At 40.9% G+C, this 144,179-nt stretch overlaps 3 protein-coding genes across 6 annotated transcripts; 1 reads left to right on the top strand and 2 right to left on the bottom strand.

The window, feature by feature from the left end:
* Positions 1-34,971: 34,971 nt before the first annotated feature.
* uacab (uveal autoantigen with coiled-coil domains and ankyrin repeats b) lies at positions 34,972-69,538 on the bottom strand. The gene is made up of 18 exons (XM_088992047.1): positions 69,360-69,538; positions 58,524-58,654; positions 54,362-54,450; positions 51,974-52,038; positions 47,908-47,965; positions 47,605-47,675; positions 45,858-45,964; positions 45,403-45,584; positions 42,530-42,567; positions 41,811-41,918; positions 41,343-41,375; positions 39,946-40,032; positions 39,753-39,783; positions 39,599-39,648; positions 36,629-39,325; positions 36,315-36,467; positions 36,028-36,093; positions 34,972-35,177 (listed from the first exon to the last, which is right to left on the bottom strand). The coding sequence occupies exons 1-18, from the start codon at positions 69,405-69,407 to the stop codon at positions 35,106-35,108; spliced, it is 4,086 nt and encodes a 1,361-aa protein (XP_088848173.1). The 5' UTR covers positions 69,408-69,538; the 3' UTR covers positions 34,972-35,105.
* Positions 50,550-61,895, top strand: LOC148900395 (uncharacterized). Of its 3 annotated transcripts, none has more exons than XM_088992048.1 (4): positions 50,550-50,607; positions 58,807-58,898; positions 59,125-59,532; positions 61,141-61,895. In XM_088992048.1, the coding sequence occupies exons 1-4, from the start codon at positions 50,573-50,575 to the stop codon at positions 61,221-61,223; spliced, it is 618 nt and encodes a 205-aa protein (XP_088848174.1). In that variant the 5' UTR covers positions 50,550-50,572; the 3' UTR covers positions 61,224-61,895. The 3 variants fall into 3 exon arrangements, 1 of the variants encoding a protein (XP_088848174.1); XR_016114448.1 differs by lacking the exon at positions 50,550-50,607 and adding an exon at positions 58,582-58,719 and having other exon boundaries at positions 61,141-61,773; XR_016114449.1 differs by lacking the exons at positions 50,550-50,607; positions 59,125-59,532 and adding an exon at positions 58,582-58,719 and having other exon boundaries at positions 61,141-61,272.
* Positions 69,539-79,190: 9,652 nt separating the features above from the next.
* On the bottom strand, positions 79,191-142,767 carry LOC148900393 (E3 SUMO-protein ligase PIAS1-like). Of its 2 annotated transcripts, none has more exons than XM_088992045.1 (13): positions 142,738-142,767; positions 104,701-105,196; positions 95,080-95,164; positions 94,854-94,992; positions 94,615-94,749; positions 93,570-93,675; positions 92,381-92,454; positions 92,005-92,165; positions 91,355-91,491; positions 88,505-88,745; positions 87,394-87,533; positions 86,971-87,011; positions 79,191-85,026 (listed from the first exon to the last, which is right to left on the bottom strand). In XM_088992045.1, the coding sequence occupies exons 1-13, from the start codon at positions 142,759-142,761 to the stop codon at positions 84,727-84,729; spliced, it is 2,079 nt and encodes a 692-aa protein (XP_088848171.1). In that variant the 5' UTR covers positions 142,762-142,767; the 3' UTR covers positions 79,191-84,726. The 2 variants fall into 2 exon arrangements, with proteins under 2 accessions (XP_088848171.1, XP_088848172.1); XM_088992046.1 differs by lacking the exon at positions 142,738-142,767 and adding an exon at positions 122,705-123,546.
* Between the last annotated feature and the right edge of the window lie 1,412 nt (positions 142,768-144,179).

Genomic DNA, 144,179 nt, shown 5'->3' with positions numbered 1-144,179 from the left:
CCAACGTCTGAGCAAGGTGGATTGAAAAGGCCAACAGGTAGGACCGGCAACATAAAGCCTAACAAAAAGTCACCTTATATCTACCACAGACCTACGTCATCACAGACCAGTGTTCAAAGTTGGGGGAAAGTGCTCAAAACAGAATTGTGGTGTTGCATTAGCATCACTTAGTAGTAAAATAGCCTGCCGGGGTACATTGTGAAAGTGGGGGCTCATCTACTAGATTGGACCCTGATCGGTGTTTATTGGAAATTAACACCACACCATTGATTGGATCCAGTCAAGACACTTTTATTCAGCATCATTTTCTTCTTGGCGGGAAAGACAGAATAAAAGACCCTGAAAGGACAACCGACAGCATTTTTTTGTTTCCTAACTGACATCAGAAAAACGTTTTATAGCATCTAAAATACCCAAAACACGCAGGCTGATATTTTTAGTCAAATGCAAAACACCAATAAAAATGACTTAACGTGTGCTAAAACTGCAAAAAATTGAGCTGCAAATTGGGGATTTTCAGAAAGGCCTTTGTTCGTGACGTCATGCCAAGACGTCTTGCCTCACTCGAGAATCAAAACAATGGCTTCAGATTCAGAGAAGATGCTTTCTTGTTACTCATCCAGTTATGAATATGATTCAAATACAGTAAAGTCTCGTTATATCGATATCGGATATATCGATAGTCCCGGTTATATCGATACTATTTCTATGCACGCACGGAGAAAATTACATGCAAACAGGGTCGGATATATCGATAGCCCCGGTTATATCGATATTTTTTCGGACTCCCTTGAATATCGATATAACGAGACTTTACTGTAGTTATGAAGAGGAAAGCATAAATGCTTGCAATCGATTAAAGGAGTCCTCCCATATCAATTCGAGCCGTCAATGACAGCAATGTAGCGTCCCAGACAAAGGCAGAAGATGGCGCTCAAGCTCCGTTGTAAATGGGCTGATTTGTCTGCTGGGAATTTGTGTCAGCGAATATGAAATAGTTGTCTTGGTGCAACACACAATGATTCACCATCACGTTATTTATGTGTTTTCCTTCTAATTTCGCCATCAACACGGATCAACACGAAGTTTTCAGACCAAACAAAGTACCGCTAAATGCATTGTGTGTCGCTTTCTCGGTCAGGGGCATTCCAAACGTGACGTCACGTGGGGATCGTCATCAATTCGAAAGCAAGACTTCCTGAATATTCAGCGAGAGTCTTAAAACGTAAAATATAGCTATATGCGGTGGAATCTTTGTCAAATACGCTCAGTAGAAGTCATTTGAAGTGATTTTACAAATTATGGACAAAACTTGTCCGGAGGCATCGGTTGTCCTTTAAGTTCAATGGACGGCGTTTAGTAAAACAATATTTTAGCCACACAACTTGGTTTTCCATTTCAGATTTTTAAAAACTGATAACAATAATTCATCTGACAGTTCGTGGGGGAACTGAAGTGTGATGGGAGTCCACAAAATATAGACACAAATCCATAAAAAAAGTATTTACAGGGAAAATAGACTAAGTACGTAAATATATCGTTGGAAAAAAGGGCAAAGTCAAGATACCCAAGAATACACTGAAACAAAATAACAAGAGTCCAAACGCGTAAACAAAATCAGCAAAAATATCGCCAAGGTAAGTGGTCAAGAAAATAACACAAGGCAGTATGAGCAAAGTCCATAATCCAAAAAGAACTTGGGAGCATGGCAGTCTTGAAATACTTCATTGTGCTGGATTAAAATAAGGAACAGGTGCACCTGCTAGAAGGAAAGGCCCTTCACTCTAGCAGCTAGAGCAGGCATGGGCAAACTACGGCCCGCGGGCCACATACGGCCCGTTAGGCTTTTCAATCCGGCCCGCCGAACTTGCCCAAATTATAGTACAAACAGTGTCTAAAACTCATGACAAAAAGCCAGCGAACAACAGGGCAGATAACTGAAAAGTTGCCCGCCCCATTTTTCACAACTTCAAGCAAAATGAAACCAATCCCATTAAAAACATTGTCACAAAGTATAAAGTTTTTTTAAGTGAAGAATGCACCAACTACAAATGCTACCTTGCTTAATTTACGGCAAATGCGCATGGCTGTAAATTTTGCTACAGTAGTTGATTGTCATTGTGGTGCACAATGCAATGTTTGCATTGATTCCTACGAGCCACTAAGCCCCTTTCATAAGTCTCACGTAGACTTTACAGTCACGGTTTAATGTAAATTCACGTTTTGTAGCGTCACATATGTTGTTAGCTTCTGTTGAATCTTTCTTCTAGTCTGAGGTTCTGTGCATCTATTTTGGAAAATGACATGCAATTGCACGACTTTGTAACGCTTGCGAAAGTCCGGAAGAAAGAAGCAGGCTTCTGATTGGCTGCCGAGCCGAGTATGCAAATTTCAACTGCAGGTCGTCTATGTTTGTGTGCTCGGCGACGGTACACGTGTATTGTTAGCGCGTGAAGGCGAGAGCGTCAGTGAGGAGTTTGTTGCGCGCGCGGTCAGGACAAACCATCTATGATTTGGCGGAATTTAACACAAGTAGGTATTATTGAGCTTGAATATTTCGTTGTGTAATAATATGTTTTGAATGTTGAAAGTGATTCCATTGTTCAATAAATGTTGATTTCTTTAACTTTGCCCCTTCGATGGAAACTTAAAAACAGACGCAATCTTGATTAATCACAGTGCATATGTTATTTTAATCTATTTCCATTTCCTCCTCCAAGTATCTGCGAAATAGTATGCAAACGCCATATTCCTTGAGACAAATTATTAACTGATCAGGGATATTTTTCACATTTGAAAGACAGTTAATAAATTGGGTTGTAGTGTTCTTACTGTGCTATGAGGTTTGTACATACTACATTTAAAGGACAACCGGCACCATTTTTTGTTTTTGTTTCCCACTGACATCCGAAAAACGTTTCATAGCATCTAAAATACCCAAATCAGGCAGGCTGATATTTTTAGTTAAATGAAAAACACCAATAAAAATGACTTCAAAATGAATCCGGATATGACCAGTTTCAGAAGGTCCCACCCCTTGTTCATGACATCACACCAAGACGTCTTGCCTTGCTCGAGAATCAAAACAATGGCTTCAGATTCGGAGAAGATGTTTTCTTGTTCTTGTTCTTCTGAAGAGGAAAGCATAAATGTTTGCAATTGATTCTAGGAGTCCTCCCGTATCAATTCGAGCCGCCAATGACAGCAATGTAGCACCCAGAAAAAGCAGAAGATTGCGCCCAAGCGCCGTTGGAAATGGGCTGATTTGTCAGCTGGGAATTTGTGTCAGCGAATATCAAATAGTTGTCTTGGTGCGACACACAACGATTCACTATGGCGTTATTTATGTGTTTTCCTTCTAATTTCGCCATCAACACGGATCAACACGAAGTTTTCAGACCAAACAAAGTGCCCAAAATGCATTGTATGTCGCTTTCTCGGTCAGGGGCGGTCCAAACGTGACGTCACATGGGGATCGTCATCAACTTGAAAACAAGACTTCATGAATATTCAGCGCAAGTCTTAAAACGTAAACTATAGCTATATGCTGTGGAATCTTTGTAAAATACGCTCAGTCGAAGTCATTTGAAGTGATTTTATAAATTATGGACATAACTTGTTCGGAGTATTTCCGGCCCAAACACCTCCTCCAAATGCTCCTGGCCCGGCCCCTCTGTCAAATGTTAGAACCCAATGCGGACCGCGAGTCAAAAAGTTTGCCCACCTCTGAGCTAGAGCCTAGCTAAAGGTGAAACAAAAATAACACAGAACACGTCATAGCCAGTAAGGAAAATTCCATTACATTTTTCCATTAGGGTATCGTGTTGTATTTTGTCCATTTTTGGGGGGAAAGTGCTTTGATAGAGCCACCAAATAGGATTGATAAAAGTGGAGACAAGTTGCAATGTTGATTTTTTAGCAATGAAACATGAAGTAGACATGCACAACTTGATTTGCGGACCATTTAAAATCATGTTGTGGGCCGAATCTGGATCTCGGGCCTTCATTTTGAAACACGTGCATAAAATGAGAAACTAGGAGAGATGTTCGGCGGAGGTGGCGTGTTGCCTAGTTTTCTCCAACGCATGCAAATTTCCAAACTGGGTAAAGAACAAACAAGTCAACTCCCCTCTGTTTGTTTCTAAGCCTTTGAATTACACGCAGATACTAATTGACCAGCAGCTCGGTGTCGAGACTCAGCAGCTGGAAACAGAACGTGGCTGCTTAGGCATAATCATCTCGGAAGCCGAGCCTAATGTTGCGCGCGATACACAAAATATACCGTCTAATAAGATGCAACATTTTCTTCACAGTTTACCCTTACAAGTGAAAAATCAAATACACTAAATACATTTCTTCACGTAAGCACAATTAGACAATCACACGAAAAAAAGTATAAATATCATTAAGACATATTCCCAGCTAATTAATTTGCTCACGCGGGAGGGAAGAGTTGGAAAATAAAGAAGCAGTGAATGTTGCATTCAATTTTCTCTTTTGTTAATTTGCACACTCCCCACTGGGAGAGGTAAAATAACCCCCAGTCAGGCTTTTCTTTTATGCTGTTAATAATAATAGAGTTTCTTTTTTCAGGCAAAGCAAAGGCAGCGCGATTTGCATAGTTGAGTGTGGAATGGAAAGGGGCCAATGCTGGATGTCCTCAATCCTACGGGGAGCTCCTGTGCAGTTTTGTTTTGTTGTGCTGTTACTTCTTTTTTTCTATGAATATGATAATAAGTTGTCAGAAGGATGTTTTTCATTTTTTGTTTTTTTTTCCCCCCTTCCCCATGGCTCGCCTTTGACAACACGCACTTTCTCCAGAGGGGGTGAGATGCCCGAGCATCTCCCCTGATAGATGTTACTTCCCTGCACATCTTCAAGGTGACGCTCAGCTGCAGTCCTCTAGCCCTAAAGCGCACCCCAGTGTCACATCCTTCAACATAAAGCACCTACCTCTCAGATATCAGACACCGTCGGATTCCTAAATAGGCTTTCAAACAGCAGACAGCAACAAGAAGAAAGGAAACAACTTGACGAGCTCTGGGCTTTTTTTGTGTGGATGCATGTGCAATTCGTGAACTGGAGTTGTCTTTTCAGAGCGGGCAGATGATAACACAACAAGTTGAAATTTCAAGAGCAATGTGTTTGCCTGTAAAGAAAAAAAGGTGACAATAACACACACGGCTCGTTTAAAAGTTGGATGGCTGAGTCTATCCACCCATTTTGAAAATTACTTTTCATCATTCTGAGCTGTGTTTGGATGTTGGAAGGTGTTAATCTTCAACTCCACTGCATTCTAGATGTCAGCAATGCACATTACCAAAATGATATCCAACTGCAGTCAGCAAAAAAGACCTGTAAATACAGAGGTTATGATCACTGAAGACACTTAAAGGACAACCGACGCCACCGGACAAGTTGTGTCCAAAATTTGTAAAATCACTTCAAATGACTTCTACTGAGCGTATTTTACAAAGATTCCACCACATATAGCTATATTTTATGTATTAAGACTTGCGCTGAATTTTCAGGGAGTCTTGTTTTCGAGTTTAAGACGATGCCTGATGTGACGTCACGTCTGGAATGCTCCTGACCGAGAAAGCGACACACTGCATTTTGGGTACTTTGTTTGGTCTTAAAACTTCGTGTTGATCCGTGTTAATGGCAAAATTAGAAGGAAAACACATGAATAACGTGATGGTTAATCGTTGTGTGTTGCACTAAGACAACTATTTGATATTCGCTGACACAAATTCCCAGCAGACAATTCAGCCCATTTCCAACGGAGTTTGTGCATTTTCTGGGACGCTACATTGGAGTCCTGACTGCACGAATTGATGCAGAAGGACTTCTTTAATCAATTGCAAACATTTATGCTTTCTTCTTCAGAACTATTTGAATCATATTCATAACTGGATGAGTAACAAGAAAGCATCTTCTCCGAATCTAAAACCATTGTTTTGATTCTAGAGCGAGGCAAGACGTCCTACTGTGACATCACGTACAACGGGGCGGGACCTTCTGAAACTCGCCATTTTCGGTGTCATTTTGAAGTAGTTTTGGGACACTTTAACTCATTTTTATTGTTGTTTTGCATTTGACTAAAAATATCACCCTGCGTGTTTTGAGTATTTTAGATGCTATAAAACGTTTTTCTGATGTCAGTTAGGAAACAGAAAAATGGTGTCGGTTGCCCTTTAAGACCACAGAATGGAGACTAAAAAAAAGACAATTATGTGCCTTTGTGAGCACCAACACTCACAACATCCATTTACGGCTGCGCCATGAGAGAAAAAGTTCCTTTTCCTGAAGGGGGACTTGCCCCCATTTATGTTTCAAAGACATTTAACGCATCACATTGAAGTGGACGAGACATCTCAGCCTCCTCTCGTGCATCAAATCCAATAAAGGTGAGACAGTCATCTGGGAATCCCGCAACCCCTTTTCCCCCACTCTCCTTGTCCCCGCCTCGTTCTCTAGTCTCACCTGCAGCTAGTCAGAGCAAATTCGTGCCTCAGCTCAATGTGTCCATAATTCATACGGCAAAGCTGAGCAAAGGTCATGCATTATTCAGCACAATGGCGGCCTCCTGCAAACAGGCAAGTACAGCTCTATTAGGGCGGCGCCAAGGCTAACAGCAAACAATTAAAAGTGCATTGATTACTTTGTCAGGAGACAGAATAAACTCAAGTAGCAAGGAGCTATGAAGTAGTCTGTTTTCAATGCATTGCTTCATTTTTCGTCATGGGTTATACTGTGCATGGTATCCTAAACGAGCGCAGGAACCCAACTGGCAATTGACAAAAAAGAAAAAAAAAAAAAAACAGAGAAGCCCACTAATTTAACTCATTCACTGCCATTCCCAAACTACTAAAACTCAATATTCTGTGGTATCTGGAATTTGAGTGACAATGACAAAAATCCTGGCACTGAAGTGGACACATTTTTGCATGTCTGGCAGTGAATGAGTTGTAAGAGAGCTGAGGTCAGGCCGTTAAAGAAAAATCAATGTGACAGCGGGCAGGGGCTTTGCAATCAACTGTGAAAATCTGAGCATAATTAACACCATCTGAAATGGGTTTACAATTGTGAAGGTAGTAGACACTGTGATGGCCTATCTAAATAAAGCTCCTTTCCCTGACACAGATATACTGTACTGCCTTGGCACGAAATATACAATACAATACAATACAATACAATACATTGGAGCAGTTGAGGAATGAGAACACACGGTCGATTGGAGTACGTCTTTATTCCAACTGCTAACAAGTAGAAAGAGAACCAAAACGGAAACTGCAGTGAAATATATGTGATATAACCCCGCCCCCTCCCGTACACCTGCTGGGTGAGATGTCTGGTCCTAGTGCCCGCCACACAGCCCCCCCCAGAACACCCAGAAGGACAGTCAAGGCGAAAATCTTGCAGGGGGCTTCACCAGCCTGCCACAACGACTATGCAGCCCGTCGTTCGATGGTGAAGGTGAAATTGCTCGGGCAGGTGATCCGGGTGAGAACTGAGTGGGGAAACGACACTCAACCCTGGCATGCCGCGGAGAGGCTGGAGGTTTTGGAGGGCGTCCGCGACGTGGGACCTGGGCCGGCGAAACGTCCTCGCCTGCAATTATGTGAGCCGGCTTGAGTCTGTCTATTGAAATGCCCTCCCTTCTCCCACCCATATCGAGCAAAAAACTCTTTTCCCCGTGTTCGAGCACTCTAAACGGGCCATCATACGGCGGCTGGAGGGGAGAGCGGTGGGCATCATGACGCACGAAGACGAAACGGGCTGACCTAAGAGCAGACGGAACGAATATTTTGGGGACGCCGTGGTGAAATGGTGCTGGAGTCAGGGGCTCCCCTGGCAAAAGGGGGAAAGAAGGTGCACCCGAAGATTCAGGCAGAAATTCACCAGGGATGCGGAGTGGCTGACCGAGTACTAAGTCTGCCGGAGCGGCGTTAAGGTCTTCTTTAGGAGCTGAACGTAACCCGAGCAGGACCCACGGAAGCCGGTCAACCCAGTTACCGTCCGATAGTGCGGCCCGTAGCGCGGCTTTAAGTGACCGGTGGAAACGTTCACACATCCCGTTAGCCTGTGGGTGGTAGGCCATAGTGCGGTCTACCTGCACACCCAAGGACTGCGCCATGGCCGACCAGAGCTCGGACACAAACTGGGGGCCTCTGTCCGAAGTGATATCGGACGGCGTGCCGAAACGTGCGACCCAGGATGACAGAAATGCGCGGGCAATGTCTGTCGAGGTTGTGGAGGACAGGGGGACAGCTTCCGGCCACCTAGTGGTCCGATCGACCATAGTGAGGAGATGTGTGCAACCCTGCGAAGGAGGGAGGGGCCCGACCAGGTCCACATGGACGTGGTCAAATCTCCTTGCCGGAATCGGAAAAGTTTCTAGGTTCGCCCGGGTGTGCCTGTGGACTTGGGCGCGCTGACATGCCACGCATGCAGCTGCCCACTTCCTGATGTCCTTTCTTAACCCAGGCCAGACAAACTTGGCCCCAAGTAGTTTGACTGACGCCCGGACGCCAGGGTGTGAAAGGGAATGAATTGAATCAAAAATTCGCCGACGCCACTCCTGCGGAACCACGGGACGAGTGCGACCCGTAGACACATCGCAGAGGAGAGCGGGACCCCCTTCACACACTGCCACCTCCTCCAGTTTCAGGGCCGTGCCTGCTGCCTTGAGTTCGTGGATGTCCGGATCCTCAGATTGGGCTGTGGCCATCTCTGAAAAATCCACCCCGAGCTGGACTGGACACACGATCGTGCGTGACAGGCAATCGGCCACAGGGTTACATTTGCCGGCCACATGCCGAATGTCTGTTGTGAATTCGGAAATAGCCGCTAGATGCCGTTGCTGTCGGGCCGACCACGGTTCGGTCACCTTGGACATGGCGAATGTAAGGGGTTTATGATCTATGTAGGCGGTGAATCGGCGCCCCTCGAGGAGGAAACGAAAATGGCGCGTTGCAAGATAGAGTGCTAACAACTCTCTGTCGAAAACACTATACTTGCGTTCTTTATCTTGCAGCTTCCGACTGAAAAATGCAAGGGGCTGCCATTCGTTCTCCACAAGCTGCTCAACCACCGCCCCTACGGCAACATCAGACGCGTCGGTAGTCAAGGCCACCTGTGCGGTTGAGATCGGGTGGAACAGAAGAGTTGCACCCGCAAGAGCTTCCTTGGCTCGTTCAAAGGACTGCACTCGTTGTGCGGCCCACTCGACGGGGTCATTAGCCTTCTTTTTTCTCAAGGCGCCGTAGAGGGGTTGTAGGAGGTAGGCTGCGTGAGGAAGAAACCGGTTGTAAAAATTTATCATGCCCAAAAACTCCTGCAAAGCTTTAACTGTGGCTGGGCGGGGGAAATTCACCACAGCCTGCACTTTGGCGGGTAAGGGGATGGCACCCTGTGGAGAAATGCGGTGCCCCAAGAAATCGATCTTGGGCAAACCAAATTGGCACTTCACAGGGTTAACGATAAGGCCATGCGCATCAAGACGCTTGAAAACCATCCTTAAGTGCGACAGGTGTTCCTCTGGTGAAGGGCTGGCCACAAGAATGTCGTCGAGGTAGACGAACACAAAATCTAGGCCTCGCAAGACTGAGTCCATCAGTCTCTGAAAGGTCTGTGCCGCCCCCTTCAGGCCAAAAGGCATACGGAGGAATTCAAAAAGGCCAAAAGGGGTTATTACTGCAGTTTTGGCACATCTTCTGCCCGTACCGGAACCTGGTGATAACCGCGAACGAGGTCAACTTTGGAAAAGATCACGGCTCCGGCCAAACGTGCGGAAAAGTCCTGGATGTGCGGAATTGGGTAAAGGTCGTGTGTGGTTACATTATTAAGCCGACGAAAATCACCGCACGGCCGCCAAGAACCGTCACTTTTGGGGACCATGTGCAATGGTGAGGCCCACGGGCTGTTGGAACGCCTCACGATGCCCAAACGCTCCATCGTCGCGAACTCCCCTTTCGCCATTGCCAATTTTGCCGTGTCGAGGCGACGAGCGCGGGCAAAAACTGGCGGGCCAACCGTGGGAATGAAATGTTGTACCCCGTGTTTTGTATCGGCATTGGAAAAGGCAGGTGTGGTTAACGACGGATAATCGGTCAGCAGGCGTTCATAAACGTTACCTGACGTTAAATAATTTGCGTGCGTCAACGCTCCAAGCCCTCCAGCCTCACATGGGAAAGTGGCGAAAGAGATGGCGTCAATCAAACGACGGTTGGCAATGTCCACAAGAAGTCCGTGAGCACATAAAAAATCGGCTCCAATTATGGGAACTGTGGTCGCGGCAACAATAAAGTTCCACTTGAATTCCCGTCCGTGGAAACGCACAGTCACCGACCTGGAACCGAAGTTAGCGATGGGCGAGCCGTTAGCTGCGCACAAGGCAGGCCCGCATCCACCTGCCATCTTGTCCGCAGCGGTGGGCGTCAGCAGGCTTACTTGTGCCCCGCTGTCCACAAGGAAACGTCTTCCTGACGAGGAGTCCGTGACGAAAAACAGCTCGCTTTCGTTGCTGGCGCCCACGGCTGCTACTGGGTGTCGGGCGTTGAAGATTCCCGTCGTCTCGTAGGAGCAGGGAGGTGCGCAGCGTCGAGCCTTGGCGCCAAACCGCTGATGGAAATAGCAGGTGGCTTTCCCGCGCCGCTTCTGCGATCCCACTGCGGCCACGACGGTCGGATCGATTTGCACGGCTAACCGCCGTATCGCCAGAAGCGCTCGATCTGCTTCTTCCGCCAAGCCACGATAGTCGCCGGTGGCTAGGCACGTCGAGTTAGCGAGCACGGCGCGCACTTCGGGTGGTAGCTGGCGAAGGAAAATGTGGGGGAAAAGAAATCCGCCATCATCCGAATTTAACAGCGACAGCATTTTGTCCATTAGATCCACTGCTGTTCCGTCGCTGAGTCCGGAAAGCGAAAGAAGTCTGTCTGCTCTCTCGGAGGCCGATAGCGTGAACCGCCGGAGCAGCAGTTGTTTGAGCGCGTCGTACTTCCCGCATTGTGGAGGCGCGCGCAGAAGTTGCATCATGCGATGCGTTGTCGGTTGGTCGAGGGACGCCACGACCATGTAATATTTTGGGTCATCTGTCGTGACGCCTCGTAGGCGGAAAAGTGCTTCCACATGCTGGAACCACGAAGCCGGGTCGCTGTGCCAGAACTCTGGCAACTTCGCGGCGTAGGCGGCAGCTGCGAGTTTGGGCGCCGGTCGTGGCGACATGGCCGTAGAAGATACATCTTCGTCCGTTGCCATGAACATTTCCATCGTCGGGGTCACCAGTGTAGCAGTTGAGGAATGAGAACACACGATGAATATGTGGAGACGTGTTTATTCCAACGGCTAACAAGTAGAAAGAGAACCAAAACGGAAACTGCAGTGAAATATATGTGATATAACCCCGCCCCCTCCCGTACATCTGCTGGGTGAGATGTCTGGTCCTAGTGCCCGCCACAACATCATATTTTACATGTCAGAAGATTGTGCCAAAGCGATACTTTTATTCAAGACGGGGCTCATGAACACAAAATTGGCAATGGCCAAAGGCAAAGCTAAATGTGGCCAATGTAGTTACTTAGCTGTTAGCTAGCGAATCAGTGCATGAGACAGAAGTTGATAGTACCAGAAGCAGAGAAAAGGGCATTGTTTCTTAAATTAAGATTAACAAATTGTTTCAATTTTCAATTACGAGTGGACAGTATATACGTATGTGCATTCATTAATCCCTGACTGTGGATGGTTTGTTCAACAATAGCTTCTCAGTCTTGCGTGCTTTGAAGCTCAGTCAAAGCTGTGAGCTGACACGCATGCGAATGGCTGTCCTCGCCAGTGAGTCGTTATGCTAATTTGCCCAGTAGACTGGTTGATTTGGGCTCTGTCCTGTGTACTTTGTCAGACTATGAAAAGGATGATCTCCAACTGGCAGATCGTAATCATGCAAGCGGACGCTGTACAATGGAAAATGCGAAAATGTCGTTGAGTAGCGACCAGGCCAATGTGCAATTAGCTCAAGGGTGTCAAACTAATTTTTTTGCCGCGGGCCACATTGTAGTTACGGTTTCCTCTTCGGGGTTGTTATGAATTTGAGGAAGTCATTAGAAAGTTTGATCCCCTCCACATATTACATGCAGAGCACACAACAAATTCATGAATGAATAGTTTTCAAATATGAAGTCAAAAATAATGACTGTTATTGTGGTTGCTGTTGACAATTTGAAATTTTGGTTCTGACTTTTGAAAGCATCATTGAAATTCACAAGTTTAATTTGCTTTCGCGGGCTGAATAAGATGATGTGGCGGGCCAGACTTGGCCCCCGGGCCTTAACTTTGACACCTTAGCAGGTCTCAGCTCTAGTTAAGCCATGACCCCAATGAGAAGTGGCATCGAAAGTAAGTGCAAACGTATTGTTGTGCTGGCGAAGCTGACATAATGTTTCAACTGACGATGTGTCTCCCACCTGTCAAAGCACTAATATGGGAGCAGTTGTCCCTTTGTTTCTCAGAGGAGTACAGTATAGCCTCCAGGTGGCCACTCAGCCTTGTCTACTGACGTCGTGTCACCTGAAAACACAACATCACCACGCGTTAAAGCCTCTTCGCCAACACGCTAGCGCTTTCACTAAGGCAGCGTCGGTGGCTGATACGCACGCATGCATGCATGAGCATACGTGTGCCCATGCCACAAATTGGAAGAGAAGCTGCAAAGACACTTGTTCTTAAAAGACATTGATTTATATTCCAAAGCGCTGCTGTAAAAAGGATTTTATTACTAATAAATGAAACTATAATTTAAAAGTAAATAGTAAATCATTCATGCAAATGGAATTTCAAATGAGGGAGAGCTATCTACAGAGACCTTGTCGGTTTTTCCACATCCCTCTATTAAAATTGATGCCACCACTGATTTATGTTATTAATAATGTGCTGCTGAGGAAAAGGAGCAAAAGTGATGAAACAGCTTTGCTCATATCTTCTCTACTCGAGTCCCTCCTTCCCATCGCTCATCATGACGGTCCCTTGTCACCTTCTATCGCTGCTTTACACGTCTGCGGTGTCTCACAGTGACTTTATAATTGGCCCCGTGCTCATTGTTATTCAAAACCCCAGAGAAACAATTATTGGCAGACCTTGCGACCTTTACCCGCTCCGTAATGGTTGTAACTAAAGACTCGAAGTGAGGCGGCCGAGAGCGAAGGTCTGATTTGTCTTTATGCTGATTCATAATTCCGCAGAGGCTTGCACATGCAGGCCCAAAACTGTGCCATTTTCATGCCACATTTTTCTCTTTTCCGTATATTGGCTCTGTTATCATCGTTAAAGGTGCCCTACATATATCTGTTCTCTTGTTAAATACAGTTTTGAAGTCTGGGGCTATTAAAATCTCGCATCGGGCAAAAGAAACCGACTTTAGAAAAGGTTATTTGATTTAAAAGAACATATCATATAAGGTTTAAATGTTCAGTGATGAGAAGAATATTATTACACGTTTTATGTGGTCAAAGACAACCAATATTTACTTCACCAGACTTGTTTTTGAATTTTCTCCTTTTATAAGCACAACCAAAACACGTTGTGATAGAAAAAACACATTAAAATCCATGCGTGAGTTTGTAGTATAGGTTTGGCAAATTGAGATTTCAAGCACTGTTGTGAACCTCTACAACTCAGGTCAGGTAAGCTAAATTGAGGAACCAAGAATTAATTTTAGAAAATCCAACGCAAAATATATTTATGTCAAGTAATAGAACAAAATAAATTTCATATATGGAACAAAATTCTTTTCATGCCCGCTGAGATGATCCATTAATTCCACCAATAAGGCCAAATGAGCAACGTCTGTCATGTCAGTGCTCTCATTAAATGCAAATAGGAAATGTGGGCCGTGACTATGATTCAACTGTGACCAAAGCTGCCTATCGATCCACAATCTTCTTTGGAAAAGTAATAAAAAAAAATATACTACGAGTACTGCTACTGCTACTACTATACTGCTGCTGCTGCTGCTACTACTACTACTACTACTACTACTACTAATAATAATAATAATAATAATAATAATAGTACATGTTATTTAAAAGCGCCTTTCAAGGACACTTTACAGTCACAAACACAAGAAGAAGAATCAGAAAATGTTAATGTTATTTTAACTGTTTTTTTATTTGTCAGATTTTTACTTTATGTGCAGTACAGCATGTCTGCAACTGTTAGTTGCTTTCAACCACAGCTTGCTGACAGTCATCTTCCACATACAATACAGTGGAAAAGTCTGAAGCATTCATCTGTTTATCCACAACCTTCCTTGTTCATGAGGGGAAAAAAAGATGATTCAAGAATTGATTTATCGGACATCCTTTTTTTGCCATCCCATGACTCAGGTTGTGAGACACATTTGGTCAGAGCCTCAACAAAGCCACTGAACTTTCACATTCACAGAGTGATGTCTACATGTGTCCTGTCTGGACAGTGACGTTCGGTGAGGTTCATGGCTGGTGAGGCACTGACGTCATCAATGACGTCACCGCTCGTCTCTACTTCGTATTTGAACGGTAAATGTGAAAATTCAGCGATTTTGAAAAAAATCCTAAAACGGTGAAGTTAAATGGACAAGAACTTTAAAGTACAAATCACTAAATACATCTAACTGTTTAATTTATTTTTTCATTTGATATTTCCATGACAGCTTTCCATGATGACAGGTGAGGCACTGCCTCACCTGCCTCCACTGACTGCACGTCACTGTGTCTGGACAACAGGCTAATGCCCCCAACAAATAGAAACCAGACTGTGCAGAGACTCTGTCAACAAGAAGTCGCAATTTAAGTCCCAGTTTACCAACAATGAATGCTTATAAATGGCACCATACCATCCTTGGTCACAATAAATAAACTCAGTCTTCGGTGGATGTCAACTTGGTAGCTACTGACTACACTTTCGACGCCATTTGACATGCAGACACAAAGCACCAGTTTGTCCTTATGAATATCCCAACAATACCACATTGTGTTGACTCATTGAGGTAATCCAAGAGAGGCGACAACTTGGACAACAGCAAAAATAGCGTAAAGTAGATCACTCACCCCTTTTACAGTTGGCATGAAGTAAGTGCCAGCACAGCTGAAAAATGTGTAGTGAGGACAGCAGTGATATTATCAGGCATGACATGGCCATTCTTCCCCCATCAAAGCTAAAGATCAGTAAAGTCCATACATATTGGTGCCATTTGACTTTGCACACCAAAATAAAGGAATTAAAATGAGATGAACAAAGTGTGCTTTTGACTTTTAGCTTTCATTTGAAAGCATTTACATCCAAACCATGTGAATGGTGTAGAATTTCAATAGTTTATGTACATACCACCTATCGATGAGAAGGTTTCTTCAGCCGTCATCTGTACTTTTTGAAGGTGTCGGACGTTTCGCCTCCTATCCAAGAGGCTTCGTCAGCGAACTAAAGTCTGACTGGTCGTATCGGCCCTATTTATATATATCAGACTTTAGTTCGCTGACGAAGCCTCTTGGATAGGAGGCTAAACGTCCGACACCTTCAAAAAGTACAGATGACGGCAGAAGAAACCTTCTCATCGATGGACCACTCCTGTACGACTGAGAGCTTACACAGACGTACATACCTCCTACTTTTTAAAGTACCAAAACTACAAATAGTACAAAAAAACATTTTATTTTTCTTCAAGCGCAAGGTGTAGTCACTCTTTGGTTGCTTTCGCTTTGTGCTCCGAATTATTGTCTGTCTGCATTGAGTTCTGAAAATGAGCTCATTCCCCAAAACCCTTCATAATTAACCCTGCTTCCTTTGACAGCACTTGCATTGTCAATGTATACAAAGCAAAACATTACAGTGGCTGTTGTAATGCGCCCTATACATGAAACTTCCAAGCAGCCAAATGGCAAAGTTACCACTTTTGGTCCCTTAAAAAGTACAAAGAACATGAAACTACACATACTTATGGAAGGATGACCCTCAGCACCAGTTTCCATCCAATGATACAGAAATTGGGCGGTGTTTTGTTTAAAACTCATTCACGGCCAGATGATGTGCAAAAATGTGTCCAATCCAGTGCCAGGGTTTTTGTCATTGTCACTTGAATTGTACGACCCACATAATAGTGAGTTTTAGGACTACATAAACATTCAATACGGCATTAGAAACCTTATACTCTCTTCTTTCAAAAGAAACAAAAAAGTAAATTACTAAGTTATATGGGTCTGGACTTATCTGATCTTGAAATAGGGGCAGCTGTACAAAATGCTACGTATTGATTTATATCTGAAGCTTTAACAAAGCACTGACATGGATAAAAGACAAATGCTAGCCCCTTGTGGAAGAGAAAAACATTGCCAAAGGTCTGACCAGCGCTTTATCGGCACTCCCCGTAAGAAAAACCAAAACCCGGACAAATCGGGAATGGCACTCCACATCATGCTTTTCAATTCCAGATTAAATTGGGGAAGGACAATTGCAGAAAAACAAATCATAAGAAAGCCTGCATACATCAGTACAGTATGTATTTGATGTTAGCAGCAACTTGTTAATGGAACACAAAACATCACTCTGTGAGTATGTAAAGCATCTGCTAGTCTTCATAGATACCACATGAATCAATCTTGCTGCCTTCCACGAGTCCTTCTGCAGTGAACCATAAAAAGTTATGGACAAACTCTAAAAACCTTTCCGCCCTTGAATATTTAGGAATGCCTGCGATTTTCTGCCAACCACATAATATCTCTTCCAGAGGGGTGATTGTTAGGGTTTGTATGTTAACCCGAAGCGCACGACCACAGATCGTGATGGTGTTAGCCAAAACTTGATGACATTTATTAGCCAATGAAAGTCAACTCAGGGGAATTCAAACTGTAACGTACTTAACATTCAAATGAGTAGCAGGGGCACAAAGAGTGTACTCAACAGACAGTAGGAAATGTCCACAGAGGAAGCGCAAACTTCCAGCAGTGTAAACCGGGCCCTGTTGTGGGTGGTTATGACGCAAACTGGCATTTAGCACAGGTTTGGGAGAAAACTTATCCCACCCCAAACGAGCGGATGAGCTACAGGAGGGTGACGAGTTGGTGAGTTTCAAAGCAGCCTTGCAGAGCAGGCTGCCTGCTAGCCCCGCCCTAGAGAGCAATGCTCCATTCCAGTTCTAATTAGCTTGGGCACAAGCTAATTAGTGTGCGCGTGTGCACGTATGTACGTATTTATGTATGCATGTATTTATGTACGTATGTATGTATGTATGTATTTATTAATTTATTTATTTGCATTGACGTTCATGGTGTCCTGACAGGATGCCAAGGAAGACTGACACACACATTGCAGTACATTTGCCCAAAGTTTGCAGGTCTGTCTTAATGTGGCCTGGTCCCAAACGGGTCAAGGCCCATTACCGGTTTGTGGACAGGTTGTTGGGGACCATTGGCTTCAATCCCTCCAAATTAGCATGTGTACTTCAGTAGATTTGTTGAAATCGTATTTCGCATCAAAACCATTAATGGAAATACTTCAATGATGAAACATCATTTGGGAGAATAAAAACCTCAATGCAATCTCTATTTAATTCATTTGGTGAAAACAAATCATACAATTCCAGATCTAATTATGAAGTTTTTGTTTACCTAACTTCTCAATAAAAAAATATGGCGAACAAAAGCCACAGAACAACTACAAAATAAAAGGCGCTCCTGAAGAATCCAGCTCTGACTCTCCTATTTTCAGCACAAAGATACAGAAAAGATCCAACAGTGCAGAGTTTATTAGTACCCGGAGTATCTCTGCTAACAACCACACAATAAATAACATCATGCTTTTATCTGTCTGCAGCCGCACCAAGATAGCAAAACAAGGTGGCTGGGATTTGTTTGTCTCTGAAAGAAACATGTTTACATGCAACGAACTAAACAAAACGACTTTGTTCAAGTTGGAGGAAAATTGAAATTCGAAGCTAAAAATAATAATTAAAAAAATCCCCTGCTCCCCCGTGCTCTTAAAGCGTGACATACTTGTCATTCTGTAAGGACTTCATTAATTACTGATGCTTCCAGAACGCAGCGGGTGATTAGCAGAGGTTGCTCAGTGATCACAGCATTTGCAGATTTCTAACGCTGCACTCTAAACATGAAAAGCCATGCATTTGAGCGATATAGGCTGGGGGTTGGGTGGGTAGGATCGACGACGGAGGTGAAAAGAGAGCACTAATCTAATTAAGATCTTGAACACTCAATTAGCCTTGAGCAGGAGAAACAAATGGCAAATAAATTATTTAATTACAACGGTTTAACTGGAAGAGGGAGCAATGTGTGTGTGTGTGTGTGTGTGTGTGTGTGTGTGTGTGTGTGTGTGTGTGTGTGTGTGTGTGTGTGTGTGTGTGTGTGTGTGTGTGTGTGTGTGTGTGTGTGTGTGCGAGTGCGCGTGCGTGTGTGTGTGCGAGTGCGTGTGCGTGTACGTGTCAATGTGTGTCAGAATTTGAATAACAGTGAGGGATCGGAGGGGCAGTTGAGTTGAGTGATGAATGTGCCCGCACTGAGCCTTGACTGTGTTTATGAGCGTGAAAGTGCATGAGTTCAATGGAGCATCAGCCTCGTTTATCCATCCGCAAGGCCCCCACATGGTCGGCCCTAAAATCAAATACAATTTTTTCTCATGAGAGCCATGTTCAAAATGAGGTCACGAGTTTTTTATTCCTGAGAAGCAAAAGATGTGGTTTAGGACGTCTCACCAAATAACAGCCTGACTGACACTGTGGATTTCTCTGAAAGTTGTCAGGGCTGAAAGATAAAAATACATTGTCATTCCTTCAACTTACTTAAAGGACAACCGACACCATTTGTCTCCTAACTGACATCAGAAAAACGTTTTATAGCATCTAAAATACCCAAAACACGCAGGATGAATTTTTTAGTCAAATGAAAAACACCAATAAAAATGACTTAGTTGCACAAACCTACTTCAAAATGACCTAAAAAAGTTTCCGTTTCAGCAGGTCCCGCCCCCTTGTTTGTGACATCACGGCAAAACGTCATGCCTTGCTCGAGAATCAAAACAATGGCTTCAGCAAATAGTTCTGAAGAGGAAAGCATAAATGTTTGCAATCGATTAAAGAAGTCCTTCCGGGTCATTTTGAGGGGTCGGGACTGATGTGTAGCTCCCAGACAATGCACAAGATGTCCACCAAAGCTCCGTTGGAAATGGGCTGATTTGTCTGCTGGGAATTTGTGTCAGCAAATATCAAATAGTAGTCTTGGTGCAACACACAACGATTCACCGTCGCGTTATTTATGTGTTTTCCTTCTAATTTCGCCATCAACACAGATCAACATAAAGTTTTCAGACCAAACAAAGTACAAAAAATGCATTGTGTGTCACTTTCTCGGTCAGTGACGATACCTACCGTGACGTATCGTCACCAACTCAAAAACAAGACTTGCTGAATATTCAGTGTGAGTCTTAAAACATAAAATATAGCTGTATGCGGTGGAATCTTTGTAAAATATGCTCAGTAGAAGTCATTTGAAGTGATTTTACAAACTATGGACACAATTTGTCCAGATGACAACGTTTTAAAGGACAACTGACGCCGGTTGTCCTTTAAAAGGTTGTCATTGCTTTGACTACTATTGAGCGTGCAAGGGAAAAGCATGCAATATGAGGTATGAATTTGGCCAAAGATGGAAATTTGGAACTAATGAGAGTATTTGATTATTGTCTTTGTATCCACGTTCTGCGTACACTGCTTGGTATAACGGAATAGCTCAAGTGTATGCCCACATCAACTTGTGTGTGTGTGAGAGAGAGAGAGAGAGAGAGAGAGAGAGAGAGAGAGAGAGAGAGAGAGAGAGAGAGAGAGAGAGAGAGAGAGAGAGAGAGAGAGAGAGAGAGAGAGAGAGAGAGAGAGAGAGAGAGAGAGAGAGAGAGAGAGAGAGAGAGAGAGTGTGTGTGTGTGTGTGTGTGTGTGTGTGTGTGTGTGTGTGTGTGTGTGTGTGTGTGTGTGTGTGTGTGTGTGTGTGTGTGTGTGTGTGTGTGTGTGTGTGTGTGTTTATATTGATGTATCATTACGAAATCATGCATTAGTGGGATGGACTGCAAGCTCACTAATTCTAACCAAAGGCACATTGACAAATGTCTGTGCACTACTTTGGGAGTGCAAACCGCATTCCCAAAGTCGTAGCTCTCCTTAATTTCTGAAAGTAGCCAAATGCCTTCTTTGGTGCACTCTGAATCGACTAAATGATAAATTTGAGGAATACGCAAAATTTGTGCACAGTCACAGTAAACTTTGAGACACTTGGAAAAAACTCAACCCACCCATCCTTGTCCTCAAAAAGATCCGGGATATACATACAAAACAAACATGGTCACAAATTTCGTACTGTAACAGAATGGTCACATGCTTGTGACCTTAAATTACTTTTTAAAAAGTTATATAAATACATAAATGAAAAAAAAATGCTTTGACTGAAAGGAAGCCATATACGATTTCTAAGCGGGCCATAAGCCCGCCTAGCATTGGTGTAGCGATGTACAGTATGTGCATGTTGTTGTACTAGTGCACTAACTTCTCTTACAAGTCAAGACAAAGGGCAAATTAGAAATGGTACATAAACAATGAGTCAGCTTTTTATTTGTTATATACTCAGCGGGTTACAACTTATTTAAAGTTGAGCATAAAAAACATGTTTTCTCTTCCACATAAAAGCTCATAATATTCTAGATGTAACGATTGTTCAACAAATTGTCTGCATTCAACCAATTATTTCATTGATCCATGTGATCAATTTCCACATGAGTACGGACAATACAGGACCATGTGGCTCCAGTCCAAACATGATTGTGAAACCTGTCCAAATCAAGACGAAATAGATGAGCACATGCTGCCCTCTGCTGGAACAACAGTTGACACTGTTCATCAAGCCAAGTAATAATCATGGTTATACCGCACACGCACGCATATGGCCCGAATTAGGGCAAACTATACACTAGAAAATGGATGGAACATGACAAGCTCACAAGGGATGGAGAATTGTGTTTGGTTTTCTTATTGTTTTATTTAATACATTTTACCAAAATTAAAAAGATGTTCTTGGGTTTCAATTGGCTAAATTTAAAACATACAGTTACAAAATAACAACCCTTAGGAAATGTCATTACATCTGAATAAGCAAAGCTAAAATGTATAGATTTTTGGAGAAAAGTAAATTGGACACAGATGATGATGATGATGATGATGATGATATTATTATTATTATTATTATTATTATTATTATTATTATTATTATTATATTATTATTATTATATAGAAGGGTTTCAGCTGGGATGAAAGGAAAGGTGTATAGAACGGGGGTGAGACCAGCCATGATGTTTGGACTGGAGCCAGTGACACTGAATAAAAGACAGGAAGCAGAGATGGAGGTAGCAGAGCTGAAGATGTTGAGGTTTTCTTTGGGAGTGACCAGGTTGGATAGGATCAGGAATGAGTACATTTGAGGGACAACTCATGTTAGAGGCTTTGGAGAGAAAGTCAGAGAGACCAGACTGAGATGGTTTGGACATATCCAGAGGAAAGAGAGTGACTATATCGGGAGAAGGATGCTGAGCCTTGAACTGCCAGGCAGGAGACCGAGAGGAAGACAGAAGAGGAGGTTTATGGATGTGGTCAAACAGGACATGAAAGTAGCTGGTGTGAGAGAAGAGGATGCACAAAACCAGGTTAGATGGATGACACTGATTCACTGTGGCGACCCCTGAAGGGAAAAACCAAAAGGAAAAGAAAAAGATTATTATTATTATATATTTTTTTTATTATTATTATCTTAATTATTATCAGTAGTAGTCGTTTGTATTTGTTGTTGTCAGACAACACAACATATACTTAGAGCGTTTTATTTTAATGTTAACTAAATTGTGCCGCATTGACCTTGTTAAAAGATTTTGTTGAAGAGCTTCTTTTTTTTCTTTGACTCAACCTTATAGAGATAATGTGGATACAACTGAGAGACTATGCATATTTTATCAACCCATTCAAGGTGTAACGTATGTAGAACTGTCACGGCTTGGAATTGAAGCGGATTTATGTGGGACAGGAGATGTGAGACAATCTCTTTTCGTCATTGGATGCTACAGCTGCGTATTTGCTTTCAACATTTAGCTTGTAGTCCACGTTCACATTCCACCATGATGTCCCTGTTCCACTGGTGAAGAGACACTTTGATCCTCTCCTCTTTCATCTGGAACTGCTTCGTGTAACAAAGAGGGTACAGAAAGTGCTTAAGAATGAATGACTCTCTGTCTTTGTGTTGTCATGTTACAGTGAGACCTCAGCTTACGAACACCTTACCTTACGAACATTTCGTCTTACGAACGTCAAATTTATGAAAATTAAACCTTGAAATACGCACTACTTTTCGCGATAAACACCCACCACGGCTGGCGGAATGCTCTTCGGATATGGCGGAGTGATCTTCGGCGGAAGCACACGACCGAGCAGCGCTCCAGCCGGCGCTACTTTCCTGTGTCACTTCCCTGAGAGTAACTTTCTCCATTTCCACCATTGCCACCATCCTTCGCCTAAAAGCTTTACAGTGTAAAGCTTCAGCAACTTGTCTGTGTAAGCTCTCAGTCGTACAGGAGTGGTCCATTGATGAAAAGGTTTCTTCAGCCGTCATCTGTACTTTTTTGAAGGTGTCGGACATTTCGCCTCCTATCCAAGAGGCTTCGTCAGCGAACTAAAGTCTTACTGGCCGTATCGGCCCTATTTATATATCCCTAATGTCCAGACATGGCGGCACCGGACACAGCTATGATAGGTCCCTACTCTCAGGTTGGGGGGAGCAGAGGACCCTCCCTGTGGCCCCACTGATTGTCCGACACCTTCAAAAAAGTACAGATGACGGCTGAAGAAAGCTTCAGCAACTTGTTGAAATGAAAGGAAATTGAAGTGTCTTCTTCGGCTGCCGGAGGTCGAGAGCGGCGGCGCCGCCCCAGCTGTCAACTCGCACGTGACAATTTCGGCGTCATTAGTCACGTGAAAGCATCGACTAAATAACGCCTTTGTGTAAAGTTTACTGTAAAGCTTTTAGGCGAAGGATGGTGGCAATGGTGGAAATGAACGTAACTCTCAGGGAAGTGACACACAGTGTGAGAGATGTGTCAGGCTGAAATTCACATGACAGCCGCGGTGTGCACATGTGACGCCACAAACGCACACCTCGTTCGTGTTTCTCACATCGACTAAATAACGCCTTTGCGTAAAGTTTACACAAAGGCCTTACTTAGTCGATGCTTTCACGTGACTAATGACGCGTTTTATTCCGCGTCCGTGGAATCATCGGCCTTTTGTTGTAATAAAATCTCTGCCAGCACCTACGGGACTCGAAGTGGATGCAGATGACATCGAGGAGCTTGTTGCTGACCATAATGAGGTCCTCAACACAGAGGATTTGATTTGTGCAGGCTTTTATTGAACAATTCCATCCAGAAAAGGCTATGAGAATCATCAACATGATGAATGATAATGTGATGCCTCAGTTTCGTAAGACCTTACAAGTCAGAAAGCAACAGGTGTCAATTAAGAGCCATCAACGACCATCACAAATGTAAATAGCGTGACTTTATTATACAGTGCAGTGTATTTCTTTAATTACAATACAATAGCACATTTATTATACATAGAATAAGGTATGTTGTGTGTAGTTTTAAGGCTTATTTAGTTGAAAAGTATATTTTATGGAAACCTGGGAACAGATTATTCCCATTTTAATGGTTTCCTATGGGATTTTTTTTGTGATACACACTTTTTGGCTTACACACTCTGTCTGGGAACCAATTAAGTTCGTAAACTGAGGTCTCACTGTATTTAGTTTTGCTCTTTTGACCTTAAGACGGCGCCACGAGAGTGGCTGCCTTTCCAGCAGCTCCAGTATTTTGTTTTTCTACTTTCATTCCTTTCATAACTTTGCTGCTGTGAAATATACATTTCTCCTCTGCGAGACGAATAAAGGCAAATCCAATCCAATCCAACAAAATCACATGCTGTATACTCTGTTTAATCCCCATGCAATTCATCCCACATGTAATCTGGCCAGCAGCGATGCTTACACACACACAGGCACACACACGCGCACGTATGCAAACACGCACACACTGATGCATTTACATGTCTCATAATGTATGTAACAGCATAAAGATAGTTTTACAACAAACATTAATATGGTGATTTACTGCACATGGGTGCAATTATTAGCGTAGGCATAGCTAGAACAGATGTCTTTAAGGAGTTTTATTGCAATACTTGGAAATGTGACATTTTCATCCTCCTCAAAATGATTATAGTACTACACAATAAAATGTTCAAAATGCGTAATCAAAGTAATGATGATAATGATAGATTATCTACCTGTCCATCCATCAATTTTCAATGATAGAGAATTGGCTGTGTTACAATATTGCAATCAATTGTGATTAAATAGAATACACTATAGACATCTCTACCTCTACCCACCCTGAAAATACTAGGGTGATCGCCAGTGGCGGACTGTGAAGGCCTGCAAAGCCTTCTCTGCTGGCCTAAAAATATCTGGATCACGGACTGATGTTAATTATATTTCGTCCATGAATTCTTATTAAATAATTCCAAATTGTCTTTCAGCTTCCTTTCATTACTTTTCCGCTGTTGCGCTGCTCCCAGATGTGTGTCTACCTGGACGCCTTCACAATCAGTTCTGCGGGCCTTGTCGCATCAAATGTGTCGATCAAAATGTTGCTCTAACCAATCAGAGCGATACCAAGGCCTTGTTGAAGGCGCTGGTCAACATCAGAGTTTTCGCAAGCTATGATTGGCTAGTCACATGATTGGCTAGTAACTAGCCAATCAAGGTAACACTAGCCGCTCGCCCGGAGAGCAAACTGGCCAGGGCAAGCGCACTGTATCCGTAGCGAGCTGTACAGGCAAATATATTGTGTTGATTTAATAGCAGTTTTGTCAACCCACAATGTCTGAAGGAGGAGAGGAAATTGATTTGGTTGCAGATTTACTGTTAAAACCATTTTCAAGACGGACTTTTTAAGACAAAATGGACATCAAGGTCGGTCAGTTATTTCCTGGCTAATCTACCCTCTAGTGGACTTGTAGTAAATCACCCCACCCTTTTTTTCAGTAATAATAATAATAATAACAATAATAATAATAATAATACATTTCATTTATCAGTCTGGATTGATTCTAACAAAGCACTACTGAAGGCCTAGCGATGAAATCCACGCCCCGTCACTGGTGATCAACAAAAAAATTGGGATATTTCTGTGAAATATTTCCCTCATAAAGCCATCTAAGCTTCTGTCTTAAGTGCCTTTATGGAGAGGAAAGGAATGCAGATGTTTTACAGATGTGAGCATCCGAGCTTCCAGTTTTTTGTCAGATGTATGTAATTAGTGGTTGGGACAACATTGCTTGTTTACATACTTCTGCTACTAAGTGCCAGCGCCTAATGTTCATTGAAATTCCAATCAGCCAACATGACATGCAACTGAAACCAAAAGGGAGATCGAAAAGACAATCTTGTCATATTTAGGAAATGACCGCTTTTACCCTCAAAGCTAGAACACCAACATTTGGTGGAGATTCTCTGTCTCGCTCCACCTGTCCATCTCTATCTCTTACCTATACTGTACTTACAGTACATACAAGTTGTTTCAAACTTTTGATGTAGTTCTTTTTTTGGGTGGCATCTTGACCTAAAAATGGGATGGAGGTGGACATTTCTATTCCCTTCTGGATTTTTCATTATTTGAAATAGTTTGGCTGCATGAGTGCACGAATTGAGTGGATGACTGCACCACCCTCAAATTATTTGGTGCATTTTTGGTGGGGTTTTCTACATTTTCTTCTTACCACCATCATCAACACACGCAAAGGCCTGAGAAAAGCGGGCTCATTTCGCTGTAACTGCAACCAGTGCAAATCTCAGGTCAAAGCATGAGCAGCCAGTAACATCACTGGGGAGTTGGAAATAACAATAAATGACGGCAGATGAAGAGACAAAAGAAAAGGTGAGGAAGTGGAGGAAGAAAAACGAACCATATGAGCTCAGAAGTCACCGAGATGAAGGGAAGCCAAGGAAACTGATTGTGGAAATTCGAACCATGTTGAAGACATTCCCCTCAAATCAGCACCATGTGTCCTCCGGAGCCTTGTTATCCCATAAACGAACGTTATTGAAACAACAAAGTATTTTTGGAACCGTGCAAAAACAATAAAGGGCCTTGTTTGTCTCGGCCCAAATCCATGATCGGTCTTCTTCCTCCGGGAGGTAATGCAAAACAAGAGGATGAGTTTCGCCCCCACTTGTGCTGCTTGCTTAATCGACGATTAAAAAAAATAAGGTTTTCCATTACACAAAACAAATGAGGCCCGGTAGTTGACTGGTTAGCACACAGTGCAGAGGTCGTGAGTTCAAGACCCGGTCCGTCCGGCCTCCCTGTTTGGAGTTCGCATACTCTCCTTGGGCCCGCATGGGTTTTCTCCGGTTTCCTCCCACATTCCAAAAACATGCATGGCAAGCTGATTGAGCACTGTCCCTAGGTGTGAGTGTGAAAGTGACTGTGTGCCCTGCGATTGGCTGGCAACCAATTCAGGGTGTCCCCCGCCTAGTGCCCGAAGATGGCTGGGATAGGCTCCAGCAACCCCCGCCACCCTAATGAGGATTAAGCGGTCTGCGAAATGGATGGATGGAAATGAGGCACAACCGTTTTCACTGAGCTGACCATCCAAATTCAGTTGGATGGAAGGATGATCTGCAAGGGCCAAATTGTTACTTTATATCAGTGGTTCTTAATAGATCGAACCCTTGGGTTGGGTGAGTCGGTCTCAAGGGTTCGACGGAGCCTCTGCCCAGGAGGGTCAGACACAGGCGATTCAAAATGTTAATTAGTTGAAACATGACCGCCTGGCCATTCCTGGCATCTGCAGCCAGATGATCATGAAATTGCTTGATTCATAATAAAAAAAGATACTTCCATCCATCCATCAATCCATTATCTGCCGCTTATCCGAGGTCGGGTCGCTGGGACAACAGCTTCAGGAGAGAAGTCTTCCTTCTCCCCAGCCACTTCTTCCAGCTTCTTCCTGGCGGATCCTGAGGCGTTCCCAGGTGACACAGTCATTCCCGGGGTCTTCTGCCAGTGGGGCATGGCTGGAACATTTCAATAGGGAGGCGTCCATGAGGCATCCTCATCAGATGCCGCTTGTATCCGGGATTTCGTTCTTTCGGTCACGACCCATAGCTCGTGACCATAGATGAGAGTTGGGACGTAGATCGACTGGTAAATTGAGAGCTTTGCCTTTTGGCTCAGCTCCTTCCTCACTACAAGAGATCGGTACACAATCCGCATCACAGCAGACGCCGCACCGATCTGCCTCTCAATCTCTTGCTCCCTCCTACCCTCATTCGTGAACAAGACTCCCAGATATTTACACTCCTCCACTTGGGCGAAAAGTACAGTATAACTATATCTTTCAATTTTATTGACTTTTTCTGTTTTTAATAAAAGCTAGTTTCTTACCTTATTGTTTTTTAAACAGATTTATTTTTCACTTATGAATGGTGCAGTGAATGTGCATATTAACTGATTGAGTTGGGTACTTCTAAAAAGGCTAAGAACCACTGCTAGATATAAATTTGCAAAGTGATTCAACTTTGAAATTGTTAATGAACATACTTTTCCCAAGACCCTTGATTCCGTTTTTGAAAAAAAAGTTGACTTTCTTGTCTTGATGGGCATGACTTCCGTGCTACTTCTTTTCACCAGTTACAGTCTTACAGTAACTGTCCACTGGCTGTGACACATCACTAAGAATTGTCAAATGATGTCATGAATGAATTACTCTCATATTTTTATGTAAGTGAAACTAACATTACAACTGGATGGAAAACTAAAATTTAAGTCCATGGGTTTCCCTTCCCTTCTATTTTGGCTTTTACTCAGCATGGTTCCCTGTACTTAAAGATACATGACCAGGTGGGAGTGAAAGTGACTACAGAAGAGCGTCAAAGTGTTCTCAAGAAAAGAGTGCTAACAAAAGCGCAGTACACTTCTTATGGAGTCACTATAAAGAGGACAGTCAAGCAGCCATAACTATTCGAGACTGCCATATGAGATGACGCATGTTCCTGACAGTTCTGACAGACGATAGTTTTAAGGTGGGTGTGCACTGGGATGTCTCACCCACCTCCTGCCTGATTCCTCAGCAATTTTACCGCACAATACGTGTGGGGAATTTGAGTCTTTGTGGCAGGCTTATTATGGATTACATAGGCCAATTTGAAATTGGGGTTCTAACTTTAACAAGCATAATGGAATTTAATACGGTTGATTTGCTTTCAAGGGCCATTTAAGAGGAAGTGGCGGCCCATATGTGTCCTGCGGGCCTTGACTCTGGCAAAGTATTTCATAAAATAAATATTGTTGACATGTTGAGTGGAAATATGCATGAGTTATGATGCTTCAGTTGATGAACATGAACTGGGCCTGTCAGCAATTGTTATTGTTTACAAAACCTGTCTTGGTGTTGTATGCATGATCGGAATTTGTTGAAATGGCTTTGCCCTCCGTTGAGGAAGGAACACAAGCAGACTGAAGGGGAGCACTTTGATGAAAATAAACTCGGAGATGAGACGGAGAGCATGCAGGAGACAAATCAATAAAATGCAGGCTGAAAGACAAAAAGTAAGCACCGTGAGCCAAGGGTTTTTGAATCTCATTCCTGGGCTTATTACATTTAAAGTGAAACCACATGAAACAATCTTTCTTGTGTGTGTCTGTACCGGTATGCATCTGAAAGTATCTCATCTCATCTCATTTTCCGTACCGCTTATTCCTCATTAGGGTCGCGGGGGTTGCTGGAGCCTATCTCAGCTGTCTTTGGGCACGAGGCCGGGGACACCCTGAATTGGTTGCCAGCCAATCGCAGGCCACACAATGACATACAACAGTCACTCTCACACTCACACCTAGGGACAATTTGGAGTGGTCAATCTGCCTGCCATGCTTTGTTTTTGGAGTGTGGGAGGAAACCGGAGGACCTGGAGAAAACCCACGCGGGTCCGGGGAGAACATGCAAACTCCACACAGGGAGGCCGGACCGGGACGCGAACCGGCGACCTCCGCACTGTGAAGCCGCACTGTGCTAACCACTCGACTACCGGGCCGCCCCGCATCTGAAAGTATGGTAAAGGTAATTTAGACTTGAATTGAAATCAGTGGCCTTTCTCCACATCAAACTAATCACCCATCTATCCATTTTCAACATCGTTTATCCTGAACAGGGTCATGAGGAGTTGCTGCAGCCTTTTCCAGCTGACTTCTGGTGGTAAGGAAACGGTACCCGGAACTGGTCGGCAGTCAGTCGACAAACAATCATTGACGGCAACATCCAACCATCGCTGAGTGGGAAGCGATCCAACACTGCCGGCTCCCAAGTCAAGCGCTATACCATCCGCGACCACGTCAAACTATTCATACAAAGTAAAAAAAAAATATGTCTACAACAGCTTGACTTGAATGATATATTTGCTCACATTTAATTCAACAAAATACTGTAATCAGGATAAGCAGTTGGGTTTAATGGATGGATGAAAATATTTACATTCAACTGATATGATAAGAGGAGTTTCATATGAAGTCCAAGATGGCGCCCGAGTAGGCGTCAGCAGGTGCTCTCACGAGCCATGCTTTTTTTTGTTGTTTTTGTGTTTTCTTTCGTCACTCTGTGTGGTTGTGCGTCATGTGGAAAAGATACGGATTGTTTTTCAGCATTTTTGACGACGGCATTCATGAAGGAGGAGACTGTGCTGAGCGGTTGTGCCTTTTCAGCAGCACGACTATGCCAGCACTGTTTTTAAATGGGAGGAATGTCAGTGCCATTTGACTGTCATCGCTGGACATCTCTGGGGCCATTTTGCTTTTTTAACGCTTATCATGAGCAGCGTTTTCACTGCCGCGCTTTGTTCAGCGGAAAGGTTGGTGCTGTTAGACAGTCTGTGGGTGGATGGATGCATGTCTTAAGAAGCTTGCGATAAGAAGAAAGGAGCATCAGCGCAGAGCGCCGATGTGTATGTGGAACTGTCGCGGCTTGGAACTGAAGCGGATTTACGTGGGGGAGGAAATGTGAGACAATCTCTTTTTGTCAATGGATGCTACAGCATCCTGTTTGTTTTGTAGTTGATGCGCACATTCCACCATGACGTTCCTGATCCACTGGTGAAAAGGACGCTTTGATGATCTCCTCTTTCATCGAGAACTGCTTCATACAACAAAGAGGTTGCAGAAAAGTACTTAGAGGAAAACCGACGCCTCCAGACAAGTTGTGTCCATAATTTGTAAAATCGCTTCAAATGACTTCTACTGAGCGTATTTTACAAAGATTCCACCGCATATAGCTATATTTTACGTTTTAAAATTTGTGCTGAATATTCAGGAAGTCTTGTTTTTGAGTTGGTGACGATTCCTGACGTCACGTCACGGAAGGAACGCCCCTGGCGGAGAAAGGACACAATGCATTTTGCGGTACTTTGTTTGGTCTGAAAACTTCGTGTTGATGGCGAAATTAGAAGGAAAACACATAAATAACGCGATGGTGAATCGTTGTGTTGCACCAAGACTATTATTTGATATTCGCTGACACAAATTCCCAGGAGACAAATCAGCCCATTTCCACGGAGCTCTGGCGCCATCTTCTGGTGCTACATTTCTGTTCAGATGCCTTAAAATGACACGGAATAAATGCTTTAATCGATTGCAAACATGTATGCTGTCCTCTTCAGAACTATTTGAATCATATTCATAACTGGATGAGTAACTAGAAAGCATCTTCTCTGAATCTGAAGCCATTGTTTTGATTCTCAAGCAAGGCAAGATGTCTTGGGGTGACACCGCGAACAATGGGGTGGGGCCTTCTGAAACGGGCCACTTCCGGGTTCAATTTGAAGTAGTTTTTAGACACTTTAAGTCATTTTTATTGCTATTTTGCATTTGACTAAAAATATCATCCTGTGTGTTTTGGGTATTTTAGATGCTATAAAATGTTTTTCTCATGTCAGCTAGGAAACAAAAAAAGTGGTTCCGGTTGTCCTTTAAGTTGAATGACTGTGTGTGTTGTGTCACATGATTTGTTATTTAGTTTTTTTTTATGTTCTTTTGACTTGGCGCCGCGAGAGTGGCTGCCTTTACAGCAGCTCCTGTATTTTGTTTTTCTACTTATTTCTTTCCTTTCCTCTACCTTTGATAAATTTGCTGCTGTGAAATGTAGATTTCTCCACTGCGAGACTAATCCAATCCAAACAACCACGCTGTATATATACAGTAAAGTCTCGTTATATCGATATCGGATATATCGATAGTCCCGGTATGTTTTTAGATGCCTGTCACACTTAAAAAAACAGGATATATCGAAATGTAGATTTATCCACTGCACGAAGAAAATTACAATCCAAACAGGGTCGGAGACCAAAGGGCAGCAATAGAGGATTTAATAACAGCCCATTTGAAGAGTGATCATCTGGATGACATAATGCAGTGTGAAGCATGGCAGTGTTATGGAAGTGTGAGAATGGTAAATTTGAGTCTGCAGGTAGCAGCATCGTGAGCTGCTGAAGAAAACTAACACACAAATTCTTGTCTCATGCGGATGATCTGTAGCAATGCAGCTTGGACATCCTCATCCATGTGGCCCTACAAATAAAGAAATGAAATGCTGAGAAGGATTACGGACAGCTACTAACTGTAATGTAACGTGTATTTTTGGGGGTGAATTTGTATTACATTTCCACCTGGACGTAATAGTACAACCACTTTCTCGACACAAGAATGTATTAAAAGTGTAGACTATGACCTAAAATATATCGATACTATTTCTATGCACGCACGAAGAAAATTACATGGACTACCTTGAATATCGATATAACGAGGTTTTACTATCGATATTTTTTCGGACTACCTTGAATATCGATATAACGAGACTTTACTATATAATCACATATTGTTTTGTTTTGCCATCATCAAAAGTTTAGAAAAAGTATATGGTATACGGTCAATACAACCAACCTGCGCTGCACTGAGGAGGTGTGTCCCGGTTATATCGATACTATTTCTATGCTGCCTCTCAGCATCCTAAAAGAACAGAGAGAAAACACACGAGTATTGCTTCAGCATAGAACGGCAGTTGAGTTTAAACTTCAGCCAAAACATGTTGCCAAACGTATGCGAGACTAATCCAATCCAAACAACCACGCTGTTATATACAGTAAAGTCTCGTTATATCGATATCGGATTATCGATAGTCCCGGTTATATCGATACTATTTCTATGCACGCACCAAACAGGGTCGGATATATCGATAGCTGTCAAGCTCAACAGCTTGTTGGTTAAGTTGGTAGTTTCCTCCTCGAGGTGCTGCTTCTCCTTCTTCATTTGGGCCATATGATCTTCCTTGAAGTTAAGCTCTTCGAGAGCTTGAGTGGCTTGAAGGAGTTCCGATTGTAGGGCCGAAACGTCCTCGGCCCTCTGGCCGCTGTTCTCTTGTTCTTCCCTGAGCCCCATTCGAAGCTCAGCAACTTCCGTCTCTAGAGCTTCTCTGGACTTGGTGTGCTTCTGTAACAGAGAAGCCTGTTCTCTGTGGAGTTCCTGAACGTCCTTCTGTAGAGCACAAACCTTCTGGGCCTCCACCTGCTCAGCCTCTCGTGCTTTTTTGCAATGCGCCTGGGCTTGCTGCTTGGCGTCGTGAAGGGCCTTGAGCTCCATGTCGTAGGTTGCAATGCGTGTCAGCTCCGATTTTAGACGGTCCTGGAGATTCTGGATTTGCGTGTTGCACAAGGCATTCTGGTCTTCAAGCTCAGCTTTCTCCCGGTTATATCGATATTTTTTCGGACTACCTTGAATATCGATATAACGAGATACTATATATATATATATATATATATATATATATATATATATATATATATATATATATATATATATATATATATATATATATATATAGTGCTGTATATTCAGCAAAAAGCAAATGCAATGGCAATAAAATGGACCCAACCAATATATAGTTTCTATGTTAGGCACTTTATTGATTTAGTCTTATTGACTCACAAACACAAATATTTGTATGAACAGGTTTGATGATTGAAGGACAAGTCCATTTTAAAAATCTGAACAAATTAGTCCAAAGTAAAAAAAACAAAACAGTTTAACTGTATTAAGCTCTAAAAGACAGGAGTGTTTCAAATAACACATTTTTAGGAGGTTGAATAATCATTTAATGTATTTTGTTCGATGAGAAAGTCATCTTATAAAGTAAATGCTACTCAACATTTGTGTTGTGCCTTTCTACTTCCAGACCTGCTGAACGTTGTAACTGTCACGATTTCGTAAGTCATCAAAGTAGTACAAAGTATTGTAAAAGTCAGTGAATAGGCACGAGACTGGCTCGACAAACAAAACACACAACACCCGGAAATGGGGCACATGCAGCCCCTTCAAGGCAAGGAAGGCTCCGCAGCTGTTGTCCTGGGTAGCTGCAAGAGCTTTCATTTGTCATTACTTTATCGATACACTTTGAGGGTTGCTCCCATATGCAGCTTCTGAGGACAACAAGTGCCCCCTCCCACACACTGGAGTTAACATTCTATGAACTTGGCCTGCCAAGTCTGACCACTAGAGGACACTCAAGTTTAAACGAGGAGATGACCAGCCACCACAATAACTACACAGCAAGAGAGCTCCTTTCTTACATAACGCTCACCATCATGACTCAAATTCTACATTACCCACAACAACACACCACTGTGATTGATCAATGAACAAGGGGCTTACCTGAACGAATGGTAAGTCCTTTTTAGATCTGGATTGAAATCTTTGGGTGTTATTACACCTGAAAAGAAGAGTTTCACTTCTTCTGTCTGTTCAAGTTTTGTCTTTGGAGCATATGAGACCACTGGAAATTGAAACTGGCCACACGTTTAAATTCAAAATCACAATTATTTGGATACAATATTGTCACTGAGGCTTCTCTTTCAGCACGTATGGTCAGAGGGAAACAAGCCTATGCTGAGATAAAAGGATTAAACCCCTCTACACAATTTGATTATATCTGCATTTGCTGTAATCCTTCAAATGTCAGCTGTGTGCACAAAGCAAACATCCTGTCTGAGGGCTGATTGTTCAGTAGGAAGGTAAAAGTGATTGCTGCTTGAGTATAGAAATCATCTATTTAGTTCATTTTTATGGTGACCATTTTTAATTAGTCCCGTCCTACATACGTAATGATAATCAAGTTTAATGTGAAACTTTTTTTTCGTCTCTGGGAAGAGAAAGTGGAGAATCGACCGATTTCCAAACAATGGTTGAGACAGCAATGGTCAGAGCCAATAATCATAAATCTGAACCCTGTTCAATATTTACAATCACACTGATACCAGGATTGTGACACTAGCTAGCAGATCGAATCTTACATGGTTGCCCAACACAAATAGATAAGCAATTGCTTGCATTGGGTTCCTTTTTTATAACGTTATCCACCAAAACAAAAATGACTAAAATGAGACTGTAGCACAACTATTTGATAAGTTAGCCTAGCTTCTTCTATTTCTTCTTCTTCCATGGTTCTTACATGCTGGCATTTGTGGCAGCCTAGAAGTAATCGAGTACCATGCTGTCTCTAGAGGTTAATCTTGACACTACTGGATTTGTCACTGAGACTAGTGATTGTCAGTCACGGTGGTGGTGTGCGTTGAATGATGTGCTGGTCATCTTCAGTACACCACACATTCTATCAGCAGTAATGTTTTTAGATGCCTGTCACACTTAAAAAAACAGGATACTATCATGATATGTATTGTTCTTAACTGTCAGTAGACGAATCTATTCATAACTGTAGGGTTACCTGGAGACCAAAGGGCAGCAATAGAGGATTTAATAACAGCCCATTTGAAGAGTGATCATCTGGATGACATAATGCAGTGTGAAGCATGGCAGTGTTATGGAAGTGTGAGAATGGTAAATTTGAGTCTGCAGGTAGCAGCATCGTGAGCTGCTGAAGAAAACTAACACACAAATTCTTGTCTCATGCGGATGATCTGTAGCAATGCAGCTTGGACATCCTCATCCATGTGGCCCTACAAATAAAGAAATGAAATGCTGAGAAGGATTACGGACAGCTACTAACTGTAATGTAACGTGTATTTTTGGGGGTGAATTTGTATTACATTTCCACCTGGACGTAATAGTACAACCACTTTCTCGACACAAGAATGTATTAAAAGTGTAGACTATGACCTAAAATGTGGACAGACCAGCAAAAACGTCATTGTTCTTAGTGAAATGTGATTTTTCTAAAATATAGTTTTGCCAGCCCATGTGTCTCAGTTTAGGATTTGTGTTACAGTGTTCGGCTGATTGTGCATCCGACTTACTTTGCAACCAACCTATTTATTTATTGCTCTCTGAGGAGAAAATGTAACCCACTCTGCTATCTATTCAATGCTGTGCATCACACAGCGACCCAGATGACACAAATGCAGTCACAGAAAGACTGAAAGAAAAGTGAAAACTGCATTGTCTCTCATTTGTCGAAAGTAATGCTGATGAGCAAAGAAATACAATGGGTCATTTGTTTTCAGGTTTCTGAAACACTTTAACGTGGGCTGAATTGAGTACTACACAGAATGCCACTAAAATCCATGATCTTATATTGATTCAGAAAATAAATAATTTCATTCGACTGATGCAGCACATGGGCGTGCTTTAGTAGAATACGTCCACCTCACACTTCTATTTGGCTGCAATAGCACATTATGCAACAATAACACAAAACACAAGACTAGCACTATCAAAAAGGCATATTTGGTCGAACAGAAAAGTTTGAGTCTGAAACCATACATTAATTCTATATAATCACATATTGTTTTGTTTTGCCATCATCAAAAGTTTAGAAAAAGTATATGGTATACGGTCAATACAACCAACCTGCGCTGCACTGAGGAGGTGTGTTCGATAAATGGAAACCACTTCTCTGTGCTGCCTCTCAGCATCCTAAAAGAACAGAGAGAAAACACACGAGTATTGCTTCAGCATAGAACGGCAGTTGAGTTTAAACTTCAGCCAAAACATGTTGCCAAACGTATGAGATAATAAACCGACGATGATGCACACAAGACACTGTTATCTTCCATTACTCGTCTCTCAAGGAAAACGATGACCTTATTCAAATATGTGCCAAGACCGAGTCCTGTGTTCTCTCTGAATCCACTCACAGCCAGCTGCTGCTGTAGGTTCTTGATTTGGGCTTGGAGTGTGTCCATGTGCTGCATCTGCCTTTTGTTCGGGGAGTTGCTGGTGTACGCCAGCTGGGACAACCCATTCAGAGCTTGCTTCAGTCGCTCCACGTCAGTCAGCAACTCCGTGATCTGACACAAGAAGAAGCAAGAAGAAAATGTATTAACCACATGACCACACAACAACAAAAGAAGGACAACACATGTGTGTCACTGCAAAATTTTGTTTTAAAACGACGGCATGGAAATGGAAAAGTCAAGCAAGGTTCCCGGATCACTGATTTCATCGTTACCTTCTTGTCTTTGGCTTCAGTCAGCTGAGATGATGTCTGAATCCTTCTCTGAAGATCACCAATGGTGCTGAGTGACTCGTCATAGCGTTCTTTCAGCTCCAGAATTTCTTGTTCGATGGCCTTTCCCTTCTCATGAAGGGCTTCTATCTCCCTCCTGGCATTGCTCTCGCCCTCCCTCGCCTGAGTGGCCTCATGGTGTACCGCTTTGCATTCCTCTGTCAAGCTCAACAGCTTGTTGGTTAAGTTGGTAGTTTCCTCCTCGAGGTGCTGCTTCTCCTTCTTCATTTGGGCCATATGATCTTCCTTGAAGTTAAGCTCTTCGAGAGCTTGAGTGGCTTGAAGGAGTTCCGATTGTAGGGCCGAAACGTCCTCGGCCCTCTGGCCGCTGTTCTCTTGTTCTTCCCTGAGCCCCATTCGAAGCTCAGCAACTTCCGTCTCTAGAGCTTCTCTGGACTTGGTGTGCTTCTGTAACAGAGAAGCCTGTTCTCTGTGGAGTTCCTGAACGTCCTTCTGTAGAGCACAAACCTTCTGGGCCTCCACCTGCTCAGCCTCTCGTGCTTTTTTGCAATGCGCCTGGGCTTGCTGCTTGGCGTCGTGAAGGGCCTTGAGCTCCATGTCGTAGGTTGCAATGCGTGTCAGCTCCGATTTTAGACGGTCCTGGAGATTCTGGATTTGCGTGTTGCACAAGGCATTCTGGTCTTCAAGCTCAGCTTTCTGAAAATTGACCTCCTTTTGCTTCTGCTCCAGATCGGCCAACTTGAGAGCCATCACCTCGTATTGGCCCTTGATGTCTTCCTCGTCTCCTTTGCGCTTCTTACCGGTGACAAGAGCAGTGTCAAGTCTTTGTTGAACAGACTCGATCTCAACTTTCAGTTTCTCTTTCTCCAGTTTGTTATTCTCTCTTTCAGACCTCTCCCTGTTATACTTCTCTTCCATTTCCAACAGTTTAACCTTCAGCTCCTTGACTTGCATACTGTAGGAGTTTTCTTTTTCCTCGACGGCTGTCATCGGAACAAATTTGGACTGAATAGCCTCCATGATGGTATCGAGTTCTTTCTTTTGAGCTTGCAGTTCTTGTGTCAGCTTGACATTTTCCTCCTGGGCCAACGCGTGCATCGCCGACAGTTGGTTGGCTCTATTCTCTGCCTGCACCACGGCGGCACCCATCTTTTCAGTCATACATTTGTGCTCCTTCAGACTGATGTGGTCATTTTTCATCTCCAACAGAACATTTTCCAACTTTTCACACAACTTGGCGTTTCCTTCCTTCACATTCTGTAATTCCTCTCGAACTTCCTTCTCCGTGGACTCCAAATTCAAATTCTCAGACTTGACACTCTCTAAGGTGGAGGTTAACTCTATCCTCAGTTGCTCGTGCTCTTGTCTCGGAACATAGTCTCCCTCCAGGTTCAGTTTCAAAGTTTCGCTTTGTGCTGTCAGGTGTGCACACCACTTTTCTCTGTCTTCACACTTACTTTGTAAAAGTTGAAATTTCTTCATCACGTCAGCATTTTGATCCTTCAAGGCTTCCATTTCACTCTGCTGTTTATCGGTGGCACCTTTCAGATTGTTAATGTTCTCCTGAAGTGTCACTCTCTCGGCGTTAAGCAGTTGGACTTGTGCCTCCGCTTTGCCACAACGTTCGCTGGCTTCCACGAGTTTGTCCTCTAGCTCCTCCACAGCCGAAAGCATTCTCATTCGAGATTCCTCATGTTCCTGGATTGGGATGAAGTCGGCCTCAACCCTGCTATTCAGTTCCTCCAGCTTCTCTTGCAGTATTTCCCGCTCTTCCTCGCTCTCCTCCATCTCATGAATAAGTACATGGCTTTTTGCAGTGACATCGTGTAGTTTTTTCTTCAACGACATGTTTTGCTCTTCCAAAGCAGCCTGAATTTTTTGTTGGTCCTCAGTGGGCACCGTCCTTGTTCCTTCGCCTCCCTGAGTCGGATTATCTAGCTTCCGATGGAGTTCAGCAACCTCTTCCAGGACACGATCGTAGTCGTCTCGGAGCTCAGTGAGCTGACGTTCCTTTTCGTCTACTGCATTTGTCAGTAAGTTTTTCATATTGTCAAATTTCTCGGCCGCTACCGTGCTGCCCTGCCTCGACTGAGCTTCCTTCAGCTTTGTCTCCATTGCGAGGACAGTCTCCGAAAGGTCATCCCTCTCTGCAGTCACAGCTCCAAGCTCTTCATTTAACCGTTCGGCTTCCGTTGCTAGCTGGCTCTCACTGTCCTTATACTCCTCCAATGCCTTCTCACTCTGTTTAAGACGATTCCGGACCCGACCTACTTCAGCTGAAGCCCCCTCATACTTGGCTTTGATATCCTGCACCTGAGCACGAAGCTCTTCCGTGGCCTGGCCTCCCAAGTGTTCTTTCACTGCAACCACGTGGGCCTGTAACTGTTTAACTTTGCATTCTGAATCAAGCATCCTCTTTTGGACTTCCCCCAAGGCATCCTCGAGGTCTTGAACTTGCTGGTCAGACTGTTTCTGGATGAGATCTCTGTTCTGAACCAGTTCTTGGCACTCTCGACTTTTTCTGCTGAGAGCTGAGTGAAGCCGCACCCTCTCCTCCTCAGATGCTTGTTGTTTTCTTCTGAGTATCTCAAGCTCATGCCGAAGAACTTCAAGATCACCAGACAAACCCTTCTCTAATGGTCTAGACAGTGACCGAGACATTGCTGGATTCTGGAGTTTCTGACGAGAAAAGCAAGAAACACGTGATTGAGAGTAAGTCAAACTAACAAGGCACTTGCTGGTTTTGGGACGTGACGAAATTCACATAACAATTGCAAGTGACATATTTGAGATGGGAAAACCTTTATTGGTCTTTTTTTAGATTTAGATTTGTTTTCATGCTATATCATTTTTTTTAATTTTACTTACAACAACCAATTCTCATCCCTATATTCTAAGGGTGACCACAACCTTGGAAACACATCAGCAGTTGTTTTAATCTACTTGTCTTACCTGATCCGAATCCAGGCTATAAGCTTGCTTGACCAAGATGTTCTCTTTTCCTGTAAAACAATGAAAATGTAATCAACACAATACAAATGAATCTTAAATTGGTGATCATTTTTGGATTATAAAAATAGCTTATTCTCATGAAAGATTTGTCAACCTTTGATCACTGACTGTCCAGAGTAGGCCCCCTGCAAATACAAAGAACACATGTTGAATATGTAAAGAATATGTAAAAAGAAAAAGAAAAAGAAAAAGAAAAAGAAAATGACACAGCAAAAGAAAATCTGAGAAAAATACATTTCAACCATTTCCTCCAAGAGATTCAAAACGATCTGTATACATCAACAGACCATAGTGCTTTTGAGCTGGACCTTGACAGTCTCCAAGCCTCGTGACCCTCGTTCGTTGGCACTAAGTAACACCTTTAATTGCTCCTTCTGATACAATGAAAAGAACAAAAAAAAGAACAAACAAGTTTAAAAAGCGACCATTTTCAGTGTGCCACTGTTTTTGCATGGGTGCATGCAAATGAATATAACCATCATCAGCATCATATAAAAATGCTGAATGAGCAGCTATAATAACTCGATCAGTACTGGCTGCAGTTTTATCAGAAGTGCATGGGTCATAATTAGAAGAATGGCAAAACACGGCAGTTGATAGGAATAATATTTATATTCTTTCTATTCCCAGCTTGGACCATGAAACTGTCTTGTTAGTTGTATGTTTTGTGCCTGGTGGTTGATTTGCAGCACGGTGGGCGACGTTGGCCTTGCAGTGCGGAGGTATAGGGTGTGATTACGGCTCCGGCCTTCCTGTGTGGAGTTTGCATGTTCTGTTTCTGGCTGTGTAGGTTTTTCTCCAGGGACTCCGGTTGCCTCCCACATTCCAAAAACATGCATAACAGGTTGAGTACTCTAAATTATCCCTTGATTGTTGTTTGTCTCTGTGTGCAATTGGCTGGCAACCAGTTTAGGGTGTACCTTGCCGACTGCCCAAAGCCAGTTGAGATAGGTTTCAATATAATCACAACCCTCGTGGGGATAAGCGGTTTGAAAAATGGATGGAAGGTTGATTTGACGTAAGACAGGATGTTTGTAATAGCTTCGTTCAGTGCCTGTCCATTTCAAACAATTCTTATAGGCTCATAATCAAATGGATGCATGAAGGAGTATCAAAATTTGATTGACAACACACTTTATTATGGCCATGTACTGCAACTGCTTTTATGGGTACCAACAGGATGTTCTGTATTGACTTTTAGGGCCAAATAAAAACTTGACTGGATTTACCTATATTAGATTGCACAATCACCCCAGAAAACTTAAAAATACACCACTACATTAATTTCTTGCATTTTATTGCATACATTCATCCATGTTGGACACTCATCACTCACAGACTGTATTTGTTCATTTATTTGACATGGCAATTCCAGTCCATGAAATGACAGTCAAGCCAGCTGCTACAGGAACTGGTCATTGTATGAATTATGTTAACATGGCTCAAATGCGCTACATTGCCAACTTCAAATTCAAGCAATTCATTCAATTATTTTTAAATTACTAAACCCGCATGTATATTAAATGTTTTGAAGTTTATTAAAAAAAAATATGAACTACAGCAGTGAGGAAAATAAACTTGAAAAAGGTAACCTATGCCTTTGGAATTTTTTTGATGTCATTCTGGCATGACATGTTTCACCATATAGAAGAGAAATTTTATTCCAAAATGGTTATTTTTGTACCTCATTGTGAGTGTCTTCTATTGTCTTCTTTTCCTGTAAATAGAAAGAAAATGCCAGAGCCAATGAGAAATGATTGCTCTCTCAAATTGTCTAAACTGATAGCTAGTAAACTAATCTGACTCTCATAGTAGGATATGAATCAATCCATGGTTCCCAAACACTTAATAACTGTCATTCAACGAAAAGATGATGCAATACAGTGGTAAACATACTCCTGTCTTTGTTGCAGGCATCAAATCCAAAACAAATCCAATTAAGCGGTCCAGTTTGAACATTTAAAGATTTTGTCTTTGTAGTTTATTTATTTGAGGATTAAAAGGATTTTGAATCATTGTATTGCATTTTTATGTTTTATTCAACATTCAAGCTTCAATTCAATTGAGATTTGCACATTGTTCATTGATTCACTTTATTTTGGTTTTACTAGTGCTACAAAACCGAAATGTACATGTTAGGACAAGCACTTACCTGAGTGAGTTGTTGTTGCAACAGCATCACTTTATCTACCAGTGCCCTCTGCTCCATTTGGTACTTCCTGAGACTTTCCTGCAAGGATTCGTTCTGCCTCTCAAGGTCCTGAAAAAAATATATAAATATAAATATATATCCCTCAAAACAACTAACGAAATCAAACGCAGGACATTCATAGAGCAAAAATACCCAATCAGTTCACGAAACAAACTGAATGAGAAAAGATTGAAAATACAGTAAAGTCTCGTTATATCGATATCGGATATATCGATAGTCCCGGTTATATCGATACTATTTCTATGCACGCACGGAGAAAATTACATGCAAACAGGGTCGGATATATCGATAGTCCCGGTTATATCGATATTTTTTCGGACTCCGTTGAATATCGATATAACGAGACTTTACTGTACATGTATCATATGATCCCTTCTGTTAGACTCCATGGTGTCTGAGCGCTCCAGTGACTGCTGAGGAAAGGACTTTTTTCCTGTTTTTAATGTAGAACTAATGGCATTAAAAATGAAGGGAGGCTTAATATCCTAACATGGTATCAAAGTGAATACATTTGTAAGAAAACAAATGGAAAATGTTGCGTGTGACCATATTAAGAATGTCAGAAGTGTTAAAAAAATGGGAAAAAAAGCCTTCAAAAAATATCAGAAGCATAAAACAATCACGAGTGCAATGTGTTTGATTTTTGAACGGCACATTACCTGTCTCCTCCACTGTTCTATTTTTGTTGCCTCTTTTTCTGTAAGGAGTGGACCACATTTTAGAATTATTTGTGCAAACTGAATAAGAACAATAAGGTAAGCTCGACATGAAAAAAATATCAGTTCACATCACAATATCTTACAAATAGTCAACAATGGCACCACTGGGTCCAAGAAAGACACAAAAATTGGCAATCATATTAACATCAAAACTTTTATACTGCATTAAAGGACAACCGAAATCACTTTTTTGTTTCCTAACTGACATCAGAAAAACGTTTTATAGCATCTAACATACCCAAAACACGCAGTATGATATTTTTAGCCAAATGCAAAATACAGTAAAGTCTCGTTATATCGATATCGGATATATCGATAGTCCCGGTTATATCGATACTATTTCTATGCACGCACGGAGAAAATTACATGCAAACAGGCTCGGATATATCGATAGTCCCAGTTATATCGATATTTTTTGGACTCCCTTGAATATCGATATAACGAGACTTTACTGTACCAATAAAAATGACTTAAAGTGTCCAAAAACTACTTCAAATTCAACCCGGAAGTGGCCAGTTTCAGAAGGTCCCGCCCCCTTGTTCGTGGTGTAACGCCAAGACGTCTTGCCATGCTCGAGAATCAAAGCAATGGCTTCAGATTCGGAAAAGATGCTTTCTTGTTACTCATCCAGTTATGAATATGATTCAACGTGTTCTAAAGAGGAAAGCATATATGTTTGCAATCGATTAAAAATTTATTTCGGTCATTTTGATGCATCTGGAGAGAAATGTAGTGATAAACTCTTTAGTACTCACAGTATCCAAAAAAAGGCAGAAGATACGTCTGTGTAAGCTCTCAGTCGTACAGGAGTGGTCCATCGATGAAAAGGTTTCTTCAGCCGTCATCTGTACTTCTTTGAAGGTGTTGGACGTTTCGCTTCTCATACAAGAAACCTCATCAGCAAATTAAAGTCTTACTGGTAGTTTAGGCCCTATATATATATCCCTACTGTCGAGACATGGCGGTGCCGGACTCTGCTATGATAGGTCCCTGCTCTCAGGTTGAGGGGAGCAGAAGAGTACTCCCTGCAGCTGCGCCACTGATAGTTCCTGTCGTTCTGACTAACAACTGGCCTGATTTCCCCACCTTGACCGGTATCACTTCATCAGTATTACTAATCCTATGTTGCCTAAGCAGGCTAGTGTATGAACGATCCAAATTGAACCTCACCCGACCAAACCGGTTAAATAGTCTTTTTTTGAGAATTTGTTTAGTCTCCCCAATGTACTTACTACAAAGTAATGTAGTTTATTCAATACATTGTAAGAATGAAAATTGTAAAGAGCAGTACATTGGGGAGACTAAACACATTCTCAAAAAAAGACTATCAACATCGCAGGGATAATACTAGTGGGCCTCAATCGGCAGTACATATGCACCTAAAAGCTAGCAACCACTCATTTGACGACAATGAGGTTAAAATCTTAGCGATAGAACATAGATGGTTTGAAAGGGGAGTAAAAGAACCAATTTTCATAAAACAACTAAATCCTTCATTAAACCGGTTTGGTGGGGTGAGGTTCAATTTGGATCGTTCATACAATAGCCTGCTTAGGCAACATAGGATTAGTAATACTGATGAGGTGATACCGATCGAAGAGGGGCAATCAGGACAGTCGTTAGTCACAACGACAGGCACTATCAGTGGAGCAGCTGCAGGGAGTACTCTTCTGCTCCCCTCAACCTGAGAGCAGGGACCTATCATAGCAGAGTCCGGCACCGCCATGTCTGGACAGTAGGGATATATATATATATAGGGCCTAAACTACCAGTAAGACTTTAGTTTGCTGAAGAAGTTTCTTGGATAAGAAGCAAAACGTCCGACATCTTCAAAGAGGTACAGATGACGGCTGAAGAAACCTTTTCATCGAAAGGCAAAAGATGGCGACAAAGCCCTGAGGAAATTGTCTCCTGGTACGTTTTGTAAGCGAACATCGAATACACTGTAGAAGTCTTGGCGCAACACACAACGATTCGCCATCGCGTTATTTATGTGTTTTCCTTCTAATTTCGCCATCAACACGGATCAACACGAAGATTTCAGACAAAACAAAGTACCGCAAAATGCATTAAGGTGATGATGCAAGGTATGTCCTTTCTCGGTTAGGGGCATTCCTTCAGTGACGTAGGGTGAGGACTCGTCACCAACTCAAAAACAAGACTTCCGGAATATTCAGTGCGAGTCTTAAAACGTAAAATATAGCTATATAAGGTGGAATCTTTGTAAAATACGCTCAGTAGAAGTCATTTGAAGCGATTTAACAAATTATGGATACAACTAGTCCGGAGACGTCGGTTGTCCTTTAATAGAAATGATTCTAATAGTAGCCGATAAGTAAACTTTTACTTCTTTTTTTTCACAGTTTATTGTTGACACAAACATAATTCTATTTTGCTGTGCTATTCCATTCATGCTCATTTAGCAAGAGCAAAAGTTAAGGCTGTGTAAAAAAAATGTAAAATTGCTTTTGATTTAAAAGAGTGCATAGAATTGAACTTAATCTTTGCATATCAAGATATATTTAGAAATGTACTGAATTATCTTTATCTTTATTGCAGAGATGAACAGCGCGAATGTATTTGTACAGCACATAGTGGATAAATAAATTTGACAGATTTTTATTTATAGTCAGGGTGGGAAAATGTTGGTGTATGTAGTTCTCTCTTTTTTTTCTTAATGACAGTAAAAAACAAAACATACACAGGTGGGTGTATTAACTTTTTGTATCCACTTTCTGGATGCCAATGCTTAGGTTCTACAAATTGTACATAAATTGCAGATTTTGACATTCCCGATTTTGAGATTTTCCCACCTTTGCTGGCTTTCTCGAGGTAGCCTTTGACCAGAGTAACAAGCTCTGGATTCTTGCTGAGGCGAGCATAGTGGAACGCATCATGACCCAAGCTGTCCACGTCCTTCACATCAGCACCACTCTTTAACAACACCTCCACTGCATCTTTGCAGCTGTACTCGCAACCGAGAATTACTGCTGTTCTAAGGGTGATGGGAGGAATAAAAGAGTTTCAGCAATAACATCAGAAGTAGAACATGTTAGCGACATTCTCACAAACAAATTCTTACATTATATCACCTTGTTGCACTGTAGACTAGGAGTAACAATAACCTAAATAATTGTCTTGATACATTGTTGCCTGATTCACGAATCAAGACCCCTTTGCCTGTTATTGACAAGGCATTATTTCCCATGTCAGTATGAGCTCAGGTGACACAAAATGTATCACTCAAGCAGGTAACTCAGACTCCTACTTTTTTTGTTTGTCCCGCACAGAGATATCAGCCCCTCGCTCAACAAGTAGCTGGCAGATGCGTGGATGACACATTTGGGTTGCAAGCACCAGAGAGGTCCTGCCATCCTGAAGAATACAGACATGACGCACACAGACATGACACACGTCACATAAATGCAGAGCAAAAAACAGGGTTTCTCTTCAAAACACACAAAAAAAAATCAATTTGAGTGTGCTATTTGAAGACTACATTTTCTTCCAGTGCTCTGTGCTAGTAGTAGTGCTAAACATGCAATGTGCATTTGAAGACATTGATTTGCTTTTTCTGAATGTTGTGCTGTTATTTGTATTCCATGTTTGATGCAATTCCTATTTTTTTATATTTTAGATTTTATTGTATATTTTATGTGGTTTTTTTTATTCTGCAAATGCTCAAGTTGTATGTGTTTTGTGCTGGTTTTTGGTGTTATTTGTTGGCCTACTTTAGGCAATCTATGGCAGTTTGTCAAAGTTTAGTCCTTTTATAAAAATACATTCCTAAAGAAGATAAACATGAAATAAGGGGTTATGACACCTTGAAACAGAGGACTCATGGGGGGAGGTAAAACAGGTGTGGGAAGAGCTACAGTGCCATGAAAAAGAATTTTCCCCCTTCCTGATTTCTGTGTTTAAACATTTCAATTCCTAAAACCAAGGTTGATATCAGAAAAGGACGTGCCAGGGAAACAGAAAATGCAGTTTCTACACAACAATTTAATTTACAGTATTTCATTACAATTAAAAATCCATTCCTGCCTGTCCTTGTGTGAAAAAAATGCCCTCTGAATCCGACAGTGGGTCATGCCACCCTTGGCAGCAATAACTAAAACCAAGTATTTGTGATAATAGGTGGTGAGTCATTCATATTACTGAGCAAGATTTTTAGACAACTTTTCTTTGCAGTATTGCTTCAAGTCACCCAGAAGTGGACTTGCTTGTTTGTTTTAAATTGTTGTCCGGCTGCATGATCCAAGAGAGGTTAAGTTTGAAGGTGTAAACTGATTGTCGGAAGTCTCCTTGAGCATTTTCTGGTAGACAGCAGAATTAAATGACCCATCAATCACACCATGTTGTCCCAGTCCTGAGGGAGCAAAGCAGCCACAGACCATCACACTGCCACCACTGTGCTTCAATGTTGGCATAGTGTTCTTTTTATCTAATGCTGGAATTTTTTTCATACGAGACCTAACATCTTCCAAAATGTGTTTGATGCATGAACCAACCGCATGTTTTTCCAAAATCCTTGACGATCATTCTTTTAGCAAATATGAGAAAAGGTCTTTGTGTTTTTTTGTTTTTGTTGAGAGAGAGAGGTGGTTTTCTCCTTGAAACACTCATGAATTCCATTTACTGTATGCGTGTGTCTTTCTTAGGGTAGAGTCGTTAACACTGGCCTGGACTAAGGCCAGCAAGGTCTGGAGTTCTTTGGGTGGTGTTGTGGGTTATTTTCCAACCTGCTGGTCAATCACTCCTGTTTGTGGCTAGGATTTGGAATGTTTGTGTGCCTTAATAAATTAAATGTGTATTTAGAAAATGAATGTTGTATTGCCCTGGGGAGTGTCTGGGTGATATTAAAATTGGTTTGATGAACTGAAACCTCTGCATGTTATAAATATGCAACGAACGAGGAAATCAAGAAGGGGGCAAATTATATTTCACAACACTGTATGGGGAACAATAGTGATTGAGACCACAACATATAGTGTCAAATGAAGTGGTGTTCTTACAAAATCACTGGCATTAACAGAAGCGCCACTGTCGCAGAGAAGTTTTACACTGGATGAGCAGCCTGCCATGACTGTGGAGAAAACAAAAGCCATCCAGTCAGTCAATTATGCAAACTCATAAGAAACAGACATCCTTGAGTAATAGCTAAAATTCTCAACAAAAATAATATTGTGATGCTAACCCTTGTTAAGGTTGTCTTGTAATGAGATGTGCTTTCATCTGAATGAACAGTGACCATTGTCTGCTAGAATTGCGTTCATGCAGCTTGCAGTGCAGAAACAGACAATGACACAGAACCTTACCAGCATCATGTAGAGCTGTTCTTCCTTGAAGGTCCACATTTCCAACTGGACAGTTATGCTATAAAAGTAGAAGACAAGCTTACTAGAAGTAAGAAAACACTAGAACTTTTAAAAGTGGTGAAGTGGAATTGATGACCACATGGTTACAGGCTAAAACTGAGAAATGTAAAGTTATGTTGAATGAAACTGAATGTATTATATTACTGAAAATCTCTGAAGGTCCATAAGGTTGTTGGTGTCTGTTATGATGGCAACCCCAGTGTTTTGAGTATGCTATTTTTGCTATTGAGTTGGTGGGCAGTGTACATCGAAGACCTCTTCAACTCCACCATCACGGCTCCATCGGGAAGTTTGGCCTCAGATTCAGGAGGAGCAGTGTGGTTTTTGTTCCGGCCACCTCAAGGGTACGTGGGAACTCACGCAACCAGTCTACATGGGCTTTGTGGACTTGGAGATCTGTCCCTCGTGCAGTTCTGCGGCGGGTGCTTCAAGAGTAGTGTACAGAATACGTACCCTGATACGTCTGTGTAAGCTCTCAGTCGTACAGGAGTGGTCCATCGATGAGAAGGTTTCTTCAGCCGTCATCTGTACAAAAGTGAAGGTTTCGGACGTTTCGCCTCCTATCCAAGAGGCTTCGTCAGCGAACTAAAGTCTGCCTGGTCGTATCGGCCCCATTTATATATCCCTAATGTCCAGACATGGTGGCGCCGGACACAGCTATGATAGGTCCCTACTCTCAGGTTGGGAGGGGCGGGGGACCCCTCCCTGTGGCCCCACTGATTGTTCCTACATTCCTGACTAACGATTGGCCTATTACCCCCACTGCCCCCGGTATCACCTCATCAGCATAACGACCCTCATCAGCATTGCGAAAGTTGCCTAACCTGTTTTGCCTAAGCAGGCTATTGTATGAACGATCCAAATTGAACCTCACCCCACCAGACCGATTTAACGAAGGATTTTGTTGTTTTATAAGAATCGCTTCTTTTACGCCCCTTTCAAACCATCTATGTTCTTTCGCTAAGATTTTAACCTCATTGTCGTCAAATGAGTGGTTGCTAGCTTTTAGGTGCAAATGTACTGCCGATTGAGGCCCACTAGTATTATCCCTGCGATGTTGATAAAGTCTTTTTTTGAGAATTTGTTGAGTCTCCCCAATGTACTGCTCTTTACAATTTTCATTCTTACAATGTATGGAATAAACTACATTACTTTGTTTTTCATTTGGTAGCCTATCTTTTGGATGCACTAATTTTTGCCTTAACGTGTTTATCGGTTTGAAATAAGTAGGAATTTTATGTTGCCAAAGGACTCTTTGTAATTTTTCAGAAACTGAGAGTAGGGACCTATCATAGCTGTGTCCGGCGCCACCATGTCTGGACATTAGGGATATATAAATGGGGCCGATACGACCAGGCAGACTTTAGTTCGCTGACGAAGCCTCTTGGATAGGAGGCGAAACGTCCGAAACCTTCACTTTTGTACAGATGACGGCTGAAGAAACCTTCTCATCGATGTACCCTGATACGGGCAATTTGGTCCCTATAAGAACAACGTCAGAGTTTGGTTCGCATTGCCGGCCGCAAGTGGCCGGCAATGCGAACCATTGATTGTGTTCAGAACTTTAATGGATATCAGTTTAAGTATCTTGGGGTCTTGAGGATCTCTTAACTGCCGTCTGACTGAAACAACTCTATTTTGTTTCTCAAGGAAGGCTTTCCATTTAGCTTGCTCCCAATCGCTGAGCCACTTATGACCTACTCCGCATTTTGGAAACGGGGATGTCACGCTAATCTATTTCCAATGGTATATGTGAAATTATAAATGCTGTTGGGTACTATTACTGTGGTAAAACACATGATGTATGATGGATGAATTCTAAAAAGCATTGATTAATTATTGCATCCCTAAAATTGTCATAAACATTATCAGGAAATTGCCCTTTCTTATTCTGTAGAAATCATTGGCAATGGATGGGCAGACAGGTTTATTGTACCTTCTGCGTGATAATGAAAGTGCATTTAATTGTTCGTCACAATAACTTGCTGGCAAAATTGTATCAAGATCATAAGCTCATCATGCTATTAGCACTCATGACTGTCTCTTAACCAAGTGCACCATGAAAAAAAATCCACATTCGCAAACATGCAAGAGCTCACAAACTGCTGACATTGTAAATTGTAAAAGTGTATTCAAATGTTGTAGATGTTGCAGACAACTTTCCAAAAGCATCTAATTTTGGTGGTTGGCAGTGAAATGTGAGGCACCTTGCATGTCAGGTTAGGACAAATGGGGCAATGATACTATGCATGCACACTTCAGACAGGAAATTTAGTCACCACAAGGTTTACTGTTCCACTGTTGTGTAGAGGACGCGCTTATGACAGCTATCGGGTCAGAAGGAGGGCTAATGTTGCTGGGTAGTATGCTAGTGAGCACCAACACCCTCCTATCCCATATGCACTATAAAAATCTTCTTCACACTGGCAACAAGGGCCAAAATTGAGCATCATGATCAAATGACCATGGAGGAGGTGGGAATAGGTTTAGCTTGGGGAGATGATGTTCATGTATCTCGGGGGAGATATCTTACATGACAAAGATGAAGTTAGACTCTGGGAGTTGAGACTGAGCACGCTGGCATCGTGCTGGTATATCTGGAGCAATGACGGCACCCAGATTGGACGGCAGAGCTATCAGGTTTGTCAACACTTTTGAAATCAACAGCCATGACCTCTGTCAAATCACTGCCACGTCAGGAAGGAATTTTTCGGAGGTGGCAGCGGTTCTACATTTCTTTCAGGCAACAATACTGCAGCCTCTTTGTAAACACAATAAATGCATTCAGTGAGGCGTTAAAATGCCTCACTGTCAAGAATACACATTATCTAATATGCATGAACAAAAATAAAATATAAATTATGTTGACAGCCACATCAAATATGACGCGTCCAACGACACATCTACAGAAAATGATCAATCCATTGCAAAAGTTGTATCAAACACGAAAACTCATGATTTGGACACTTTCTGAAATGTATTCATTTATTACTGGGAGTTAACAAGGCTATATAATTGCATTGCACACAATGATGTGCATGTGTTTTATTTAATTATCATCAATGCTTTTCAGCTCATGTAGTGTCATTCAAAATCCTAAATGGAAAGTGAACCCCTAATTTTCTTCTCAATAATATATGTACCTTTACTAGTCTAAGTGTGGCATTCTGATTAATATTGTATTCATGAAATATGATTCACAATGTCCGGGGCAGCCAGTTTCCACACCTGCGATTCTGTTAAAGTGTTGATAACGGATGGATGGATGGAGTCTTGTGTTGGATTGTGCATCTGTACCGGGTTAACTCATTCATTGCCATTCCCGAATTTATTTGAGAATTGAAAATATGACGTGGAGCGCCATTCCTGAATTTGTTCAGGTTTTTGTTTTTCTTGCGGAGGGTGCCTATAAAGCACTGGTCAGGCCTCTGGCATTGTTTTTCCTGCCCATGAAGGGGCAGCATTTTGCCTTTTGTACAGCCACTCATATTACTTATTTAGGACTTGGAAAACTCCTTCGTCACAGGAGTAATTTAGGACTTGAAACTCAAAGGATGAGCTCATCATTCAGGTTACAAATCTATCAGTTCATGAAAAAGACATGTTTTATGGTTTACAGCTGATGGTGCTTAGAACATCCAGGGGTGTTGTATTCTAATCAAGAAAACTATGTTTTACCAATGTATCACTTAAATTTGTATATACTCTCAATAAATAGCTTGGCAGATGGCTGCAGAAGTTGGGCGTCAGTCATGAGTGGCTATGTCCCCTGCCGGCAGTAAAAGACAATCTTCCTGAGTTCGAGCCTTTGTTCACAGTGTCCGAACAAACATATACCAATAAAAATGACAAAATCCCTGGCACTGGAGTGGACACCTTTTTGCACGTCTGGCAGTGACCGAGTTAAGTGTCCAGGGAGTACTGTATATCATCAAAAGGGATAAAATGGACTGACAAAAAACATTTGGAAAATGATAACCTTAAAATAACACCAAATTCACCATACCTGAAGGAGTTTTTGCACACACAGCGAATGGCCATTTCTTGAAGCGAGATGTAGGGCATTTTTACCTAAAGCATTAAATCACAATTAGGAAATAATCTCCAATCGGAATTGTTCAGAAATAGACATTCCCCGATTATAAAAGCCTTTTCACTTCAAAGCAGCAGTCAACGCTTGGGTTTGAAATTGCAGTATAGTGTGTTTTAAGGCACATTAAGATGGAAAATCAGTGCAAACAGTACCCTCAAATTGCCCCATTGTGGGAAGATTAGAGGCTTTCTGATTCCGATTCTGATTCTCATCAGCTTGAGGTACCTGTGTGAGGGTATATTAACCTTTGTTATTATATTGTTGAGTGGCATCACGGATAACTATGGAAAAACTTGTTCATGTGCACTGGAGTGGAGTCATAAAGTCATATATTGCGTGGAGACACCACAGGATAAAGAGGCACATAATCAATCATCCTCTGAAAAGCTGACACTATCACCCAAAGATCCACAAACCCTTCTGGGTATGCTCAGGTATAATTGCCCAAGACACACTACACAGTAAAACCTTGTTTTTCGTAGTCCATTGGTTTACTTAAATCTTGAACAAAACAACTTTGTACAGTAATGTCTTCTGAAAGAGGCGAAGAGGCTTGTGTTGGCGGTGTTGAAGGTGGCTCTCACTGGTAATTTGGAGAAAATCGTGGTGATGGAAAGCCTTATTAATTTCATCTTGTCTCATGATTTAATGACGTTTAAGCTTCCTTTTTTTAATCAGACAGTAGTCTTTTTTATTGAAGAAAAAACATCCCCTTTCCCCCTACTGCCACCAATGTCAAAGCAATGTGTCCCTATTGATGGTGTCATCTCTGACAAGCAGGCTAACACATTCTCATAAAGCGAGGACGTATTCATCCAGAGGGCAGCAAGATGTCCGAGTGGAGTTTCACTCATCCAAAAAAGAAAAGAAAAGAAAAGTTGCAGCTCAAACCAAAAACAAAAAATATCAAATGCAACTCAGAGATAGAGTATGCGGGACGTTCAACAGGGTGGCACTGTTCCGCTCGCGCTCTCATTGGTGGATGTCATGCAGGGAACCAATCACACTGCTTGTTTGAGTGAGCATGTCAAAATACTGTTTCTTTGGCATGTAAGGAAACTCCTCTCCCCGCATAGAATGAAAGGGGTTTTTCCACAAAATGGGTGCATAATTGGATGTATGTTTGAATCTACATTTCTTTTAATTTTGGTTAATATTGAAAAAAATATAACACACTGAACCCGCAAAACCTGGGGCGCGAAGTGACAAGGTATAACTGTATAGTGTATACTGTATAAGCAGATCGACCTTTGAACTTATTAGTGCAATACTGCACATCACAACGGTGCAGTCAAGTCTTTCGCTGTTGATTTGTGTTGTGTCATATCTGTTATTTTGACTTCAAGATGGCACAGTGAGAGTGGCTGCCTTTACAACAGCTCCTAGATTTTGTTTTCCTACTCACTTTTTCCTTTTCTCTTCCTTTCATAAATTTGCTGCTGTGAATTAAGAATTACTACAATGTGAGAGAAGTCAATGTTATCTCATAATTATCAGGGTCAGAGTCAGTGTTTGAAATAGCGTCTGCCCGGTGGCCCCGGGGCGTACAACTTTTACATCGGGCATACAACTTTCAACGTCTCGGCCCGGGTGACCGACAACTTCTTCAAGAAAAAAAATTGTTGTTTTTTTTTTCAAATCAAACGTTTGTTTTATTCAATGAAGCAAAAGCTAAAAGCAAACGCTACAAGCCAAGTGGACTCCTCTTTCTAAGCGCCTTACAAAACTCAAGTACACTTTTCGGTCACGGTGTAGTCCGAAGCACGAAACAGGTTTCTGATTGACTGCGAGTATGCCGAGTATGCAAATTACAATTTTGCATACTCGGCACCGGCAGCCATGCCTGTTTGGTGCTTCGAACTACACAATGACTGAAAAGTGTACTTGAGAGTTTTGAAAGCTGCTTAGAAAGAGGAGTCCACGTTGCTTTGAGCATCAAACGCAACACAAACATTGCATTGTGCACGATGGCAAAAAACGACAACTGGAGCAAACTCTTCAGCAAGGGATATTTACCATAAATTAAGCAAGGGGGAATTTGTGGTAGGTACTTCCTTAATTAAAAAGATCCTTTATACTTCGCAACGTGTTTTTTTTTTTTTTTTTTTTTTTTTGCATTTCGTCTTATTGTTTCAAGTTGTGAAAAATGGGGCAGTCAACTTTCTGGCCGAGCAGGCAACTTCTCAGAGTTGTATGCCCGGGTGTCCGATAACTTTTTGTCATGAGTTTCAGACGTTGGTCGGAATACTGCAGAGAAGCATTGTAGTCCAATATTACTAGTGCCACTCAGCAGGGACTCACCAGTTGCATCAGTCGCAGTGACATCAGCGCCGTGTGAAAGGAGGAGATTGAGACAGTCCAAGTGTCCTCGTGTTGCAGCCAGATGAAACCTAGATATAAGATACAGAAAGATACGATCCGCCATGAAGCCGTGGCAACACGGAACACTGTTAGGTAGTCTTTCGATGAAAAGGTTTCTCCAGCCATCTTCTTTGAAGGTGTCGGACGTTTCGTTCCTCATCCAAAGAGCTTCACTTAACTGGCCCTGTATATACAGTATATCCCTAATGGACAGAGGTGGCGGTGCCAGACCTCTGCTCTGATAGGTCCCTGTTCTAAGGTTGGGGGAGCAGTAGACTACTCCCAGAAGCTAATCTGATTTATTATTTTGTCCTGTCTGATTACCTCTAATTTTCTACGCCTGGCTCTGATTGCCCCATTAGCTCTGGTATAATCTCATTAGCATAACTATGGCGACGTGGTAGCGACAAAAGAAGCCTGTAAACACGATCTAAATTAAACCTTAAACCACCATGGCGATTTCAAGAAGGGTTTTGCTGTTTTACAAAAATTGCTTCTCTTATTCCCCTTTCAAATCACCTATTATCTTTAGCTAAGATTTTACCCTCACTGTCGTCAAATGAGTGGTTGCTAGCTTTTAAGTGGAGATGTACTGCAGATTGAGGCCCACTAGCATTGTCCCTGCGATGTTGATCAAGTATTTTTGAGCATCTGTTTAGTTTCCCCAATGTATTGTTCTTTACAATCTTCATTTTTTACAATGTATAGAAGAACCTAATTCACTTTGTTTGTCATTTGGCAGCCTATCTCCCCCAACCTTAGAGCAGTCTACTGCTGCCCCAACCTTCGAGCGGGAGCTATCAGAGCAGAGATCTGGCACCGCCACCTCTGTCCATTAGGGACTTATATCGGGCCAGTTACCAGCACAAGTTTAGTTAGCTGACGAAGCTCTTCGGATGAGGAGTGAAATGTCCGACACATTCAAAGAAGTACAGATGATGGTTGAATAAACCTTTGTCATCAATTGACCACTCCTGTACGACTGAGAGCCTACATAGATGTTCGGTAGTCTTGTTCGATCATCTGCCACTTTCAATGTGTGTACAAATAAAGTCTCCTGTATGTTCTCATTTGAACCTTTTGTTTATTAATTGTTGTGATTCGAAATTATTTTTGGAGGAAAACAATGATCAGCATGCTAAAAAGATGGTGAAATCAAATCACAGCAGTCTTTCATCACCACTTTGCACAATAAAGATTTGTGACTCTCAGAAAAGCATTTTGTAGTGCGTAAACTGACCTTAGTACATAACACATCAAGTCACGTGGATCTGTTTATACACTATCCCCAAGGACTCTGCCAAGGCGACAGCATGGCTGTCACCTCAACACCCATAGGAGTATTAAAAGCAGTGATAATGGCCCAGAGAGGATGATTCTTGGGGTAGCACTGGAGGGTCCCAACCTCACTAAGTAAACACCTCAAAAGGAGAAACTAGTTTGGGGGAGCTACACGTCATTTGACTCCACACAAACAATGTTAAGACACCACAGCGCTGCCAAGAATGTTAATAACTGAACATAAAGATATACCTCAACAGTGAAAAGAGATGCATGCAGCTGCCCAACAATCTGCTTCATAAAAGGGCTAAATATAATTCTGGGCTTCTAGACCGCACATTCAGTGATGTCATTTTACCGTCCCGCATTATTTGGACAGCTTCAAGGTAGGAAGTGTACAGGTGGCTACTTTTAGATTGACAGAGACCAGTTAACCAGAGTTAACGAGGATGCAAAGTTGATGTCAGCAATCTTAGCAAAACTAATAATAGCAAAAGCAAAACTAATAATAGAAATAGATAATAACCTGACCGTGTTTTATCGTTCTGTGTGAGAATGTATTGAGTGGTTGAAAAATAGCTGTTACATTATTTTATTCTTTGTGACATGCCAAAACATCTATGTAATGAAGGGATACCCTGAATATACATCACTTTCAAAAACAGTTGCTGCCAATAAAAAGTAAGAATGTTCATGCAACACAATACCGTTTATTTGAACACTGTCAGACAATACCGCTTACTTGGACACTGTCAAAAATAATCTGTTATATTTATTACATGTTGAGTCCACGAGTTAACACTGACCATTTACTCTTGCAATGTACTGGATACTTTCATTGTAAAAACGTTCGGAACTTGAACTGTTTGCTCTAAAAGCACAAGGGTCCAGCAGTTAAGATAAGTGTGTTTCCTCTGGGAGAACCAGGTGAAAAATAAGGTAAAGTGCATTCAGCAAACCCAAACATGTGCTGTCCCCACTCAGTTCTCACTGCTGCTATTATGCACTTACTTCTAAGGAGAACTAAAAGATGCTCCCAACTTTTTTCTTCCTGTTTTTGTCAGACTATTGAATTATTTTACAAAATTACATTCTTATCATTGCTCACTTACCATCAAGACATTTTTAATACATTTATGTGTTATGCCAGACAGCATATTGCATGCCATCTGTGTTCCAGTGGACTGCAAAGGATTTGCCCTGTTGGGGATCAGTTGATGTCTGAATCAGAATCAGAATGTGTGAAGTATGTGGGCGGGGCCAGATTTGGTAGAGAATGCTCACATTTTGGGGATGCTCCACCCAGAGTACAAACATGGCATGAGAATGCCTAAATGATAGATTTGAGTGAGCCAGGAAAGGCGTGCAACTTGTTTCAACAACAGAATAAAGTATGGCTCCAAGGCTTCAATTCAATCTTGACCTTGAGGATTACACTGACATTAATTGTTGTCAAAATAAAAAATAACAAGCATTAATCCTGAACAACAAAGGGAATCAGAGTGACGTCCGTATGAAGTTAAACCAGTGAGCATTTCAAGTGCTTCCAAAGCGATTTCAGCAGCTGACTCATTGTGAGCGTTTGATCACATCTGTTATTTTCAATTGCACGAATGGTGAATCAGGCAACTAATGCGACGACAAGTATTAGCTGTGTTTACTCAGCTCGGCGCCTGAATTAATTACTTCAACAAAATGCTAATCCTTCTTTTGGACAGCCCTATTATTAACCAGTTCAGATTGACAAACAAATACAACACATTTGATTAAAGGTTTAGCAGTTTGTAATTGGCGTCCCCCAAGAGAAGTTTTTAATAACCACCAGTCACCATTCTACATTCTTTCCCGGCAGCAGCTAGAATGCCATAGACATGTGTTTGTCTGTGGGTGGCACACTGAACTAAGTGTGGACTTGCTGAGTAACAGTTGTGGTTAATTTTGTTTTGGGCAGACCAAGCAAGTGGGTGATCTATTCTCTTAAATTTGAATCCAGCACTCTGGTTACTGCTTTTAGTCGTGATGAATTCCAGCACATTATTTTGAGAACAGTATGCTGAATGCTTTGTTGTTTTGTGTAACAATGCAGAAAAAAAAAGAAGGGAGAGATTCGACAGTGACAAAAATCTTTTTCACACTGACCCTGCAAGAGACCAGAAATCGCAATCTATTGGGGATTAAACTGATAAACTGAATCAATTTCATGAAACAGGGAATTCAGTGCACCTAACTTTCTTTGCAAAAAAACTGGGAGGAACCCTGGCAAAAATGCAACCATGTAAAATCCGGGGTTACACAACGTCAACTGATCCCAATAATAGATTCCTTCTGAAGCAAAACATCTGTCTGATTTGATGTTGTGAACACCACAACTTATCTAAGCTGAATTTTTTGGCCGTCATTTCCTGTGAGAACAATCCAAACAGTTTCATGGCCAGTGTGGTCAAGCCTCAAGAGGCCACAAAAATCCTTAGGACCAACTCCTACAATGACATCCAGAGGTCCATATTATACACACATCAAGCACTGTTCTCGTGGTCAAGTTCAACTATGATCCAAACATTTCAGGGAACTAAAAGCAGGTTTAAAGATGAAACGTGAAACCTTATCCGTAGCTATTGGGAATGCATTGCAAATTTTAGTGGGTCAGATCGGTGGTCAAACTATTTATGAGTAAGCAGATTTTTGATATTCCTATCTATGTAAGTGAGGAGCAAGAAAGCGTTGCTCTTACTGTTTTGGTGAACGTGTTTGGTCAAGGGTCTATTTTCATTCATCAACAGACGGTGACTGCGGGTGGAATTGTGGGTATCTGTTTACTTACGCAGAGCGTCCCTCCACATCAAGCTTGGTTGGGATGATACCCTTCTTGCACAAAACAGCAGACGCCTTGTCCACTTCTCCTCGCTCGACTGCCTTCATCAGCCGGTCATCGTACTTGTTCCAGTCTGTGTTCTGATAATAACAACATAACAACATAAAAACATCAGTGTTAGTCTTGGACAGTAATTGACGGCAAAGTACTACCAATCATTTAACCATTGAACATCCTCCAGTTCAATCACCATTCATCTTAGTTTAACCACAGTGATGTTTTTTTTTCACAGGGACGAAAAGAAACCAGCAGTTACAACTTGCTTTAAGAAAGGAATACCTACAAAGTGCATGGAGGTGCATTTCAGCCAGCGGCTCATCTTGGGTGAGTAGAACTGGTCCTTGCACCGTGCTACCGAAAAGGTTGCCAGCGTTCCGGTTTTCAAAAACAAAAATAGAGCAGAAAAAAAAAGGATAAAATTCTCCAATACGCACTCAACCAGTGAGTGCAAAAAAGATAAAAATGGCAGCTGAGGTCCCCTTATAATAGGCTCATTCTCTGGACTGTTCTTTGTTTGAAGAATATTCAAGCATTCCTGCGCTACTTACAGGCTCTGCCTGTAAGTTCACCGCTGCACAGCAGTCGATTCTTCAAGGGAGGATAAGGAAGAGTGGAGAGGAGGAAAGAAAGAAGCAGAGGTGGAGAAGCAGTAGGGCCAGCCCCTGCCAGCCTTGGGACCTGCCCTGGCCGGCAACTGCAACTCCTCCTCGGGGGGAAAAGTCAGCTCAGCTTGGCTACTTCTCAACTCCACCGAATGTCTTCCGCTACACTCGTCAGAATCTTCCACGAGTTGCCTTACTCTGTTTTATTTTGGACAGTCTGCCTCCCTCTCTCTGGGCTGCTTTCAGTCTGCCGGCAGATACTGGAAGCAGGTTGCTGATTAAGAGAGACTCTCTCTTTCCCAGCTTCTTTTCAGTGTCAGTGGTCTCTCACGCCTTAACCCCCAACAAATGGCAAGGTCAGTCAAGCTTAATGGGGTAAATATGTGGGTGCCCACGGTTTAAAATATCACCCCCTCCCTGGTAAATAGCAGAGGTGCAGACAGCCTGCAGACTGGCTACCTCTTTTTTTGACTTGCAAACCTTTCTATAGTGACTTATTGGAAGACATGAGCCAAGAATACATTCTGCACATTACTGTACCATGAGTAATGGCTATAGAGTCTCCACTCCCAGCACGAAAGAAGGCCATCAAAAAGACACTGCTTACATGACCACCCCAACCGTGCCCTTTACTTGTTTCCATCCGAATATATTAATGTCCGGGGTATTGCGGTTTGCATATGTGAAAGGGTCCTGGCAATGACACCCATAGCACATTAGTTTGGCAAATGTTGCAGTTGACCCGTCTATCTCTCTCTCGAGAGAGGTGCTTTTACAAAGCCCCGTGATCCGAGTACTACAGTAGCAAGGTTAAAAGTCAGCCTTTTTACAACCAGCTGTCTGAGACTGCAGTACCATCACATACTCATACCACCACAGACCAAGAGCACGAAGTGCACTTGATTAAGCTAAAAGTTACATGTAAACATAAAAGTGAAAGGGATGAGGAGGGAATTTAACTGACACAATCTTCAGGTCAGAGTGGTCTTGCGTTATTGGCCTTTGCTCAGGCGTGTTGTAAACAGAGCAGCCCTGAGATCCACAAATATGCGCAATGCTCCTCCACATGACATGTCCGATGAAGAATTGGGTGTCAATTTACGAAAGCTGCTCACCCTGGCATGGAGACAGAGGTGCCAAAATGGCACCTAACCACACAGCATAAAGTAGAACACTTGACGTACATACCTCACGTGGCTTGATTGTGTGTGTATTTGTTCGTCACTGTGTTTATGTACTAGTCAAGAATAGGGCTGTTAGCAATCAAAATAAACTGAGCTAACTGCTTTTGAGGAGAGCTGGTGCTACAGAAATACAACACACCTTTTCAGAGATCTTGTTCAATATAATATCCATTCATCATGCACACATGAAGTGGTGATGTCAGAGCAGTTTGTCACAAGCACATCCTACTTTGCAGGGTAAAGTCAACCATTGCAACCATGGAAGAGCAGAGCCAAATGTTATCATGGCAAGCAGAAACGTCCAGTGAAGTGAACAAGGGGGTTATGAGGCATCATCGGAAAACATAAGAGGGTATAGTCTGGGCCAAAATTAAGGTGTAACACACAGTATTAAAATGTTATTGATTGAACATTACGAAACTCCAGTGTACTTTTACTGATGCATTAAAAACAATGTATATTGTGCTCCCTTGACCATCCAGAAGAATTTACTGTAGGAATGAGCTTGTAAAATCACTCTATTCAGACCTTTGTGGGGAGCTCCCAAGTAATTCAAAACCGCAAACCTTTTTTTGGGGGCAGGGGACAAGTAATACTGTCGCACATGTTTACTATGTTGAAAAGACAGCTTTAAATGTGTTTTGTTTACATGCATCTAAAGGTAGTATGTCATCATATCAAGTTGCTATTTAAACACAGTGACCTTGGCAACATCGCATCACCTGACACGTCCAAGGTGTTTAACTATTGACACATTCTTCTTGCCTGGAATTATTTCAGCGTGTGGCTGCAATCAACCCCTCAACACAGACTGTAAGTCTTCACAAGACCTTGGTTTCCTGCCTCTCACCCAGCTGGACTAACGGGTCTCTCATGCCACGATGGATGAAATCATTGGCAGCAAATAGAAAGCAAGGCATCTAATAACAGCCTACTGTCAAGACAGAAGCATAAAGCTGGAGGCTAATATGTCAAGTGAAACTGCCAAAGTGCTGATGTTGAAGATGTGGTTTCACAAGGTTATGACGATGGTGGCAAAAACGGTCATAGTAGACCCACTGCATCTATCTATTTATGATCTATGACATACATTACAAAATGTCAAAATTTGATGTTGAAGAGCTTGGCAGCTTCTTGAACATATTGTTAGTTTTAGAAATAATGCATTTTCCAAGTAACACAGTTTATATTTATCCAGCAATATCAACTACATCACATTTGTTTTTGAAAGAATTTATCAAAACAATTAAGAGTAAAAAAATGGGCCAGTGAACAAGATTTGCTGGTGCAAAGTGCAAGCAATAGTTTATTTTTTTTAATTTGTTGATTCAATGAAAAACACCCAAAAGCTATCTTCTTGCTTGCCTCGATCACCCTGTGCGTGCTCATGTGGGATTCAGTCTTAAAATAAATGATGAGTTCTACTGTTCATGATATTAAATGGGCTGTTCTTGTTGCAACAACTCAGAACACGATTGGGACTAATTTGAAAAAAAATGTCGGTTTAATCAGATTTTGATCATTAGAGACAAGTGGACAGTATTTGTAAATGCTAAATTGCATTGACGATTTAGGGAAATCTATGCCTACGAATTTTTAGATCAGTCAAGATCACAATAATGTATCACATTACTCAAAGCACATATCATGACATTTGGTTTATGACGAGACCCAAATTAGACTGTAATCACCAGTTGGTACATTCTATCAGCACTGAAACCAGTGATATATTGCATTAACATAGCTGCATGCTGTTGAAAATCACTGCAACAATATTTTAGTGATGAGATTCCAATTCTCTGGCTAAATCGAATACATGAAAAGACATTAAGAAAACCGAAACCTTTTGGTTCCATGAAAGTTATCAGTAAGACACTGAGAGCAGGTTTCTTTTCATGCAGTTGATTTGGGAGAAAACATAACTTATTCTCAAGTATTGTGCTGGTCCTGCGTCCGTATGTACGTCCTTGTTCTTACAATACCAAATCAATCAAAGTATTACTGCTGTCTGGCAAAACTACAACTCCCTAAGTCCTAAATGTTTTAGTGCTCATGTGAAATGAATTTTCATTTCAGAGTTGCCATGTAAAGTATTTTAGGCAGACAGTATTCAATCCATGAGCAGTGACATATACCTCAGCAGTTAGAACCATGCAGCTGTCTGGGCATGTAGAGTGCAATTGAAAGGCATCAGGGCTGGAGAATGTTAGGCCCAAGAGGGAGAAAGGATGATTGTTTGAGCTAAATGGGCAATAAAACAAGCATAATAACAAGGGATGTTCTTATCAGGGGTTTAAGCTGATCCGTAAGTGTGGCACGATCAAGTAGATTCGGTGTAAAATGTTAGATAGACAACTATAGATTTTACTTAAATAACCAGTTACTCTTTGTTTTTTTTTAATAGATGTATCAGAATTTTAATAAACATTTGTTAAATTGCCTTCATTCAAAGACAAAGCGACATGAATTAAAATGCACAAATTATGACGACATTACTATTTTGGTTTGTAACAATATATATTTATTTGTATGGCACATTCACAACAGCTTTAGCAGTAACAAAGTGCTTTACAGAAAAGTTAACATGGACTAACAAAATAAAGTAATGTAACACAACACAGTCATGGAATCTCATAGTTTTCTTGCATATGTACTTTGTTGTTTGACGTGGTTAATAACCACATCAAACAACAAAGTTTGACGTTGTCTATAACCACTGGTTATAGACAAGAGGAGAAAGCCAGTGTGTCTTTATCAGTGGAGGTCAATCGTGCTGAAACTGTGGACATGTATGCGACAAGCTAAGTTTCAAAGAAAACAAGAAGCTGTCACCACCAGAGACGAAAAAAAGAGATGAGCTCACATGTCCTGTCCCATACAAATCCGCTTCAATTCCAAGCAGCGACTGTCAGTTTCTATCACATGTCAAAAAATAGGAGGAAAATGTAATCTCCTCGAGTAAAAGCAGCTGTTCACAAATATCCTATACAGATCCAAACTAAAGGTAATCAGTGCTTACATTTAGGGCTTTGTATGTTTGAATTAAAATACATTTTCAAATGTACGCCAACGACCACAGCAGCAGGAGGGATGAGGCAGTATGTGAATGTTGACGACCTGTGTAAACAAACATGCATGCAAATGATCATTTGTCAAGTCAGAACGAAAAATCAATAAATTAATTATCATAGCAGGCCAATTAGCATAATACTGCATACATAAGCCTTTGCAATTTCATATTGTATTCCATTTAGCTTTCTTTTAAATCAATCTGTGAAGGGAGATGAACTAATTGTACAGTAGCTTTTTTGCTTGTCGTCTGTGTTAGAGTAATAACATGAACTTATTGACACACAAAAAAGGAGAGAAGACATCTCTTGTTGGTTTTTCTTGCAAGAATAGGAGAGCCTGAGTACAGCACTCTCATCTATTCTAATCAGTCCTCCTACCTTGCCCTTCTAGATTGTTTCACACGCAATATCCTTACTGTATAATAACCTCACAGCACACATTTATAATTTCACACCAACATTGATTGTATAATTAGTTGAATGATTAAAGGACAAACGACGCCTCCGGACAGGTTGTGTCCATAATTTGTAAAATGGCTTCAAATGAATCTCCGAATCTGAAGCCATTGTTTTGATTCTCCAGCAACGCAAGACGTCTTGGCGTGACGTCACAAACTGGGGGCGGGACTTTCTGAAAATGCCCAAATCGCAGCTCAATTTTTTTGCAGATTTTGGACATTTTAAGTCATTTTTATTGGTGTTTTGCAACAGTTCAGAGTATGGTCCACCTTCCACCCAAATTCGGCTGGGATAGGTTACAGTACCGCCCCGCAATACTGAAAATGGAGTGATGGATAAACTTCAGATTTGCTGTTCATTGGGTTTTGATGAGGCTTAAAATGCAAAGTGCTATGCTCGCTTGTGTAATTTAAAGCTGTACCCAGCATGCCTTGAGGTTTTTTTTCTTAAATAGTACTAATAAGTGGTTATGATTGCATGACTGTCCATTTCTTATATTACCATATTGTAGTTTATGTTCATTGTTCTGTGAAGCGCTTTGTTTCAGCTGCAGCATTTGTGAAAGCATGACATACAGTAGATAATAATGTATTACAATGTAATAATAAATTGGTTTGTTATTGTTACTTATTTTTTTCCAAAGTAGTAGGGCTTGATATTTGCTTTCATCTATCTTGTTATTTATTGTCATTGAATGATTTAGATTGGCGCCATACATTTGTAATGCGGGAGCACTGATTCACTATTGTATACTTTTGTTCAGTCTGCCACCTGGTGGAAACTGCGTGGTGTAATATTGTGTGAACTGACAGATTTGGCCCACCAGATCAAGCTTCCTCTGACCTTCTTATTGCTTGCTGCGGATGACAAATGAGGACCTAAATGATAGAAGACGAGTGACACGATACATCGTTTTTTCCCTTCAGGGGTCGCCACAGCGAATCAGTGTCCTCCATCTAACCCGGTTTTGTGCATCCTCATCCCTCACACCAGCTACCTTCATAGTGTAGTTTCTTCAACGGTGTGAAAGAAAACACAGATTTACAAGATCGATTGATACCTGTACTTGAAAAAAAACAGTGTTCAAGAATAATCTGTTTAATAAGCAGGAAAGTATTAAATGAGGTAATTGTGTTTGAATTTACACATTCCGACGCAAAAGCCCATGTTGAAATATCCGCACACACCATTTCAGTGGTTCAATTTAGCAAATGAATAATACAGAGTTTGTAAATCAATGAATAATTGTTCACACAGCGAGGGGGACAATCAGGTTTTCATTTGGCCGTATCAAGTAAACTTTGCCCACTGTCCAAAAATTGACACTATAGATGCAATAAAGCCATAATAATGGTTCTGGGCAAAGGTGGAGAGAACTGTTCAGTCTGTCAAGATGGCTATAAATCTTGCTCACGAACAGCTGTGTTGAGAAGAATAGAATACTATTGTTAAATCTGTACAAAAGCTACCGTAATACGAAAAGAATAGCTATTAGCTGCCTTTATCCCGAATGGATCATACAACTAACACCTTTTAGGTCTTAAATGATTCTCGAAGAATAGCAATGACGAAAAAATCCACATAAATCTTCCATGGTGATAGCCCAATGGGATTTTTTTTTGTCCAGGGTCAAGTCCCATTATTCCCATATTTTTTGACTTATCCAAGTCGGACCAGTCCAAGATATTGTGTAAGTTATCTATGTGAAGTAAAGGTACATGGTCACTACTGTGGCGCTTAAACATGCAACAGACACCGCAAAATAAACAAAGTGCATGGAAAATACACAAACCTGAAGTATTTTGGAGATAAAATAATGCAATCTTATGCGACTGTAATTACCATGTCTTCCTGAAATCTAAAATTAAAAAAAATATTAAATAAACAGCAAAACCTTGGAGATGAGGAGGGAGAGCCCTTAATTCCTAGGTTACAACATTCCTGTGACACCAGATAGAAGTCAGTTGAGAACAAGCATGTACAAACCTGTCTAATTCAAAACAGGGGACCCGTGACGAACAAATAACATTTAAGAGACGTCTCCACCCTGTTTTAACCCTTTACGAACGATTGTGAAACATATCATAATACTTATTATGAAACATAATAATACTGACAAGATACTGATAATGACAAGTTAATAAAGAAGTTTTCTTGTTCAAGTATTCCGGCAATAAAACTCAACTCCACAAGGAATATAAAGATCAGCAGTTCATTTCATAAGTGAGGGAAATGCAGGGTAGGCCGTGTAAATAAATTATTTGCCATTTCCATGTTTCAATTTTGAGACAGTGGAAGCAAAACATTTTATGAATGTTTAGTTTGCACGAAATATTCTGGCTAGATCCCAAGGCCAAATAACATGTTACAGACCACAATGGCAAATGAGAATGGATCTAAAAATTTAACACCACTTTCTTTCTCGTGCCTTCACGGAGCGCAACAAAGATTTACCAGTGTCATGTATGGGCAGGGCCCAAACCTGTCCCACATGTCGGGTGAAAATAAAGCCAACACCCTTTTTTTGTATGTATAATCCACCAAGACAGAAAAAACACCCAGAGCACATCTTGACAAGGCTTAATCTGAGCTACATCATAACAGTTTGTTGCTCATCGGCAGAAAATGGGTATCTTTTCATGCTGCTATTGCTGCGAATGCCTAATGCTCTACATACGGTATATAGGAATCAGTGCATGAGTCCATATTAGCAACGGCGATATTATCTGCAGTGGGTCAATATACTTCGGCCCTCTCGCATACAAACAACCACGGGTCGTGGTGCACTCTTAAGTCTCCGTTGGTGCGTACAATTGGCACATAACAAGATTCATGATGAGAATGTTAAAACAAAATTCAAAATGGCTGGTGTTAAAAAGCTCCAAACACGGCTTGCACACCATGGGAACACAGACGGTAAACCCGGAGATGACCTCATGGTTGGCCCCTGTGGAGCCAGACAATAATCCTAAAAACACAGACTGTCACCCTTCCACGGACATTTTATAGCCAATGCAACATTCTTTAAACCTCCGATGTTGCCCGGATGTTGTACGAGAGTATATCATCTTGTCAAATGTAAGTAACGCCTTGTATTAATTCTGAATTATTATATGAACATTTATGGATCAGTCACGATTTTGTTAAAAAATAAATACATAAATAACACAACTTGTTTCAAATAAAATATCCCCTTTTGAAATCATTAGCTTTAGACACACTTGGGACTTAGGACTTTAGGACTTGGGCACCATTTTTCCCTTCTGGCATGAAACCAACCTGCACCTCACATTAAGGCCAAAATCTTCCAACATCCATTCATCCATCCATTCATTATCCGAACCGCCTATTCTCACAAGGCTCACGCTGTGATCATAAATGTTTGTCTCAAACAAATTTCAATGCAATATTATGTAGTGTGACATAAATGCTATTTCATTTCGGTTTGTTTGCCTTTTCCAAAAAGAATTGAAAGCCAAACATTCACAATTTAAGAAATTGTTTGAAAACAGTATTGCAAAAAAAATTAACCCTGATCCAAGATAATGACTGGCTACTTACAAGGGGCCCATCGGTAAGGTAAATGTATTTACATATTGTCGGTCCATCATTGATTGATCAGTGGCCTGGACAAATGCATAACTGCATATGCATATCCAAATAAGAAGAGGCCCAAGTCGGATTTGGCAGAAGAAAATCGAATAGTACTGTACACAGTACACACTGCATCTTCTTCTTTTCCTTTCGGCTTTTCCCTTCAAGGGGTCGCCACAGCAAATCAGTGTCCTCCGTCTTTAGAGGTTTGACCCGCATGTTTGTTTTGGCCAAGCTTTTACGTCGATGCCCTTCCTGACACAACCCTATATATATATATATATATATATATATATATATATATATATATATATATATAGAGAGAGAGAGAGAGAGAGAGAGAGAGAGAGAGAGAGAGAGAGAGAGAGAGAGAGAGAGAGAGAGAGAGAGAGAGAGAGAGAGAGAGAGAGAGAGAGAGAGCCTGTGTCACCTTTGTTTGATCTTAGTTTTACTCCCTGGTCCCTTCTACTATCTTTGTGACTGGTTTATTTCCTGTATATGATAGTTGTCCATGTTAAGTGCTTTTTTCCAGCTTCAGCTGTTATTAAAGCACTATATACATCCATATGTATTGTATTGCCAATTTTTAAACACGTTTGCTCAGCTCCTATCAGAGTCATATGATTGGAAGCCGCCCGCCGAATAAAAGTTTATCAGTTCCTTGTCTATTGCAGTCTATGCACAGTGATTGAATATTTCATCACTTCCTCATACTTTGCAGCCATCATTGGACTCATTCATCTTTCCTTTCCAGGTCATCCTTCCTTTATTCAATCAATGTTTTTGGTGACTTGGATTGAAATCTTTCAAGGCTGTGAGCGTCTGCTCATCCATCCATGATCCAAACCGCTTTTTCCCACAAGAGCTGTGGGCTGATAACGTCTCCAGGCAAATTTTGTAAACACATCATGGAACATGGTACATCTAGTTTTGAAATGAACGAAATGCAGCTTCACTCCTGTCTAGCATATTTCATGCTTAGTGATCATGGCATAGCGTCAAATTGTAATGTCATTCAAACAGCCTCTTTCTGGTTTGCTGATGGGGGCAAAGCAATCATTAATACCATTATTCACTACTGTTTTCTCACTAATCAGATGTTGCATTGGTCTTTATCTTTTAACCTCACAATCATTATCACAACCCAGGTATGGTTTTCTTTTATTTTTCTCACAAGAACTTTTGACTTCTGTGTTAGGCGTTACAATGTAGATCGCTGCTGTTTTTTTTTTTTTTTTTTTTTTTTTCGTAAAATAGCTTTTTTTAACAAACGCATACAATACAAACGCTAGTTTTCTATCATGTATAGAACGTGGACATGTTTATGAAATGCTTTGAAGCCTTTGCGATTTGAACAACAAAGATCAACAAATAATTGTATGATGTCATCTTGGCCACATTGTTCAACAATATTTTTTATTAAACATACCACTTGGAATGTTAGTCATTTCTAATGTATTAGTGTGGGAAAGACGCACCCACCCACCCTGTCGGGAAATACCTTGAATCTGGCCCGCACAGCAGGATATTGTGAGAATTAAAGCTTCAGAACGCGCATATGAATCGGGCCAGCGTGTTTGGGGTGAAAAGAAAACAAAACAAGGCACTTAGAAATAGAAAGCACTGGTCAGTCAAGTTTGGGTGTATATTTTGAGCTGGCAATTGTCAACGTGCACAACGTGGCTCGAAGCAAACACAGGTGCTCCACAGGTTTTCTATACAGTAGTTTCCGATCAGAAATCAATTTAGGAACAGGAGGCGAAGGCTTAGAAGGGGTCAAGCTACACTTGTGATGAAAGTCGTTTACGATCATACAGCTAAAGCTAAATCAGCTATCACAAACGCAGTCGGCAAAAACAACATAAATCCACTTACAGTGATGTTAACTTCGTGCTTTTTCAGCCGGTACTTTAAGCTCTTCATTTCGAATTTCTGGTTTGTAAATTTCCTTCTTTCTCTGATAAAAACATTAACAGTAGTAGAAAAAAATACAACTTCCCGTAGACTAATACGAAGTTTTATTCCTGTTATTCTCCGGGGTGAGTTCCACCTGACTCCTCACAGCAAAGACAGTTCATAGGAAAGAGGAGCCGTTGCAGCCAATCAAAAGCGGATATTGTCGTCATGTTTTATATTTTATCCAATTGGCGGCGTTATAAGGCGGGACTTCCTTGTTGTTGTATCGACGGGAGAAATCGGAGACATCCTGGGAAGGGGAAGGTGACGTTTGCCTTACCTGAAACCGAAACACCTGAAAAAGAAACACCGTAAAACATTTCAAAATATATCAATTCGAATTTGATATCAGGAATCATTTGTTTTTTTCAAGATTCATATGGTGTCACTACAGAAAGATGTCAGGTAGAATTAAGGTGGGCAGAGAAGCCCCAAAATGTTTTTCAAGATTATTCATTTACAGCAGGGGTGTCAACGTCATTTTTTGCCGTGGGCCACATTGTCGTTATGGTTTCCTCTCGAGGGCTGTTTTGAATTTGGGGAAGCCATTAGAATGTTTAATCCCCTCCACATATTACATATTGAGCGTACAACAAATGAATGAATAACAAGTTTTCAAATCTGAAGTCAAGAATAATGACTGTTATTGTGGTTTAAATCCAAAAATGTGAAATTTTGGTTAGGGTTTTAGCAAGCATGATAGAATTTCACAAATTTGATTTGCTTTCACGGGCCAAAAAAAAAAAAAAATGATGTGGCAGGCCCGATTTGGCCCCCGGACCTTGACTTTGACACCTGTGATTTAGAGTGACTGATATGAAGAAAAAAAAAAAAAAAAAAAAAAAAAAGAAGTCCTCTAAATAATCACTGTGGTAAGAGTAGTTGCCAACAAAAATACTCTACTGTATATTAAATGGTGCATAAATGTCAAATAGACAAAACATAAAAATAAATATGTAACTTTAAATAAACAATTTTCTTAAATAACACAAACCAGAGGAATTTCAACCAGTTTTGAATTAAGTTGTTGACTTACACAAAACAACACAACAGCGGAAACGCACAGATTGTTCCCTATGGTTTATTATATTTCAGATTGCCAAGTAGATCAACTGTGAGATCTGCAAATTAAGACCTTAATCTTCAGTGCAGATATTGCTGCAAGCTCTCTCCCAGTAGCCTTTTAAATGTGCATACGTCCAATTTGCATTCACGTGCTGTAGTGGATTTTCACAAATACAGGCTTAAAGTTCTTCATCATTTTCTATCCGTTTTCTATCTTTTCATTTGAGTCATGTTTGATCGGCAGATGACTATCATGTTTCATGGAAACAAGTCACTTCGATAACTTTGCTTCCCTATGTGTGCTCATGTGACTACCTGGCTACGTCTGATTGGTCACAAAACTTCACAGGATCGGTGAAAAGGGTCCGTGATTAACTAAAATAACATTTGCAGGCAATAATAAATGTTTATAGATAAAAATACAAATATCAGGTATAAGTTCAATGTGCAGTAAAAATGTTGGAGAGAAGATAATGCGCACATTACGCACATTAAAACCACCGTGTAGATACCGACCTCAATCATTCGTGACGCTGGATTTAGATTTTATTGGTGCCACCATGTGCCGCCAGTTGTGAAATGTGTCGGTGAACCCATGGCAACAATGTTACCATGGAAATGAAGGTAGAAGTGAAGGCCTTGGGATGCAGAGTAACGATGACCAATCTCGTTTTTGGACTGTGTAAATCACAGACTCAATATTTGTGATTCCAGCCAGAGGACACATTTGCTGCGGAAACTTTTAGTTAGTTCAGACTTGATGCCAATATCACATTTTTTTCTCTCTAAGCATTAAACCTGCAGTGGAAATGTTTGTTTTATTTATTTTTTCAATTTGAAAAAAAATGGTGTTGATGAATTGCATTTAAGTGGCAGTTATGAGACTACAAATTCAAAATAACTACCTGCACTTACATGCAACAGCATAAACTAGACAACATAATGTGATTGTCAGTTCATTAGTTTCTAGGCCAAGGGTCGGGAACCTATGGCTCTCGAGCCATATACGGCTCTTTTGATGATTGAATCTTGCTCGCAGATAAAACCTATTATTTTCCCTTTTTTGCTTTTCATTTCCTGTTAGGGCTGCAGTTGGGTGAAAGAGAAATGTTGATTGGATGATACTTACCTATGTGGCCATTGATTTTGAAAGAGCAATTTTGATTAGATGATACTGACCTAGGTGGCCGTGGAAGTCGAAACACGTAAAAGCCCCCTTTTGAATAAGCCCGACGAGTAAAAAAATATAACGAGTATTGCACACTTGAGGTTAAACAATATCATCGATGACACGATCGAATGTCAGTGGTACTTTGACAAGCCCCATGCTACATTCGCATCAATAAACTTCTGTGAGAGACAGCAGAAAGCAAGCGTGCAAGCTAATGAGCAGCTAGCAGTAACTTCGCTTATAGACCCGGCAAGTTGACTTCCATTTCGATAGTTTGGCTGCATTTTTACCAATCACGAGGAAAACCATTCATTGATGGTGAGTATTATCACAACATTATTATTATGTGTGTGTGTTTGTGTGCATGTGTGCAGCTCTCACTGAAAAACATTTCAAAGTATTTTGCTTTTACAGCTCTCTTCGTCAGAGAGGTTCGTGACCCCTGTTCAAGGCAGTTTCTAAAATCGTTTTTCATGTGCTTTTGATATGAGGAAAAATTGAAAAAAAAACAGACATGTAGGACAAAACACAACCTTTTAGCGTTGCCTGAATACTTTTTCTGATGAGTGAAAATATCTTCCAAGCATGCATTCAGATGACAATGGTAATAACAATGCAGGTGCGGGGTTCTTAAGGTCCCAGGGATAACATTGCCACAAAAAATATAGTATTTTTTGGGGGGAAATTTTGAACACTTTAAGTCATTTTTATTGGTGTTTTGCATTTGACTAAAAATATCATACTGCGTATTTTGGGGATTTTAGATGCTATAAAATGTGTTTCTGATGTCAGTTAAGAAATAAAAAAGTGATGTTGGTCGTCCTTTAAAGTACACTGTAAAACCCAACAAATTGAAAATCCTCACATTTTTTTGTGGCAACTGATTACGTCATAGTATTTGAGTAGTGAATATGCATTTTATGAGTTTGATTGAATTAAAAAATATATCCCTTCAGTTTACTAAAATGGTTTTTGAGTAGTGGAAATAAATGTTATGAGTTTGACTGAACTTGAAATATTTCAGTTTACTCGAATGTTTTCTTGTTGTTATCTTAACTTTTAAGTTAAAATTAGGTTTCATATTTAAGCTTAACCAACTCAGATTTATAATCTTACATGCACACATATATTCATGTATACTGTACTTACATTTGCCTTCTATAGAAAGATGTATCTACAGTCAACCTAAAGCTTTAACTGAGCTGGAATTTTTGTTCAACATTTGGGAATTGGTCACAGTTTACCATAACATGGCATAAACAATACACACGTTCCGTGCACAATGTATACAAAAACACGTTTTATGCAGTTTTATTTTAAAGCAAATGGAGGGCTTCTTGTTTACTTTCAAACTAAGCTCACAGCTGACAATTGATGGAATGACTCACTGATTCTATCTCCTCTCTCTCTCTCTCTCTCTCTCTCTCTCTCTCTCTCTCTCTCTCTCTCTCTCTCTCTCTCTCTCTCTCTCTAAAACTACTTCAAACAACAAAGTGCCTGTTGATATATGCTTATGGTTGCATGACATGTCTTATTTGTTTGGTTATATTGCCATATTTGGTTATTTGTTTTATTGTTTTTATTGTAAAGTGTCCTTGGGTGTTTTGAAAGGCGCTTGAAATAAAATGTATTATTATTATTATTATTATTATTATTATTATTATTATTATTATTATTTATTGTTGAGTAAAGCACTTTTTGACAGCTGCAGCTATTGTGATACTGCAATATAAACAACATTATTATGTGTATTTTGTCAATCTAAGCTGAGATAACCTTTGCCCTCTTAACCTACTTTAAAAAATATGTCGCTCATTTTTTCAGACTTGGATGAGCTCCCGTTGCCCAGTCTGTCGATACCTGCTGTGCGTAATTTCTACCGCTGGGTGGCAGTAACGCTTCGAAACGGAATGTAATGCTGCTCGGTTTTTATGGTTTGGAGAAGAAAAAACCCGAAATGAAGACATACTGAGCGACCTTGCAATGTCGTTTCCTAAAATTGAAAGGCGGCACCTTTTTATCCCTCCCTTATTCGATGGTCTGGACCACAAAGATCACTTTAAAATCCCGTGACTGTAAAATGTCCTTGAGAGTTTTGAAAGGCGCTTAGAAATTAAATGTATTATTATTATTATTGTCATGATCTGGTTGGCGACCAACGGGGGGCGCTGTCGGCCCCGCCTGCACCTGCACAGGTGCTGGTCGTCCCGATCAGATTGGCGACCAGCGGGTAGCGACGTCAGCCCTGCCGGCAGCCTCGCAGGTGCTGGTCGTTATAATCTATAACACTTAAAAGGACACCTGGCACGATCATCCGGTGCCGATTCATTGTTTGTTTGCTGCTTGTTTGCTGCATGCATTGTGTACGTGTGTGTTTAACCTTGGCGGGCTTTTACTTTTGGTCTTCTTTTGATACTTTGTATTTTTTTCATTCAGATCATTTTGATGTTTTACATTTTGTTCCTGCTGACTTTATTTTAATACAATTTGTCAAACAACCTCCTGCTCCCTCCTGCCTGCTTTTTGGGATCCGCACCCGCCATCACCACCTTGCAAACCGTGACAATTATTATTATTATTATTATTATTATTATTAATAATAATAATAGAAGAATAATATTAGCATTATTATTTCCCTTGGTGAGCTTGTGTCACGTGCTGAAAACGAAGATTCTGATTGGACAAAGAGGAGCTCTTCGTTCTGCAATTGACTGCTCAGTCTTCAGTACGAACTGAATCTGTGTGGAAAATATTTTAATTTGGTTTTGTAAAACAGAATGTAAAGAAAAATAACATAAGGCAATTTTCGGTGAGGAATTCAAAGTGTACAATAATACAAAAGTAAACACACAAAATAAAAAAAAGGGGAGGTTTATGGAGGTAGTCAAAGAGGACATGAAGGTCGCTGGTGTGAGAGAAGAGGATGCACAAAACCGGGTTAGTTGGAGGACACTGATTCGCCGTGGCGACCCCTGAAGGGAAAAGCCGAATGGAAAAGAAACACACAAAATAAACAATAGAAATTAATATCCATCATTCTGAATACGTTTTTCAAGGCACGTATTCATGTTTAGTGATTCCAATTGAAATACAATTTACTCCGATTCAGTTTGTCAGAAGCCCATAGAATCGAACCCCACAGCTTTTGTGCATGTATTCACCAAACCACTTGAAATTGGAAACAAAATAAAATGTTTCTTAAAATGAAATTGTTGCACCCCAACTCATTTTATTCAAGGAACAAAGTCAACAAAACACGCATTTCATCCAAAAGAGATTAGATTAGAAGAGAATTGATTAAATTAGTCTTGATTTGTCTCACAGTGGAGGAATTTACATTTCACGGCAAAAACAAAATACAGGAGCTGCTTGTTCTGTAGCCACAAAGGGACATAAGTCTTCTTGTGCCGATATATATATATATATGGTCTATCCCAGTCAACCTTCATGGATTAATATGAACTGGATGATTGAGAATCTACAAAATTATTAAAACGCACAGACACATACACATTATTAAAACACACACGCACACACACACACACACACACACACACACACACACGCACGCACACACACACACACACACACACACATACACATAGATATTTTTTTTTTCGCAGGAAAATTGTGCTGCTCATATTTTTGTCTCGACATCATCAAAGCAAGTGAAAAATGTCTCAGGCAATTATGCTAAGCAGGCACCCATTATTTATATTGAGCCAAGCAACTGTGTCTGATGTCACCCACACTTCAGTACGAGGAGGAATTTAGTGAAGTTTACCCAAATGAACAACATTCTCAGGACTTTTGAGTCTCCAAATAGGTTTCCAAACAATTTGGTCACAATCAATCAAGACCGCATGTCATTCATTTCAGCGGCTCCTCTGACATACTGGAAAATGTAAACATTTTATGTAGACTGACCCATTTTTTTCTTGACACTGATATACGTATTGACACACTTGACTACTTAAAATATCATAATTTAAAGATTGCGTGTGGGAAAAATATGTATCGACTGCCACATAGTGTTGTACAACTACACGTAAATATGAATATCATCATCCTTTGTTTGGCAAAAAAAAATCATTGGAAGAAAAGAATCTGATTCTACAACAAATAAGTCAAGTAGCACAAACATGAAACAAAAATGTTTTTTCTCGGTGGAGAACGGACGACTGTTTGATGGATTATTGTGGTTTAAAATGCTACTTTTTTTAAGTGTACAACTGTACTTGATGACTAACTCCAAAAAAGGGCCAAACTGAGTTTTGGATGCAACACTGTAAGGCGGATGCATGGGTTAACAGTCACGACTGCATTGGTGACTTGAAAAGTCAATTTAGATTTTGCCTGAAGCAAGTTGAATTTGAATTTTGGAAACGGAAATGTATGGGAAAGGCAAGGAAAAGTTGATGCCCCAAAGCATGAAACGTCCACGCGGCAACCATGGAAGCACCATTTAGATAAAACGTTTTATAAATCAAAATTGTGGTTGTATTTATGTCACGGCCAAATGCTTCTAAGCCATGAAAATGGAAAGGCAACTTTGAACTAATTCATTTCCAGAATATTGAATTTTAGGACTACATTAACATTCAATATAGCGTTACAAACCTTAGACTGTCTTCTTTCATCAGAAAAGAAGAGTTAATTCCTAAATTATATGGGTCTGGAGTTATGTGACCTTGAAATGGGGGCATCTCTCCAAATACAATGCAATCCATACATATTGGTTTATATAGCGTTTTAACAACCTGAAATGGAAAAAAAGTGAAATTCTGCCCCCTTGTGGAAAAAAGAAAAACCATTGCCAGAGGCCATGACCAGCGATTTATCGGCACCCAAGCATGAAAAAACAAAACCCAAAGAAATTCGCAAATGGCGCTCTACATCATATTTTCAATTCCCAAATACTGTGGGGCCTCGGTTTACGAACACCTTGCCTTACGAATTTTTCGGTTTACGAACGTTAAATGTATGAAAATTAAACCTTGTCACACGCACTACTTATTGGGATACACATGGAGCGCCACCACGGCTGGCGGAGTAATCTTCGGCGGAAGAACACCAAACCACACGACCGAACAGCGCCCAAGCCGGCCTACCTTCCCACACCCCCTTTCTTTGAGTGCACATGTCGATCCTCTTCAAGGATTGTTGTACGGATAATTTTGCTGTTATGGGACTGAAAAAGACCCCCCCCCCCACAGGCTCGCGTTCATCCGAAGAAGACACAAAACAAAATTACAGTCGAAGAAGGAGATCATTGAGAAACACGAATGAGGTGTGCGTTTGTGACTTAGCAGCCCAGTACCAGTATGCTAAGTTAACCATTGCTACCATCCTTTGGAATAAAGAAGCTTTTAAAGGTGCTTTTGTTGCTAAAGGTATTTCCGTGTTGTCTAAGCAACGGTCTCGGGCAATAGAAGAGGTTGAAAAACTGTTAATTTGGATTAACGAAAAGCAGCTAGCCGGCGACATTGTGAGTGAAGCAATTATATCCGAGAAAGCACGGTTAATTCACTCTGATATTGTTATGCGTCAAACTGGAAGTTCGCCGTTTATTAGAGAAGAAGAAGGCCACGTTCCTCAGCAAGTATTTAATGCAGATGAGACCGGCCTTTTACAGTCCTGATTGGAATGTGACTCCTTTCAAACAACAATTCTCTTCGACCTATCACCCCATTCCATCAAGCATGAACGACCTTCACAAAGGTAAATAAATGATACTTTCTTTCATTACAATACAATAGCGCATTTATTATACATCGAATAAGGTATATTGTTTGTAGTTTTAAGGCTTATTTAGTTGAAAATTAAATTTTATAGAGACCTGGGGACGGATTATTCTCATTTCAATGGTTTCCTATGGAAAATTATTTTTTTGGGATACACACTTTTCGCCTTACACTCACTGTCTGGGAACCAATTAAGTGCATAAGCCAAGGTCCCACTGTACATTTATGAATGGCAGTGAATGAGATAAACACAACAGAAGGGAGTGTGAGGAGGAAACACAAATACAATGAACTAGCACTTCTTTTGGACTTTTAATACATCTAAAGTTTTCTACATAAACAGATAACATTCAAGAAGTAAACAATTTATTTCAATGCATGTAATAAATATTTTCTTCCACTTGGTACATTTGTACAAACTGACAAGGGTTTGCTGTAGTTTACACAGTCCTCTTAAAAAGCATCGTGTGGTTTTGGAGTTGGAGTCATGAAGCCAAACCTGTTCATGTTTTAAGGCAGTGAGTGCGGGTGTCGACCATTACAGCCGGATGTCACAATTGATTAGCCACGGTCCTGTCTTCAATAATGAGCAACAGTGTCCATTGTCTTGAAAAATAGATATAAATTACTTTCTTCGCGCAGCTCTAAATGGACACAAAAAAGCATACAAATGAACATCAAACACACCTGACCCTCATGATGGTCACTATTCGGAATATATATATATTGCAGAATATACACACTGTTAAATTTTCCCTTTTGATCTCATGACATACCTCAAACTTTTTTTTTCCATTTCATCCATTGGGTTAAGAAAAGGCTGGGATGTCCACGCTCACATTGACCTCATACAGAAAGATGACAGATAAAGCGCAGCGTGCGCGTGTGCAGACATGTCTCACACAAGTCAGTCAATGTGAAGGAGAGAGAGACACATTACAGTAGTTTCATATCTGTAACAGTGAACCACGAGGGCGCCTTCCCTTGTGGACAGATTGGGGTATTTGAAAATGACTTTTTGTCCATCCATCTAATGCAGCGCACTTGAGCAGAAACATAATCAACACAGACCCCCAACGACCCTCCTCACCCCCCTCACCTCCCTTGATTGCCACATATTGATGACTGATACACAGCCCAGGTACAAGTTGCAATACTTTGAATTCATTCCAGTATTTCGGAGGGAGCGTCTTACGAAACATTTCATTACAATCACGCTCAAAGATTGCCAAAGGTCAAATCATGATAGAACGCTCCCCAAAAAAATGGCATTTAGTGTTCTTTTTGCACATGTCGTAATTGTGAATTGATCCAGTTACGTGATAATGACTTAAGGACAGAAGGGCATTTTACATCCATTAAGTCTTGATAGATTTTGCATGAGCAGGCTTGCATTCTTACTGCATTAAAGCTCTCAAGAACGGGACGTTTTGTCAAAAACTTAATTTTGTCGCTTTGTCGAGAAAAGATTTTCTCCAAGCAAGTCAAACACAAAAAGTAACGAAAGTGATACGGAATACAGTGACTCATACACATTCTCTCAAAGAAATCACGTGGTAAATAAAAACATACAAACAAATAAATAAAATACTTCATAACACAGGAAAGACACATGAGCTTACTTCAAAAACAAAATGACGAGTATGTTTTATAGACTGCGCTGTTTCTTGTTAGAAGAGGCAATCGATTTGATGAATGCTTTTTACATAGTTTCTCAAACTAGCTTCACCAACAGAAAAGGGAGTCTTTCATTGATGTTCATTCATGACAAAAAAAAAAAAAAAAAAAAACCGAGTTGTTTCTGGACACTACATACTTTACAACCGGAGAAGTACATCATTCGAGTCCATCCCCGTTCATTTATACAAGTTAGTGGTGTCCAAACATTTTCTTCCAAAGGCCGGATACAGAAAAGAATAGATGCAAGAGCCATGTGACCTAGTATACCCAGTCAAACAAAAAACTCAAATACAGGTATACATTCTTTATAGAATGTAATTAGGGGGGCTACATCAATGTTTTCTGCTAACAGTGGTCAGGCAAATAGCTGAGGATGTTGAGTTTGTGTTTTTGGCGTGGCCTTTGGCCCTATAATCCCACCCCTTCACCGAGCAGCTGTGGTGTCCCATCTCCACATTCAGAAACAAAAGAAGCCCACTCTTTACAAATTGGACAAGGTTTGAGCACATTGAAGCAATATGTGATAAATCGGACCTTGACACAAAGCAGACAGTGGAGGATTTTTTCTTCTTCTGAATCGGAAATATCTTTATTCTCCACAAAGCTATGAAAAATTCGGTGTCAGAAGTTAATTTTAGTCCATGCAATGTGCCGCTCCCAAAAAAAAAAAAACGCCTCGGGCCATAGTTTGGACACCACTGACATTAGTAGAAAAAGATTCTGATAGCCCGACAGAGAGTCAAAGTGGGTCAGTCATCTGTCTCCAGAACTGTTACAAGAGATGTGGATGAACGGAATGGGTGAGTTTGACTGCGGCAGAGGCGAATATGAGCAAAGGACTGCAACGTGTCCAACACCCGGTCTAACACACTAATGAGCGTGCATGCTTCCCAGTTGTCTCTGTGCGGTGGACCCTCAGAACACCCTCAGCCTGAAAATATGGTCTTTAAGTCTCATATTTCTACAAATGGCTTGCCACCAGTTCTTGGTGGACGCCGCCTTGCATCCAAAGACAGCCAGGAGGGCCTGTGGCTCCCCTGGGTTTCCTAATGCTGATCAACTGTATTGAAAACAGATCGATTGAAGTACAGTAAAGTCTTGTTATATCGATATTCTCGGGAGTCAGAAAAAATATCGATATAACCGGACTATCGATATATCCCATCCTGCAGCATGTAAATTTTCTCCTTGCGTTCATAGAAATAGTATCGTAATAAGCAGTACTATCGATATAACCGATATCGATATAACGAGACTTTACTGTAATAACTTTCAAGTTTTAAATTAGGGATGGGGATTAAAACCAATTTGTGGATTTCCTGATGTTTGATGACATTGATAATACAATACAATACAATACAATACATATTGATTTATATAGCACTTTAACAACAGCTGAAGCTGTAACAAAGTGCTTAACATGGACAAGTATCACATACAGGAAATAAAGCAGTCACAAAGATAGTAGAAAGCACCAAGAAGTAATACTAAGATCAAGTCTGAATCGTTCTGAGTCAAATCCCAAAGAGTACAGATGAGTTTTGAGACGGCTTTTAAAGATGGTCAGCGAGAGGGCTTACAGAATGTTCAGTGGCAGCTCATTCCACAGAGTGGGACCAGCAATGGAAAAGGCTTGATCCCCTCAGAGCCTCTGTTTGGTTTTTGGCACATCTAATAATGTCTGGTCAGCAGACCTGAGGCACCGGGAAGGTGTGTAGCAGTGGATGAGCTCGGAGAGATAAGGAGGAGCGAGGTCACTTAAAGATTTGAAAACAAATGATAAGATCTTGAAAATAACTATAAAATGTATAGGGAGCCAGTGAAGGAATTAATTGCTGATAACGTTTTTTTTTTTTTTTTTTTTTTTTTTTTTTTGGGGGGGGGGGGGGGTTAGATTAATGCAGTGTGGTACTTGGCTGCATACAGCTGAGAATCCGTTGATTCAGTTCCCACGAGTGTGTCATGAAGACGAAAAGCCTAGCACAGGGATGGACAACTGGTGGCCTTGAAACTTTATTAATATGTACACATAGCAGGTTAACAGACCACCCTAAATTCTCTGTGCGCCCTTTGATCGTCTGGAAACCAATTCAGGAAAGACCCAACAATCTGCATATGCTGATCACACATTGTTCACTGTACTGCAGTCGTAGTGCCAATTGTCTGTTTCTAGGACACAATGATGTCAAAGAAACTACTGTACTACAAGTTGAAGGATGTTGATTACCTCTTGACAGATGTTGAGGACAGGCATATGGAAATGGGGCCAACAGGGAAAAAGGCAATATGTTCAGGGTAGACTGTGACAGGTAAATCCAAGAGCTTTGTTTGTTCCATGTGAAGCTGACACTGTGAATTTTGTCATAGCTGATGTTGCCACGTCCTCTCAGGATGCCACTGGCTACTTTGGATATTTGCAGAAGCAATTTCATTTGTTCTTAGTTAGAACCCAGTGATGCGGCATTTTGACAAAACATGTCAAACTGACACTGAAATCCCGGGAGGGATTGTTCAGTGGAAATGTCTGTGCTGTTGGACGGTCTGTAGTATTATGGTTACATGACTTGAGGAGCCGACGATGAGAAGGAATGGGCGTCAGCAGAGAGCGCAGATGCGTATGTCGACTGGCCAAGTCGCTGCTTGGAATTGAAGCACATTACGTTGGACAGGAGATGTGAGCCAATCTCTTTTTTTCATCATTGGACGCTAAAGCTTCTAGTTTCCTTTTCAACCTAGCTTATAGCAGACGTGTGCACATTTGATGATGTCTGATGATCCCCTGGTAAAAAGGACACTTTGATTCTCTCCTCTTTCATTATAAACTGCTCTAAACAACAAAGTACAGTATATGCAGAAAAAAGTGGCTAAGATTGAATGTCTGTCTTTTGTGTTGTGTTTTATTAACAGCCCGGAATCAAAACAAGAAGTGAAAAATGCCCACCTGGAGACCAAGAAAGCTGTCAGTATTCCAATGGTAAAAGAACCCTCAATTTGAATTTTATTTGCAAGACACATAAGAAGCTACTTCGCTTACTTAGAATCAAAATCCACCAATTTGATTTTGACAAGGCGGTGTCAATTGCAAAGGACCTGTTTGACTCCCTCAATATAGAACCAGATCTTAACGAGAAGAGATGCTGGAATTCAAAAAGGCTGTTTGTACATAGCTATTGATGACCACCTTAAAAAGCTTGGGGTCACATATGGCAACTGTGTTGTTGATTCTGGTTGAATGTCACTGCAGGAGAAGTTTGAGGCTATGAATCAAGTCAAAGAAAACTATAAAGTGCTGCTCGATTTCAGCAAAGTGAACAGGTTGTCTTCAAAAACCACTGCTGTGAAGTACAGAAGATGCTTAACGATAAGAGAACAGCTGAGAATACAGACACTCCCCATCTTACGAACGAGATACGTTCCGAGCTGTCGTTCGTAAGGTGAATTTGTTTGTAAGTTGCTTCTGTGGTATATTTTGTATGGAATGTATATTTAAGTCCAGTTGAACGGGGAAGTATAAAACACAGACGCTCGAACAGTCGTAAAATAAATTGACACCTACTGTAGGACAACGGCATATATCCTTGGGTCTTCAGTAATCCATTACTGAAGCTGCTGGCACGTAATTAATGAATTACGTGCCAGCAGCCATCACTTCTTGTAATGCATCGTATCCTCCTGCAGCGTCAACTGGAAAAAGGGAATACCTCCCTGCCCACATACTCTACACAGCCAATTGTAAGCGAGCTCGACGGATCAGGGCCTGAACTCGTTGGCAATACTTCAGCATAGCCGTGCGCTGATTGGTCAGCCTTGGTGTCTGTCGCGTAAACACCCAGCCCACGAAACCTCCAATGTGTCTGTGTGTGTGCATGTTCGTGAAGCACAGTATGCAGCCAAGCGCAAGGCGCGCAATACAAAATCTAAGTTACAGCATCTCTGTCTAAACATTTTTCGGTGTACCCGCAAAATGTTCTTATGTATCGTTGTTCGTAAGTGGGGGAGCGTCTGTAATGGAACTGAGACGATGCAGGAAATCATTAACCTTCCTCAGCTACAAACACAGATGGCTTATCAGACTTGGAACTATGGCCATTTCTTGATGAAAATCAGCTTCAAGAGGTCCTCGTCCTCATTTGTTGACAACTCTTAGGACTGCACCAATAATTTCTGTCACAGTTCCTTCAGTTGAGCAACGCTTCTCAAAACTGAAGTTCATTAAAACATCCCTGCGCTCATCAAATTGCCAGGAGAGTTTAAATGGTCTCGCTGTCATCAGCTTCAATGAGGAAATTGCTCAGAAAACATCACCTAATTTTGCAGCCTCTGTTGGGACTCCAACTGGTCCTCACAAAATAATGGCAATTCTTTCAGACCGAAAATTGTACGCGTAGTGACTCTTGAGTACTCACACAAACCAAGTACCAAAACCACCAATACTTATGATGCATCAAATAGTCAATTCAAACAATGACGGATAGTTCTGAACATAGAAATGAATTCCTTTCTGAAACAGATGATTCGCCGATGTGTAGCACCAATGACTGAAAAAGAAGACCTATTCCATGTCATGTATTTTTTTCAGTGGGTGGATCAACATCTTTCACAGTAAGGTAATATCAATCCGATGTCAATGCCGATACTTTGTTCCCCCTCTGCTCCCAACTCCTCCGAAATGGTTCAATTGAGAGACACTTGCTTTCAAAACCAGAAGACATATTAAGACATTGTTTTCCTGAATTAGGAGACACCGTCATCCCGAACATGCAGTGACAGATTCGAGCAAACATGCAGCAGCTGAGACTCAAGTCCGCCATGGAGCAACGGCTCGAGACGGGGCGGCGGTTTGACTGTGATGTTCTTTTTTTACGGATGGTCAAGCGAGAACGTCTCAACGAACGTGCTTTAAGTGTCCATAGAAACAAACAAAATGAGTCACCCTTTAAGTGCTCGAACTGCAGTCTGATCATCATCCAGGTCCCTTGTTATTTTTGGCATAGGCAAAAAAAGAAAATCCTTCCATCTTATGATTTACATACTGTATATAAATAGCATCAAACTTTATAAACACTGTAAATGCTGTGTTGTCATGAAGTCTTCAATGGGAGTGAAAATGATAATCCACATACGGCTATTCCGCCTCCACAATTCACATCCCACAAACAGGGTGAGCTGAACATGTAAAGGAATTCATATTGCGTAAAAAAGCAGTATTTGTAAGCTTCAGGGAGAACTGACTTAAGGGGAATAGTTGCAGTGAGAACTTCAAACCAGGATATGGATGGCAGGGGACACACTCGATGTCTGGACTACAAACTATTATGTGGTCAAAAACAGCAGTTGAAGCAGCTCGTTAGCTTGGACGTGTCCATATTGACCATACAAAAGTAAAAGAAGAAAATAGATTTTGTTCTCTGTACATGGTTCACCTACTTGTTTTCATTAAAAAAACTGTCCTCCTTTGTTTTGTTTTTTGTTTTTTGCTCTTTGTGCCAGGTTGGGAGCATGAAAAACAGAACGTGAGCAACTGAAATAGTCCATGAAGAAGTTGACTGATTCTTGTCAAGTTTGTGAGTCACTTCTCTCCCCTGCAGTTCAGTTTCACGTCGGATCCGGCCTGACTCTTTGAAAGTCAGTCCAGTGATATCACGTCAGGAATTCCACCGTAAATTGCTGCCACCGCCGCTTCCGCGGCCCCTCGGCCGGCCAGTACCCCACCGTGAGAGTGCGAGGATAAGGAGTGAGCGTCCCGGAGGCCGCCGGACGACACTAAGCTGCTGCTGCTACTGCTGCTGCCAGAGCCGCCGGCCCCGTTAGTCGGCGACGTCAATAAAGAAGCAGAGGAACTGGAGGAGCTGTAGGGGAGGAAGCGGTTGAGCAGAAGCTCGTGGTCCTCTGAGGCGGAGGCGGCTGCCATCACCATGTTGTAATGCTGACAGAGAAGATGTGATAGTCTGTCAGTTTGCACATTCATCACCAGATAGCCAACAATACGTTACTCATGGTGCATTGGACAACTTCAGTAATTAGTTGCTTCAATTACAAAATGAAACATACCATTTACAGACTGATTATACACTGTGCTAAATGAGCCCTTTTAATTTGATTGTTTCTCAAGATTTTTGAATCCTTCATGAAAACATATTGTGCCGTTTTGCTTTGACGTGAGCGCACACTTGAGTTATCAATGCCGTAAGGTTACATAATGGCGTCCACCTCTTCAACGCCACTCCCCATCAAAGTTAAATGTCAAAATAAATATCAAACAAAAAGAATGACACGTTGTTGACGATGACTGACAATTCTATATCAATATCTATTGCGATAGCGACATGATCAATAGGAACACAACAAGTATTCAATAAATACCACATTTTCCGGGGTATACGGCGCACCCAAAATCCTTGATTTTCTTCCAAAGATGACCCTACGCCTTATACACAAGTGTACCTCGGATAATGTATTTATTGAATACATGTTGTGTTGCTATTGATCATGTCGCTATTCAAAAAAATGAAGGCTTTTGAGTGCGCCGGAAAATACGGTATTCTAAATCCAGTGTTAGCCATGTGAGATCCTCGGCATCGCATTCATATCAGGTACGTTAAGCATGAATGGACTAGAGCTGGGGTGTCAAACTCAGTTTTGCCACATTGTAGTTGCCATTTCCACTAGGCGGCTATTATGAATTTGAGGAAAACATTAGAATGTTTCATCTCCTCCACATCTTGCATACAGAGCGCACAACAAATTAATGAATAACCAGTTTTCAAATTTGAAGTCAAGAATAATGACTGTTACTGTGGTTTACATGACATTTCAAAATGTTGGTTCGTACTTTAGCAACTATCATGGAATGTGCCATGTTTAATTTGCTTTCACAAGCCAAATAAAATGATGTGTCTGGCCAGATTTGGACACCGGTGGGCTATGGCAATAATGAACCCACCCCAAAAATAGTAGTCTTATGAAACCTGGTGATTCTTAATGCTTACATTGCAAGGGTTCACTACACTACACCATTGTATGAGCATCGAATGAAGTTGAATGTAACTATTGGATTTAGGGTAGCATGTTCAGCAAAAAAAGCATTTGCGGTGAGTGTCCTGCAGGACGAGCAACTCAAACGGATACGACTTAACTATCCGATCATGTCGCAGAGGGTATGCTGTTGTGTTGCGGACTTCCTGCGACTAGTTTGGCTGTACTTTCAATTTGTCAAGAGTTGTATGAATGCACATTTTTTTAAAACTATATTACATCAAACTGTAGGTGCGGGACCTGTGATTAAAAGACCAGGCCTTACGGAAAGTTTTTCTACCTATGAAATTTTTGAATTTTGAATGTTTGTTTGTTTGTTTTTTTTGTTCTTTTGACTTCAAGACGGCGCCGCATGAGTGGCTGCCTTTCCAGCAGCTTCTGTATTTTGTTTTTCTACTTTCATTCCTTTCATAACTTTGCTGCAGTGAATGTAAATTTCTCCACTGCTAGACTAACAAAGGCAAATCCAATCATTCAGGAGTTTTCATCCAAGCTATGATTGTCAGCTGCCTATCAAAGATTATTGCATAGATCCTGGTGAAATTGACAAACGATGCATAATCACCACTTGGAAAGCTGGCGACAATATAAAAATAGCCCTCTATCGTCATCACTGGGCTTTGTCCACAGCCTTCTATTCCCTCTGTTTGCAATTGTGCCAGTTGCCAAGGCAATCTGTCAATCAAAATGATGTTTGATTGACAGACAGTGCTCAGTGTAAAGAGTAAATGAAAGGATTGAGTCATCAAGTTAGAACATCGGGTGGGCTTTCACAAACTGATTCCTCAAGAAAACCTCCGAAACCGCTACCAGTGTGATTTACTTTGACACATACCTGATGATTGTCACCTTGCAGGAACGAGAAGAAGTTCAAATCTGTCAAATGAGAAAAAGGGCACTTAGTAAGGCAGGTGACAAGACACATCGACAAAATATTGATGACCCAGATTGATTATCATGTCATCGAAGGTGGGAGGAGTGCTTTTTTTTCCAGGCAGTGTGGGTCAACATTTGTCAACATTTGTTACAGCAGTCCATTCCAGTGAGAAATTGGTTACGTTGAGCGTTTTCTATACATTGCCTACAATATAGAAAGGCGTTTGCCACTTCTTCATTATGTGCGAGTTCTCAATTGAAAAAAAATATTAAAAATCGTGATACATGCACGATACATGTAACATTGAGAATGCAGACATCTGGTCTTTTTTTCTTGTTTTATTTTTTTAAACCGATGCATTCATGCGATAGTTGTCATTACCTGGAAGGTCGTTGGCAGTGTGATAGTATGGTCTATAGTCCTGGATCAGTGGTGGGACAGGAGGCATGTAACTACTGTCCACAGTTGGCATGCTGGGAGTGCGACTCACTGGGGAGGCCTGGTGGTGCAGGTTCAATACCCTGAAGACGTGGGGACAAGTGCATCGTCACACATTTCTACTCATACTTGATGTTTTCATTTGTTGTTGCATTTCCAACATCTAAAAACACCAACTAGTGAAAAAAGGCAATTGATCATGAAGATTAACACGTTTTTGGACGTGATCTCATTATATATTAACTTTGACACCGTTCTTTAACTCATTCAATGCCACTCACAAAATTATACGGAAATTGAAAATATGACATAAATCACAATTCCCGAATTTGTTCGGTTTTGTTTGATCATGCTTGAGTGCCGATAAAGCGCTGGCCATGGCTTCTGGCAATGTTTTTTTTCTTTTCCACAAGGTGGCAGCATTGTTAGCGCTTTGTTCCGGCTTCAGCTGTTGTTCAAGCGCTATATAAACCAATATGTATGTATTGCATTGTATTTTGGACAGCCGCCCTCATTTCAAGCTCATATAACTCCAGACCCATATCATTTAGGAATTAGCTCTTTTTTTCTGAGGAAAGAGTCCAAGGTTTTATTAGCAGTACTGAATGTTTATGTAGTCCTAAAACTCAATATTCTGCGGATCGTGGAATTCAAGTGACAATGACAAAAATCCTGGCCCTGGAGTGGACACATTTTTGCACATGCCTGGCAGTGAATGAGTAAAGAACAGTTTGGTGATGGCTACAAATGTTGCACTTGGATGAGGATCCAGATGATGCATGCGGTCAACATTAAAAAATAAAAGAATAATGAAATCTCTATTCCTATTACCAAAGTAAGTTTGTTTCATCCAAATTCAATCCTGATTGTGCAGTACTGTCAACAATAAATAACAAAATGAAAGTTTTTCCAAGTCTATTTTTTTCAGGAAAAGTCTGTAGTACACATTTTACCTGTTACAAGTGATTTGAAGTAGAAATGTTACACACTTAACCTTTGGTGTGGCTGTTCAAGCAAAATGGTTAAAAAAAATCTTCACCGCTGCTTGACTGACCCTTTGTTGAGGATAGGCGGCGACGTTGGGGAAATGGAGGGACAGGATCGTTTGGCGGGAGGAGGTAACGGGGGCAGAGGCGGCGGCGGCAGCGGCGGCGGTGGAGTGTCCTGCTCTTCATCCTCTGAAGAGCTGTCTAATGTCAAGTCAATCACCGCCATTTTCTTACTGTTGCCACTGTTGCTTTGGTTGCCTGTCAAGGGGCTCTGCTGATCTGAGCTCGTGGTCGTCGCACAAAGACCTGGAGAGTGTTGAGTTGTCAAAATTCTTTATTAAATCAGGAAATTAATCAAAAACTAGTTTCATAATGAATTACTTGTTTACTATTTATTTTTTAATCTTTAAAATTGTCAAAATCCTCTGAAAACAACCCCCTAAAAGTAAGCATTCTCAGATTTATGCAGTTCGTCATGAAAGGAGACCAATTATCTTTTGCACTTCATTCAACTTAAAGACATTTGCAAATATCTCTTTTTACTTTGGAGAACATCCATCAACAATTGCTGACATGTTGGGTACCAATAACAGTCATTGTTGATGGGAGAAAAAAGTTGAATCCAGTACAAAAATGTTTTTTTTCCCGATAATAGTAGCAAAACCCTCTAAATTTCATCTCCCGGTAGTCGAAATCAAAGCCCAGAAGTACAGTCATGAATCAGTCCCTCTTTGTTTCAAAAAGTGTGGCCTCGTGCTATTATTGTTTGCTTAGCTCTTTTTTTTGAAGCATTGAACACTTATCAACGATGGAAATATAAAATCTCTTCTGGATTATTTGATGGGACCGACTAATTAATTCTAAAAACAGCCAATAATAAGCTGTTTAAAAAAAAACTATAACACAAAAAAGAAAGGCACATCCAACTACATTCATACCTATGTTTTCAACCAAATCTGGTTTTTCTAGATTTTTACACCTCGGATGATGATCGAAAATCGGGTTTCAACCAAAATAAGCAAACCCGAAAACATCTCTCAACTTCTCTCTGCATCCTAACATGAAGAGGAGACATGTTTGTTGCGATTTATGTAAATCTGCCTTTCTTTGTAATGATGTTGTTATTTCTGAATAGTGTATTAGCCCTTGTTTTTAGGACTACATAAACATTCAATGCAGTGTAAGAAACCTGAGACTTTCTTCTTTCATTAGAAAAAAAATATATTTCAAGTTTACTTGGTTGTAGAGTTATCAGCATTGAAAGTGGGGGCGGCTGTGCAAAAGGTAAATGCTGGCCCCCTTGTGGGATAGAAAAACATTGCCGGAGGTCTGACCAAAACTTGAAACGCACCCACCCCGCAAGAAAAAACAAAACCCGTAGAAATTCGGGAATGGCGCTCTACGCCACGCTTTTCAGTTCCCGAATAAAGTCGCGAATGGCAGTGCGGGAGTTAATCATAGAATAAAACCGTTTTAGATATTGAACATTATGCTTTTCGAACACCCTTCTGGCACAAATTATATTCGAAAAATGAGATTTTACACAAATGACTAACATGTCCATAAAAGTTATTATAAATACAGACGCTCCCCAGCTTACGAACATTTGAGTTACAACAAATGGTAGATATGAACATTTTTGCACTAATGGCAAACATTTTTTCAATCCCAAAATTCTGCAACTTAGATTTTGTATTGTTTGCCTTTTTCCGCTGCTAATACTGACGTGAGGCGGTGTGATTGCTCGCCTAGCATCCACCCCATATCCGGGTTCCTCTGCCCAGTTTGTCGCAGTGCCCGAGTGGATAACCATATCTCCAGCGTGCTTGACATTTCTTATTCTTAAATACAGTATCAATATGACTTTTAAAAAGTGAAAGGCTTCTAGTGAGAGTGGAAGTGAAAAGAAGAGGAAAGCCATTTCATTAGAAACGAAAGCGGCAAAAATAAAGAAGCTTGATGCGGGAGAGAAAATTGTGAGTGTTGCATGAGCGTGCAAAATGGCTGCCGAGTGATTCGCTCAAGTGATGAAGGAGATCATCGAGAAGAGTGGCTATTCGGCTAAGCAGGTCTTAAAGGACAACCGACGCCCCGGACAAGTTGTGTCCATAATTTGTAAAATTACTTCAAATGACTTCTACTGAGCATATTTTACAAAGATTCCACCGCATATTCAGGAAGTCTTGTTTTTGAGTTGGTGACGATACCTACCGTGACGTCACGGCAGGTATCGTCACTGACCGAGAAAGCGACACACAATGCATTTTGGGTACTTTGGTTGGTCTGAAAACTTTGTGTTGATCCGTGTTGATGGCGAAATTCGAAGGAAAACATAAATAACGCAATAGTGAATCGTTGTGTGTTTTACAAAGACTACTATTTGATATTAGCTGACACAAATTCCCAGCAGACAAATCAGCCCATTTCCAACGGAGCTTGGGTGCCATCTTGTGCATTTTCTGGGAGCTACATTGGAGTCCAGACGCCTCAAAATGAGACGGAAGGACTTCTTTAATCGATTGCAAACATTTATGCTTTCCTCTTCAGAATTATTTGAATTATATTCATAACTGGATGAGTAACAAGAAAGCATTTTCTCAGAATCGGAAGCCATTGTTTTGATTCTCGAGCAAGGCAAGACGTCCTGGCGTGACATCACGAACATGGGGGCGGGACCTTCTGAAACTGAAATTTTCTGAGCTCATTAGTGGCAGTTTTGGGCAACTTTAAGTCGTTTTTATTGGTGTTTTTCATTTGACTAAAATGTGCTTCCTTTGTTAACTGTACCCTTCTTGATAATGAGAGCGATATAATGAGTGACTTATGTTCTTCCTGTCACTTACTATAATTGATTACTTTATTACAGGCTTGTCTTCTTGGCTACCTACTCCCCACTGTTGCTTTACATTTCTTACCATTCAGGCTGCTATTTAAAACAGCACAGGAGACTTCCTGCAACCCCTTTTTTGTCTTCATAGGGGCCCAGTTGCCATCTTCCTTGAATTGGATCTCATCACAATCCGTACACCTGTTCAGGATCTCCACAAAAAGCCTGAGTGATTAAACAGTGAGAAACACATCAGGCAACAGAAGAATAGTAGAAAGTAGATACCATCTTTGGAGTAAAGCAGAGCCATTGTGTGCCAATTTTTTGACGTTAAGAGCTAAATTGTAGAATATGGGTTGATTAAAATGGAAACCAATGCATTTGAACCCAAGGTAATCACATCCCGGATTGGTCCGTGGTTTAAATTATGACGAGGCTGTTTCAGATGCACAAGACAACCACAACTTGGTGTCAGTTTTCACTTTGCATGAAGAAGAACAACAGAGCACTGCACAGACAAGACATGTCAGACACCCTCTGATGACATACAACAGGCATTTAAAAATGTGCTTGACATACTGGTGTACATACAGGTGACATACAAGTATGTATAAGATTCAGAACCATTCTCGTCTGCTAAGATGTACACCGTACAAATGAAATGGATCATCGCGTTAAAATACATTTAGGAATTGCTCCTCTAACCGGTGGCAAAGAGCCAAGTGTGGGGTCATTTACCCGTCAATGATGAGGAGTTCATAAGGTGCCTTCTTGTCACAAACAGGACAAACCCAGGTAGGCTTTTTTTCGTTCATTTGAATATACAGTGTGGCGTCAAAGCACTGCAGGTGGGAGCATGTCAGCGCCCGGCACGGAATCGTCAGCCGCATCTTTCCGAGCTGCAAGGGGTGAATGAATATGTCTTTAGGTATTAAAGAGGTTATTTGCACAGCAGGGGTATAACGTAATGTATAATATATGTATGGGTGTCATACATGTAAAAAAAAATGTAGAAAACCAATAGAAGGCAATGCAATGAACACATAAGGCACTTTGGTGTTTGTACTGCATCTTAATAAGCTTAACAGCATTTAAATGAAAGAAATATGCTTACCGGGCAGAGCAAAGACACACGAAGGCTAGTTGTGGCTATTTCACTGTCTGGGTCGGCTGTTAGCTTCTCTTTGACTACAGGCAAAAGGGGAAAAATATTTCATACAAACAATGTCAATATGTCAACGTCAATTCAGTGCATCAATGTGGGAAATAATTTCTTCGTTTGTGCATTTGGCAGACAACAGTGCTCTGATCGTCCACTCTTCTTTTCTTACCTGCCATGTTACTAAAATAAATACAAATACACACCGGGTCAGAATGAACATTCAACAGTGAACGTGGCGATTACTGGAAACTGACTTAAAAAACATGTACTCTAAAAATAGATCATATTCTTGATGGGTCACTAATATGACTTAGAAAACAAATAAGATGGCCTGGACGAAAAGGATTGAATGCATAATTTAATATTTTATGACACAAACCTTTGAGGGGGGCACAACAACCTCGATGAGACTTGTGGCCCTGACCACAGGTATTTTGGACTCCCCATGATCAAACTATCAAATCGCTCAAACCGCTATGCATTCGCAAAAAAAAAAAATGAATAAGAACATCTCTATATTTTGTCCATACCCAATCTTGGATATTTTTAGACATATTTTTGGTGTCTTTAGCATTTTGGGGGACTTCATAGAAATTGTCACAATTTGCAAGGTGGTGGTGGTGGTGGACCCCAAAAATTCAGGCAGGAGGAAGGAGCAGAGTGTATTTGACAAATTGCATTAAATAAAGACAGCAGGAGCAACATCTCAAACAACAAAGTCATCAGAACAAAAATGTCCAAAGTAGCAAACAAAACCATGAATAAAACATGAGAAGATTATACAAACAAGGTGACAGGGCGAAACAAACAATGACCTGACACTGAATGGTCGTGCCGAGAGTCCTTTTAACCGCCACTGATTAAAACGACCCACCATGTTCAGCTGCAGGCTGGGCCCAACAGTGCCACCCATTGGTTGAAAACCGAAATGTAACAGAAATACACTTTCCTCACAAGACACTGTGTTGACTGGAGATAAGCATCCATTCAATGGAACCCCTTAATATTCCACAGTAGCAATTTGTAGATAAAGCTGTGTGTCCCAAGAAGATTTTTTTTGTATTGTTAATGTATGAACCCCAAGTTAAAACTTTCTGTCTGCATGAATGAACCTCAACAAAGAGGTTCAGAGGGTTCTTACTGAGTGCCCTGGAGTGGTCTGGATTCCGGATGCCTTTAGCCCGAAGTCTCTGTAAAAGCACTGTGGAGGACTGCTGCTTCACTAAGTACACTGCCATAGAGTAATTCTGCAGAGGTGAAAAAAGATGGAATTAGGTTCGTTTTTTTCTCTTCAGTAGACCATAAACTGGAAAAATAAAGGAGGATCACACAAACACCGGCTCGCCAGAAGCTTTTGGGCAGGCATTATGAGAGACACAACACTGCCATCTATTGTATTTCTGGAGAATTATAACCGACCCTTGTGAACAAAGACAAGTCCTTAGTTCACAGAGTTTGGGATTCATTGAGCAAAGGTTTGCGTGTGCAAGAATGGGTATACACTTGATTTTGCCCAGCAACCTAAGTAGAAGCACCCACAGAGGACCTGGGATTGCATCTGCCTAACGTGTTTAATTGCTGCACTGGTAATCTGGGCCATTCTGAGCAGTAGCAGTGCATGCAACTACAGAAATTTAGCACATAGATCAAACGGAAAGGGAATTCCAATGGCTGTTTTTGCATCCTGAAAGAGCACATCTGAAAGGCGGCTGCAAACGGCTGCACTATGTGGAGCTATGACACGAGAGACGATGGGGGTTAACATTTGAAAAATAAAGCAATTCAATGTAAGAGCTAAGCACAATAAAAAACAACAGAGTTGACTTAAAGTGGCATTTTGCAATAAAATCACAACAGCACATTTTTCATCTTTGTTAAAAGTCGTCAAGACACGACAGATGACTCTTGTAAACACTCAATGATCTGTGAAAAAAAATCTGCCATTTTGCGCCTCTGATTTGAGTTAAAGAAACAACTCTCCTGATTTAAAAGAAAATCTGAGACAGTCAGAGCATGCTACCACCTGACAAGTTGTCAATCAATTTTTGCACAATCATCGTGGGCAAGTGGTAGCAAGACAACACATCAAAGCCTCGCTGTGATGTGTTATCTTGCTACCACAGAAAAACATGAATTTTCATGCCCACTCCTTGGGATCTCTGGAAATCCAACCCTTTGCCTCTCACCCTTCCAATCTCAGCAGTCCAGGACACCACGATGGTATTAGGGACCGTTGTGGACAATCTGACCGACGAGGTAATGTTGATGGGTCGGCTGGGCCGCTTCGGCTCAACACCATTTTTGGTTGGAGGAAGATAACCCTGTCAGATTGGATGGCAAAAAAATGGTCAGAAAATACAAAGAAAAACACAGGTTTTGGCTACTGAGGTACTGCAAGTGTTTAGTGTAGGTCTGTGTTTCTCACCGGCAGGTTACATGGCTTGCCATTTACTTTCACACACAAACTGGGTGGAAAATGATCTTCCTGAGGACAGCTTGTCTCTGACAGGCAAAACCGCAATTGGACTTGAACTGAGAAATCACATTTGGTCCCCGAGATGTCCCTTAAAGCACAACAAAGAGTTTCCACCCCAAACATATTGATGAATAATTCAGTCTGGCTAGACAAAGGGGCGTTTCATTCATCTTACATTGAACTGCTGATTTGCTGGACTTGCTGTGGCGTTAATGCAAAGGCAAAGCATGTCTCTTGGAATCTCTGGCTGTTGTCCGAAGCTGCAAAAAAACAAGATAACATCATGAAAATGATCAACAACTTCCTCTAATTTTCACTACAAGCACATTTTTTTGTAAAATCAATTAATGCTTGTCAAGAACAGGATGAATTCAAAGCCTTTCAAATCAAAAGTCACTCTAAAACTGAGGCACTGGCTTGATGAGAACTGCTGCAGCAGATGGTCAGATTGCTCCCCTGTTGTTGTGGCAACCATGCCGATGTTTGAAACCCAAAACCGTCTGGCCAACTTCTTCATTAATGATTTGAATATCACCTGGAGCTTTGAAGATTTGCAAAAATTAGACACTTTTGATATTATCTTCCGTAAATCGTGTTTCTGTTCAAAAACTTTGTTCAGTTCGGCGAAATATATATTCAGTAGACAATAATGAAAAGTGCTAAAAATACTTTATCAGATTTTTTTTCTTTTCGTGTTCCTATCTTCAAAATGAGTGTGCAGTGGTTTCCTAATGAACATTTCACCACACTAGTGGGACTGTGCTGGTTCACTTCCAGCATTCAAAGAATCCATCAATATTTATAAAAGAATACAAATGTTTGATATGACAGTGAAACAATCATATTGAAGGGACATGTTGCAATCCGAGTCATTATTGTGACAGTGATCTTTCATCCTGTGGGTTGTGAATGTGGCATGAAGGAAGGGGAAAACAAGAAATGATTCAGAGGAGTGTTGCTATGCTTTAAAACAAAAGTGAAGACATTAAAATATGCACCCGACTCACAGTTGTATCAATTGTGGTCAGTAATATTCTGAATATTTCTTTTGCTGGTTAATTACAAGCCACACAACGGACGACCACAGTGGCATTGAATACGTTCTTTGGAACGCGTCTTTTCTTTATGCATTTTGGTGCCTGTCTGTGCCACAGAACAAAATTACATGTGATGTGCTTTCAGACTTCTCCTCTTCAGAGCAACTCAAGCTAAAAATAGATCTCGATCACTCTCTGTCTCTCCTCCTCCCTCTCGTTCTCGCTCTCTCTCTCTCTGCCTCCCTCTCGTTCTCTCTCTCTCTCTCTCTCTCTCTCTCTCTCTCCTCCTCTCTCATCCTCATTCTCGTTCTCTCTCTCTCTCTCTCTCTCTCTCTCGCCCTCCCTGCACCCCTCCCCCCTCACTCTCTGTCTGTCTCTCTTTCCACTCTAACCCCCTTTCTCTCACTCTGCTCGATTTTTCTCACTTTCGCCACCAACCTGCTCTACCAGTGCACTAGAAGTCACTCTCTCCCCAAAACTGGATTTGTTCTCATGTTGCTGAGTAGTGACTGAATGAAAACTGTGACAACCCTATCTACTTTTTATTTCCAACCATGCAACTGCCTCTTTTTAAAGATGCATGTTCACTACAGAAACATGACCAAAAAAATCCTGAAAACAGAAAGAATGGGGCCACGATTAATATTCTTATTTTTATGAATATTATTATTATTGTTGTATTTCAGATGTGTAAACAAACTAATAGCTTCATTTTCAGCACACATAAAAACCTGACAGATATCAGAGAATTATAGAATATATTCAATGAATCGGCATCCATTATTCTTCTGTAGCCCAAAAATGGATTGCCAAATGACTCTTGCTATTTTTTTCATGAAGTATTCATTATGTAGTTTTGGATTATGAAACTGATCACATCTAATAACACAATCACTCTATGGCTGGATTAATTATTCCATTTTCCCTGTCTACAATTGTTTTTTTTTTTATGATTTAACTGACTGAACCGCGAATGAATCATATTGAGACAGCATTTAATGGTGAGGATACACGAGACCTTGTTGTGTAAAATAGCCATAAAAGCAAAATATTTGGAAATGTATTTCAGTGAAAGCCATATATTTATTTATTTCCGAACCACCTTATCCTCATTAGGGTTGCTGGGGGTGCTGGAGCCAACCCCAGCCATATTCGGCCACTCGGCAGTGGACACCCTGAACTGGTTGGCAGCCAATCGCAGGGCACACAGAGAAAAACAACAATCCACACTCACATTCACATCTCGGGACCATTTGGAGTGTTAGTCAGGCTGCCTTGTATGTTTTTGGAATGTGGGAGGAAACATGAGGACTTGGAGAAAACCCACACAAGGAGAACGTAGTAGGACACTGTGAAGCCAGCATGTTAACCACTCGACTACCAGGCCGCCCACATATATATACAGGTAATATCCGACTTGGGACCATTTTGATTTACGACCGTTTGGTTGGAACGGAACCCGGTTGTAAGTCGAAATCAATTCAAAATGTTGAATAGAGACTCGGAATCTGATTCGGACGCCACGGGGGCTGGAGGGCGTGGGACTGGGTGTTCGACCGGTTGCCTTCTCCCCGGCCATACCCCGCTCTCCGCACCGACCCCGTGGTTGTCTGCGCCGCTGAAGCGCTTGGCCCGCCACCTCGGCCCGAAGCAGAACGAACAGTCTCAAGGAGGCGGCGAACTGGCATCGCGGCGACGGCATCGGCATCGCGGGGGCGGCATCGAGAACGAAGCGGCGAGAAGGTATTGGCGGCAGTGGGTCCAGAACAGTCACACAAGACTGCAGGTCCCGACATACCAACCTGTGCACAGCCTGGATTGATTACAAGAAAGCATATGACTCAATGCCACACACATGGATCACTGAATGCTTCGAGTTGTATAAGGTCAACAGGACCCTAAGAGTCTTCATGGCAAACTCGATGAGGATGTGGAAAACCACACTTGAAGCCAACGTCAAGCCACTTACGCAAGTGTCCATCAAATGTGGCATATACCAAGGCGATGCACTCTGCTGTTCTACATAGGACTGAACCTCGTCAGCCAAGTAATCACCAAGACAGGTTATGGATACCGCCTCAGAAAATAGCCAACTGCAGCCCGAACGGGAAATGAGCAGAAGAATTGATTTTATCTGCGAGCCATATGCAATCAGTAAAATAGCCATACATAACCCCTGTGCAAGGAAGTCCAGAGGCGAACATGGGTTGGGATGTACAGTAATTGCAACCCGCAAACCATCAATTTCTTGAAAGTGTTTTGGCTGGGTTCGCACTGTGTCCTTATATATGCAATACACAGACAGCCTGCAGTAAAGGTAAAGTGAAAACAGTTCATTGTGAGGAAAAAACTGTGACTTAAGTGACTTTTAAAGTTTAAGAGTTGTGTTGCTAAAACTGCCTTATCTAAATCCACATGCTACACAATATGTAGTTCAAATGTTGCGCTGCCATAAACAATGGGAGTACCACAAAAATAACAATACATATAAATAGATGAATGAATGAATGAATGAATGTTATTCTTGATTTTTTTCTGAAGATTGGGAGAGCAAATTGAAGGACAGAGGACGGTAGACCAATTATGTTGACTTGTCAATTTGTAACCACCCAAAGTGAGGGTGGAGAGCTATTCACCACAAATTAGGGGAATATATTTCAACAGTATCCAAATTCTTTGATTGTTTTTAAAGAAAACAGGAGCTATTGCTTTCTTTGAAATGACCTGGCAAATCTTGCGTAAAATAAAGACAGGGTGATTTTAAAACCGGTGAAATACGCTAATAATGCTGATTTGGTCGAAAAAACTAAAAAGAGAAAAGAAAGAAAAAGAAACCCTAACCCCCAAAAACATTTTGCTTAAGGTCTGGTCTGAGGTATGAGCTAAGCTCAGGAGAATTTACTCTCCTCAATCTGCTTAATAAGCACAACAAAGCCCAGCTGGAGTTCGTTAGCTTGGTCAGGACTTTGCTACTTTTTCATTAATATAATATGCCACATGCAAACAGACCCAAATGCACACAAACTATTATAAAGAAAAAAAAGAAAAAAGACAAAATGCTCCAAACAATGTGTGATAAAAAGTGATTTATAGAATTTACACGGCAAAACTGTGTAACTACCTCTTGACGGAGAACCGGGATTGTTTGAGCGCTGAATGGGGTTGTGCTGCAAATATATGGTCCGAGAGCTCATTAAGGCATTCCAGAGTGCACATAGAGAGATGCTTAGACCGCTGTGTTCGCAGTCTGGCAGCCGGTCCCACTATTTTCTTCAGTGGAAATAGTACACATTTTACAGGCTGCGTCAGTGTTACGCAGGCCACACCCGAGACAACACATCTGCAAACAACATGCCAAAGGAACACTGAAGGAGATTTTTTAGTGGTCAAGAGGCACTCTGTCTTGGTCAGGACCACTTGAAGTTATGCTGATCTATTTTGTCAAAACATTGTAAAAAATGTTTTACTTTGCTTTATTTGCTGAGAAGAAAGAAAAAACTTGATTAATGCATTTCAAAAACATGAGTCTATCACTTGGTGATCAGACGGAGTTTGGGAAAAAAATTGATTAATCAGAGCAAGTACTCTGGATTTTCCTTTTCATAGCCTGATATATTCTCATAAAACAATCAATCATTTTTTAAATAAAAAAAATTCCCATGAATTCATGTGACTTCATGCACCACGTGCAATCTTGTCAGTGCACAAGATATAATAGATCAGAACAGTGTGTTTAATTAAAACAAACAAACACAGTAGTATGCTGAACACAGAAATGTGAATGTTTATGGTGTCTTTTGCCTCTTTATATACACAGCCCGCATTGCTTTAAAGGACAACCGACGCGGACAAGTTGTGTCCATAATTTGTAAAATCACTTCAAATGACTTCTACTGAGCGTATTTTACAAAGATTCCACCGCAGATAGCTATATTTTACGTTTTAAGACCCGCGCTGAATATTCAGCAAGTCTTGTTTTTGAGTTGGTAACGATTCCTGACGTCACGTCAGGAACGCCCCTGACTGAGAAAGCGACACACAATGCATTTTGGGTACTTTGTTTGGTCTGAAAACTTTGTGTTGATCCGTGTTATTTATGTGTTGAAGGACAACTCATAAATAACGCGATGGTGAATCGTTGTGTGTTGCAACAAGACTATGATTTGATTCTAGTTGACACAAATTCCCAGCAGACAAATCAGCCCATTTCCAACATAGCTTTGGCACCATCTTGTGCATTTTCTGGGATGCCACACATCAGTCGTGACGGCTCGAATTGATCTGGAAGGACTTCTTTAATCAATTGCAAACATTTATGCTTTCCTCTTCAGAACTATTTGAATCATATTCATAACTGGATGAGTAACAAGAAAGCATATTCTCCGAATCTGAAGCCATTCTTTTGATTCTCGAGCAAGGCAAGACGTCTTGGCGTAATGTCACGAACAAGGGGGCGGGACCTTCTGAAACTGAAACTTTTTCAGATCATTTTGAAGTAGTTTTGGGAGACTTTAAGTCCTTTTTATTGGTGTTTTTCCCTTGACTAAAAATATCAGCATGCATGTTTTGGGTATTTTAGATGCTACAAAACGTTTTTCTGATGTCAGTTAGGAAACAAAAAAATGGTGTTGTTTGTCCTTTAAATTATTATTTATTGTTTTGATCAAGTCACCCAAACATACATGATTAAAATAATCACATACAGTAAAGTCTCGTTATATCGATATCGGATATATCGATAGTCCCGGTTATATCGATACTATTTCTATGCACGCACGGAGAGAATTACATGCAAACAGGGTCGGATATATCGATAGTCCGGGTTATATCGCTATTTTTTCGGACTCCCTTGGATATCGATATAACGAGACTTTACTGTATTTACGAATGCACACAATTAAAACAAGAAGTTTGTACTGTTTGCAGTCTTGCTTCTTTGGAGAATGTCTTCCATAAAGGAGTAAAATTGGGACTGCCTGAAATCTTTCTCTCATAGAATCGAAAAACAATGAAATGGAATGGAATCAAATCGCGCACTCGTGAATCAAATCAAGTAGATTTTGTAAATCTAAAATGATACTTGACCATACTTGGAAATAGTGTATGTAATGTTCTGCTTTTTTCTCTTTCAATTTGGAAAGTTAATTCAAATTCTAACTTTCATTTGATATGTTTTATGGGATATTCAACTACTATAACAGTACAACAAAATCCATATCACAGTTATAGACCAAATTTCACCCGTTATCAGGATTATCACAAGACTAAATCTGAAGACAAAAAAAATCTCAAGACAAATCTCATCTACCACTTTGGTAAATTATTCAAATTTCCGTCAAACCCATTATCTAAAACTCAAACATGCAAACCACAATGAGCAACATTAAGCATTGTAAACCGATGAGACAAAAATAGGTCAAATAATAATGAAAGAAGAATTACAGGCAATTTTTATGGAGTTTTGGAGGGTTCTATCTTTCCTCTTAAAGAGAAAATGCACCTCACTGAGTCAAAACTACATTCACTTTTGGCTTAACCCGATGCAAGAATCGCCACAGTGGATCAAATCTCTTCTGTAAACATCACGGGATAATTCCCTTTATACGGTAAGTGAATTGTAGATCTTGGAAATTATATTAGGAGCAAGATCTCACCCTTGCCCTTTGTGGTGTGGTCTGTAGTTCTTTCAAAGTCTTTGTTGTTGATGAGCAGAATACATTTAGAAGTCGACAAAACTATTTTGTCTGATAATTTACTGAAACACGTTAACGAACTAATCGGGAGAAGTGTCATTACGCAACAACAAAATGACCACGAAAATGAAGATAACACAAAAAAGGATGTCATCATGTGGATAGTGGAAGCTCTTAGACTGGCCAAGTCAACTACTGGCCCGTCACCAAAATAGAGGCTACATTTGACCTCTTGAAGAGGAGACTGAAGGGAGAAACACCTAAAACGGCTGCAGTAATGGAATGGAAAACAAAGCAACATTTTGACAAGCAGTACATTGAATATTAAATATTATTCCCTTTAAAGTGATTTAATAATGCTCTTTCCAATATTTTTCTCACTTTAAAAGTCATTGGCTCAAACAAAATGTGTTTCTTTTGTAGCTGTGAAACACATTTTAATGTAAATACCATTAATTAAAAGCTGCAATGCTTAACTGATATCGTCAAAACCCCAAATGTTTCAGTATACAACCAAAAACAAGTTATTGACCTTGCTATTCTAACATTTGTGGAGGGGATTGCATTCAACAACAGCCAAAAAAACGGACAGTTTTTTTTTTAATCGTGGATTTCATGCACTTTGGGCCCAAAAAGGAAACTAATATCTGGATTGTGATCACTGCTAATTTCAAAAGCCAGCATCTGTGAAGGCCCCATCAATGCGCTAAGGTGCATGCACGTGTCACCACAGTGTGGCTTCGCAGTGAAAGAGTGCACGGATTTGACCGGCCTGCTTGCAGTCCAGACCTGTTGACAATATGTCATTTGTTCACAAATGTTGATTGGGTATTGGTATATCATTTTGATCTTGCCTTTGAAGTGTACATGATTGAATAAAGTTGAAAATGATGAGCAAATCTTTTTTTTATTTGAGTCGTATACAGATTTTTTCAATGTCAGTGTAGTTGTAAAACAAGAATCACTGTCACAATACTACTGAGATTAGTGCTACTGGAACCTAACGTATTTGCCAAAAAGTCAGACCGTTAACATAAATGCACTGCTGGCATAATTTCAACCTTTGCAGCTCTGATAAATTGGAATTAAGAAGAGTATGATTTTATCATTTTATGACACACATGGCAATAGGCTGTAAGAGCATAAATAAATGCAGTAGAAGGAGTGGGGGAAGAGAATTGTAAATGTGGATGAGGCAAAAGGGGATGCAGAAACAATTATTAGGATGCATACCAATCAATGGATCTGAGGGAGGCATATGTGCATGATTAAATGGTAACAGAGCTCTCTTCCTCATAATTAGGTTAACTATGGTGATCACACAAGTGTGAGCAGTCTTTTAGAGCCATTCAAATATTCAGCATGGTGAAATTATATGCACCATTTTCCTCTTATATTTTTCTCACTTAGCCTTTCTCTCACTAATGAGAGAACACATTATTAATATGGAAGTGTGTCCGTTTTTGGAAGGAACCATATGCACAATACTGAATCAGGGTGTGAGTGAGTACAACATCTATCTATCTATATGCGATTCAGAATAAAAGTGAAGGCACTTTTGTGTATCTGTGCAATTTTCTTTTCTTTGAATGCAAATGTTTGTATGCAAATGTTTGTATGCAAAGCGAATGATAACAGTGGTGAGAGAAAATAGAAGCGGAACAGGTAGAACGCATTTTGTACAACGTTATAATAGACGGAGGAAATATTGCAATGACAGAGTTGCAGCCACTGTGCATGTACGCACATTGGCAGGAAAATAAGCAGCACGATAGTTTCTTACTCTATCAAAATGCAAATGAATAAAATTACCAGCATATTTACATGATTGTATTTTTAAATTATAATTTGTAGCATTACAAAGCCAGAGGATTTAAATGCAATACTAAATAAATGGTAGATACTGGATGGGCACTCCAGACAACAGAAGTGGGCATTCCGTTCCGGGGGCAGAATGGTCTGTCCGTCTGTCCAAGCAGGACAGCCATTTGTGCGACAGAAGACACAATTTTCTTTTTTAAAGAAAGGACTAAGCAAGGAGGGAATTTGATATTTGTCCGTTCCTTTAATCATCCTAACTGAGTGACAGAACTGGAGGCAAAATAACAAGGCCAGAGTATAGCCTAATGTTGCATTTTCTGAATAGGCGACTAACAGTGAAACATTTTTCATATCAATAGTATCGGTACTTTTGTAGCAACACTGCTACCTAGTGTAGTGTCCAAGAACATAAAGTACAGACACTAATAATACATACAGTATTACACAAACGATCAATCCAACTGGTTGAGGAAGCTGGCTATGCTGTATGTCTCTCTGTCACGCCAAAAGTCATGGTTATTATTTTGTTCAAGCAGATCAAAAGTCAAGTAATAGAAACTTTTCATCAATGGATGCTACAGCTTCATTTTCGCTTTCAAAACTTAGCTTGTAGTAGATGTTGGAGTGAAAATAAAATATTTTTATTAATGAAGACAGAAATGTATATTTATATCTATCAAGATTTAATGAACACACAAATAAGACAAATCTCTGAATATACATTCATGAGTAAATAATTTTGAAGAATGTATGTTTTTTTGTAAATTTACTTGAATGTTTACAGCTGTTCATATAACTACAACAGCTACTGCAATGATAAAAATTGATGTTTTATAAAGTGTAATCATTACTCCTCTCAAAAAAAGTCAAATACGGGTTTTATGATGCATGCCTGACATTTTCGTATTGCCATAGTGATTTCCGATGAATTTGTAACCTCTCCAACAATTTCTGATGCATAAAACGGATGAATCGGCAATGAGCTGTATGCTGGTCTTGCTGTTTGTTGTCTGGTGTGTTAGGTACAATAGGAAAGGCACTTAATACCTGTACAGGGTGTTGTTACGCAGCCTCTTTGAGGTCATGGCAGGCATAGCAAATGGTTGCTATGAATGAAGGATTAACTTAAAACCCCAAGCTCATTTTTAGGTTGTTTGGTCAACTAAACACTGTCCAAAAAGCACAGACAAAATACACAGAACAAAACCGTTTCACAAATGAAAAATGCTGAAATGTTCCTCTCACCTAGACTGGTTGGCTTGATGAGCTCATCAAGCGTGTCATAAAATGGCAACTTTTGAAGCGTAACATCTGGGTGAACAGGGTGTAGTGGGACCGCAGCGGACAGGTGGTGCGTCAACCCGGTGAACTCGTGCTTCCCAGGGCCGAGTAGCGAGAGGGGTAGTAAGGCAGCTGGTGACGGGGTTCCACTGTGACCCGCGTGACCCTCGTATGCCAGCTGTGTCAGTCCAGCAGGCAAAGCAGCTCCACCTCCTCCAACCAGCCCCGCTGTGGCTGGGTGATGTGGTCCGGGCAAGGAAAGCTCAGAGTGAGACACCATTTTTGCAGGAAAGCGTCGGCGGTACAGCTCTTTGATCTTCATATGCACGGCAGGGCTCGAGCCTGCCTTTACCAGATGCAATGCTTTGGTTAGAAGCTCGTGCTTACGTCCATGCTTGTTGCGCCCAGCGTAGCCCAGCAGCACCTGGAGCTCCGATACCCGCAGGCTCATCACCATTTGCTGTAGGAGAGACAAATGGAAAGAAAGAGAGGAATGAAAATCGTGCTAACTTCTTTGCGTGTTTATAACGTGTTTATAACGAGCTTGCATTATCACTTATTATATCAGATGGCTGTAATTGAAGAAAGAAAATTCAATCACAAACACAAAAAAAAACAACCAAACTTATCTGATTATTTTTTTCTGACAATTCACCGACTCGTACCACTTTGAAATGTTGAACTTTAATTATTGTTTATTATTTGTTATATATATATATATATATATATATATATATATATATATATATATATATATATATATATATATATTGGATTGGATTGGATTGGATATGCCTTTATTAGTCTCACAGTGGAGAAATTTACATTTCACAGCAGCAAAGTGATCAAAGGAATGAAAGTAGAAAAACGAAATACATGAGCTGCTGGAAAGGCAGCCACTCTCGCGGCGCCATCTTGAAGTCAAAAGAACAAAAAAAAAACTAAATAAATAATATGACAGCATAGAGACAATATGACAAAACAAAGACACAGACACAGATATATATATATATATTCCTCTGCCAATATATATATTTGGGGCGGCCCGGTAGTCGAGTGGTTAGCACAACGGCTTCACAGTGCAGAGGTCGCCGGTTCGCGTCCCGGTCCGGCCTCCCTGTGTGGAGTTTGCATGTTCTCCCCGGACCTGTGTGGGTTTTCTCCGGGTCCTCCGGTTTCCTCCCACACTCCAAAAACATGCATGGCACTCCAAATTGTCCCTAGGTGTGAGTGTGAGAGTGACTGTTGTATGTCTTTGTGTGCCCTGCGATTGGCTGGCAACCAATTCAGGGTGTCCCCCGCCTCGTGCCCGAAGACAGCTGAGATAGGCTTCAGCAACCCCCGCGACCCTAATGAGGAATAAGCGGTACGGAAAATGAGATGAGATGAGAATATATATATTTGCAGTCTTAACATATATATAGCAACACTATCTCCCAATAGCACCACCAATAACGTATACACACACACACACACACACACACACATACATATATATATATATATATATATATATATATATATATATATATATATTCTCATCTCATCTCATTTTCCGTACCGCTTATTCCTCATTAGGGTCGCGGGGGTTGCTGGAGCCTATCTCAGCTGTCTTCGGGCACGAGGCGGGGGACACCCTGAATTGGTTGCCAGCCAATCGCATATATATATATATATATATATATATATATATATATATATATATATATATATATATATATATATATATATATATATATATATATATATACAGAGCCTATATTAAGTTTTCTGTTTTCATTCTAAGTCGACTGTACGTTAAGGTTAAGAGTGCAGGCATATCTGAACCTATTCATTTTTTGTATATATATATATATATATATATATATAGTAAAGTCTCGTTATATCGATATTCTCGGGAGTCCGAAAAAATATCGATATAACCGGGACTATCGATATATCCGATCCTGCGCGCATGTAATTTTCTCCATGCGTTCATGGAAATAGTATCGTAATAAGCGGTACTATCGATATAACCGATATCGATATAACGAGACTTTACTGTATATATATATATATATATATATATATATATATTAGTGGGGCCTCGGTTTACGAACGCCTTGCCTTTCGAACTTGTCGGTTTACGAAAGTTAAATTTATGAAAATTACGCACTACTTTTCACGCTACACACCCCACCCCCACGAGGGCTGGCGGAGTAATCTTCCGCGGAAGAACACCAAAGCACATGAGCGAAAAGCGCCCCAGCCGGCCTGCCTTTCCACACCCCCTTTCTCTGAATGCACACATCGGTCCAAAGCGAGCGGGAGAGAGAGAGAGAGAGAGAGAGAGAGAGAGAGAGAGAGAGAGAGAGAGAGAGAGAGAGAGAGAGAGAGAGAGAGAGAGAGAGAGAGAGACGTCGATCGCCTCCAAGGAGTTTTTTTACAGATACTTTTTTGGGACCAAAAAAAGACACCATAGGCTGGTGTTCAGCCTAAGAGGGCACAAAGGAAAATTACCGTCGAGGAGAAGGAGATCATTGAGAAACATGAACAAGGCGTGCGTTTGTCTGATTTAGCCGCTTAGCGGATATGCTAAGTCCATTTCAATGTGTATCATTGTGCTCAGCAGATAGAAAAGGCTTGGCATGATGTTACCCTTCGATCCTTGGAAGCAGCATGGAAGAATTTGTGGCCCGCATGCATCCTTGAGAGGGACTTTGAAGGATTTGATCCTCATGACTCTGTTGTTTTGGATGACAGTGTTCCCATTGGACAGAACATGGGACGCGAAGTGGATGCAGATGCCATCGAGGAGCTTGTTGCTGACCATAATGAGGTCCTCAACACACAGGATTTGATTTGCTAAGTGGAATGATGTGCCGGCTTTTTAACAGTTCCATCCAGAAAAGATTGTGGCTATGAGTATCATATCATCAAAATGATGAATGATAATGTGACGCCTCAGTTTCGTAAGACCTTACAAGTCAGAAAGCAACAGGTGTCAATTAAAAGCCATCAACGACCATCACAAATGACTTTATTATACAGTGTATTTCTTTCATTACGATACAATAGCACATTTATTATACATAGAATAAGGTATGTTGTGTGTAGTTTTAAGGCTTATTTTGTTGACAATTCTGTTTTATGGAGACCTGGGAACGGATTATTCTCATTTTAATGGTTTCCTATAGGGAAAAAATGGGACACACACTTTTCGCCTTACACACTTTGTTTGGGAAGCAATTAAGTTCGTAAGCCAAGGTCTCACTGTATTTTTTTGCTAATTCGCGACCTGCATCTGACAGTCTGAAAGCCTTCAGTTCCGTTTTTTTTAAATCCCACATAGGCTAAATTTATGGCAGGTTGTGTGCAAAGCAAACCCACTCTGGACAAGGTCGCACATATGCGACCTACCCAGGACAATTGGGAGGGAGATTGACTGATAGTGAATCAGTGAAGTTGTTTTGACCACCAGTGTTGACATGAAGCATAAAAGGGACACTTGTGGTTATAGCGGGAATTAAGCTATGTGGAGGTTTCCTTTAATCCATGTAGCAATGATGTAATCCATGACATAAAATGGAAAAGTTTCACCTCATTACTTCCAAATATTTATACATCCTGAAGCATTGCTGCTTGGTAGATACAAGAGGATAAAAATATGGAAGCCTGACACAAACCCTCTCCACACTGCACTAGATTTACTGTACGTCTTTAAAAACTTTGTTGTGTGCGACACCTTCTCTTCTTCTGCATATGTTCACACACCAGACAGAGAGACATTGCATTTCACTCATTCGCTGCCATTCCTGAATTTAATAATTGAAAAGTGTGACGTGAAGCGCCATTCCTGAAATTGTTTGGGTTTTGTTTATGTCAATAAAGCACTGGTCAGACCTCTGGGAATGTTTTCCCTTCTATGCGGGGGCCAGCATTTGCCTTTGTCCATGTTAGCGCTTTGTTACAGCTTCAGCTGTTGTTAAAGCGCTATATAAATCAATATACAGTATGTATTGCATTGTATTTTGGAGAGCCGCCACCATTTCAAGTTCAGATAACTCCAGACCCTTATAACTTAGGAATTAACTATTTTTTTCTGATGAAAGAAGATAATCCAAAATTACTAGTAGTCCTTAAACTTAATATTCTGTGGGTCCTGCAATTTGAGTGAAAATGACAAAAACCCTGGCATTGGAGTGGACACATTTTTGCAGTCTGGCAGTGAATGAGTTAATATGCAATCTGGATACTGACACCCACACCCACGCGCACACACACACACACACACACACACACACACACACACACACACACACACACACACACACACACACACGCACGCACGCACGCACGCACACACACACACACACACACACACACACATGCAAAACAAAAACGAACGAGATTACACCAAGATTTGAAATGAACATTAAAACCTAATGTGTGAACCTAGCCCAGGGCTCGAAATTCGCGGCAGTCCGGTCGCCGGAGGCGACTTAATTTCCCATTTGGCGAGTTGAATGTATTACCACTGCGCATGTATATGACGCATCTCGTTGAGTCTCGCGTACTCTCACATGATATGACAAGCAGATTTCAATACTTGTGACCATATTATCTATATTATCTGCTGACTTAATTCTAGTGCTCAATTCTATTTATTTTTATTTAATACTTATTTGCAATGTCCTGATTATTTTTATTTGATTGTGGTGCTATGAATTGTTTCATTGTGGTGCCCTGAATTATTCTCTTTTTTTATTGAACACCAGTATCAAAATGACTCTTGAAATACAATAAAATGCATATTAACTGTGAACAACTGTAGTCTTCTTTGCCATTTTTACACAAGGATGAATTTACTGAGATTAGACACATTTTGGCTAGTTGATTTTCTGATTGGCTAGTAACATTGTAAGGTAATGAATCTGTCTGGCTGGTAAGAAAAATGTGAATTCCTAGTGTAAACTCCATCTATATTACATGATTTAATATGTGAAAAAATACACTGTTACAAAACTTTTAGTGGTATTTGCGAGCAAGCACATAATCACATGTACATGTTCTGATCTCCCAAATTCAAACTCCAGTTCCACTGTGCCAATATTCCACAAAATTTCATTTTGGTCTTTTTTTCTTAGATTAAATCGACCCCAAAACACGTGCATGCCTTTTCTTTTTGTCAATGGTGTTCACTATAAGTCTGCTTAGCTCCAACAAATCCGTAATGCAAACCCAGTCAGGATGTTTGTCCACTATTTTTTGGGGACAACCTAACAATCACCCTTTGAGGGAAAAAATAATAATGTCAACATTACCATTATACTTATTCTGAGTGTAATGGTCTATACACTGTGCAACCTTTTCAATAGGCTAGAAAGGGAGTGTAATGGCAGACTATGGGAAGCACAATTGTCTATGCAGCCACTTATTTTCTACAACTGTTTTTTTTCCATTCAGAGGGATGGGAGGATTTAGCCTATCACAGATTTGGTATCATAAAAAAAACACAAAGCATATGAGAGCATCCTTAAATACGCATTTTCCATGTACAGAAGCCTGCACCTGCATTATCCAACGAGCAATTATGGCTTAGGTCCCTCTAACATGGACCTCTCTGAAAGCACACATTATGCAAATGTAATATCTGAGGGTCTGGATGTGACTAACAGAGCAGTTATAAAAACACATCATTCAAACACAGATGGCTCTGACAGCAAGACAAGGCGCTTCAATCACAGCAGCAGGGTGCAGTAGCAACTGTCCATCTGTGGATATTACTAGAATGACGAGCAAACCCAGTGTTATTCTGTTTCATATCTCCTTTCCACATACACACGCATTCACAAGGAACTGCCCTGGTGGTGACATAAATGACCAGTTCCATGAAATATGCACATGGTGGAATGGGACAGAAGAGGGTGGCGGGAGTGGCTTAGCCAAATAATGTCACGGGCTGGCCACCATTTTAAACACACATTTCTATAGCTCACCACAAAAACACAAACACAAAACGAAGCAAACCAATCACTCTCATTCCACAAACATAAAAGACACACAGAGCAAAAATAAAATGCACGGAAAACATGACGCAAAAATGTGCACACTTTTAGAAGCCACCACACTGTGTAACATTCCTCTGCCAGAGCAACAACAACAAAAAAGGGGGGTGGGACAAAAACAGGGGAAAAACAGTGGGGGGACAGGTAGAGGAGCAACAGAATAGACAATACAGTAAAGTCTCGTTATATCGATATCGGATATATCGATAGTCCCGGTTATATCGATACTATTTCTATGCACGCACGGAGAAAATTACATGCAAACAGGGTCGGATATATCGATAGTCCCGGTTATATCGATATTTTTTCAGACTCCCTTGAATATCGATATAACGAGACTTTACTGTATGTCAACATACATTTCCTGTTGTTTGATTTTTTTTTTCTTCAGATCTTGACCCTCGATTGCGCTTAATATGTTTTCGAGCCAGATAAAGTTTGTAAGGGTTGTGGATAAAGCAGATGAAAAGATGTCTTCTTTTTTTACAACAAAAAATTATACCGTTCACTGCCGTTATACTGTCTGTAGTAATAGTTACATTAATGGCAGAAACGCTCCCTCAAAGGCAATGCTTGTGTTTTTTTCCAAACAAACCGCAACTTTAGGTCGTGTGTAAAATAGTTTCTATCAAGCACGAATATAAATCATATACAATTATATGCACACATACTGCACTTGATGATCATAAAATGGCCACAAGAGGGCGGGCCGCAGTCATGAGCATTGATATCTTTAAAAAAGGCCAACTATCATACTTGTCCATGCCGAAGAAGAACAAATATAAACATTTATTTACCGTATTTTCCGGTGTATAAGGCGCACCGGAGTATAAGGCGCATCCACAATGAATGGTGTATTTTCAAATATCAGGCTTTGTTAAAGTTTCAGCTGCTGTGAGAGCGCTATATAAATCAATATGTATTGTATTGTATTGTATTGTATGAAGCGCACTGGACTATACGGTGCACATTCAATGAATGAAAAAAGTTTTCCAAATATAATTATATATAAGCCACACCTCATTATAAAGCCTGACAGTAGTGCCTGGGGTTATTCACTACCTGTTCTATGGAGGGGTCTCTATTATGCATGTTTCGGCAGACACTTAAAACCAAAGACTCAGACTCGAGGTGCCAAAAAAAGTGTGTTTGGGACATCACTATAGAAGAGTGATATTTAGAATTTCATCTCCATGTTCTATCTGAAATTTATTTTACGCGAGGTCATTGAAGTCAAAAACAGGACTAAGTTGGAAAACATGGCTACAATTTTGAAATGTATGGTTTAAAATAAAACTGTAACATGACTATGAGTTGATTTATACTTCTAGAAAGTGCTGCTAACTGGCTTTGACCAAAGCCAATTTTAAGCAGGAAATGCACCACGCCAGAAACATTGCAGAATTGGTACAAACCACAAAAACTGGGAATGGTTTCAGAGTATCACGTGTTCTACTTCCTATTTCGGCATGGCACTTCTGACACTGATCAGAAAGTCTGCTTTCACAGAATGCTACATTTAAAACAGAAGAAAGACCACTTTTGCAAATTGTTCTGACACAGTCAAAGGTGCATGACACAAATCTGCCAAATGCTCATCTTGAAATCTTCAAAAATGTTCTAACTACATCCAAATCAAAGAAAGAAACCCCTTTGCCTCATGTTGATATCACAAGTACTAAAACATAGTGTTGACAATATAAATATGGAAAGTGTAACCAACATTTTGCCAATGAAAAATCTTTTTGGATGCTGACTAGTCAAAAAAAACAAAAAACAGACAATGTTCAGAGATGGCAAGTGTCTCGACTTCCCAGAATATCCACAAGGTAGAAATATGTCCAATTCCTGATATTATGGTTGTCTAATAGAGCCTTCCAGGTTAAAATAAATAACTAAATAAAAATGTACCTTCCATTCTATCTGTACATTAACGTGCTACTAAAAATTGTGAATTAAGAGTGTGCCATCACAGAGGGCGATATTAATAAATTAGATGGGGTCTCGCTCTCTCCTCATTATAATGAAATGAAAATGATGTATTAGAATTTCATGATGTCGGGAGTCAGTCAGATTGATGGGAAGAGCATATCAGGAGTAGCTTAGAAATTTCCACAGGCAGCACACCATTAACTCTTAGCTCCAACCAAGAATCAAAATTAGCCGGTTGCTGGTGGGCAGACAGAGCAGTGTGTCGGATGATAATTGTAACTGAAAATAATGAATGGGAAGATGAGGCGAAGGGGGATGGGGAGAGTGCAACAGAGCAGCTGAGCCTTCAGCGGAAAACCAGAGGGGGGGGGCAGATAAGGAAGGCGAAAAAGAAGGTGCCACTAAGAAGGACACATAAATGTGAGGAAGATGAAAACCAACCAAAAGAGGCAATTTTGAGGTAAATTTACAATGTCTCTGTTTGCTAGACAGATTGTGTGAAACTCTTCTGCAAGCTACCAAGCTACATCATTATTCATGAAATTTTTGACATGGTGCTGAGCCGAGACATTATCAGAGTACCTATATTGAATTTATACTGCTAGTGCCACAAAGGACAAGCACTATCACGTCAGATCTTAGCAGACAAAATATCGCAATGTCTGAGACTATGATAAAATCTTTTGACTTCAAGATGGCGCCGCAAGAGCGGCTGCCTTTCCAGCAGCTCCTGTATTTTGTTTTTCTACTTCTTTCTTTCCTTTCCTCTTCCTTTCATAATTTTGCATGTGTGAAATGTAAATTTCTCCACTGCGAGACGAATAAAGGTACATCCAATCCAATCCAAAAATACCTCAGACTCGAGCTCAGTTGTTCCTGGAACATTTGTTATTGCGACAAATTAAACATAAATTAATAATATTCACTTTGGACGGTAACATTTAAAACTGAAACTTACAACATAACACAAGACTCAAAATATCATTTTGACTACAGTCGATAAGACTCGTATGTTGACTGTGTCCAAAAATACTCGCCACGGAGTGCGTGATGCATACATACATACATGCATACATACATGAATACATACATGCATATGTGCATACATGCATGCATACATACATACATGCATACATAGATACATACACACACACACACACACACACACACACACACACACACACACACACACACACACACACACATACACACACACACACACATACATAATACGATTATTAAACTATTCAAATAATTATTTTCAAATGGTTGATATACTTTTTCATCTTCCTCACATGCATCTTTCGTACTCTTCATGCCAAAAAAAGAGTACGGCAGATGCAGTGTTTGCTTTAAGAATGCTGATAGAGAAGTACAGAGAATGTCAGAAGGAATTGCATTGTGTCTTTGTAGATCTGGAGAAAGCGTACGACAGAGAAGAGCTGTGGCATTGCATGAGGAAGTCTGGAGTGATGGAAAAGTATGTCAGAGCAGTGCAAGACATGTACCATGACTGTAAGACAGTTGTGAGGTGTGCTGTCGGTGTGACTGAGGAATTCATGGTGGAGGTGGGACTCCACCAGGCGTCAGCTCTGAGCCCCTTCTTATTTGCTATGGTGATGGACAGGCTGACAGACGATGTTAGACAAGAATCTCCTTGGACCATGATGCTTGCAGATGACATTGTGATCTGTAGCGAGAACAGGGAACAGGTGGCGGAGAAACTAGAGATGTGGAGATATGCCCTGGAAAGGAGAGGAATGAAGATCAGTCGCAGCAAGACGGAATATATGTGTGTGAATGAGAGGGATCCAAGTGCAAGAGTGATGCTACAGGGAGAAGAGATAAAGAAGGTGGAGGATTTTGAGTACTTGGGGTCAACTGTCCAGAGCAACGGAGAGAGTGGACAAGAGGTGAAGAAGCGTGTCCAGGCAGGCTGGAGCGGCTGGAGAAAAATGTCAGGTGTGAGGTATGATAGAAGGCTTTCAGCGAGGATGAAAGGAAAAGTGTATAAAACAGTGGTGAGACCAGCCATGATGTTTGGACTGGAGACAGTGCCACTGAAGAAAAGACAGGAAGCAGAGCTTGAGGTAGCAGAGCTGAAGATGTTGAGGTTGTTTTTGGGAGTGACCAGGTTGGAAAGGATCAGGAATGAGTACATTAGAGAGACAACTCATATTAGAAGCTTTGGAGAGAAAGTCAGAGAGGCCAGACTGAGATGGTTTGGACATGTCCAGAGGAGAGAGTGTGATTATATCGGGAGAATGATGCTGAGCCTTGAACTGCCAGGCAGGAGACCGAGAGGAAGACCGAAGAGGAGGTTTATGGATGTGGTCAAAGAGGACATGAAGGTAGTTGGTGTGAGAGAAGAGGATGCACAAATCCGGGATGGATGGAGGACATTGATTCGCTGTGGCGACCCCTGAGGGGAAAAGCCGAAAGGAAAAGAAGAATACAGTAAAGTCTCGTTATATCGATATCGGATATATCGATAGTCCCGGTTATATCGATACTATTTCTATGCACGCACGGAGAAAATTACATGCAAACAGGGTCGGATATATCGATAGTCCCGGTTATATCGATATTTTTTCGGACTCCCTTGAATATCGATATAACGAGACTTTACTGTATATACTTTTCATCCATATCGAAAAGGCTGAGCTTAAATGTTCTATTTTGGAAATTTTAACCCTGACCTAATTTACTTTGAGACAACAGTGATTAGTAGTACTTCAAGACCGGAAAGCAAACCACTAATTGATGAAAAAAATATCTCATGAATGTAGATACTGGTATTTGCTCGAATGTATTTGTGAAATGCAATCATTACAATTAGAAGCAATCATTACACAGACGATACCACAGACAATTGTAAACTGGAAAATCAAGAAATCATACAAACCAGCATGCTTGCATGGGTTAAGACAAACCAAGCACATATCCACAATATGAAGCAATGTTATCACGCAAGGCTTCAGCTGAACTAAGTACACATGCAGAGGCCGGTCACAAAGACAAAGTGCAAGTGTGCCACAGATCTGGCAAATAAAAGGTTGGCATGCGCGGGCCACCCACAAAGCATTCAAATCCACCCAGAGCTAATTGGCCTCGCACTAATTGTCGCATAGCTGGCGCGTCCGGCCGAAAGGCATCCATCTGTTGTGTGACCACACTTGAGGCATATTCAATATGAATAAATTCTGACGGAAAATCCAAACCACCTAAAATTCTTAATAGAGGATATAGGATGAACCATATACTCACAGGGAAAATGTACAATACAATACAATAAAATACATATTTATACAGTGCTTTATCAACAGCTGAAGCTGTAACGAAGCACTTAACATGGACAGCTATCATGTACTATGAACATGAACGGCTATCATGTACTATCATGTACATTTTCGATGAAAGCTGCAGTTTTCAATTAATTTTCAATTCACATCCCCCACCCCATCTCCATCACTCTCAGCCACCACGATGAATATCAGATTGTAATCTTATCAACATTAAATAACATGGGAAAAATGAATATTGTTCAATTTACAACATAACCTTTAACATTCTTTTTTTAAATCTGTAAGAAAATAATTTAAGTGCAAGGTTTAAAAAAGTTTTAAACCTTGTACTAAAAACACTTTTGACCAACGTATTTAAACCATTTAATTCTGAAAATTTAAATTAAATCAAGAAAATAAAACTTCAGTTCAGCAACATTAACTCAGTAGTAGCATAAAAAAACTAAAAAACAAAATCTACAAAATAAATTTGACCCGTTGTATTATTTTTTAAAATCGAAATGGGGAAGTCAGGATTGATGGCTACGTTAAACGCTTTGCAGTGCACCATTTTTCCAGCAGCTTATCAGCATGATTGACGTGTAATGTCTTGCCACCTGCATCTGACGTCAAGCAGTCTATGGCGAGCATTTTATGACAGTCAACACACAAGTTTTTCCTCTTCTACTGTAGTCAAAATGAAGCCGACAGCTACTTGTGATTCATCATATCCCCTTCATTTGAGCTTTTGGGTCACTTTCTCTCTCCGACATTCTTTTTATTCCTGCTTTATATATGATATATGATGGTGACAATCTGCATTGTAATTTTGGCTCTGATGCAGCAGCATGCTTCTCTGTCTGCTATGACGTTTTGCAGTACCATCTGACTGGCTCTTCGTGCAATGCCTATAACAGCCAATCAGCAGTGAAGGTTGTTTTGTTTTCTTTGTTCTCGAGAGTCTCTCTCTCTCACACACACACACACACAGAGGAGTACATTGGGAAGACAAAAGTATGGCTAGACTTCAACGCATTTGTCTTCTACGCCTCACAACTACATGTAACATTATCATGAGCCCAAACACAAACAGTCGCCCAGCTCACCGCAGAAAGTTCCCTTTCCTTGAGGCTAATTGCCTTGTCAAACTACATGACTTCTGAGTCGTTCACAACGGTAGCGTAGTTAGACTACCAAATTCCTTTCGGTGTGTCTTGGAGTGGAGATTTCACACTCCTTCATTGACTAAGACCATGGCCACAAAAAACAGCTATGAGCTTTGCCGTTAGCAAATGTAGCCAGAGTTGAAATATGACGTATAAAATTTCGAGTGACTTTCTGAATACCAAAAACCACATTCAGACTGTGTGAGCTATGTCCAGTGTCTTCTCATCAGTAGGACACAATCTTCCAATTGGTCAATGTTGAATGCACCTAACAAAGGACGGTGTACCACATGTCACACTATGCAGTGCGATGAACGAAAAATCTGGCATGCCAGACTTTCTTTATCGTGGACGTGAAGCATCAGAAGATGACTCTGGACCAGTGGTTCTTAACCTGGGTTCGATCGAACCCGAGGGATTCAGTGAGTTGGTTTCAGGGGTCCGGTGGATCCTCCGCCTTAGAGGTCCACCCCTCAGTCTAGTCTGCAGTTAGTAGGCACAGTCATCACAAGAAGGTTTTCGGTGAATGAACATATGAAAGTAGTGGGGTTCGGTGCCTACAATAAGATTAAGAACCACTGCTCTGGGCCAATCGTTGAATATGTCACGTTTCACGGGCTACGATGTGACGGACCACTTCAAAATCAGCTACGAGGCACTTAATCCATCACCTCAAAATCAGGCAACATTTGTGTAGTCTAACATCGGCTTAAAGGAAACCACTTCACCATTGTCATGGTGCAGAGCTAATTATCCACGTTAATCACAGAGAGAAGTTTGCCGCATTGGCGAGGCCTTCATTTGTCCGACCTTGCGCTGCGTTCAGGATGCACTTTGTTTTTTTTTTACTTTAAAAATAAGTAAAAATGAGAATTTCAGTTACTTTGATTTTTTTCCAAACTATTCACTGTAGTTAACTTTTATAAGATATTGTTTGCTTTCATTTATCTGTAGAAGATATTCTGCTGAGCTTGGGAGCTCCCTGCAATTTTTGTTTTAAATTTTAAAACTTTTGACTTTTTTATTTTATTTATCGATTTTACATGATATTAACATGTTGCAGATTACAAAAGCTGTTGAATAAACACCCTTTGATTGGCATTTAAACCAAATCAGGTGAATTTAGTATTTTTTTACATGTTATTTTTAAGAGCATCATGGCATGAGTGTCCTTGGCAAAAGAGAAATTAATGTTCTGCGCATTGATTTTATTTTAATGGACTGCAGTGTTATGAAAATAATGGCAGCCAAGATGGTATCTAAGCGTATCCATGCACTCTGTAATCATATTTCTATGGGTTTAGAATTTGACCTTTTCGTAGGTCTCCACTGGTAACAACACCGGTGCTCGGAATGGATACATTGTATGGAGAATCATTATCAAATTCATTACCTTGAGCAACAAAACACCAAAAGAGCCCAGTGATTCTTTGTTGATTTGGGTCTTAGTGCATCTCCCCACACATGCGGATGTCTCATTTTGACAGATAACAGTTTGACACAAAGAGAATACTATCATTTTGAAAAACTTAAACTTGGCAGCCCCACGCTCCTTTATGTTTGTTTGTTTGTTTGTTTGTTTGTTTGTTTCATAAGTTTATATCCTGGAACTACAAACACACGTCGATTTGTTTTCAAATGAAATCTGTCACATTCTGATTCGGCAGCAGGTGGCTGGTTTGCGCTTGTACACACCTCGTTATTAATCACCTCGTTATGTCACCGGGTATTTATGGGGATTCATTTGGTCGTGGGATCGCCGGTGAATTGACGTGCCTCGCCACTGCCACAGGTTAGAGTTTCTTCTGCTGCGCATGTTATGCCTTATCAAGTCGTTGTGTTTCCTCGTGTATTTACGTGTTCACAGACTTTCTATTCCGACTTTTTATTCCGTTTGTGGAGTACGAGGGTTGGTTCTCCCCTTGCCCCCCTATTCGCACTTTGGTTATCGTTTATTCTCATTTTTCTTCTGGTCCACATTTGGGACCAGCGCTCTTAGTTAGTTGTAGTTCGATCGGTACAGTTTTACGTGTCCTCATTAATCCATCTTAAACGGAGAGCCTATCTCTGTCGACTACTTCAGGACTCCAGCGAATGACTTCATTCCTACGAGGCGAGACTTTCTGTGCCTCGTTCAGACGTGACAAAACTTGTTACTTGTAAACAAATCCATGTCTTGTAAACAACTATTACCTTATTTCTGGAAGGTAAATTCTCAATATCGTTTCTGTTACTGTGCTATGCAATGTTTTTGCACATAAAACTTTGCTGCACATGGTTCAAAAACTGCACACGCATGTAGTTCATACAAGCACCATCTGACTGGAAGATGGTAAGGGTAGTAATGTTGTGTCAAGCAGGTTTTGTAAGGTCTGTGTTTGTGTAGACTGTATGTGGGCGCTTAACGGTGGTGTAGGCATGACGGCACACTACCTGGCCATTATATAAAGCTCCTACCCACTCTCAGCTAAAGGCCTCTGCACTGAGAGGCAGATCCCTCCCTGTCTTCCATCCCCCCAGCTCATACCCTTCCAGTCTCCCTGAAACGCCTCACCCATTTGTTTTATCTTCCTCCGGCTTCTGAAGTATCCAAAATCACAGTTTGGGTCACAGCTCAACAAAGACTAGATTTGAGAGAAAGGTACAAGGCAACGTGAAATGATAAACCCTGACCTGGATTGGATTTATACCACTGGGTGTGTTCGGTGGGTTGTGTGTTACTTAAAAATTATTTCAAAAGTCCCAAAGAAGAATACAACATAGTATAGTAATCGTTTTTACTGATTCTGATGCTGATTTTAAGCCCCTTTCTGGCAAAACATTACAGTAAAGCCATCATTTCCCGTATTTGTCATTTCAGGCAGAACTAAGTAAAACGGGACAATCCGGTGTAAGCAATGTGCAGTTATTTTCTAATTTCACATCAGCAACAGCATCTACAACAGGGACAATTACTCACTCCGCATGGGAATGAAATTTCGAACATGAAACTTTCCATTTTGGTGAGACTGTTCCTTAGATACAAGGCACCATGTTTTCAACTTCTGATACCAAATTGTATATACAGTATTTTAATCCATATTTCAGGTTGATTTGAATTCCTTTGTCCGTATTGGGTAGCAGTTGAGCAGTTATTCAAAATGTCATTGTGATTTTGAGTTGGTTTCTCCTGATCTTAAAACATTAGAAACCAAGAAAAACAATTCATGTCGCAATGTGTGTACGTATTTGTGCTTTAAAGGGGTCAGTCAAATCAAGAGTTGCCAATGCAGTATTCTAATTACTGTATTTTGCGGTGTATAAGTCGGCCTGAAAAGCCTTCATTTTCTTCAAAAGATGAGAGTGTGCCTTATACGCAGTTGCGCCTTATATATGAAGTAATATTGAGCCACAACATGTCTCCCAACTACTGTCAGCAGCCACGACTCCATTTCCCCCTGTAGAAGATGTAGTGCATAACAGCCTCTATTGTAGCGCTTTATTATGTGGTGTGCCTGAAATTTATGTATTCTATTTGGAAAACATTGTTTCATTCATTGAAGGTGCGTCTTACAGTCCGGTGCGCGTGATATATGGGAAAAGTGGAAATATGGTAATAGTGTGTTCATTTAAGATGAATTAGGCAGCAAAATGCACCATTTTGTTATCCATCTCAGGGTGGACATATTTCCACTCGCTGTTATGAAAATGACATCACAGCACCTCGGGATCAGAGCGCAAGCATGACCAAACCCAGAAAACAGATAAGCCGTGATAGGTTATTACAATGCCACCTTCTTCGAGTTTCAATGAATAGAAACACCGAACAGTCACATGCCATAACAAGAACAACTGAACTGCAAAGTACAAGTGTAATGCTGGTTGCGAGTATCGCCACTAAACCTGAGGCAAGTCTCATATTGTAACAAGGAGGTGGCCAAGATGAAACCCATACTCAAGGCTGCATGGTAACACAAAGCTGCAATAGCACAGTTCGAGTTGGAATGAAGTAATTGGCCAAGAGGTACAGACAATAAAATCACACTGCATTATTTTGCTCACAAAGGGAAAAACGCAACTGAGGGTTGGGGATAGCCAACTTGAGCACGCCATGAAAGAATCAAGAGGATATTTGATGCTAAAGACTCGTTTGTAATATCCCTGCAAAGAATGTAACAAACTGCTATGTTACAAAGTGCTTGAGTCAAGTCATTCAGCAACCACCACGCGACCTCCAGTTTGAAACAATTAACGTAAGGCTGTCTTGTAAATTGTAAATCTTGAGCACAACAACACAAACATTGCAATCCTAGTAACTGGTTACGTATTCACACTGCACTTAACAATTACACATCACTTAAAAGTGTATTTGATTAATTTGACCTCAACGAGATGTTTTGCATTGAAAATCCTCTCACATTAAAAATATCCAAAAGATGGAACATCGAGAAGTGTGGCTTTATGTAAACATGATTGAAACTGGGCCTGGAAGGATGCTTTCCATAATGTTTTGACACCTTTGTTGTTTTTGGCTATAATGCCAATGTACAGTATTTGTATTCAAAGAAAATACATGTAAATCAGTCATTTTTTTTCTGAGATTCTTCTTCTGTTCGAATCCAATCAAGTGAGTCGATTCAATTTTTATGTCTGTTTTCCTTAATTTTTAAAGGTCAAAGGGTCATTTTTACAACACAATGTGATGTTTCCACTTTGGATGGTGGAGTGAAGAAAAGCACAAACACATGATTCTTGTTTATTCAAGTTGCAACGTATTAAGTTTGGTTGTGTAACACCATTGTTCATTTATAACCCAAACACGGGGAAAAAAACATAACTCATCACCACACCCTCATGTTGAAAGCTTTTTGCATTTACATTACAACACAGTTAAAGCAGCAGTTTGTTACATTCTATGCTGGGACATTACAAACGAAACACAGTTACTTAGGCAAAATAGGATTAGGAATACTGATGAGGTGATACCGGTGGAAGCGGGGCATTCAGGCCAGTCGTTAGTCAGATCAATAGTAACAATCAGTGGAGTGGCGGGAGTAGTCCTCTGCTCCTCCCAACCTGAGAGGAGGGACCTATCAGAGCAGAGTCCGGCACCGCCATGTCTGGACAGTAGGGATATATATATAGGGCCTAAACTACCAGTAAGACTTTAGTTTGCTGACGAAGTTTCTTGGATAAGAAGCGAAACGTCCGACACATTCAAAGAAGTAGGGATGACGGCTGAAGAAACCTTTTCATCGAAACACAGTTAAAGTATTGACAAAATTTTACATACTTAATTTTGCCATCACAACGTATAGTTAGAGATTTAGAATTTAGTTTGGTTTGACTTCTTATTTGGTCTCTCGTAAGATAAACTTGGAGGACAGGCCCTCTGTGCTGCTACAAACGTTGAACAAAAAGGGACACATACAGTACACAACATAAGTCGGACAATTACATACGATAGAAGACAATATAAAATCTACACACATTGGACACTGCGTTACAGTCATATGCACACCCCCCACTGCTCTCGTGTCATCCTGTTTGTCAGATGTACCAGGCTGTGATGGATGGGGCCACCAGATGACCGGAGGGACCAGCCTCTCGCAGGACTCGGTGTGGAGTCAAACGATGTGGAACTCGTATCTCAAGACCTTTAGATGGAGGGAGAGATCTGGATTTTCCCTGCATGCAAATGCAACTTTGAAATACATGATAAAAAGGTGGGAAATGATAAAGATTAGGCAGAATAAGAAGTTACCATATTTAAAAGTTTGATGCTGTTATATCCTTAACAGTCAACACCTGTGACTCAATACACAATTGAAGCACAGACAACCTGGGGTCAATCACATCAACAGAAACAGCAAGTTAAACTGTCAGCTTCATTTAGGAGATCTGTCCTTGCACAGAATTTAGTACTTGGGATACTCCTTCATCACCAAAGTTCTATACGACTTGAACATCCTGCACAGGGAAAGCTCATTAGCCAGGTTACAAATGTATCAGCTCATGGGAAAGACAATGTTTTATTGCTTACAACTGTTGGGGCTCAGAAACTTCCAGGGGTGTGGTATTATAATCAAGAAAACTATGTTTTACTAATGTATCACTTTAATTTGCATGTACTCTCAATAAATAGCTTGGCAGAGGGCGGCAGAATTCGGACGTGTGTCATGAATGACTGCATTTCCTGCCGGCATTAGGGACAATCTTTCTGGTTCTGAGTCTTCATCCAGTGTCTGACTGTCATATCTCTGACAGCCTCCCTCTAATTGTTTATCGATTAAGATGACAACCTGCTGTATGAATGAGTTTTTATATCAGTTTAATTTGCAGATAAGAGTCCTCGACCTCCTTCCTGAATTTAGGAGCTCAAATTGGGAGTGAAATACATGGGAGAAATTGTCTAAAATGTTGTTGGCCTTCACCGCTTTATTAACCACAATTTTTTTAGATTTTTTAGATCTGCACAATAAATGTTCTCAAAATTATATTTATTTTGATTGTTGTATTTTTGGAATCATCATTCTTGACCTAAATGAGAACAAGGAGTTTTCAGCTGTCAGCAAACCCAACAGGACAGTGGTCACTGAAATGTCTTTCTCTTGCAGTTGGATGCACACAACTACAAACTGTTATCTAGCCATGTCTGTCTCAAATGTGTCAGGTTTCCATAGCAACAGAACGGCTGAACTAAATCACCACAGAAGTCAACAAGAGCTCCCCCTTGCTAAATCGTTCCAGACATCAATAGCTGCTGACAAATTTGAGGCACAGTACAAGCCAGTGCCTGAGCGAGGCTTACACGAATAAACCATTGCGATGCAAAAGGGAAGCATTTTATGTACGTCTACTTAAAGTGACCTTGAGAGTTATGAAAGGCGCTTACAAATTCAATATATTATTATTATCAATGGTCACGCACTTATTTGCCGCTAACAGATAATTATCTACATCAGGGGTCGGGAACCTATGGCTCGCGAGCCATATATGGCTCTTTTGATGATTGCATATGGCTCGCCGATAAAACTAAATACATATTTTCGTTTTTTCGCCGTTCATTTCCCGTTGGCGCTGCAGTTGGCGAAAAGCGCAATTTTGATTGGATGTCACTGACCTAGGTTGGCCGAAAGCGCCATTTTGATTGGATGATAGTGGCCGTCATGTTGAAACAGGTAAACACCCCTTGAAATGAGCCCAACTAGTGAACTTCAGCGTTAATGCACCGGAGCATTAGAGGAGAGAAAATGTTCTGATTCTAATTTGCAATGATACAATACCATCGATGAAACAGTCGAATGTCAGTGACATTTTAACAAGCCCAATGTTAACGTTAGCATCAACATACTTCTGCGAGAAGTAGATTGCAGATAGCAAGTGTGGAAGTTTATGAGCCGTGTGCAGGCTGGCTAGCAGTAACTTCGCCTCTGGACCGGCAAATTGAATTTCATTCCGATCGTTTGCCTGGATTTTACCAATCACGAGGAACGGAAAACCATTCATGTTAACGGTGAGTACTATCACAAAGTTATTTTAAATAATACATTCTGATATTTTGTTGAAAAGTGGCCGAGCGTTTGTATGTGCGCGCGCGTGCGTGTGGCTCTCACTGAAAACATTTCTAAATATTTTACTTTTATGGCTCTCTTAGTCAAAAAGGTTCCCGACCCCTGATCTACATGTTAAAATTTATGCCAGTATTTGGTGTGATGTACACAATATTTGAGCGACAATTGCATCCAAAAATGGGTAGAAGAAGCATGTTTACTTACATACAGTCAACCAAGCAACATTTTTAAAATGATATTTATCTCGAGTTTTATTTGTCTGTGTCATTGAGGAAGAAGACATTGCCACACAACGGTGACATCACAGTGCAAGAGGATCAGCTTTAAGCGATGTGAATGCGGACGCACGAGTGTGTTTTGAAGTAGGAGAGATGTAGAGTGGTTTGTGGGCAACAAGACAGTTGGAATGCAAATATTAAACAAACATCTACAACATAACTTTCACCACTCACAAGATTGTTGGGATTATTCCCAGTAATTTGACTGCAGACAATTGATTGATCTGCCTTCCTTTTGTTTGAATAAAAGTTAATCAGACAGACAGACAGACAGACAGACAGACAGACAGACAGACAGACAGACAGACAGACAGACAGACAGATAGATAGATAGATAGATAGATAGATAGATAGATAGATAGATAGATAGATATAGATAGAACATCCCTCCATAACCTGTGAATGCATTGTGATTAAATTTAAAAGTGATGTGGCTTCAGATTCCCACCCCTGCTTTGCATGCACACAAAGGCAGAGAAAAGAAACAGGTAGGAGAGTAGAGGGCCTGTATCATTGGGGATTAACCTAGCCCCAGGCTCTACAAATAGACTGTCTCCTCCTATAAGATGCCAAAGCACAGATGCTTATTTGTATTGCCATGTTGCTGCTGGAGAAAAGGGAGAAGGCAGTTCAAAGGAAGTTGTGGCAGGCCGAGGCTCCTTTGAAACTCAATTAAACGCAACAGCACACACTTGAGAGCCTGGTAGTAGTACACCAATGTACAGTGAGACCTCAGTTTACGAACTTAATTGGTTCCCAGACAGAGTGTGTAAGCCAAAAAGTGTGTATCACAAAAAAAAATCCCCATCGGAAATCATTAAAATGAGAATAATACGTTCCCAGGTCTCCAGAAAAATATACTTTTCAACTAAATAAGCCTTAAAACTACACACAGCATACCTTATTCTATGTTAATAAATGTGCTATTGTATTGTAATGAAAGAAATACACTGCACTATATAATAAAGTCACTTTATTTACATTTGTGATGGTCGTTGATGGCTCTTAATTGACACCTGTTGCTTTCTGACTTGTAAGGTCTTACGAAACTGAGGTATCACATTATCATTCATCATGTTGATGATTCTCATAGCCTTTTCTGGATGGAATTGTTCAATAAAAGCCTGCACAAATCAAATCCTCTGTGTTGAGGACCTCATTATGGTCAGCAACAAGCTCCTCGATGTCATCTGCATCCACTTCGAGTCCCGTAGGTGCTGGCAGAGATTTTATTACAACAAAGGCGCGAGTCCGATGATTCCACGGAGGCGGAATAAAACGCGTCATTAGTCACGTGAAAGCATCGACTAAATAACGCCTTTGTGTAAACTTTACACAAAGGCGTTATTTAGTCGATGTGAGAAACACGAACGAGGTGTGCATTTGTGGCGTCACATGTGCACACCGCGGCTGTCATGTGAATCTCAGCCTGACACATCTCTCACACTGTGTGTCACTTCCCTGAGAGTAACATTCTTCATTTCCACCATCCTTCGCTTAAAAGCTTTACAGTGTTGTGTAAACTTTACACAAAGGCGTTATTTAGTCGATGCTTTCACATGACTAATGACGCCGAAATCGTCACGTGCGAGTTGACAGCTGGGGTGGCGGCACCGCTCGCGACACTTCAATTTCATTTCAACGAGTCGCTGAAGCTTTACACTGTAAACATTTTAGGCGAAGGATGGTGGCAATTGTGGAAATGGAGAATGTTACTCTCAGGGAAGTGACACAGAGCATGAGAGATGTGTCAGGCTGAGATTCACATGACAGCCGCGGTCTGCACATGTGACGCCACAAACGCACACCTTGTTCGTGTTTCTCAATGATCTCCTTCTCCTCGACGGTGATTTTATTTTTTGTGTCTTCTCCGGCTGAACACAAGCCTGTGGTGGGTTTTTTTCGGTCCCATAATAGTAAAATGATCTGTAAAAAGCTCCTCGGAGGCGATCGACGTGTGAATTCAGAGAGAGGGGGCGTGGAAAGTTGCACCGGCTGGAGCGCTGTTCGGTCGTGTTCTTCCGCTGAAGATCCAAAGATCACTCCGCCAGATCCGAAGAGCACTCCACCAGCCGTGGTGGGTGTGTATCGCGAAAAGTAGTGCGTATTTCAAGGTTTAATATTCATAAACTTGACATTTGTAAGACGACAAGTTCGTAAGATAAGGTGTTCGTAAGCTGAGGTCTCACTGTACTTTGTATTATTATAAATTCATATGGTAATTTAAAAAGGTTTAAAAATGCTGGCAAATGGTTTGTTTCACCTGTTACAACAATACTCGTCTAGGCAGCATTCTGATCATGTCAAATATGGTATAATTGGCCAAACATATGACAGTTTCCCTGTTTACAATGTTTTTTAGAGACAGGTTGCTGTCCCCTTACAGTAATTGGGTTTAACAATATATTAAACAGATGTATAGGCAACGGTAATTACAGAGGAAAAGGCAACTGAAAGCAGTTATAAACCACAAGACATAATCCCCTACAAGCAATGGACAGTCAGGGATTGGTTGAGCATGGTTTTCTGCAGATTTGAAAAGGACATCTCCACGTCCCACACCTGTCCACCGCCACCAGAAACTACCTTCTTCACACCACAAACCGCATTCCCTGCCCTGGTGATCTACGAACCAGATGTGAGTAGAAGAAGACCCCTCAAATACCCCTCAAAATGACACCACCAGCGTCACTTTCGGCCTCCTGAACATCCGCTCGCTTACGGGTAAGGGTTGTCTTATCCAAGACATCCTTAGTGACCGTAAGCTGGACTTCTTCTGTTTGAATGAGACCTGGCAAACAGCGGGGGACTTTTCCGAGTTGAACGACACGACGCCACCTGGGTTTGTTTACCTCTCAAAACCCCGCCTCTCGGGCCGCGGAGGCGGTCTCGCGATATTTTACCGCGAGATCTGGAAAGTCACTCAAGTTCCCGTCCCGGAAACTCTCTCATTTGAATGCCTTGCGTGTCAAATTTCTGGTCCATCTCCCACAGTTATAGCCACTGTATATCGTCCCCCTAAACCACATCGTGACTTTTTAAAAGACTTCTCAGCCGTCCTCACACACCTCTCCACTCTGTCACCAAATATTATTATCCTTGGGGACTTCAACATACACATTGACAATTCCACCCATCCCCTCACCAAAGACTTTATTTCCTCATTGGAGAGTTTTGGCTTACACCAATTCTCTGATTTCCCCACGCATATAAAAGGGCATATCCTGGACTTAATATGCTGCTGTGGTTTTACCCCCGCCAACTGCACAGCAAACGAACTTCCTGTAACGGACCATTTCCTCGTCTCATTTAACGTTCCCATCACACTCTCTCTCCCCAAGCCACCGCGCATCATCACTTATCGGAACATCCAACACATTGACACTGTCACCCTCACTGCAATGGCTGCCAACCTCAAACCGGACTACAACTCCCCCCCTGATGAACTTGTTTCCCAATACAACATGGACCTTGCACACATGCTCAACACCCTTGCTCCTGTTAAATCCCGGTCAGTCAAATTCACTCGATCCGCCCCTTGGTTCACCGCCCAACTCCGCTCCACCAAGGCGAAAACTCGGCAGCTGGAAAGACTTTACAGAAAGACCGGCCTCACCACCCACCAGGACATGTACACAGCTCACCTCACCCACTACAAGGACTCTATCACACGCGCAAAATCGGAATACTATTCTGGACTGATTGATGCTAACAGTGGGAATTCACGGACTCTGTTTTCCCTATACAACAAAATCATTCAACCCCCTATCTCTCTCCCCCCACACTTTCACTCCTCAGACACCTGCAACGCACTACTTCTGTTTTTCACTGAAAAGATCAACAAGATCCACCAGCACCTCGGCTCCTCTGTATCCCCCCCCTCTCCCAACCTTCCTACTCCCTATCAACTGCTGTCGTCTTTTGAACTCCCTCATCCCTCCTTACTTTCTGACCTCATCACCAAGTCCAAGAATTCCACCTGTCAACTTGACCCCCTCCCTACTGTCCTCATCAAATCTTGTCTACCTGCTCTCCTCCCTTTTATTTCAGCTATTATTCACTCCTCACTGTCCACTGGAATTGTTCCTGTCCCTCTTAAAACCGCAGCTGTAACACCAATCCTGAAAAAACTTGGTTCAGATCCCAATGATTTCAATAACCTACGTCCAATTTCGCATCTTCCATTTATCGCTAAAATTCTCGAAAAAACCGTCGCCTGTCAACTCCACTCTCACCTCACTCACAATAACCTCTACGAACAATTCCAGTCTGGTTTCCGTCCCCGCCACAGCACTGAATCAGCCCTCATAAAAATCACGAACGACCTTCTCATAGCAGCAGATACCGGCTCCCTCTCTATTCTCATCCTTCTTGATCTATCTGCGGCCTTTGACACAATTTCTCACCCCATCCTGCTCAACCGACTCTCCACTCTAGGCGTGACACACACCCCACTCAGTTGGTTTCACTCCTACCTCACTGGCCGCTCACAGTTTATCCAAATTACCTCATTCACTTCACGGTCCTCCCCTGTGTCTTCTGGTGTGCCCCAAGGTTCTGTCCTGGGGCCCCTTCTCTTTATTATATACCTTCTTCCCCTTGGTGATATCTTCCGCAAATTTGGAATTCATTTTCACTGCTTCGCGGATGACACCCAGCTCTACCTCTCCAGTAAACCCGACGCCTCTCTTCCACCTGCATCCCTTACACTTTGCCTCTCAGAAATCAAATCCTGGTTTTCTCATAACTTTCTCAAACTAAACAGCGAAAAAACTGAACTTCTCCTTGTCGGTACAAAATCCACCCTTCACAAAGCAAACAGTTTCTCTCTCACCATTGACAATTCTACCGTGTCCCCCGCCCTTCAGGTTAAGAGCCTGGGTGTCATCCTTGATAGCACACTATCTTTTCACTCCCACATAAATAACATAACCCGGTCTGCATATTTTCACCTCCGCAATATCAATCGTCTCCGTCCCTCTCTCACCCCTCACACCACTGCTATCCTCGTCCACAGTCTCGTCACCTCCCGTATCGATTATTGTAATTCACTTCTTTTCGGGGTCAATCAAAAATGTCTCCATAAACTCCAACTAGTCCAAAATTCCTCAGCCCGGATCATCACAAAAACCCCCTCATTTCACCACATCACTCCTGTCCTCCAACAGCTCCACTGGCTCCCTGTTAAACTCCGTATTGAATTCAAGATACTTCTGTTTACATTTAAAGCCATCCATAACCTTGCCCCTCCCTATCTGTCTGACCTAATTCAAATCTCCGTTCCTACTCGGACCCTCAGATCCTCTTCCTCCCTCCACCTCTACACGCCCTCTGCCCGTCTCACAACGATGGGGTGCAGAGCTTTCAGCCGCTCCGCTCCTAAACTCTGGAACTCACTTCCACCCAACATCCGCAACATTGACTCCCTTCCTACTTTCAAATCTCACCTGAAAACCCACCTCTTTAAACTTGCTTACATGGTCTAATTTATTATGCTGTTTTATTATTTATTGCTTTATGCATGATTTTACTGTTTTGTGTGTTGTCTTTGTTGTAAAGTGTCCTTGAGTGTTCAGAAAGGCGCTTGTAAATTAAATGTATTATTATTATTATTAAGACGAAGAAGGCTACGGGGCGGACAACGTGTGCCCTTACTGCCTGAAAGTCTGCACTGACCAGATTGCTTTGGTTTTCACGCAGATTTTCAACAGATCCCTGAAGCTACGAGAGCCCCAATCTTGTTTCAAACAGTCCACCATATTCCCAGTCCCCACGAAATCACGATAGGCCTATCTGACATTTGTTGTCATGAAGTCCAACGAACACCTTGTGCTGGAAAACCTAAGGAACATCACCAGCCCCCTGCGGTAACCACCGCAGTTAGCCTACTGTGCAAACAAGTCTGTGGATGACAAAGTCAACATGTGGTTGCCCTAGATCCTCAGGTACCTCAAGGGCACAAGGACCGACACAAGGATCCTGTTTATGGACTTCAGCTCTACATCCAACACCTTTGTCCCAGAATTCCTCACGACCAAGCTTCCCCAGTTCAGTGTGTCCCCTACAATCTGCCAGTGGATCCTCAGCTTCCTAATGGCCAGGACACAACAGGTGAAGTAGGGACAACATAATCAACACGCCTTATCAGCACAGAGGCCCCTCAAGGATGCACCCTCTCTCAACAAAAACAACTGAACTTCAACGCACCCAGGTATCAAACTCATACACTTCGCAGATGACACTGCAGTCATTGGCCTCATCAAAGATAGCGACAAGTCTGCATGGCAGCAAGAATTGAACCACTGGGTGCCTTTTGTAACACAGGGTGAGTGCTGGCTGGGTCTCCATCAAGCTATGTCTAGCGTAAAATGAAAAAAACTTTGTGTGGTTCTAAAAGTGAGGGGATCGTTCAGATGCCTCCTACCATGTACTGAAATATTTGGATTAGCCATCATCAGTTTTTATGGTTCATCTATAAAACAAAGATCATAACTCGAGTAAACATTGGCATCATCCATGTTTGGCACAAGATGCAACATCCATTCAAAGGATGTGGGACATTCTAAATCCACTGAAAAAAAATCCATCATCACATGAAACAATAACCACCAATATAAAAAATGGACTTTCTCTCAATCTATAAAAGCAGAAAAAAATATGGGAGTGACATGTACGTAGTACATCAGTCGAAGATGACCAGGTTTCAATTTTAACAAGGCCAATTTCCCCTATTCATATTCCTTGGTATGACTTGATTTTCGATCTGAGGCGCATGATAATGATAAACAGTGTCTTTACACAAAATACAGGGCAATACTTACACACAATAAGAACCTTTCATTTCGTGCAATATGCAGATGAAGACAGCACTTTTCTGCAGAAAATTATCAGAACTTGGAGCATGAACGACAGTGCCCCAAAACTCACTATAGCCATGGAAGAGTAAATGAAGCTCTTCTTTGGTTGACAACAAGTTCTATTGTTTCCATGTCATGTGAAAACCGGTTCAATTTTGACTGCATTTAGGGTTTCTCTCTCACGGAAAGGTCAACATATTTTTGATTTTAAGAAGGAAAAATCACCATGATTTACACTTAACTCTTTGTCTATTGCAACAGAAGAGAAAGAAGGATCTCATAGATGAGTGTTTTCAAGATATTGGAATTTTCAACATCCAAACAAATGCTCGACAGGCACTATGCCTGCTTGGTGAGGTGACTTTAAACCCAACACGGAAAACAATGTTGTATCGTAACGTACAAACCATACTTTAAAGGACAACCGACGCCTCCGGACAAGTTGTGTCCATAATTTGTAAAATCATTTCAAATGATTTCTACTGAGCGTATTTTACAAAGATTCCACCGAATATAGCTATACTTTACGTTTTAAGACTCGCGCTGAATATTCAGGACGTCTTGTTTTCGAGTTGATGACGATCCCAACGTGACGTCACGTTTGGAACGGCCCTGACCGAGAAAGCGACACACAATACATTTTGTGGTACTTTGTTTGGTCTGAAAACTTCATGTTGATCCGTGTTAATGGTGAAATTAGAAGGAAAACACATAAATAACACGATGGTGAATCGTTGTGTGTTGCACCAAGACAACTATTAGATATTCGCTGACAGAAATTCCTCGCAGACAAATCAGCCCATTTTCAACAGAGCTTGGGCGCCATCTTCTGCATTTTCTGGGTGCTACATTGGTGTCATTGATGGTTCGAATTGATATGGGAGGACTCCTTTCATCGATTGCAAACATTTATGCTTTCCTCTTCAGAACTATTTGAATCGTATTCATAACTGGATGAGTAACAAGAAACCATCTTCTCCGAATCTGAAGCCATTGTTTTGATTCTCGAGCAAGGCAAGACGTCTTGGCGTGACGTTACGAACAAGGGGGCGGGACCGTCTGAAACTGGCCATTTCCGGTTTCATTTTGAAGTTGTTTTTGGACACTTTAAGTCATTTTTATTGGTGTTTTTCATTTGACTAAAAATATCAGCCTGCGTATTTTGGGTATTTTAGATGCCATAAAACGTTTTTCTGATGTCAATTAGGAAACAAAAAAATGGTGTAGGTTGTCCTTGAAGTGAACGTAAACAGAGGACACATACAAGCACCTCTTTGGCAGCTTGAACAACATAAAGCCTTTTAACAGAATGTTCATCTTGTGGCAAGAATTGGTTGTAAGAACATCTGATTTGAACCATCACCAAGTGGCTTCAAGAACCTGTGAAGTGACACCAGGTTGGTTGGCATGGTAACCACTCACCACAACATGCAAAGAACTGTGGTGGTGACTTGTCCTCACTATGGCCAAACAAGAGTAAAAAGTGGTTTCACGTTTCATATTCATTTAATGATAGTGATCAACAGCACATTTTATGTGCCCTAAATCTGTTATTGACACTGATTCAATACATATTTTTTTCAGTCCTGAGCACAACAGGTTTTTGACATATTTTCATTTTTTTTTTTTTTTTAAATTGACCCACACGTAAAAAACATGCACAATATGGATTCTACCATGCATTGTGATTTATAGCTGGGACATTTCAGAAAATAATTCCGCCTGTTGCTGAATCTAATGATTTATTTATAAATATTACAAAATACATCACAATATTATATGTATATTATGTTCTTGTTGTTATGTAAAGATGTATTTTATTATTGGATTGTTGTCATTATGAAAACCTGTTGTGCATGACAAAAAAAGGCCGATTCTGAATCAGCCCCCAAAAATACACACACACACACACACACACACACACACACACACACACACACACACACATATATATATATATATATATATATATATATATATATATATATATATATATATATATATATATATATATATATATATATATATATATATATATAGACACACAGAGAGAGAGAGAGAGAGAGAGAGAGAGAGAGAGAGAGAGAGAGAGAGAGAGAGAGAGAGAGAGAGAGAGAGAGAGAGAGAGAGAGAGAGAGAGAGAGAGAGAGAGGTTTACATACATGATGCAAAAAAAAGATGTATGCATTTGTTGACCGATGTTTTTTTTTATTCAACCCCCAAAAAATCGTGTAAATGATAATGCTTCGTGAGAAACTAGTTGAGGTCTGGGCAACTATTAAACAGCTTTTGTTTTTTTAGTAGAAACATAACATTACTTGTGAAAATTGGACTAAAGATTAAAAAAGGAAAAAAACAATAGTAAATTAAGTGGATGCATTGTTTCAAACAAGAAATGCATCATCGTAAGAGTTAGCAAGACCGCTAGCTCTTTAGTTGTTGTGACCTTGAATGGTTGGTTTCCACACTAAAAACGAACGTCCCAAGTCGCACTGAAGAATTTCCCCAATCCTGTGTCGAAAAACATGAAATAGGTTGAGTGACTGTGACACAGCGGGTCGTCAGCTGAAACCGTACCTGGCGAGAGAGCACCCTGAAGCAGGCACAGCAGGGCGACAGTCTGGTTTTCTGAAGGAATTTTTTCCTCTACCTCCATCATGACGCCGCATGACCTTGTGACCGTACGGCGGAAACACTGAGCAGCACAATTGAATAAAAGTGAGTTTGAAAGTATATGTACAGAATAGACTGAGTTCATATTGTTTGGTCTTTTTTCTTCCCATCAACAAAAACACCAAGTGGCCGTACAGCTGTCACATGGGGAATGATCTGTGAATGAATGGCTTTGACACTTAAATCCCACAAATGTATTTGTAACACATCTGAAGGTAGATGAAACCAGCCACCACAAAAAGTGGCCGAACATAGTGTGATTCCCGTTCACAACTGCTTAGGAGTGTCTCCAATAATAAACAGAAGCCATGCCTTGAAAGAACCGGTTCGCGTCACAATTTGAGAGTCAAAAACTACATTTGAAAAAAGTTGATATGAGCAATGTAGCGTCAATGTCAATGCAGCTCAATTCACCACCAGCAGCGATTAAACAGATAAATCGCGAGCAATTCCTCCAAAAAGAGACTTGTTTAATGCCACTGACTAGTTGAAGATTGTCGTCAAACCAGGCATAAAACAAAGAATTACACGTTGTGTATTTAAATAACCACATAGCTTTGTTTTAGGAAAGTGCTTATCTCAATGTGAACAAAAAAAAATGCAAAAAACAGGCAGTTGGGATGCTGAGTTTCCATCTCAGCTGCCTTCCTGTGTGCAGTTTGCATCTTCTCCCCTTTGGCTTTGGGGGTTTTCTCCAGGTATTCTGACTTCCTCAACATTCAAGCGGCTTTGTTATAATGCCTGAAACAATGGCTATTTGAAAACTAATGATAACAACAAATAAACAAAATAATACTCACAGGCATGTATTCTTCATTATTTACAAAAATAACAGCTAATATAAAGGCAGCTTGTCGCGTCACTGAATGTAGTTGTACTACTCTTTATTGTGTCAACTGCCCTGGTGTTAAAGATCACACACCACGGGGACCTGTAATTAATTCATCACAATGCATGACCTATTTGTTTTATGATCGATCGAATTAATGAAGTCTATATGTTGTGCTTTTATTATGTACAATATTATAGAGCTGGGGTTCCCAAACCTTTTAGAGTGAAGATCTACTTTTTGATCGACCAGCCTCACATGATCAACCCGTTATAGAGCATGCGCATGCACATACACACACACGCCATGATGAGCAACAGCCTGACGCAGAGGCATGTGACGCACTTTAGCATCCACTTACCATTTGAAATTCCTATTCTTTGCCCATGTGCTTTATGAATCGTACAAAAAACTAACTGAATGAGAATAATGGTAATGATAACAAGCTGAAATTGCAGACTGCTTAGCGCCAACAACTTCCAGTGATGCAGGTCACGTGCCACAGAATGTTAAAAATTTACCGGCTGTATTTTATTACATTTTTAAAATTGTTTTTGTGACAATAAGACTGATAGGATGGGGAGGATACATTGTACATTCAGCCCAAAAAGTATATTCTTAACATGCTCAAAAATACACAAATGTTTTGTTCGTTCATTTGTTTGTTTGTATTTTTATCTTTTAAATTTCTTCTCTGCACCACTCGCGATCGATTTGGGAACAGTCCACAATCTACCAGTCGATTGCTATCAACATCATAGGCACACCTGTTATAGAGTAACACTACTGAGGATATGATTCCCCAAATCTTGAGACAATATTAGATTATGACTGATTTAGTTGGAAGAACTGCTGTTCAACCTTGGAGGTTTATTTTCCTGAATATGTTTCAATTCCCCCATTTTGGATGTGAAGCGACTGTATATGGACCAAATGTATAGACAATGTTTCTATCTTGAAAATGTCACAAAGCGTTTGAAACAACTATTCGACCTATAAATAAATGTATTTTTAATTAACCAATTCACACTGGAAGCAAGAAGAGTGACATCATGATGGTCGCAGTACATTTCAATGTGCTTACGTCTGCTTACGTCCATCTGTTATTTTAATCTCGAAGAAGCCATTACATATTCTCGGACCAGGCCAGCGATAATCATGATCGGCATTGCAAATTTCCACATTGTGGGACTATTAAAGCCTTTCTGAATCTGATTCTGATGCTAAGAAACAGAATCTTCTTTTCTACTTTCATAGATTATCTTTCAATGCAAAAATCCAGCTATTTATGGAGTTTAAAAAAAATCACCGAGATACAGTTCACACCCCACAACCTCAGACACTCTGAATATAATAAATAAAACAAGCATAGCCTCCAGCAGAGGAAACCAGAAACGAACTTATCAGGGCATCAATCAAAACATTAAACTTTCAGTGAGATTTTTTGGAAACATTCCAGTGTCAGTTTGTCACTCATATTTGACTGGATTACGCTGCTGCTTAAATTCTCATTTTATGAGATGTATTTTTTCAGGTGTTTAATGAAGTCAAGTTTGTACTTATATTGGTAACGATTATCCATATCTTCTTCAATAATACTATTATGGGGCTAGAACGCCAAAAAACAACAACCACAGCATGGGTGGGGAACTTTTTAGTATTTTCCCCATACAAAAATCCAAACTGAGCAATTGTGAAAACATTTCACACACAAATGCTCAAAATTTAAAATATGAGACGTTTGTTTGAACCATTCCTTTTCCAGAGATGAAAGTGGACGTTGCTGAAAATTCCGAGGTGGGGGGGGGGGGTCAATAAATTAGATATATATAAATGAAATGTCAAATATGAGACATTCAATGATTAATCTGCCTTTTGTATGCACACCTTTAAGAATTTTGTTCTCAGCAAAAATTTTAAATCTCTGAGATATGGCGATTGTCATGAGAATGCGAAGGGAGGAATCGATGAGAAGGTTTCTTCAGCCGTCATCTGTACAAAAGTGAAGGTTTCGGACGTTTCGCCTCCTATCCAAGAGGCTTCGTCAGCGAACTAAAGTCTGACTGGTCGTATCGGCCCCATTTATATATCCCTAATGTCCAGACCTGGTGGCGCCGGACACAGCTATGATAGGTCCCTACTCTCAGGTTGGGGGGGGGGGGGGGCGCGGGACCCCCCCCCCTGTGGCCCCACTGATTGTTCCTACATTCCTGACTAACGATTGGCCTATTACCCCCACTACCCCCGGTATCACCTCATCAGCATAACGACCCTCATCAGCATTGCGAAAGTTGCCTAACCTGTTTTGCCTGAGCAGGCTATTGTATGAACGATCCAAATTGAACCTCACACCACCAGACCGGTTTAATGAAGGATTTTGTTGTTTTATAAGAATCGCCTCTTTTACCCCCCTTTCAAACCATCTATGTTCTTTCGCTAAGATTTTAACCTCATTGTCGTCAAATGAGTGGTTGCTAGCTTTTAGGTGCAAATGTACTGCCGATTGAGGCCCACTAGTATTATCCCTGCGATGTTGATAAAGTCTTTTTTTGAGAATTTGTTGAGTCTCCCCAATGTACTGCTCTTTACAATTTTCATTCTTACAATGTATGGAATAAACTACATTACTTTGTTTTTCATTTGGTAGCCTATCTTTTGGATGCACTAATTTTTGCCTTAACGTGTTTATCGGTTTGAAATAAGTAGGAATTTTATGTTGCCAAAGGACTCTTTGTAATTTTTCAGAAACTCCTGCAATGTACGGTACTGCTACTCCTCTCCTTTTAGAATCTTGAGAATTATTGGTTTCGTTCGCTATTCTTTCTTTCTGACATTTGTTGAATGACCACTGAGGGTACCCACAGTTAGTGAGTGCTCTCCTGATATGTTTTGACTCCTTTTCTCTACCTTCAGTGCTAGTTGGTATTAGTTTAGCCCTATGCTGGAGGGTTCTGATAACTCCTAGTTTATGTTGTAAAGGGTGGTTAGAGTCAAAAAGTAAGTATTGGTCAGTGTGCGTAGCCTTCCTAAAGACTTCTGTTTTTAGCGCTCTGTCCTCTTTTATAATTACTTTACAATCCAAGAAGGCTAGTTGGTTCTCTTGAATGTCCTCACGAGTAAATTTAATGTTGAAGTCTACAGAGTTGAGATGATCTGTGAAGGATTGAATTTCTTGTTTCTTAATTATGACAAAAGTATCGTCCACATATCTAAACCAGTGTCTAGGTTTTGTCCCTGGGAAGGATGTGAGGGCCTGTTTCTCCATCTCTTCCATGTAAAGATTAGCCACTATGGGTGAAACTGGTGAGCCCATAGCACAACCATGGATTTGTTTATAAAATTTTTCCCGAAATTGAAAATACGTAGTATTAAGGCAGATTTCTAATAATTGGCATGTTTGTAATTTAATTACAATTATAATTAATTATAATTTACTCGTGTTTGTGCCTCAACATGGCTTGTGAAAACAACATTTGGACAAAAAGGGAAATTAGCAGAAAAACATATCTGTCTGACCTTGAACAAAATGAAGTGTATGCGTGCGCCTATGCTCGCGCAGCAGCGAGCAGCGAACTATTGAGTGCTGAGACGCACTTCGTTCGAGAGGTGTCGCTACAAGCAAAGCAACAAACTCAAAGGTGTGCTCAGTCAATGCTGTCAACGAATATCGTAATTAATTTTAGTCCATTTTTCCTCAATTTTCCAGAGGAACTTTGATGAAAAGTTGCGAAATCTGAAGTTTCGGGAAAATCCAAAGAACTTTCATCTCTGCTTTTCTGTCCAGCTTGTCCCCAAAGTAGCATGTGAGCTTCAGACGATCCCAGCTGACTTTGGGCGAGAGGCAAGGTACCCTCTCTGGAACGGCAAAGGACCAATCACAGAGCAGAGCAATAAAAGAAAACTACCAGTCACAACTTTGGGCTATATAAGGTATTCTGTTCAGCTAACATGCAAATCTTTGGAATGTGGGGGAAGTCAGAATACCTAGAGAAAACCCCCACAGCCAAAGGGGAGAAGATGCAAACTGCACACAGGAAGGCAACTGAGATGGAAACTCAGAATCCCAACTGCCTGTTAGGCAAAGCTAAAGGCTACCGCATTTGTTTGATTATTGAATAGTCATACATTTTTCACACATATCTTATGTATGGCAGGCAAAGCAAATGAATAGTTTCTCTGCCGTTACTGGAGAGATACCATCATGGAAACACACCAGGGTTACGTCTACAGTACACTGTATATCGACAAAATCTCAGATCGATACCTGCTACAAAGATGTGATCTCTACAATAGAAAATAAACTGCTACTTAAAACTGCAAATTTTGATGTGTACAAAGGCATTGTTTTGACCTGCCAATTTTTAGATAACCTATTTTTATAACTTCATTCAATGGGACGAGGGACTCTGTGCTCAAAACACTTATTAAATTAACTCATTCGCTGACATTCCCGGATTTATTTGGGAACTGAAAAATGTGACGTGCAGCGTCATTCCCGAATTTGTTCGGTTTTGAGTTTTTCTTGGGGTGCGGGGGGTCTATAAAGCGCTGGTCAGACTTCTGGCAATGTTTTTCCTTTTCACGAGGGTGCAGCATTTGCCTTGCGTCCATGTTCATGCTTTGTTCCAGCTTCTAAAGCACTATATAAATCAATATGTAATTATTGTATTTTGTACCGTCACATCCATTTCAAGCTCCAGCCCATATAGGAATTAACTCTTTTTTTCTGATGAAAGAAGAGAGTCTAAGGTTCTTACCCTGCATTGAATGTTTATGTAGTCCTAAAACTGAATATTTGGTGGGTCCTGCAATTTGAGTGAAAATGACAAAAACAATGGCACTGGAGTGGGCACATTATCTGGCAGTGAAAGACTTAACTGAGAGTGAAAGGGTGGGGAAAAAATATCACAGCTGGCGAGTGTTGGACCATACTTTTATGCCACCAAAACAATACATTCAACCAGCTGTGACAAGTCCAACCAGAAATGCTAAAAATGACTACATAAACTTTATCAATATTTGTTCTGATAGAATAGACAGACAATCGCATTACACCCAAAGCTGATATTTTTTAGGCTGAACTCCACAAAGGACAAACTTAAAAGCCACGTGACGTACCATCAATGCGCCTCGATCTCACACCAGTGTCCAAATACAAGCAGCCTTTGAATTTATATATTTTTATGGTGTACATGACAACCCTTCTTCTGTGCAGTTCTTCTTCTACACTTTGTCAATTTTAACATCCAAGCACATTGCCACTTTCTTGCACATGGACAAAAGAGACAAGTGAGACAAATCCAAATCTCTTGGCCAAATTCAGCATGTTTTTTTTTGTGGACCGGAGGCTTCATGAGGAAGAGACTTCGATGGACGCAGCCTGCGAAGGGCCCTTTGAAAGACACAGATTAAGGATTTGTATTTGGCAAATGTACTGTATTTGCATTGAAAGAAAAAATACAATGCCATAATGCAAAGCAAAAATAAGCAAGGGCTGATTCCGAAACAGCAAACAAGATGTACACTGTCATGTTATTCCACATTTTTCCAAAGAATTTACTCATGCAAGTTCTGTCCACCCCCCACAAGAATGCACGAATGGACACGCACGCGTAGGTTGCAGTGAACATTTCCGAGAGTGATTTACAGTTAGAGAAGAGACATGCCATGCAGGTGACATGAAAAACAAATGCTGTTCCAAGTATTGTTTAATGAGCAAGAAGTGAGGTGTGATGTAAACTGACTCAGGGAGGATAACAATTCCCAGCAGGTAGAGGCAGTGGTGTTTTGGGCATAATGTTCATCATGACGGCAAAGTCTGTGTAAATTACGCTTCTCAAACACCGGACCAAAGCAGCACTCTCTTCATCGTAAATTAAGGAGTACACACTGTTTTTGCTGCAGGGTTGTCCATGTGTGAGGAACTGTTAAACGAGCACCATGTCTGTTTCACATCCTGGTCCACCTTATTCTCCAAAGTGTATTTTGTGCCAAAACACCAGCCAGCATTGTATCTTTCACATAAAAAGTGGACTCAGAGGAGGTAAACTAATTTCAATGGCTGATAATTATACATCTTCGTTCTTTCAGGACAAATACTGCTGTGTATGGCAGATGAGGCATAGCTGTGGGTATCGATCAATGTGCAGTCAAGTCCAATGCTAATACACATGTGGCCATTATCAAGCTGTTAGTTTTTTAATTGTAAAGTTATGATACCTACATGAGAAATTGAAGTTGTCAAAAATAATTAAAGACAAAAGATTTACTTTTTCACTGTTGCAAATGAAATATCGATGCAAAGTATCCAAAGTTAGGTCATTCACTGCTATTCCTGGATTTATTTGGTAATTGAAAATATGAGGTGGAGTGCCATTCCAGAATTTATTCAGGTTTAGTTTTTTTTTCTTGTGGCGGTGCCGATAAAATACTGGTCTGACCTCTGGCAATGTTTTTCCCTTCCACGAAGGGGCAGCATTTGCATATTGTACAGCCGCTATCACTTGCACCTCATATTACTCCAGACTCATATAACTTGGGAATTAAGTCTTTTTTTCTGATGAAAGAAGAGATTCTAAGATTTCTTATGCTGCATTAAATGTGTATGTAGTCCTCAAATTCAATATTCAGTGGGTCCTGGAATTTGAGTGTAAATGACAAAAACCCTGGCACTGGAGTGGACACATTTTTGAACGTCTGGCAATGAATGAGTTAAACGCGTGCACAAGGTTCATGAAACGTGTGATATTGTGCCTAACGGTTCACGAGACGCCAATACATTGCTCTTTTCATCAACAGGTACAGTGAGCGCCACATATGAACGGGCCAGGTAATCAACTTCGACTTCGAGAGCTTGGACTCGTCGCTCGAGATGTTTAAATAAGTGTGCAATAAACAGTGAGTGTGAGGTGATTATTCAACGTGAAGAGCGCGCACACCAATATTCACTCTCACGCACACACACACACGAACCGCTGTCATGTTCGTGCCCCGTCTGACAGTCTTGACAGTCGGCGAGACAAATCGCTCGCTCACCGACATTTGCAAAAGCCTGCTTTTTACAAAAGGCACATTAGAACGCCAGTGATGGGAGCTCGCAACGTGCTGTTTAAACGTGAAACGTTGATGCCCGCCCATTTAGCAACCGCTCAATTGGGAAGGGGAGGGGGGCAAAAGGGTCTGTCCAGTTCCGCCAAACCCGCGAGTCTCCATATCAACATAAACACGCTTGCGCGTGCACCCAAAAGTTGCATGACTGTTTTGGCGTCATAGTGGAATCAATATCAGCACACGGACGCTTAAGCCGGCAGAGCCACGAGTGACTTGACAAGCGAACACTCGGCAAGCGCTGAAAACGAGACCGATTTCAGGCTGCGCCTTACCTTGAGTTCCGCACTCTCCGCCATCTTGTATTTCTCTGCGCAGGCGTGTTTCAGAAGCCCAGCCACGGGGACGCGCACTTCGCGAACGCGCACCCGGCCACTAGGATTTGGTCACAAACGTTACGAAATACTAATTGACAACAAAAACTACAGGTGCAAAGTTTCATTTCAAAATATATATTTAATCCAATTCATTATAAATTCAATGAATTGTGATTTTGATATTCTTAAACGTCGTTTTTCAATCCACGATTCGATTTTGTTCCCCTTTTTTGATTGTTAGTTTGGGGCGGAGCTTGTTTTATTTATTTGCATAGAGGCATGCGTCTCCAGGGGTACAACAGAAGGGACATCTGTATTTTTTTCATTATCCTTTCTCCAATCACACAATAAATTATTTCATTTCATTCAGAAACGACATGGACATCAAAACATTATAAAATGTCGTCGCAAAGTTTCTTGACGTTCACACGATCACAATAATGGTGGTTCTGGTTTACACATAGAAATCCACGACTAGGCATTGATCATAGTAAATTACTGCGCTTTTCTACACGAATGTCTGTACTTGCACAGTAGTAAATGCGGCCAATAATTGCGTTTCCTTTAGAGGCCAGTAGGGGGCGTCAAAGTACGTCAAATAAAGCCCAACCATCCAAAAAAATAAAATACGAAATGAAATGAAATGAAACAAAACAAAATGGCCACCAGGACAGTATGATTTGCCCTATTTATATAATTACTGTATTCCATCGTAATTATTATTTGTCACGTCTGCCCTCTTACGTAATGCTTGTATTTTGGACAGGCATATAATTTGTTAATTAGAGTCACAAATCTATTACAGTACATCACTAAGAGGCACAAAACGTTTCCAAAAGAAAAAAGTCACACAATTTAGTAGGATGAGGTTTTATTCTAACAGTATGTACAGTATTTAATGCACCTGTCCCATTATTGTTAATTGTCATTGATGAGACAGGTATGTGACCACTGACCACATATGTTTATCCAGGTTTCTAAATCATCCCAGCACATACGATCGAACAATGTCAACGGTAGTTAACACGAGTGCTGAAAATGATGATGGTTGTAATATTGGTTGCGCAAGTGCATTCAGCGTTCTGTAAAAACTGTAAGGAACATTGGAAGAACAGAAATCAAGACATGCGCACATTCATGGCACAAACAATAGAAAATGTGGCCAGCAGTTTATTTAAGCGCGTGTGGCTGCCGCCGCTCACCCGCAGAAAAAAATTTCCTGTGACTGCAAAGTGTCCTTGAGAGTTTTGAAAGGCACTTAAAAATGCAATGGATTATTATTAATACGTTCAATTTATGACACTGATAATGCCTGATGAATGTCTAATATGTACTGCAATAAAGTCTGATTTGAATCTTCATGCAAACCTGATGATTCATTTATATAGTGTTTTTTCATC

The sequence above is a fragment of the Hippocampus bargibanti genome, linkage group LG03 (assembly GCF_051943395.1).
Source record: "Hippocampus bargibanti isolate YZ-2025 linkage group LG03, ASM5194339v1, whole genome shotgun sequence".
In the NCBI taxonomy this organism is placed as follows: Eukaryota; Metazoa; Chordata; class Actinopteri; order Syngnathiformes; family Syngnathidae; genus Hippocampus; species Hippocampus bargibanti.
The sequence above is the reverse complement of the archived record's forward strand: the minus strand, read 5'-3'. Positions and strand labels throughout refer to the sequence as shown.

What these genes read in the sequence shown, in the direction of transcription:
- LOC148900395 (XM_088992048.1), top strand. Translation starts at nt 50,573, where the DNA reads ATGACGGCACCCAGATTGGACGGCAGAGCTATCAG. An exon ending in CAGCCAGCGGCTCATCTTGG is followed by an intron (nt 58,899 to 59,124) that starts GTGAGTAGAACT and finishes CGCTACTTACAG; the next exon opens with GCTCTGCCTGTAAGTTCACC. An exon ending in AACCCCCAACAAATGGCAAG is followed by an intron (nt 59,533 to 61,140) that starts GTCAGTCAAGCT and finishes GAATTATTTCAG; the next exon opens with CGTGTGGCTGCAATCAACCC.
- uacab (XM_088992047.1), bottom strand. Translation starts at nt 69,407, where the DNA reads ATGAAGAGCTTAAAGTACCGGCTGAAAAAGCACGAAGTTAACATCACT. An exon ending in TCCAGCTCAAAAGCACTATG is followed by an intron (nt 39,784 to 39,945) that starts GTCTGTTGATGT and finishes TTGTATTTGCAG; the next exon opens with GGGGCCTACTCTGGACAGTC. An exon ending in ACCTACAGCAGCAGCTGGCT is followed by an intron (nt 36,094 to 36,314) that starts GTGAGTGGATTC and finishes CTGTTCTTTTAG; the next exon opens with GATGCTGAGAGGCAGCACAG.
- LOC148900393 (XM_088992045.1), bottom strand. Translation starts at nt 142,761, where the DNA reads ATGGCGGAGAGTGCGGAACTCAAG. An exon ending in CGGAGAGTGCGGAACTCAAG is followed by an intron (nt 105,197 to 142,737) that starts GTAAGGCGCAGC and finishes TCTCTCCTACAG; the next exon opens with CAAATGGTGATGAGCCTGCG. An exon ending in CACTGCCAACGACCTTCCAG is followed by an intron (nt 87,012 to 87,393) that starts GTAATGACAACT and finishes CTCATTTGACAG; the next exon opens with ATTTGAACTTCTTCTCGTTC.